The sequence below is a fragment of the Molossus molossus genome, unplaced genomic scaffold (genome assembly GCF_014108415.1).
Source record: "Molossus molossus isolate mMolMol1 unplaced genomic scaffold, mMolMol1.p scaffold_m16_p_10, whole genome shotgun sequence".
Classification (NCBI taxonomy): Eukaryota; Metazoa; Chordata; class Mammalia; order Chiroptera; family Molossidae; genus Molossus; species Molossus molossus.
Genome location: NW_023425345.1, coordinates 14,183,192 through 14,286,661, shown reverse-complemented (window position 1 = coordinate 14,286,661; position 103,470 = coordinate 14,183,192). Strand labels below are relative to the sequence as shown.

Sequence of the window (103,470 nt, the reverse complement as noted above, 5' to 3'; positions counted from 1 at the left end):
GTCCCAAGCAGTCTGGATGTCTACCTCTTGGCCTCCCCTGTCCATTCACTGAACACTATGGAATCTGACACAATCTTCTCATCCCGACTCCTGCCCCCAGTCCCCTAATGTCCTCATCCAACATGACCTGCCTCTACACTCCATTCAAAGTGCCCCAACTTCTGTGGCCACACCCGAAGCTGGTCCACTTTCAAAATTCCTTTCAGACATCCTATCCTCAAACCAGTACCTCCTACCTTTCCAGCTCACTTAGTCTCATCTGTTCCCACTAGAACCATCTGTCGATCAATCCATTACAGTTTTACTTTTCCTTTCTCCATGAGCCCCTAGCTTTGTCTTAGATTCGAATTCCATCATCTCAGTCAGTTTCTTATAAATAACAGCCTGTGCTTTTGTTGCATTTGGCAAAATGTTATTTCTGCAAACATCCAAGTGCCTTTCTCTGTGTCCACCCCTGCTCTGGTGCCTCTGGAGAAAATGACCCAAAATGGAGCAAATTTGTAGCACTTTAAATTTATGAATTCCAGCCTCAATTGAGCCCTCAACATTACCCCAGATTCTGCCATTTCCTTCTAGCCAACTCATTCTCCCCAGTTACCATTTTAAGTCTTTTTTACTCCATCTTCAACCTTGCCACCTTCCTTTATGCTTAATATTTGACCCTCTTCCTATTTTTTCTGAGGAAATATTTCACTGAAATTGCCAAATCTTCTGCCATCAATCCTACAACCTACCTGAGTCTGTGTCCATTCTTTCCTCTTAGACTAGGAGAGATATCCCTCCTCCTTTGTTCTGAGTTCCATGACTTCTTGTCTCCTAAGAATCTTACATTATGCACTATTCTTCTCTCTTTTTCTGCTCTATCCCTCCCATTAACATTTACAAATACTCAAATCTCTCACAACTTAAAAAATGTCCGAGTCCTATTTCCAAAAGCTACTGCTCCCCTATGTCTTCCTCTTAGCAGTCGAAGTTTCTGGAAAGAATTATCTAGGTTTGTTGCCTCAATTTTCTCTTCTCTCATGTACTGTTTAAACCACTCTAAACCAACTCCGACCCCTCCACTGCTTCACACCGTTGCTCACTCTAAAGTGACCAGTGACCTCCCTGTTAACAAATCAAGTGGACATGCTCTGGTCTTCATTTCATGTGACTGTCAGCAAGAGTCAAAACTGTTGACCACTCTTTATTCCTCTCTCATTTTGTCTTCCTTTGGCATCTCTAGCTACACATTCTCATTAACCTCTTATCATTCTGGCAACTTCTCAGAATCTTTGCTAGCCCTTCCCCCATCAATGCACTCGGAGGTGTTGGAATTCCCCAGGACTTGGTTTTACTCCTTTTTTCCCCTTCTCATGTTGTATTCTTACATGTTTTCATATATACATACAACTTCAAATATCAGTTTCTAAGTATAAGTTCAAGGACCAGCTTGTATCAAGATCACTTGTAGAGGATCAAGTAGGAAGAAGCGTTAAAATGCAGATCCCTAGCTCCATTCAAGGCCTACCAAACTAACTCTGTAAGTGGGGACTGGAAACCTGCATTTTAAATAAGTTCTCCAGGTTATTCTCATACCACCTAATGTTCAGAACCACTAACTTGATGTCACATTAACAAGGACAGCTCAACATCTCCATCTGCTGACTTACTAACATAACATCATTGCTTTCTTTTCTCAAATGTTAGAAAAGTTAAAAATGTAAAAAACAGGAAGGAAATAAAGAACAAAATATATGAATGAATTATCTGCCCCATGAATAATCAAGATTGGGTTATGTCATCTTTTTGGCTTTTCTAGTTCCAACAAGACCTTATCTATGTTCAAGTTTCAAATTTTTTATTTTTTAATCCTCACCTGAGGACATTTTTGCATTTATCTTCAGATAGAGTGGGAGGGACAGAGGGAGGAAGAGAGAGAGAGAAACATCAATGTGATAGAGACACATCGACTGACTGGCTGCCACCCACACGACCCCAACCGGGGCCAGGGACAACCTGCAACTGAGGTACGTGCCCTTAGCGGGAACCGAACCTGGGACTCTCTGGTCTGCGGGCCAATGCTCTAACCACTGAGCCAAACTGGACAGGGCTCAGGTTTCAAATTCTAATCTTCATCCAACTAAATAAAAACACAAGAATTAGAATGATTATTTCATCACACAAATTTTTAAAAAATGGAACCAAATTTTAGCTTTCCTGATGTTGGCTAATAAAAAGCATTCTAGCCCTGGCCGGTTTGGCTCAGCAGTTAGAGCGTCGGCCTGCGGTCCTGAGAGACCCGGGTTCGGTTCCCGCTAAGGGCGCGTACCTCGGTTGCAGTTTGTCCCCGGCCCTGGTCGGTTGTGCGGGTGGCAGCCACTCGATGTGTCCCTTTCATGTCGATGTTTCTCTCTCTCTCTCTGTTCCTCTCTCTCCCTCCCACTCTGCCTGAACAAAAAGTGGAAAAGTGTCCTTGGGTGAGGATAAAAAAAAAAAAAGCATTCTACTTTCCACTAAAAATGCAATATGGGTCATTAAAATTTCACCTAATAGTTATTATTAAATTGTTATTCTAGTTATAAACGTAATAAGTATTCATTATAAATCAAATTTTAAAAGACAAATATTTTATGAAGAAATTCATAATCTCATTACCAAGAGATAATACACAATTTTAAATTTACAATATTACCTTCCATTTTTCTTCTGTGCATACATGTATTTCCCCCCAAATAATTAAAAAATATATTTTGACTTTTGTTCCTACCTTAGTTTGATACCAGCTCTGCCAATTTTTTGTTTTTAATTATATCTTACCTCTTTTATCAAAGAGGTGACAAATGAAACCCCAGCTGGGAGCTTGGTCGGTTGGAGGGTCGTCCCATACACCAAAAAGGTTGTGGGTTTGATTCCCAGTCAGGGCACAAACAATCAATTTTTCTCTCCACACCCTTCCTCTCTCTCTCAAATCAGTAAACATATCTTCAAGTGAGGATTAAAAAAAAAAGATGCGGCAAACCAAGGCTTCAGGATTTTATTGACTTTGATCACTCTCAGACTGCCTAGTTCAAGTCTCAGTGATCATTCTTAGAAGACCACATTATTAATACTTCATATATATCATCACCCATTTACTCTAATGGCCTAGATTCCTGACAAGATGTTTTCTCTAGTAACCAGTGGTGTAGAATCTTCTTAAGGTCATTTGACGAGATCGGGTGCGTTCAGGGTGGTATGGCCGTAGACTTAAGGTCATTATTAGAAAGCCTATTCTATCCCTTATTTCCTTATTCATTGCCTTAAAGAACTTAAGGTGATAGCCAGTCTCTTAGAAAACTTCTAGATGAACTATTGGTGATGGACTTTGAGGTATGAGGAGTTTAACAGATAGTCAGAAGACTGATCAAACAATAATAAGGGGATATAGAAGTACATAGTGTGTTTGGGAAAATGCAATGTGGCTGGCACGGTGTGTGGCCATGGGCAAGACTGGCAGGAGAGTAAAAGCAGAAGGAAGATCAGAAAGATAACTTGGGACCAATTATGAAGCACAACAGTGAACTATTCATAGAGGATTTATTATGTGGCAGGTACTGGACTGATACTTCACAAACATTTCTTTGAATCCTTTCAATAATGAAAAATTTATAATCACCAGAGTTGATTGTTCTAATTGCTTTCAAGTACGTATGGCAGCTTACCTTCAACTTGAGTAATTAATCCAGAAATTTGGTCTTCCACATGCGCCCAATCTATTCTGTGAAGCTAGAGTGGTTTCGGTCAGCTCACCACCACCCCTTCTCCCCTTCTTTTGGTAAAAGTCCCCATCCCCCTGGCCACAAAGGCCAGACTAAGCCAATCAGAGTAATTCATCTCCACCAGGGTTTTCTACATTGGGGCCAGGGAGGAAGCTCCCTGCTTCTTGGAGCATGTGAGCCAGGAGCCGCTACAACCCCACTATGGGGAGAAAAGCTGATGTGCAGAGAGGCAGGGATGGGCCATACTGAGCGACAGTCCTGGCAGAGTATCTGTCTCCTTCACCCTTCCTTGTTTTTCCTTAAGCAGGTTGAGTTAGATTTGTTCCTTGTAAATCCAAGTGAATCTTAGTGGCTTCTTGTGAATTTAGAAATGGCATAGATCACCAGCTGGAGTCACCACTGAATAGTTAGGCCCCTGCGGTAACATGGGGATGTGATAAGGATGAAATGAGATTATGAACATAAAGCATTTAGCACCTTGACTGTGCTCAGTAAGAAGTAGCTATTATTAATGCAAATGAGAAATTAATCTGACAAGAAGCCCCTTCACCTGCCAACAACTGAGCCCCTGTACTCCTGTCTCCATGAAGTCTGAGACTCACTTTAAAATATATCAACAAATAAATAAAAAGACTAGAGCAAACAAATATGGAAAAATCTTGGTAACTGTTGAACAGATGGTAAGTGATTGTGTTAGATTACTTTGAAAAGTTTTATACTAATTATTTTTAAAGAAAGGTCCATTGAGCCCTAGCCGGTTTGGCTCAGCGGTTAGAGCGTTGGCCTGTGGGACCACAGAGTCCTGGGTTCGGTTCCTGCTAAGGGCACATACCTCGGTTGCAGGTTGTCCCAGGGCCCGGTTGGGGTCATGTGGGTGGCAACCACGGGATGTGTCTCTCTCACGTCAATGTTTCTCTCTCTCTCCCCCCCCTCCCTCCTGCTCTATCTGAAGATAAATGCAAAAATGTCCTTGGGTGAGGATTTAAAAAAAAAGAAAGGTTCATTGAGATTATCGTGCAATTTCTCTTTTCGGTCCTGGTCACGTGAATTGCAGTGACTTTCAAGTGCTGGGCCAACCTTGTGTTCCTGGAGTGGACTCACCCTGATTGTACAGAATTGCTCCTTTGGGGAATAACTAAATTTGGCTTTCTAGTGTTTTCTTTGGGATTCATGAGGGTGATGGCCTGTGGTTTTCCTTTCTCGTGGTAACTGTGTCAGGCTTTGGGGAGGGGTTGTATTGACCTCTAGGAATGGGTTAGTCTTTTCCTTCTCTTTTCTACACTCTGGAGGAATTTTTGTGAAGTTGGTGCTATTTCTCTCTTAAATTTTTTTTATCTGAATTGTGATTAGACATCCCTTTTAAATCTTTGATCTGTCAGTCATTATTTGTATACTTTGTGGTATGGGTAGAAATAATCTTAAATTTAAAAAAAAAAATAAAATAGGCAAAAAATTTTTTTTAATTAAAAAATGCATCATTTAGCTAAGAGCAATGTAATCATTTGATCCTGACTACACTAAAAACCTCACCCCTGGCCTGGATAACAATCCTTTACACAAATTTTCACCACTACCATCATTACCACAGATATTTACCAGGCACTGAGCTGGGTGCTTTACATACGCCATTTCCTTTACACACCAGTACTGCCTCCCACACTTTAGAAGACAAAACTGAATCACAGCAAACAATGTCCAGGATCCAGGACTCAAACCCCAGCAGTCTGACTGCAGAGAGTGGGTGCTTTACCTGCTTGTGACATTATTTCACGGGGAGTCCACATGGCCTAGAGGGGATGGGAAAAAAGAGACAGACAACTTTCGCCTCTAACTGGCTGTCAGACCTTGCTTGGGCGAGTCACAGAATCTTCATGACCGAGGTGTCCTCGACGATCAAAGGCAGGGAGGGCATGGTCCAGGGGCTTTGAAGCTCTGCCTGTGAGGCCTGCAGTCTGGAGGCACCGCCCTGGGGTTGGGCAAGGTGAGCGGCTTCCCCCCCTCTGCATTCCACACTGGCCTTCAACAGAAGTCCATCTCCACTGAAATGATGCTGAGGCTTTACACATTTTGCAACCACTTGACTACTCATCATCTTCTGAGGTGCCTCTGTTCTTAATGATTCTGCAGAATCATTTGATGAATGATTCCATGAATATTTTATGATGTGAACTATATTCACCAAACCACAGACATCTCCATCACATCCAAATGATCATTTCTCTACCTTTCTAGAATAAATTCTTCACTTTTAAAATGATCCCAATACCCATTACATTTTTACCATATGATAAATCCCATTTAGAACTGATTTCCCTGCTACAAAATGGCATTCTCAAGCATGTTATAATACTACTGTGGCCTTACCCGACTTTCCACTTATTTTCAGTGGTGTTCAGCACAGACCCTGACACACTGTGTAAGCACTCAAGTGACTACTGAATCTGGATAGTAATAAACTCACTCCTCAAAGATTTAGAAATCAAAGCATCAGACAAAATGTAAGTTATAAGAGTTCAGTTTTTGAAATACATTACTCTTACAGCACAAACACAATAATTACATCACAAGTTCTTTTTACAAAATGTGTGTGCCATCAAAGAATACCGTTGAGATCTTTATCTAAAGTACCTGTCAGAGTTCAAAAAGGACTCATGGAATCTGGTCTCTAGAAATCCACTGCAGAATGATACAAATAAAATAAGGCTGAATGTCAAGGCTTACCCATACATAAAAATACTAATTCTCTATCCCAATGGTCAGCAAATGGTCTGTGGGCCAAATCCAGTCAGTGGCTTGCTTTTGTAAAGCTGTAAGCTGAACATGATTTTGACATTTTTAAGGTAAAAAAAAAAAGTTTTAAACTAACTAAACTAAACAACAAAGAAGAAAATGCGGCAGAGACAGATGTGACCTGCAAATATTTACTATGTGGCTTTTTACAGAAAAGGTTTGCTGACCCCTGCATTATATGAAATCAATGGGAATATACTGACAACACTGTAAGGTGCCAGGACCATCAGCAGGACTCATTTCTAAAATGAGGCACTTCTGTTTGAATATGTACATTTCCAAAACATAATTACATCTGAAAAGTAGCTCTGCTACTTAACTCCAGCCCTTTGTAATTAGGCCTCCATATGAAATCACAGTATTCTTAGGGGATAAAGTAAACAAAGACAAAGTATTTCAGATGTCATTCACTGAGCTTGTCTTAGTTATACGTCATTTAAGACCACTTAACACTCTTAAACACTAATAAAATTCATTAGATATTGCAAATAGGAGGTGATATTGCTGCATTATTTAAATAACATCTATAAAAACATGTTTAGACATCCCAATTCATTATTTTCAGAAGAATAACTAGTTAATTTAGCAGCTACTTATTTTTAAAATGAGAAATGAAAAAAGAAAAAACAAAAGACCAAAAATGTAAAACATAGCAAAAGGCTTTGGAATGCAAAAACTGGGGTCTCTCAGCAATCCCAAGGTGTCCTAGGCTTCTTATGTTGAAATTAGTTGGCAATGGTCGCCATGGGAACTTGGCAGCTGTCTTTTGTCAGCGAGCTTTTTCATTAAAAGAATGACGGGTCCATGAGCAAATGCTTTAAAAGTAAAACCAGTTCAGGACTGCTTGACACACACATTTTCACAATTCCTGGTCAGTAGGCTATGCTCATACCACAAAACAAGTATTGTACTGGATATCCTTCCTTTTCAGGCCAAGCTGGCTAAGCATCACATCATGAAGACATCTCTGTGATGTCAAGCTTTATAATACTCTGTGAATGCTGAGGTAGATGACTTTCAAATGAAGATCTTCTATACCCTGATTCGATCGGGACTTGCTTCTTTCTGTATCCTCCTTCTGGGAAATATCTTCCGCTTAAGGGCAATTAACTAAATGACAAAAGACAGAAAATAAATTTTAATTTCCATACTGACAAATTTGAAACTTTCTGAGAGTCATATGACTTTAACCATGTTCACAGTCTTATACATAAAAACAGACAGCAAACGAGTCTCATTATTCCTCTCCTCAAAACAAAATCAACCACTACTTTTGTTTGGCTTTGTAGGGTCAATATACCTAGATATGTGCCCACAAGATATTTAAATCCATAAGGATTAAAATTATTTTGGTCCAAGCTTCACTTTTTAAAGACCTATAGCTACAGATTTTCTTTTTTAATCCTCACCCAAGGATATTTTTCCATTTATCTTCAGATAGAGTGGGAGAGGGAAGAGAGAGAGGGAGAGAGAAACATCGATGTGAGAGAGACACATTGACCGGCTGTCTCCTGCACGACTCCGACCAGGGCTGGGGACTGAACCACAACCGAGGTACATGCCCTTGGCCAGAATCAAACCTGAGACTCTTTGTTCTGTGGGCCCACGCTCTAACTGCTGAGCCAAACTGGCCAGGGCATAGCTACAAATTTTTACACAGCAATTACCAAGCATATTTATTTTCAAGACATATGTCAAGTTTTTCTGTTGAAGGAAACTGACTCTGTTTAGCCATTAAGACACTGTCTCCAGGTCTGAAAAGGACTACGCATGCAAGATAGAATTCTTTAAAACAGCTTTAAAAACCTACATTAAAATCCTATCACCATTTCCCCCTATACTTACACAGAGCAACAATCATTTAAAAATACAGGTATTACCCAATTTATGAATGGGCTGCAAGGCAAAAAGTTCATTTGTAGTTTACTAGCTTAGAATTTGGATCAATATTTCTTTCTCATGGAAACAGTTAATTCATGCTACATATGATAAAGAAACTTGACCACCATTACAATGAAATTTTGATGAAAAAAATAAATGAGTCTTTATGGTTTCAATTTGGTATTCTACTGTCTACTTCTCCATCCAGGTGGAAGCAGAGCTTTGCACAAGCAAAAGCCCACGGGGTTTGAATGAGCTGGCATTCCGGGGCCGAGGAAGAGGCAGCATTGGCCGGTTGGTTTGTGAGCATGGTAGAGGCTAAGGAATGATTCGAGTAAATCAAGAGGACAGGCCCCGGCGTGTTTGGCTCAGCGGTTAGAGCACCAGCCTGCGGTCCAGAGACCGGGGTTCGGTTCCCGCTAAGGGCACGTACCTCGTTTGCAGTTTGTCCCTCACCCTGGTTGGGTCGTGCGGGTGGCAGCCACTCGATGTGTCCCTTCACGTAGATGTTTCTCTCTCTCTCTCTCTCCCTCCCACTCTATCTGAACAAAAAAACAAAACAAAAAAAATGTCCTCAGGTGAGGATAAAAAAAAATAAAGAGGACAGGAGAGTCATGCTTCTCTTCCCTTTTCCCTCTTCCTGCCTCTCTTGTTCTCTGTTCTCTGCTGATATGAACGACACAGATGGAAGACTGACCCTCCGGTCCCTGGCACTGCCACCAGCTGCTCCTTTCACCTGTGGTCCCTCTCCTACCCCTCCGCAGGCCAGCACACAGTAGACTCACAGTTCTGGAAACAGGTACAGTCTTTTAATGATTTTTACCTGCCAGGAGCAATGGCAGCACATATCAAGAACAAGATGTATATTCCTTGGGAGGCAGATGAAGGTTAAATCACAGTCCTGCTTGCCTGCCCAATTCTCCTTCCTGAATTTCCTTCTCTCTGTGGCATGAAGCCCCCAAGTTATTTATCCCAGAGCTCTCAGTACTTCGACCCCTCCTCCTTCTTCACATAAGTAAATTCAGTGTAAATTTCCCATAAGTGACCACTAAAAAAAGCTCCACTCGACAGTGGCCTGGGAAGGAGGCTGAGACTAAGTCTGCTTGCCCTGTACAAGTCAGGTCAGTCCAGACACGGTTCCCTTCCTTTTGCTCAGAGCATTTCATACCTGCGGCCTAATACGGGTTCTCTTGTCCTTTCTTTTTACATCAGAATTCTCCCTCCTACCCCTAGACCCTCACCTGAAGGAAGTTGTGTGTGTCTACAAGGACTCTCAACAATTCAAAGAAAATTCAACTGGGAAAAATGAAGATAAGATATTTTAGTCACTTTTAGAAGGGTTATAAGAAAGAAAATAATTGGAGACCCATTTAAAAAATAGTATCTGGCCCGACCAGTGTGGCTCAGTGGTTAAGCATAGACCAGTGCGCCAAGAGGTCACCAGTTTGATTTCTGGTCAGGGCACATGCCCAGGCTGTGGGCCCGATCCCCAGTGGGGGGCGTGCAGGAGGCAGCCAATAGATGTTCTCTCTCATCGATGTTTCTCTCTCTCCCTCTCCCTTCCTCTCTCTCTAAAAATCAATAAAGAAAAAAAAAAATGACTATCTGGCCAGTGTGGCTCACTGGATCGAGTGCTTTCCCATGGACTGAGAGGTCTCGGTTCTATTCCTGGCCAGGGGACATGCCCGGGCTGCAGGCTCGATCCCCAGTGGGGAGCATGCAGGAGGGAGCTGATTAATGTTTTGATGTTTCTATCTCTCTCCTCCTTCCGCTCTATAAATCAATAAAAACATATTTTTAAAAATAAATAAATAACAATCAGATGAGGATTCTAGGTGTTTTTTGGTTAAAAATACTTAGAGCTTCTCAGTTTTAGCTTGAAGTCTGCAAATTAATCTATTGAGGAAAAAAAAATACTGGTAATGGATCTAGAAGATAAATGAATAAAAGGTTATTATGTTTGATGCCTGAATATTATGAAATATATTTGACATACTGATATAAGCTATAGACCAAGAGAAGAAAATTCAAATTTTCTTGTGGCTTTATATCATTTTCTAAAACAATCAGATACTAATAGCAAGAAATATTGTTTGATCCCCACATAAAACATTTAAAACTTACCTGTTCAGCAAAAAAGGAGACTACAGTAAACATAATCAATGTTGCTAGTACACAATGAGTCCAAAACTTCAATTTGTCTCGATATGCTCTCCTGCTCAGAGAGAGAAGAAAGCAATTATGGAGCTCTATGCATGGTTTCACTCTATTATTTAGTTATTTCTATACCAGTTTAGCAAAAACAGCCATTTAAAACCAAAAAACATTGTCTGGAATTCTAAAATGTTAACACAGAACACATTTCCCACATGAGTTCCAATCTTTCATTACATTTAAATTAATAAAAGTTATCCAGGCAGAGAAGAGGACTTCTGAAGAAAATTACTTCTAGCATTTAAACAAAAGCACACTTTCATTCATTTTTATGTATTCATTCATATTTATTTGTTTACTCACTCAGTCACTCAATAAATAGTTCCTGCGTCAACAAGAGTGACAAGATGAATTTCCTGCTCTGAAGCATTTTTAAGCCTGGGACGTCACTGACATGCAGACAACTAGCCATCACACAAGATGGAGACAGATACGTATTGTCAAAAGCAAAGTCTTGTGGAAAAACGCTGAGAAATGGGGAAAGCATCTCAGAGATGGGGTCATTTCATTAAGCCTCGAATGTGGGGAGGAAAGCTGAGTCCTACAGAACTGGAAGCAGCCAAGCACAGTGGCATCAGGGAGAGCTAAGCCAGGGAATGGCAGGTGGACATGAACTTCAGTTGTTCTGGAAAATCATGTAATGGGGTTTGGACATAATATTTCAGTGGAAAAGCAGATGAAATGGATTGTGTATGTGTGTGTGCACACATGTGTGTATGTGCATGCATGTGTGTGTGTATCAGGGTGAAAACTGTAACCATTTGAAGGATGATGTCACAAGCAGATGACCAAAGGCAGGCAGTCACATTAGTCCAGGCATAACAAAAGAATGAGGGGCAGCCCCGGCCGGTTTGGCTCAGCGGTTGGAGCGTCGGCCTGCAGACAAGAGAGGCCTGGGTTCGGTTTCCCCTAGGGGCATGTACCTCGGTTGCAGTTTGTCCCTGGCCCTGGTTGGGGTCGTGTGGGTGGCAACCAGTCGATGTGTCTGTCTTACATTGATGTTCTCTCTCTCTCTTCTCCCTTCTCTCTCTCTTTCACTCTATCTGAAGATAAATCCAAAAATGTCCTTGGGTGAGGATTTAAAAAAAAAAAGAGGGGCAGTGCGAGTGGAAAGAAACAAGCAACAGAAGAGGCATTCTGAGAGAACAGTCAGCTGGGCTTGGAGGCGGGATACTGGGGATAAAGAGGCAGCATAGTACAGTCTCCTCATCCCCAATTTAAAACCGAATGAATAATTTATTATAACGCTTAATAAATGCTTAACATAAGGCTTGGAAGATATGATAATAACTACCAAACCCAGGCTCTGTGCTGAGTTCCAGATTCTCATTGACACTGTCTGGTAGTAGATGACTCTACCTCAACCATATATTCATAATGGCGCTCTGTCCCATGCACTTTTTCCTGCTGTATGTCCTATGTCTGTTGATCACAAGCTCGGTCAGCTCTAATGTCTACAGTGTCATTCAGAATCTGTGTGATTTAAAGAGCTAAGAAGCCATAGGCTGTAACATAGCTGATGCGTTGCCTCAGCAACCCTAGAACCCTATAATAGCTGGAGGTGAACTAGGCTCCCCTCAGCCGCCCATCCACTGAGCACCCTACGTGCTAGGGAGGTACTGTGGACTCAGACACAGTAAGACACCATCTCTGCCCCTGAAGAGGGCTCACCGTCTACCAGCAGAGACCAGAGCACCAGACAGTGCTATCCCTGACAAAGGGGAACAGGAAGAAGGCCATCAAGAAACCAGGGAAAGGTGACGGGATTCAGGAGACAGTGTCATGAAAGGAAAGAGAAGGAAAGTTTCTAGAAAGCGGACAGGGATGGTGGGTCAGCAGCGAGAGGTGATGCAGAAGCAGGATGAGGATGGAGAAGCCCAGGTCAGGAAGCAGCAAAGAACACCCTCCACCCGATTGGTCTCATTTGTACAACACAGAAATCCAACCTCTCAAACTGCTCTTAGTTCTTATTTAATTGAGCCCTTGAAGGTAAATTTACTCACTAACTGGACTTAGGGAGTTAACACTTGAAACAATCCAAGGTCTTTTTCCTTTGAGCTAAAGGAAAGTGAAACTAGTGAGGAGCCATTCCTGCCATTTCTGGAAGACTGGGCCCATTACTTAGTAATAGCTTCTCCTTATCAAAATAAAAATATATTGATATTAGAAACACCAGAGTTCTGCTAATTTCCTCTCTAAAATCTCTATCTATTGCTTTCTCCTTATTCCTTGGGCTGTGTCCTTGGTTTACACCTTGACTGTCTATTTCAGGACAACTGAAGTGTTTATTACTTGTCTCCCTGCCTCCAGTTCCCAGACAATATCACTTTATTCCAAATAACGTTCTCACCAGTCCAATGCCCACGCTACCGTAAGTTATCTTTCCAAATCATCAAGTCTGATCAATACAAATATTTAAAAAATAAATAAATAAATCTTGCCCTGGCCGGTTTGGCTCAGCGGTTGGAGCATCGGCCCATGGACCAGAGAGACCTGGGTTTGGTTCTCGCTAAGGGCACGTACCTCCGTTGTGGTTTGTCCTGGCCCTGGTTGGGGTCGTGTGAGTGGCAGCCACTCAGTGTGTCTCTCTCACATAGATGTTTCTCTCTCTCTCCCTCCCGCCCTATCTGAAGATAAATACAAAAATGTCTTTGGGTGAGGATAAAAAAAAAATCCCTCTTGGGGAGCCCCATTCTCTAAAGAAAAAAGCCTGATTCAGATACAACCCTTCACAAGTTCTCCTTCAAGGCTCCAAGGCAATCTCTGTCACCTCTGTGACTCTGTATTCCTAGTGCCTGGCGTGGGGGTGGGGCAGGTAAAGGGTCCAAAATCTTCCTAAATTGAAAGATAAAATCATCTTTAAGTGTTGGAGACCGAAGTAAAATAAAAGGTGAAAGAAACACTTTGAAATGGAGGGGACAGTGAGGAGGGTGGGGAATCAGGCTGGATTTGCCGCTCATCGGCTACTTCACCTTGAGCAAACTATTCGGCTTCTTTTTTTTATCCTCACCCAAGGACATTTTTTGATATTTTGTTCAGATAGAGTGGGTGGGAGGGAGAGAGAGAGAGAGAGAAACATCGATGTGAAAGTGGTTGCCACCCACACGACCCAACCAGGGCCGGGGACAAAATGCAACTGCAGTATATGCCCTTAGTGGGAACCAAACCTGGGTCTCTCCAGACTGCAGGCTGACGCTCTAACCACTGAGCAACTGGCCAGGGCACCATTCGGCTTCTATTACTGTGTCTCATTTGCCAATAACGGTGCCTATAGTTGTAAAGAGTACAGTAAATATACTGCCCAGCACAGCGTCTGCCAAACAGCAGGTGCTCGGGAAACAGGGCAGCATCTCTGACGGCCGTGATGACGATGATAAGTCTCAGCAGATGTGCTCAGCCAGTGAGCTCAGTACAAAGTAGAGTTCAATGATTAAGCTCAATAAGAACTGTAAGTATTTTACAAATAAATTATAGAGCAAACAACACATAAAAGAAATGTCATTATTCTGAAACAAAAAATAAATACACACACGTATACGGACCATGAGCTCTTACCATTCCTGCAGCTCGCGCATATGAAGAAAACGGTTTCGATACTCTCTTGGTAGCTCAAACTGGGATGGTACGGGGAACATGGATTCATAGAAGTCCCTGAGAACAGCTTTCACTGTCTGGGCATCTTTATGATGATGGTCAATGTTGTCATTCAGGCAAACAAACTTCCTGAAAATAACAGAGACCCAGAGTTACTGGTTATCATAAGGATGACCCTAACCTCACAAAACAAGAAAATATGGATTCCAAATATATTTTAAGTGGATTTATGTCCCAAATGTTACATTTGCTGATAGGATTCTCTGAGGACATAATGTTCTATAAAATTTTTCTTTAGATATTCCTCACCTGTTACACAGAACTAGGAAAGATAATACTGAAAAGTGCCTTCTAGCTATGCAAGAAATTAATTATTTCCATTTAGCATGTCTCCAGTTAAGTGTTCAATAAATATAGTTTACTGACTGGATCATTTTGTTAGTAAGCCAGGGAAAAAATCAGTCAGTACCTAAAACCAAATTCTCTGAACTGACAGTTATATTACTAAGTATGACCATGTACCCAATTCAGATAGCCTTTTAGCTATAGATCAATAAATTTGATGACTCCTTAATATTTCCTCAGCCAAGCTGTAAGATGCCAGAGTTCTGGCAAAAAGCAGATTACGGTTTCGCCTTCAGGGCAAAAGTCAATAAACTGAGGGTCCATTAAAATGGTAAATAGGGGTAACACCACTTTTGGAGTATACATGCCAAAACAAAAAACTCCACAAAACTTAAATCTAATAAAGATCGCAGATCCACCTACCAATTTACAGAAAATACAGGGTCAGAGGCACATTTTAACTGGGATACAATCAGAGAAGTCCCAAGTGTAGGAAATATAGAGAACATATAACTGGATTTCTTCATATATACATAAACAAAAAACTATATGATTAAAAAAAGAAAGCGAGCCCTGGCCGGTGTTGCTCTGTGGTTAGAGCACTGGCCCACACTCAGAAGGGTCTCGGATTAGATTCCCAGTCAAGGGCATGTACCTGGGTTACAGTTTGATCCTGGCCCCAATCGGGGTACATGCAGGAAGCAACCAATGTATCTCTCTCACATCAATATTTCTCTCTCTCTCTCTCTCTCTCTCTCGCCTTCCCTCCTCCCTCCACTCTCTCTAAAAGTCAATAGAAAAAATATCCTTGGGTGAGGATTAATAATAATAAAAAAGAGAGATTGAGGAAACCTATATAGACTTAACTGCAATGCATTTACATAATACCACTTCAAACCTACAAACTTAAAAAATATACAAATGGCCCTGGCCGGTTTTGCTCAGTGGTTAGAGCGTCAGCCTGCGGTCCAGAGAAACCTGGGTTCGGTTCCCGCTAAGGGCACGTACCTCGGTTGCAGTTTGTCCCTGGCCCTGGTTGGGTTGTGTGGGTGGCAACCATTTGATGTGTCCCTTTCACGTCGATGTTTCTCTCTCTCCTTCCCACTCTATCTGAACAAAAAATGGAAAAATATCCTTGGGTGAGGATAAAAAACAAAACAAAAACATATAAATGCTTACAAAAGACAAGTTTATCATATTAAGGAGCAAATAATGGTATTGTTGTTATTTTTAAAGAGGCCTTATAATTTAGAGAAATGTATTAAAACACTTACAGATAAAATAATACAATGTCTGAAACTGACATAAAGATAATCGGCAGGTGGTGTGTTTAGATGAAACAAGATCAACCATAAATTGCTTGTTGAAGATGAGTGATGGGTATGTGAAAAGTCATTATCCTATCTATTCCCTAAACTTGGAGACTGCTTTAGGGAAAAATTAAAGAAAGTATATGAATTGAAGGGTATGAGAGGTATGTCACCCAAATACAATGCACGAGCCTTGACTGAACCCTGAATTAAAAAAAAAACAATAGCTATAAAGAACATTTGGAGGCAATTGGGGAAATAAATATGAATAGACTATTAGATAATGGTATTTAGTCAATATTAAGGTTCTTAAATATGGGTTAATGGTCTTGTGATATAAAGAAGATTGATTTTGTTTTAGAAGACATATGCTAAATAATTAGGGTTAAAGTGTTTAGATGTCTGCAACTAATTTTCATTGGTTCAGCAAAAAAAAAAAGTGTGTGTGTGTGTGTGAATAGATGAAAAGAGAGATCAAGCAAATATGATAAAAAGCTGATAATTTTAAAATCTGGGCTAAATATTTATGGGATTTATTGTGCTACATTAAATTTTTTTCTGTGTCTTCAAAATTTTTCAAAAACTTGGGAAAAATTAAAGAAAGAATATGATGAGACAAAGGGTGTGTGGATACAAGGTAGCTAAAGCAGGACCCACAAACACTCCCCCTTCCTTCCAAAGAGAACTTGCATTTTGCTCAGTATTTCTCCCTCAATGTGAGCTGACTTTAAGGGACAGGACCCACCCCAACCCAGAGGAAGCTTCTGACTAGTGTAAGTGAATCCCTCCCCTTCCCAGTGACTGGCTAGGGATGGAGGATAATACTTGACACACAGCAGGGGGCGACACCTTCCTGTCTCAGAACAGGGATCTGGAAGGAAATCCAGAAATGCTGTGGCTGTCCCATCTCCAGCCTGAGGGTGAAGCCAACACAAGCAGAGATGAAGAGGTCAGATGGAAAAGCAAAGCCTGGATGCTGCCTGTCCCAGACTCCTTGTTATGGGATAAACCTGTTCTTTCAGTTTATTTATTATTATTATTTTTTATATAAATTTTTTTTTTTTTTTTTGTTACAGACATTTTACCTTTTTTACCCCATTGGCACCCCCCTCCCCACCCCACCCCCGCCCCATCCCCGGCTTAGTTGTCCATGTCCATTGGTCATGCATACATGCATATAAGTTCTGTGGTTTATCTCTTCCCACCCCTGTTCTTTCAGTTTAAGTCAGAAGACTGATTTTCCACTCCTGACTTAACACAAGCCCTCATAAAACTAAAACAAAACACATAAGAGTTAAAAAATGAGCCCTGGCCGGTTTGGCTCAGCGGTTAAAGCGTTGGCCTGCGGTCCGGAGAGATCCGGGTTCGGTTCCCGCTAAGGGCACGTACTTCGGTTGCAGTTTGTCCCCGGCCCTGGTTGGTCGTGCGGGTGGCAGCCACTCGATGTGTCCCTTCATGTCGATGTTTCTCTCTCTCTCTCTCTCTCTCTCTCTTCCTCTCTTACCCTCCCACTCTATCCGTACAAAAAATGGAAAAATATCCTCGGGTGAGGATTAAAAAATAATAATAATAAAAAATGAAAAAAAAAAAATCTGTTCAGGGTCACAGGAGCTATCTGGGCCTGGCAGACTCTGCCAGAGAAGTCTGTTTGCCACTTGTCTTTTTAGTAAAATCCTGTCCCTTTAAGTACTGTAGAGGGTTTATGACTTCTCTTACCCAACAACTTTCAAACTGTAACAAAGACGTAACAGTATGGAGTACAACTAAAAACTGTAAATTCTCACATGGAATGTAGATCACAAATGACCAAGAGAGCACATCAACAGAATGGGGGAGGCAAAAGCACATATTGAAAATAATTTTTTTCGTTGTTCCGATAGAGTGGGAGGGAGAGAAAGGAAGAGAGATGAGAGAGAGAAACATCGATGTGAAAGAGACACATGGAGTGGCTGCCACCCGCACAACCCAAGCAGGACCGGGGACAAACTGCAACCGAGGTACATGCCCTTAGCGGGAACCGAACCCGGGTCTCTCGGGACTATAGGCCGAAGCTCTAACCGCTGAGCCAAATTGGCCAGGGCTTGAGAATGATTCTTAAAGTTTAAATTATTTTTAAAAATCAGAGCAGGGCATTCCAGGCAGAGGGAACAGTATGTGCAAAAGGAGCTATAGGCTCTCTTTGTAATTATTGTGGCTTATTGTTCTCTAGGCTTATGGGAAATATTTATTTGTAGAAAATAAGGTATTTTGCTGAATTACTAAATAAGTACTAAAGATATTTTCATTTTTCTCAAAATCCCAATTTCTGTTCCCCTAAACAAGAATAAGATTTTTAGAAAAATTGCCATGGCTTTAAGATGTCTAGAAATTTTACATTCTAATCATTTATAATTAAAATAATAATTTAGTCTGGCCGGTGTGGCTCCATGGTTGAGCATCAATCCATGCACCAAAGGGTCACTGGTTTGATTCCTGGTCAGGGCACATGCCCAGGTTGTGGGCCTAATCCCCAGTGGCGGGCATGCAGGAGGTGGCCAATGGGTGTTCTCTCTCATTGATGTTTCTCTCTCTCTCCCTCTCCCTTCATCTCTCTCTAAAATCAATAAAGGAAAAAAAAAAAAATTAGCCCTGGCCAGTTTGGCTCAGTGGTTAGAGTGTCGGCCCGTGAAACGGAGAGTCCCGGGTTCAATTCCCGCTAATGGCACCTACCTCGGTTGCAGTTCTTCCCTGGCCTATGGTTGGGGTCATGCGGGTGGCAACCAATCGATGTGTCTTTCTCACATCTATGTTTCTCTCTCTCTCCCTCCGCCCTATCTGAAGATAAATGCAAAAATATCCTCGGGTGACGATAAAAAAATAAATATGTTTAAAAAAATAATAGTAATAAAATAATAATTTAAATGAGGCAAAACTGAAGACTTCCAAAAGCACTTAAAGCACACAGATAGCCCAGCCAGTGTGGCTCAGTGGATTGAGCTTCATCCCATGGACTGAGAGGTCCGAGTTGGATTCCTGGTCAGGACACATGCTCGGGTTGCAGGCTTGATCTCCAGTAGGGGTCGTGAGGAGGCAGCCGATCGAGGTTTCTCTCTCACATGTTCTAGCTCTCTCCTTTCCTCTCGCTCTAAAAAAATAAAATCAATAAAAACATATTTAAAAAAAGACTCGGATAAAAAATATTTAATTGTATATGCAAGGTCTTTTTTGCAGAAAACTAATAAAATACCTATTTCCCACTAAAGTTCAAAACTCAAAAATGCAGATTTTAACCCATTTTATCAAATTATCTAAGGCAGCTGTTATGGGGCCAGGCTGGATTTTCAAGGTTTATGTAAATCTGAACACTTGCTCATTCCCAAGGAATGACTATAGTTTACTGGATTAATTTCCACATTTACGGCAGCACATCTTTTTTCCACAGAAGCTAATCTGAACTTTACTTTGAATTGCAAAGATAAAACTAACCACCAACACAACTTTTCTGGAAGCACTTTTCTAGATATGCTGAGAGTTCCAGCTCTCTGGTCTTAGCTCCTCCATGATCTGGTCCATCCCTTAGTCTCACTCAACAACTCATGACGTTGGACTTTAGAAAGAAGTCTGAGCTAGTCCTCCTGAATGGGGGGACCTCTCTATCTCAACTGGAAACTCCTACGTCTTAGTTCAGGCATTTCCATCCACTCCCAACAGAAACAAGTCACTCGCTTCTTCTAGTCCTACTGCCCTCTTTTCATGTTTATTTGCATGACTGAAGATAAGTTTTGAAGTTATGGGAAATACCTATACTTTCTCAATTTTGCTGAACCTAAAAGTGCTCTAAAAATAAAGTATATATGTCTTTCTCTGACTGGCTTATGTCAGTTAGCATAGTACTCTCTAGGCCCATCCATGCTGTCACAAAAGGTAAGATATTCTATTGTGTAAATGTACCACAGCTTTTTAATCCATTCATCTACTGATGGGCATTTGGGCTGCTTCCAAATCTTGGCTATTGTAAGTAGCGCTGCAATGAACATAGGGGTGCATATATTCTTTCAAATCAGTGTTTCGGCTTTCTTTGGATATATTCCCAGAAGCGGAATCACTGGGTCATAAGACAAGAACAGGTGTCAGAGGGGAGGGGGGCTGGAGGGCTGGGTGAAATAAGTGAAGGGATTAAACAAGCAAGCAAACAAAACTCACAGACACAGACAACAGTATGGTGATTACTAGAGGGATAGGAGGTAGAGGCAGGTAGAAGAGATCAAAAGGAGGATAAATAGTAACAAAAGATGACTTGGGTGGTAAACACACAGTACAATATACAGATGATGCATTATAGAATTGTATACTTAAAATCTATATATTTTTCTTAACCAATGTAACCTCAATAAATTCAATAATATTATAACAATAAAGCTCAAAAATAGTTTATTAATTTTTAAAAAAAGGCAGTACCTGGGGTTTTTTCTTATATCATCTAATTGGCCAACCACATGAGAAACATTGGTACGAATCATTTTAAAAGCAATTTCCTCTTCTCCCATGATTTCAAACCTAATTATCAAACATATTTAAAGAGTGTAAATATTTATGTGGATATAAATATGAACAGATTTTCAATACGAAAAACATTTTAGGGACATCTATAATACTTTCAACAATAAAAATAAATAAATAAAAGAAAAACATTTTATAAAACTTGAACAGACCATCCACAGAATGAGTTAATTTTTCAAGATTACTAAAGAAAACAATCACACATAGATTTTAAAAGAATGCTTATTAAAGTATTGTAAAACTATTAAAATACCAGACTCCTATAATAATTATTCTTAAACTAAACGAAGAGAAAATTGTATGTCTACTTACCTGTATTTGTTTTTGTCCTTATATGCTTTGTGGATTTTATCAGTCACTGGCTTACAGTTGGTTACTAGACTTTTAGTGACAGGTGGCTGTGAGGAGAGATAGACAAATATTACAACAGGGGCCAAGACTAGGGGGAGGCAAGTGAAAGCATCCAGCTCAGGTGCAAATTTTAAGAGGGCACCAAAAGACTCAGTAATGAAGATGAATATTTCTATTTTATTTTTTTTTATATCCTCACCCGCGGAGATTTTTGCATTTATCTTCAGATAGAGAAGGAGGGAGAGGGGGAGAAGAGAGATCGAAACATCGAAGTGAGAGAGACACATCCACTGGCTACCACCCCCACGACCCCAACCGGGGCCGGGGACAAACTGCAATGGAGGTACGTGTCCTTAGTGGGAACCGAACCAACCTGGGTCTCTCTGGACCACGGGCCGACGCTCTAACCACTGAGCCAAACCGGCCAGGGCAAGATGAATATTTTTAAAAATCAAATTGGGCCCTGACCGGTTTGGCTCAGTGGTTGGAGCGTCAGCCTGCGGTACAGAGAGACCCGGGTTCGGTTCCCGCTAAGGGCACGTACCTCGGTTGCAGTTTGTCCCCGGCCCTGGTTGGTCGTGCGGGTGGCAGCCACTCGATGTGTCCCTTCGCATCGATGTTTCTCTCTCTCTCTCTTCCTCTCTCTCCCTCCTGCTCTATCTGAACAAAAAATGGAAAAATGTCCTCGGGTGAGGATAAAAAAATAAAATAAAAATAAATAAATAAATAAATAAAAATCAAATTGGCATAGAATGGCCTGCAGGACAATTGTCTGTTTTTGTAAATAACATTTTAAGTGGCACATATCTGTATACTACTAACCAATAACCAGTGTGACAAGCAGCAGCTCTTGGTGAGACAGGTCAGTGGTTAGTTCACTGTACGCATAATCAGCAATACCTATAATTTGTCTACATATTCTAATCGCTCCTGAGTTGACCTGTCTCACCAACAGCTGCTGCTTGTCACAGTCTCCCCTCATGAGCAAGCCTCCATGAGGCTCTCTGGGGCAGGGGTGAGAAACACAGTGTCTGCCACGCACAATGACAGCTACATGAATGACATCCCTCTGTCAGGAACCAGATTTTTAACTGATTTATTCTTTTTCTCCATATTCATTTACAAATGTCTTATCTGCAGTTAAGTATAAATTATTTATATATGGCTTGAACATTTGCAAGATGGTAAACTTTTTATAATAACATTTTATTCTGATTATGAAATGGAAAGCTCCTCATTATGGAAAATACCAGTATGAAAAAGGGAAATTAAAACTCACCTATAATTTAACCTATTGTCATTTCCATTATGTTTTGCAGTGTGTCTTACATGTGTGTGAAGGTATTTGGGACTTATCCACGGTTTAAACTATACTGTGTACGTGGTATTACTACCCATTTTGCCCCACCTAATTTTATTTTGTAAACATATTTCTATATAGAAGTAAATAAGCATCACATTAATGGCTATGCTGTACTCTTGTTCCATCAATTCTAAATGCACATTTTTCCAGTTCTCTGAAACTGAGAAGCATCTTACAATAAACAGAGTCTTCCAACCATTTCAACCAAGTGAGACTCGGATGTCACTGTGTGCGAGTATCCACGGCCCCTACTAGTGAGATCAAGAAAGTGCCAGCAGGAAAGCAGCTTAGCTCTGGTGAAGATTCTACTGGAGGACTATTTCCTTGGTTAGTGTTTAACCTTCGGACCGTTCTCCCAAACCAATGAGAATACTTTGGGGCTATCTTCTGCCATCCTTAGTGAATAGGAGTCTGCTTACAGAATATAAGCAATTAATCTCAATATTAGCTTAAAATCCACTAGGGAGGAGAAAAGATATTCCAAAGATGTAAGATATTCTGGATTACCTGTGCTACTACTTTCCACATAAGATATACACATATAGAGCCCACTTCTAGTTTTTGAAATGCCATACAGAAATGGCATAAATAACACCTGATAAAGACCCACTTTCTGTTTTACATAAAAGAACCCATGCCACTTACCAGATTGGGGTCATAGTATGCTTCCTGAGTTGGTGGAATGTTGCTTAGCTGAGTGATATTAGCAGGAAGCATTTTTGAGCAATTTATTAACATGTGTTCCAGACCTGTTAAATCCTAACAAAGCAAAATAAGAGGATAAACTTTCTATGTACAAGTAATCATTGTAATTTTAAAAATAAAAACTACATAAAAGTCTCCAAAATAATTTTTAATGCTATCTTCAAAGAGGGTTTGACTATATGATTCTTAAGATAAAGGGAGAAGAATGAGACAATACAAATACAAATATTTCATCTTTGTTTCAAAGTAGGACATCCTAAAATGCGAGGCACCATTTCACACAAGATGGTCCAGGGGATCACCAGAGGGGATGTCCTGCAGTTAGTTACATTCACCTTGGCACTCTCCATTAGTGGGCTTCCTCCTCCTAGGACTAGAAGAGGCCACAGCAGGGGGGACAGTGGAGTACCATGGGCCTGGCTGAGATATCAGTCAGCCATACCTGAAGCCCCTGAATGAACTTGTCACAAGAACCTTATATGCAGATATGGTCTGGCTCTTCTCCAGACAATACAATAGCAATCCCTACTGCAAGCGAGAAAAAAGGAATCTCAGAAAATATGAACTTCAAATTTGGTTTTATTTATGGCACTAAAAATGGGCTAGTTGTGGACACCCTCAGCAACTATTAAGAATGAACTTTTACTTACATTACACTGAAATATTTAGGGGGGAAAAAGAGAAAGTATCAAAATTTTAAAGTTTCATTTAAAAATACTTCAAAGTTTAGGGGGAAAAAATACAACACCTGCAAACTTAAAGGCAGATCATGAATTCTGGTAGCCAGTGTTCGAATTTCTCTGTCAGATAAGACACCAGATTGGTCGGTATCAACTTCGTCAAAAACTTGAGATATATTCAGTGGCTGAACTGCACTCATGAGATAATAAAAATAAGAAAAGGCAAACTGCATATCCTCAGAGTGGCGTACTTTGTGAAATGATGTCTTGTCAAATTCTTCAGGGAACCTGTACAAATACAACATACAATGAACTCAGCACATTTAGAATATATACAACACCTAATGTTTGTAGAGTTAGCCTCTTTTTCCTTCTCACTTTAGATGAAATCTTCAACCTACTAGTCATCTAAAATATTAGAGTCATAAATTTAGCACAGCAAAGATGTAAATTTTCCCTATTTTTGTTATTTATTTTGAATTTATTGGGGTGATACTGGTTAATAAAGTTATATAGATTTCAGGTGTACAATTATATAATACATCATCTGTATATTGTATTGTGTTCACCACCCCAAGTCAAGTCTCCTTCCATCACCATTTATCCCCTTGGTCCTCTTCTACCCCACCATCTGCTCCTTTCCCTCTAGTAATCACCATACTGTTATCTGCTCTATGAGGGTTTTTTGTTGTATTTCCTTCACCTTTTTCACCCAGCCCCACGACCCGCCTCTGCTCTGACAGCTGTCAGTCTGTTCTCCATCTATGAGTCTGTTTCTATTTTGTTTGTTAATTTATTTTGTTTATTAGATTCCACTTATGTGTAAAATCCTATGGTACTTGTCTTTCTTTTACTTGGCTTATTTCACTTAGCATAATGCTCTCCAGGTCCATCCATGCCACTGCAAAGGGTAAAGATGCCAATTTCAAGCAGCCTTGGCTCTGAGCACATATAAGCAACCCAAACACAAGCCAGACTTACATATCTTGCAATTCTTGCATAACTATTCGGTCAATCATATGAGGCATGTGTGCTGGGACTTTCCTAGATGTGAATCCGAACTTGCTGTTTAAGATTTTATTTACATATCGAAGAGAATCTGCAAATGTATCTTTTAGTTGCCTCCCAGTATGTTTGCTATTAGTGAAGTATTCCAATTGTGTCTTCAGTGACTCTTCTTCCTGAAAAGAGAATTCCGTGTAACAGCGCACTATGTTTAGTGCACAAGCACACTTGGTTAACAAGAGATAAAGGTACCATTTCACATAATGTAATAACTAGTCACTAAGGGTCTACCAGGGGCGAATGAAATGAGGACCCTAAGACAGGACTAAACTGGATTTCAGGGAAACTATCATCAGCACTGGATTGAGAACAACAACTGTGTGGTAAAGATCTATTTATAGGGTCTTCTTTAAGGACTGGTATTGAGCAGATTTCATAGCCAATTTAATGCAACATTTAGAAAATTTATTTACAAATAAATTTGATAGTACTTTTGACATCAAGCTATTTCTACTGATGATTTCAAAGCAGCAAGTACTTGAGTTTTGAACACGAGGATGAGAGTACAAAACTGACTTCACCATACAATCGTGTTAATGTTACAAAATGTAAAGAACCTTATCAGTAAGAGGCAAAATTGAATGAGCAGAGGAAATGAAGACATTTTACGGAAAATAAAACATTTTTATCTTCAAAGATTTCAAACTGATAAAAATGTAAAGAGATTGATAATAACTGGTATTGGTTAGCGTGTGGAGAAACTAGTCTTGTATACTATTTGTGGAAGTAAGAAGAGGGGCAACATATTAGAAGGATATATTTAAATTTTTATGCACCAGCCTGGCTGGTGTGACATAGTAGTTGAGTGTTGACCCATGCACCCAGAGGTCGCTGTTCAATTCCGGGTTGGGGCACATGCCCAGGTTGTGGGCCCAATCCCTAGTAGGGGCATGCAGGAGGCGGCCAATCGATGCTCTTTCTCATTGATGTTTCTATCTCTCTCTCCCTCTCCCTTCCTCTCTGTCTAAAAACCAATAAAGGGGGAAAATTGTTTTTTAAAGTTTATATACCAGACCCTGTAAGCTAGCAATTCTACCTAGGAAAATTATTACTTACTCAAGAGTAAGATATGTGCATACGAATATTTATTGCAACACCATCTGCCCTTGCAAAACATTGGAAATAACTAGCAACTGTTAAGAAGGACAATGGCATTGATATGAGCAGTTTGCCTCCCACACCATGAAATCAAAAGGTTACTGCAGAGCAGTGTAAGTCTAGTGTAACTGCACTGATAAAACTATAGTTTATGTTTGCATCACCTATAGAAAAATACTGAAAGGACAACCACCAAACTACAATAGTTATGATCTCAAGTAGGGTAATTAGGAAGGAAGAAGGGAGACCTTTCCCTTTTTTACTGTATGTACCTACTGTGCCAGGTACAAGACACTTCCCGAAGATAACAAAAGGAGTAAGACGCAGTTCCCCTCTTCGTCCTCTTTGCTTCCAGCCTGACATCCACTCATGGCTGTGCTTTGTTCACAGTCCAGCTAGATCACAAGATATCTCTTGGTCTATCACCTCTGACCCACCCTTCAAAGGTCAGCTCACAGGGTACTTCCTCATGGATGCCTTTCCTGATACTGCTAGAAAAAGTTAAGGAATTTTCGCTTCGGGCTCCTCAACAGAGACAATTATCATGTGGCTACAATTACTAGCCCACAAATCGATCTCTCAACTTGCTCTGAGTCTCCTCTAGCAGCAACTGTGCTCTAATCGTCTTGCATTCCCAGCAGTCGGCAGAATGAAAGCACTTGGGGGACGTACAAATGCCACCCCAGCACGGTGGAGGCCGTGGTACAGGAGGGCGAGCACTCCAGCTTTGAGGCTTGGCTCACACTAACTTGCTGCTGTGATGCTGGGGAAGCTAGTGAACCTCTCTGCACCTTGGTTTTGTTCATCAGTAAAGCTGGAAAGATAGCAGACTGGTACAATGTACACAAAAGCATTTCTTGAAATCACGTGGCAAATAAAGGTCATCCCTGTTGTACTACTTACTCAGGATAGGCCCCTGGCTGAACCCCTTGCTCATGCACACTGAGGCTGTTTCCTGAGCTGTGACATGGGGACAAGGAGAGTATGCAAACCATTATAAGGTCTTTTTATTGTTGGGGTTATTGAGACAGTTAAATAAAACCATATAAGAACAGCATTTAATTCAGTGGCTGCAGCAGGGAAATGCTGAATAAATGGCAGCTATTATGATATTTTCATCACTTACAAGGTTATTTCTTATTATTCCTGAGCATGGGAAGGAAAAAGGCTGGTGTAACTTACATCAAGAAGATCTTGGAAATACTTTTTCTTCTCCCACGGCAACCAGCCCAAGTAACTGTCCGTGTAATGTTGCAGTTTTCTTCCAGGTAATACTTCATTAACACCTATGTGATTTTTAGCATTGTTCTCCATTCTGTCTTTCTCTTGTTCTTTCCCTGGGATTTTCTTCTCTCTGGGCACAGGGTTTTTCAGTGGAACAATCAGAGATGAGAGCTTTTCTTTTGACATACTTCCACCTCCTACCTTTTGGGTCTGAGTTTCAGATCGAAAGCTGGCTTTGACTTCCACGCCCGGTGATGCAGTCTGATTCTGGTAGTGGCTGTTCGCTTTTACTGTCTCTGCTTGAAAAGTCGGCCTCTGTAATCTTTCAGATACCCCTAAGTTGTTTGGCAAGGTGCTTTTGCGAACCTGTTCTGCCAGTGGGGCCTCCAAACTCTCATTTCTTGTATCTGTTATGATGGCTTGAGTTATTTTCACTCCAGCATCCTGTGAGTTCACCAGAAACGACTTCAGCAAGGCTGACTTGGACAGGTTGTATCCTTTAACTGTGATGTCTCCCCGTTCTAGTTGCAAATCCAAGTTATTGAGACGCAACTGGGCCTCTTTTGGAAGGAGTGAAATATTTACCATGGGAATTTTCACTTCCTCTTGAGATCTCCCTGTTGCGTTAACATCATGTCTCTTGAACTTTGGGAAGCGTTTGTCTTCGGGAATATCCTCAAATGGGATTTCCACCTCTGGAAGAAGTGTTATGGGGCTAACCAATGTCTGGTAAGACCTTTGGGTCGTGGAGTTGTGTTTCGGTTCCTCTCTTGTGTCAGCCTCGACTACTATCTGGATTTTGAACTCTTTGTCGTTTCTACTTTGAAGTGTGAGATTAAAGTGTATGGTAGTTGCATTCATTCCACTGTGCATGATGAGGTGGATGGTTTTCCACTTATTGGCTATAGAAGCGTGTCGAATAATTGGGTTGTCACTGTAGGTGCCTTCAATTCCCCTTTTGGCTATTTCTGCAAAGCTGAAATAAGGCAGGCATTCACCTTTCGGAATAACATAATGGGTCTGGTTTGGGAGAAGAGTTACTTTATACAATTCATGAAAATGATCTAGAGAAAAAAACACAAACATGACTTTTAAAAAGCTAGCCATTCCCCTCCCTTTTCCCCTAATTCTTAGGGTTTGTGTTTTCACTTTCTAACAGTGACTCTAAATGAATTTCAAAATAATCAGAAATTCGAACACAGGAGTCACTGGTATGGGGCTCGTTTGACTCTGTGAAGCCACTGCGGACATGGACATGGAATGCTGCTAAGTCTAACTGACTGCCCGGGCTAGGGCCCCATTCTGACAGCAAGCGCCAATGACTGACTTCTGTCTTTCTGTCCACGTGAGAAAATACAACTTTCTGCCAAAACGACCTCTGTTAATAGGCTATCAACAAGATCCAGTACCAAAACTGTCCTTATTTAATTGGTTCTTTTATTATTTCCAAATTAAGCTATGGTCATGTATTTTTAACTAAGGTAAATCACCTTAGTAAGACAAAGAAATTAGACTGGAATAATAAAGGAAAAGACGCAGCTTTAGTGTTTACTGTTCTCTAAACATCTGTGTTCTTCTCTTCTGTTTACCTTACAACTGGTATGGATGTGAGGTTGGGGAGGAGACAGATAATTACTTTAAATAATAGCAGTGAGTCGAAATCCTCTGGTACCCAAGGCCCTTTATCTCCTTATTCTTAATAGATTTTTACGACAGTAACTATACCTTGCCCACAGTCGCCAGCATCGAACCCACAGGACAAGACATTACAGGCTTGGTCACAGAACTTGTCAGCGAGCCAGGAGTTTGCACATCCTTGATTACAGTAAGAGACACTGTTTATTCCTCCTCCAAACTGCCAGGGCTGAACAGCGCCCAAGCTCCCAGTTCCCCCGGCTCCGGCACCATAGCGACTCCCTCCACTGTTACCTGTAGAGGGAGGAGGAAAACAGAATCCTGCTATGCTTACAATCTTGAGAAAAAAGACAGATCTGCCCTGGCTGGTATGGCTCAGCAGTAAGAGCATCACCCGCGGACCAAAGAGTCCAGGGTTTGATTCCAGCCAAGGGCACGTACCTCGGTTGCAGTTCGTCCCCAGACCCGGTTGGGGTTGTGCAGGTGGCAACCAATCGATGTGTCTCTCTCTCATCGATGTTTCTCTCTCTGTCTGTCTCTCTTCCTCACTCTCTCCCTCCTGCTCTCTCTGAAGATTAATGTAAAAATATCCTCAGGTGGGGATAAAACACACACACACACATGACAGCTCCTTATTTCTTCACAGGGTTTTCAAGATTGATGCATGAGTTACAGTCAGAAAGGGCTCACCTCATTCCTTCGTAGAAGAGTTTATGTAGCTAAGAAGAAAATAAACTGAAAAGGGGTCGTCACCTGACAGTGGGCTGGTGCCAACTAAAGTACAGACCTCAGACTTTCTCAGGGGGCACGTGTAGATGTGAATGGAGGGGCAGGGAAGCAGGGAGAGAGAATTCCAAATGCTGTGACTTTCAGAACTGCCCCGAACATGTCCTAACATAGGGGAGTTGTTATCATTACCAAATGTGAATGTCCCATTAAGGCTGAGTTCTCTAGACTCCAAAGATCCACATTTGTTTTCCCTCCCTGAAGCTAACTGTATTTTTCAAAAGTGCCTCTGACACAACTTGAAGTTTTGTTTCCGCCAATACTCAACACTTTTCCAAATCTGTTTCCTTACACAGAATACGGAGATGATATCTGTGCATACATTTTTTTCTCTTTCTTTTCTCCTTAAAAATTAAACTCTCCTTTTTCTTTTCTTTTTAAATATGTTTTTATTGATTTTTTAGAGAGAGATAGAAACATCGATGAGAGAGAAACCTCAATCAGCTGCCTTCTGCCCGCCCCTACTGGGGATGGAGCCTGCAACCTGGGCATGTGCCCTGACCGGGAATCAAACCAGGACCTCTCAGTCCACGGGATGACGCTCAATCCCCTGAGCCACACCAGCCACAGGGCTACAGACTCTCTTTCTTAGGCGACTAAAAAATTAAAGTAGATGATGGGTAAGATTTCATGAAATTAAATTCTTTATAAACTGAAAAGCAATAAATACAAGTAAAAAAAAATGGTTGCCAAGTCCAAATATAAGTGTGTAAAAAAGGGAGAAGAGATGCTGAGAAGAGACAGTTATTTTTTGCTTCTCTGTTACTCACCAACACAGACATCTGCTGCTGGAAGCCAGCAGCCAAGAGCTCCTGTGAGAAGCAGTTAGAGGTGTTCTTGCTCTCAAGCTTACATCATCAGGGTAGTCCAGTTTTTATATTTTCAATAATAAGAAAAGGCATTTTCAAGTGCCAGGCCAATGTGGAAAAATACCCTCCACAATGGACAAGATGAATAAACTGGCTCACAGGAGGATACTCATCATCACCTCCAAAGAGTCTATGGATTACTCATTATCTTAATCCGGGAAGATGTTTAATTCACTGTCCGTGTTCAATAATGACTAGGAACAGAGAACTTCCATAACCAGAAGCAAATGATCTGGAACACCTCCTACCAGAGCAATCCCCGCCGTCCCAGTCGCAGGCCGAGTTATTGCAAGCCTTGTCGCAATAGCCGTCTTTAATCCAGGAACCTGGGCAGCCCTCGGCACAGTTCGGCACAGGCCACGTCAAATACACCTACGAAAAAAACAGAGAGAATATAAAATGATTTCTGCTACATTTCTGTCTCAAATTAGAATTCTTTCTTTTAAGAAAAATGAGCCTCTAGCAAAGGTTACTCTTTTCCATGGGCAGATGGCATTCATGTGGCGTATTTCGCCTGAAGTTTGCCTGCATCTAGTCATTTCCCAAGTTCTGCTGTTTTGACGATCCTTACTGAGCACATTTGCTCGGCTCCTTACTCAGGGACAGCAGACAAGGACTCAGCTTGCAGGTTACTTTCTCACACCATATATTTCGAAATAAAATAGCAACATGTCAGGCTTAAATGGGAGTAAACATACATGCCAAAGCAGGTGTAATGTATACCACACAAGTCACTGCTTTTCTGCGACAACTGTCATTCACTCCTGAGTGTTTGTGCATAATCGTGTATCATGGCTGAAAAACAGCAGATGAACTCGACACATCCTCCTCTGCCGGCGTAAGTCCAGTGACAAACTAACCAGCCCAGCAATCTGAGCTGTAAAATCACCTGCTTTCACAATGAGTGATAGAGTACATCGTGACCTATTAATCTAAAATCTTTAAAAAACTATGCTCCCCGCCCAGCTGGTTTGGCTCAGTGGCTGAGCGTCGTCCCATGCACCACGAGGTTGCCGGTTCAATTCCTGGACAGGGCACATGCCCGGGTTGTGGGCTCGATCCCCAGCGTGGAGCCTGCAGGAGGCAGCCAATCAATGTTTCTCTCTCATCGATGTTTCTATTTCTCTCTCCATCTCGCTTCCTCTCTATCTAAAAAAAGCAATAAAAATATTTTTTAAATCATTTTGATTCCCTAATTCTACGGGTGGCATATGCTCCCCTTTTAAAGTCTACCTGCTACAGCACATTCCATCTGTTTGGAATCTAATGAACTCCTACTTGTTCTTCAAAGTTCACCTCAATTCAGATGAGAATTCTTCCCTATTCCTGTCTGATTTCAACCTGTGCTGCCACTGCTCAGCACCCAGAGCACAACTGCAGCATGGAAATCACTGTACAGTCACTGATTTTGTGCGTCTCCCCTGTCAAGCCACAGCTCAACTCTGCAGCCCTATAAGCTAACACAGGGGAGGCCACCAAACAGGGCCCAGGACAATGGGCACCTGGGGTGGCATAAACACAACAGAAAAAAGGAGCTTTGTGCATTCAGGGGCACTTACAATTGCAGAGTTCTGACACAAGCTTATGCTGACAGTCTCTGGCTTATCAATGAATCCCCCTAACAATGCTACAGGGCCATCCCTATTTTCCCCACCAGGCAGGCAGGAAACACAAAGGTCAGATCATTGCCCAGGACCATCCTAAATAGTTGGCTCCTGGGTCTGTGCATAAACACTTCTCCACCCTGCCTCTCAAAGCCAGAGAGAGACCAGCTTTGATGAAACTTCATCCACCCCTTTATGCAGAAAATTGAGCTCACTTTCTATGTTGGTCACTTTGCTAACACTGTAACCATGATTTTGTGTTTCAAAGTGATTTTGCTTTTTCAGCTATTGCTGTAGAAGAACATTTAGAGGGCCAGGGGAAAATGTAGGTTCTGGGTATCTGAGACTGTAGGAAAGCAAAAAACTCATAGAAAGTAGTTTTCTGCCCAGCCCACATGGCTCAGTGGTTGAGCACTGACCCATGCATCAAGTGGTAGTTCTCTCTCACATCAATGTTTCTTTCTCCCTCTCCTTTCCTCTCTTCCTAAAAATCTATCATTCTATCTATCTATCTGAAAGTAGTTTTCTTTCTCTCAAATTGTTAACTCTCCTGAGCTTAGTACTCAACATGCTTATCTGAGAAAATCTGAATACAGTAGTAGATGTAGTGATTCCTGATTTCCCATTGATGACTGCCAAGCTAGGAACCCCTGCCCCTCCGGTACTCACCTTCTGACCTTTGGAGTGACTATAAAAATCATCTGGCCAGACATCCTTCCCAAACATGACGTCGTCATTCAGGTAAATGAACTTCTGGGACAGCCCTTCGATGCGATGAATGTGACTTTCAATAGCTGGTGAACTAAAGGTAGGCAAGTGGCTCAAATTTTGAAAAACATCCTTTTAACAGAAAAATACAAGAGAGAAAGAGGGTGGATAAGTGTTTTTTTGTTTCATTTTTGGTTTTGGAAGGAAGAAAGGCAAATGGACGAACTAAAGGACGGTGGAAATGCAGGTGAGAAGGGTGAAGGGAGAGGAATTAGAGAAAAGTAAAAGAACAGAAAAGAAAACCACAGCCTTGTGATATATGGAAGGTCACGCACCTGGTGTGTCACTATTGTCACTCGAGGATTATCAAGGTTCAGCCAGGATGGAATCTGCCCATTGGTAACAATGAAAATATTCCGAACCCACGGTGCATGCCTCTCGATAGATCGCAACGAGTACCTCAGTTCTTCATTATCTTCAAAACGGCTGGCAGAAACATCTTCATCCTGCTTAGACTGAGGAAAACATCTGGTACGTGAAGAAGTAAAACACCCCTTAAGTCACACCTCTTCCTCCTGTCTCTTCCTCTCCCCTCGGCTCTGGCATACTTTTAAAGACACAGGCTTCCTTTTAAACATTACGAAAACTATAAAAGACTCAGCATAGTTATAACAACAAAACAAATACACAGCATTTCTTTAACACGCTTTTTAGAAAAGAATCTAGGGTCAGATTCTAGGTCACTTCAGTTAATATTAACCAATGGCAGTGACTGGAAAATTAGAAAAGTTCTAATCAATGAAAGCCCTCTTTCTTCTAACACAGTGACTTATAAATCTTTAACAACCTGAAGTGATTCAGGTTGTAAAAGAATCTCTGCATCTCTTACCTGGCTGATGGCACTCAGATCCCACAATAAATACGCAGAACTTATGGTCAGTTCTTTCCCATCAATTGTCATATTCTTCTTAGTCTGCTTATTCAGTTCTTGGAAATCTTTGGGGTTATTCAATTTTAGAAGTGCTACACTGGCCTCTGAGTACAGGTGCAACTATAAAATAACAACAGGGTTAGTGGTGGAAAAGCAAACCCTAAAAAAGAGACACCTTGAAATTTCCAGTTTCATCTTTAAACTTTAAATATACATATAATGCCCTGGCCAGTTTGGCTCAGCGATTAGAGCGTCGGCCCGCAGTCTGGAGAGACCCGGGTTCGGTTCCTGCTAAGGGCACATACCTCGGTTGCAGTTTGTCCCCGGCCCTGGTTGGGTCGTGTGGGTGGTGACCACTCGATGTGTCCTTCACATCGATGTTTCTCTCTCTCTCTCTCTCCCCCCCTCCCACTCTATCTGAACAAAATATCAAAAAATGTCCTCGGGTGAGGATAAAAACAAACAAACAAAAAAAACCAAAAAACAAAATAAAATAAAAAATAAATATACATATAATATAAGCTCTATATTGTATGCAGTATACATCAAAATATATAGTATACATATTTAAAGATTAAAAGTTTCATATTATATATATGAAGTAGCAAGCCAATATCACCAAAAAAAAGTAACCGTAAATCTAAGTGGGAACACATAAGCATCAACACGTTTTATAAACAGGCTTCCTCCCCTCTCCCCAAGTCACACACCCTTGATCAGTTTATGTGCTAAGCCTACATCACACAATTTCCCATGAAAGGGCCTTTCAGAATTTAAAAAGGTGGGGAGAGGATTGAAAACCACTAATCAAGGACAGCGAAATTTTTCGGCTGAACTGGCTCTTCTAATAGAGCCCAGGGCCTTCATTTTTAATTTATAAAACAGAAGCAAACACAAATCATTACAGGCTCAGACTTAGCTCTTGTATTTGTGACATGACTATACTTGGCTCATCTTCCAAAGGTTCTTGAGTTTATGTAGGCCTAACAACCAGAGGTCAGAGTTAGAACTTCATTTATATCCTTTCCCCTTTTTATTACGTAGGCCATTTACTCTTACCAGAAACTGTGTGTGTCTGCGTGGGCACATGTTTCCATGTGTATTGTCTTCCTCACTAATTACTTCCCTTCACCTGGGCAGTGCCTGGCATATCTGAAGCACTCACTGAAGACCAGCTCTCACTGCGGCCACCATGCTGCCAGTGTGGGGGGCAGATGGCACGCAGGCCGAGCAGGGCAAATATTCTGAGGCTCACTACCCATCCTGGCCTATGCTGTTCCTTCTCTAACTCCCACCTTGGCTCCCACAGCACCACTGGGGGCTTCCTGGAGTGCAAAAATCACTACTCTAGAATAAATTAATATAGTGCTTTCTTATGCTAATTTAAAATGTGTTGGGGAAATAACCTTGTCTTTAAAAATATATATTTTTCTTTATTGATCTTTTAGAGAGAGAGGGAGGGAGAGGGGGAGAGAGAGAAACATTGATGTGAGAGAGACACATCGATAGGCTGCCTCCTGCATGACCCCTACTGGGGATGGAGCCTGCAACCCAGGCATGTGCCCTAACTGGGACTTGAACCTGGATGTCTCAGTCCATGGGAAGATGCTCAATCCACTGAGCCACACTGGTCAGGTGAAAATATCCTTATCTTAATCTCTTCTTCCAAATTGCTTTTATTCTGGAAAACTATTTTGAAATTTCACAGACATTTTCCTAAGGTAACTACACAATGGTTGGAAGAGAGATGAAAAGTAAAAAGCATAAGGGAATGTTTTTGTATGAAAAATAGTTTCTGCTATCATAATCAACCAAGTTGTTGTTGTTGTTGTTTTTAATCCTCACCCGAAGACATTTTTTCCATATTTTGTTCAGATAGAGTGTGTGTGTGTGTGTGTGTGTGGGGACATCAGTGTGAAAGGGACACGTCGAGTGGTTGCCACCCACATGACCCAACCGGGGCCAGGGACAAACTGCAACCGAGGTATGTGCCCTTAGCAGGAACCGAACCCGGGTGTCTCTGGACCGCAGGCCAACGCTCTAACTGTTGAGCCAAACTGGCCAGGGCTCAATCAAGTTTTAAGTAGTGAAAAAGGGTGGAAAGAAAGTATCCTGTGCTAGCTGCTAGGTGGCTCCTCAATCCTGGATACCTTAGTTACTTTTCTGGAAAAGAGACAGGAGGTAGTAAGGATACATAGTTGCAATGACTGCCAAAAGCTAGAGTTCTTAGCTTGGACAACTGTGGGCAACTGCCTCTATATATAGCTTCTAACTGGAAATTATAAGTTTATCTAAATTCTTTAAATTGTAAGTTTCTCAGAGACAGAGCACCTAGACACCTACCCCTCTGCAGATCCATGAATATGTTAGCATGATTGACAGATAAAGCTTTGCTATTTTTAAGCCACTGATACTTCCGGATGTTTGTTACTGTAGCATTATCGAGAATGATGTGATCGATACATCTATATATGATAGCATATGGGTAGGGAAAAAACCTGCCAGCGAATACAACTGAAAAACAAGTTAGCTCCTTCCAGTGGCTAGGTCTTACTTACTATGTTCTGGTGGTTTTCTAAAACTTAAATCAGTTCCAGAGTTGCTCATTTAATTTATTTATGTATTTATTATAGGAATAAAACCAAAAGAAAGGATGAAAACAGGTGTGTAAGACAGCTGCATGGAAGTCATTAACAGAAGGGGCATTATCACAATATTACTACAATTTATTGTGACCTTGAACGTGTCCTGAACAGAGGTCTGAGGGGACAGAATGGAGGCAGGACAATACCCTGGTCCTACTCTGCCTGCACTGTCCTTCCTGCTCAAACAAACGACTTGGTCAGCCTTCAAGGATCCTGCGCAGCCTCTTTCTCTGAAAACCTCCCCATGGCTCTACACGCCAACTCCAAGTCTATGCTACTCTTCTCTATACCTAATCCTAAAGTACCCTGTTTTACTATTTGAACACTTAATATATAAATACGCTGCCTCCAAAAAGAGATGATAAATAGCTTGAGGACAGACTCAACCCCTCCACTTCTTTTGCACACCCACTGAGCAACCACTATGATGGAATTAAACTAAATGTGAGAATGCACTTGAGAGCTTTGGGAAGATTCTCCGCCTGCTCTAACGTATGTTAAGAAGTAAACAAAAACTAAAGTAAAACAAACAAACACAGCCCTGGCCAGTTTTGCTCAGTGGTTAGAGCACTGGCCCGCAGATTGAAGGGTCTCAGGTTTGATTCCCAGTCAAGAGCACACACCTGGGTTGCAGGTTCGATTCCCGGCCCTGTTGGGGTCGTGTGGGAGGCAACCAGTCAATGTGTCTCTCTCACATCCATGTTTCTCTCTCTCTCTCCCTTCTACTCCCCTTAAAAATCAATGGGAAAAGATTCTCGGGTAAGGATTAACAAAAAAATAAATAAAAACAAAAACAAAAAAAAACACAAAACCCACCGTAAATGACAATGTCTAGAAACACAGAATGTTGAGAGTGCACTGAAAATAAAGACCAACGAACAATCTGATTTCTCAAAAGGTGAATTCTGTGTCCATCACATACAAAAATTCCACAAATAAACTAGGGGTAATTCATCAGATCATAAAAGAGCTCACCTCAAAATATCTCAGACTAGAAAGTCTTTAACAGAAAAGACTGTTTGACTTAGAAGACTATAGTCCACAGTAAAGTTTTTATGAATTCAAATCTATTATCTGGCAAAAGAAACCATTTTCTTCAAGTCCTACTCCCCTCCTGGGAGTGTGAGGTTGAGGATTCTGATTTTGCTCTAAGCAGAACAGTAAAGGCAGGGTAATGCTGCATGAACACAACCATGGTACCATAAACCTAAAGTGATGGCTGTGCGTAATCATCCTGCTGAATCATTTCCCTTTATCTTTCAAGACACTGTATCTGGTGGGTGTGTTTAGTCACAGCCGTCCTTCTTGCTCCTTGTTCAGCGAGCATTTCTTGAGTGGCCCCTAAGTGCCGAGCCCCCAAATAACCACTAGGGGCATAAAGGTGAACAGGCGGTACCTGTCTTAAGTGGCTTGCAGCCCAGTGAGGGGGTCTCTGGGGCAGAACAGAACTCTTTTTTTTTTTTTTTTTTATCCTCACCCGAGGATATTTTTCCATTTTTTGTACAGATAGAGTGGGAGGGAGAGAGAGAGAGAAACATCGACGTGAAGGGACACATCGAGTGGCTGCCACCCGCACGACCAACCAGGGCCGGGGACAAACTGCAACCGAAGTACGTGCCCTTAGCGGGAACTGAACCCGGGTCTCTCCGGACCGCAGGCCGACGCTCTAACCGCTGAGCCAAACTGGCCAGGGCCAGAACAGAACTCTTAGGTGGCAAAGACCTCCTGGAGGAACCTGGGAGGGAAAACCGGTTCAGCTGTTCAGGAAAGTCTAATGGTCCTTTCCTCCCATAGGCTACAAAGCACCACTAATGAAACACCCCAAACTGAGCTCTGGGTTTCCTTCCGAAGAGAGCTTGCTTCTCCCACTGAAGCTCTGAGTGTGGTTAATGCCATCACACTCAACTCCAGAAACATCCACTTCCCCTTTCATTTCTCCTTCCCTCTCTCCCAGCTAGTGAGTCACCAGGTCTTGCTGAATGGGCTCTCTCAGATGTTTCTAGAACCAGTCTCACCATTGCACCACTGACAAGGCACTTGCTGAACCCAAATGTCTTGCTAGGCTCCGGCAGCAGTGGCTAAACTGGTTTTCCTGCCCCCAAACTCCTCTTGTCTAATCCCCATCTGCTACACCTCTGCTGTGTTTCTTAGAAGGGGTCCTCCTCCTCAAGATGCTCCCTGCCTCCAAAACTAACTCCTTACCAGATCTTTCTCATTCCGACCGCAGTCTGTCTTCCCAATCTGAACTCCAGCAAAAACCCGACCTGGGCTCTGGCCTCCCGGAGCAGTGTCCTGATTCTCTAAAGACTCCATTGATTTGCAAGCCTCCGGCCCTTGGCTCAGGCTGTTCCTCTTCTTGGATTGGTTTTTCCTGCTCCCTTCTCTGCTGAGAAAACGGCTGCTCTGCTCAGGGCCCAGCTCAATGCTTCCTATTCCGCAAGGCCTTCTTTGCCCTCAGTACACCTAAAGCCCAGGTGTTCTCACGGCACTTTCTATAAACACATTTGGAAGAGATCACACCCCAGAATTCTTTCAGTGCTTTGATTCACTGTTATCTTTAGCACAGTGCCTGGCACACAACAGCCATTAATAAACACTCCCTACATGGACTGAGAACCCAATAGAGAAAACTTTCCTCTCGGGTGCTCAGAATCACACCCGAAAGTAGAACCCAAGCAAAGCAAGGCACTTGCAGCACCGGGCTCCAGTGCTGACACAGTCCTTCTTTCTTCCTCTTTCTCACTTTCTCTCTGGCCTCCACCAAGTCCTAATCCCTGAAGCTGATCACAGGTGCTGACATCACACACGACCTGCACTGAACGTCACGGGTAATTAACTTGACCCTCGGAAGAGGTGCTGGCCTCCTCAAAGACAAGTCTGGGAATCCCAATAAACCTCCAAACGGGTGAATGAAGAGTGGAAGATGGTATCATCACCCACGGAGCCTCCGGGGGCTCCTTGTCCATTTCAAGTTGCTGCCCACCCTACCTCCACCTGCAGCCACCACTCCTCACCACCCACAAACAGTTTGCTGAAGGCTCGACCACGGCTTGAGCTGACGTTCTTTGGCCATACACACCCACTCTCCAGCAGACGCACTGGCGAGGCAGCGGGTCAAGAGACATGGCTAGTCACACCTGAGCGGAGAGTGAAGTGTCATGAAATTTCTTTCCTTTAGAAATGTATTATAGTTGGGATTATGTAAATAGAACAAAGAATGTCATTCTCTCTGCATAAGAAATTTGAGCTGCAATCAAAAGTACAGATATACGCCCTGGCCAGTTTGGCTCAGCGGTTAGAGCGTCGGCCTGCGGTCTGGAGAGACCCGGGTTCGGTTCCCGCTAAGGGCACGTACTTCGGTTGCGGTTTGTCCCCGGCCCTGGTTGGTCGTGCGGGTGGCAGCCACTCGATGTGTCCCTTCACGTCGATGTTCCTCTCTCTCTCTCCCTTCCTCTCTCTCCCTCCCACTCTGTCTGTACTAAAAATGTAAAAATATCCTCGGGTGAGGATAAAAAAAAAAAAGTACAGATATACTTGTATCTGTAGTTCTAGAAACAATGGCTAGGAAGTCAAGAAGCCAAATAAACATGGCTGAAATCAATGTTAATCTATGGTTTTATCTGCCCAAAACAATATTAAAAATAGCTCAGGGGAAGGAGAAATATAATATCTATTTTTAAATATCTGCAGATTGAGAAATAATTCAACCCTAATCTAGCTGAGCACTACCATATTTCCAGGTACCATAAACAAAAGTTATGGAGAAAAATACAAAAAAAGAAAACATAAATGTCATTCATATTATCATAATTTACAAAGATAGTACAATGTACCTTAAAACAATGGAACACTTATAGGGGAAAAGAAACAAGTTGGGGGGAAGAATATAAAAAACATGGTCAAGGCAGATACTATGTAAGAACTCCCCCAATCAGAGTACCCCTACCACCACCTCCAGCTCCATCCTTCACCTCCAAATTGGTCAGTGACATCAATGGGAACAAGAAGTAAGAATCAGTAAGCTAAACATAGCGGCAGAATTTAAAGAGCATTTCTTGAAAACTTCTTCATATCAAGAAAACAAATTCTGAGCCAAGAATTCGTGCCCTCTCTTCTAAGAGAAAAGACACCCACGTTTTACAACCAGGTATGTTTCTGACAGACAGCTGCCGTCTTGACATAGGACAGATGGAAAATACACCCACGTGGACGGTGCCCTAAATCAACGAGGCAAACAGTTCTGGAATCGAGAAATACTAAGAAAAAGGCATGTCGCAGGGCAGCCCCCAAAGTCAACTCTAACAAATAGCATCACTGGTCAAGTGTGAGGAGTTAATAAGTATAAATCCTAACTACATTAATGGATCAATTAGCTGTTAATAAAGGGAACTTTCACATTATCAAATGTTCCAAATATCTGAAGCACACTCCCTTTGAGTGAATAACAACACCTGACACACAATAGAAGCTTATGTGTTAAACAAATGATCCTACTTCCATCTGGGAAACTAGCAAAGCAAAAAAGACTCGTACAATTTTACCCAAATGAAGAGTAAAGGAGTGAGGATCTCCTATAAACAAAGGGCCAGCTTCATGACAACACACTGTGGCAGAAGAGAGGCCCTCTGGTTCTTAAAATTGTCAGCTGTCCTGTGAACCAAATGACCACAAGAATCATACATTAAATGAGATGTTCTATACTGGGTGCTCTCTTGTATATTCTAGGCTCTTACCAGTTTGATTTTAGAAGAAAGATTTTCTGGCAATTTTGTTTTTAGTTGATTTGTTTCCTTGAATGTCGGTGGAAACCCACTCAGGAAAGCCAAATCTTGCATTAGCACTAGCCCAGGGACTTCTTTATCTGTTGTCTAAAATGAGAGGGGGAGCAAAACACAACTCACTTTCCACATTATAAGGTGAAATCTTACAGCTGAGAAAACTAACAGAGATCTACTGTATCATACAGGAGTCAAAGAAAGAATTGATTACTTAAATCAGCATTCATAAATACGAGTAAGCTAGCCTTAGAGAAAGGCAAACATTAAAAAGCCTCTCAAAGGAAAAGAGCTTTATTACTCATACTTGTACTCTAGTCTTCTGTAAGAACACAATTAATTTAAAACAACATACCAAATAGCCCCTCCAAACTGTCTGTTTGCTGTTTCCCTTAAACATTTCAGCGAGGGCATCTTCAACTGCAATAAAGAACACAATAAACAAGCCTATTTTTAATGAATACTTAACTATAATGTCTGGCAGGACACTACAAAGCATTTTGAGAGCTGTTACAATAGTATAATAGATTATCTCAAAAAAGGTAGTTAGGGGAGAGCAAACCCATCCAACAAAAAGGGGACAATGTAATGCAGTGTGTAACTGTTGCTAATTTTTGCAACATGGAAGGAGAGATTTGTTCAGGCAGCACAGATATGGCAATGACAATGTCACAGAAATCACAGTTGTAGGAGCAAATAGTAGGGGACTCTTGAAAGCCAGGTCAGTGGCATTTAGATAACAGGAGAGACACACTGTAGATCCTAGGGTTCCTCAAGAGTCACAGCGAGTTCAGGGAATGCTTAACAGAGCAGATTAAGTTTGGGGCGGGGGGTGGGCAGCCCGACTGGGAGAGTTCTAAAGTGATGGGGACAATGAAATCAGCAAGAGTGCTCCTGACACCCAGGCACCACTAAAAACAGAGAGGTCAGAGGGGTGTAATTCTGATCTTCAAAATGGGCACAGAAAGCTGGTTCTGCAAATTACAGCCTAGCAAGATGGATGCCAATCCTAGATAAGTCTCAGCTGTACCACACAAATACAGTTGGTGAGCACTGAAGACAAGAAAGCCTCTGCAATATACTGTTTATCTTTACAGGAAGCACTGTGGGTACACGTTCATTATGAGTAAGTTTATCAGGTGCATACCTATCTCTGTCTCTGTCTCTCACCACTGATATGGTGAGTTCTACACTGACAGATCAGAGAATTCGAAGAGACACCATATATAATTTGTACGTAATCTCAGCAAGGTAGCTAACAACCTCTCATGCCATCTTCATGGATAGAACGGAGATACACAGGCTAGATCTCAAGTTGGGTGGGTTATAACCAATGCTGACTGCAGAGTGTGAAATTACAAAGCCACAATCCACCCAGGGAGAGGCTTTAGAGGTCTGCCACAGGGTCTGTCTTGTTCAACAATCCACTAAGGTTTTGGGAGATGCAGAAGGCATGCTTGTGAAGTGTGTGGATTTACATAAAGCTCACAGGGAAGTTATTATCCCGGGGCATAGACTAAGGGTTCCCTTAGTTCTTACTCTTTGGACAAATGAGTTCACTCTAGCAAAACTCCTACAAAGGTAAGATCTTTAACTCGGCACCAAAACCATCCAAACAATCATAAATTAAAAGAGGTATTTGAACATTAGCCTATATAAATTAAAAAAAAAAAGACGGGAGTTTTAGTCACCAGTGACTTCAGTCGGCGTCACCAGAGTGCTGTGGCCATACTGAAGTTCCATTGCAATTGGGGCTGTTAAACAGAAGAGTACTCGGAAAGGTAATGCTGCCCCACACTTTGGGTGAACCTTCAGAGTATCTGGAGTCCAACCCCTTCTCACCACCACTCTGAACCAGGCCACCATCCTTCCTGCCTGAATTATCACAACATTGCCCCTCCTCAGTCTATTCCCACCACAGCAGCCAGACTGGTCCTTTTGGAACATAATTCAGATCACATTACCCCTCTGCTTAACACCCTCCCATGATTCCTTCCCTAGTTAAAGCCAAAGTCCACGGCATGGCTACCAGGGCCTACACCATTTGGTCCCTTATTTCTCTGGGCTCATCTCCTGCCCCTTTTCTCTTGTTAACTCTGTTCTAGCCACAGTGGCCTCCCCACTCTTGTTTAAACATGCCAGACCCACTCCTGCCTCGGAGCCTTTGCACTGGCTGATTCAGTCCTTGCTCACCTTCTTCAAATGTCCCCTCAAAAATCCCCTTGTCAGTGAGTCTGCCCCATCACCCAATTTCCTCTGCTCAACTTTCCTCTATAGCACTTACCCTCTACATACAATATGATGTACTTGTATGTTGTGTTTACTGTGTGTCTCTTTCTAACAAAATGTGGACTCGATGAGGGCAGAGACTTTTGCCCATGTGCTCACTGCTGCATCTTCTGCACTGAGAACAAACACGACCTGGCACACTACCAGTGTGCACTCAATAGACATCTGCTAAAGTCCGTTTGTAGACTGAACCACGCTGAAATAGAGTGTTCAGTTCTAGCTGATACACTTGGGAAGTAACAGATACTAGAGCTCATTCTGAAAAGAGCAAACTAGGACACAGGTAAGTCCCTAAGACACAGCTTAAGAAACAGGATGGAAAAGACACATCATGTGGGAGAGAGACTGCATTAGTTCTGGAGGATCCCAAGGGGTACAAACTCAACCAGTGTGAGAAAGCTATTAAAAAGCACTTTGCAATTCCTTGTAAAAGTCAATGCAGTCCCGAGGTAAAATGAATTGTCACAGAAGAAATTCATTTCCTATACATGAAAGGGGACGGGCATGACCACTCTGCAGAGACCCAGGTCCAGGCCACAGGGCTAGATCGTGCGGCTGTCAAAGTGCTGTCCTGAAGACAGAGTCTAGGACACACGTGAGGAGGAGCAGAAATGACACATTTGAGAAGGAAAAAAAAAAGTTAATAGATCTCGGTGATTAACCAGAAAAGAGTTAAATGAGATCAATGAAATGTCAAGTATGGCTACAAATTGTTTAATCTAAATTTGGGGTTGGCAGTCCACGACCAAATTCTAGCCTCTGCCTGTGTGTGGATGGCCCCAGGCTATGAACAGTTTTTACACTGTAAAAATGTTAAATGATAACTTCTTATATAAATAACTAAACAACATTGGTCATTTTGGCTCTGGCCCACAAAACCTAAAATATTTACTATCTGGTCCTTTAAGAAAGGATTCTGCTATCCCTGACCTAGATCACTGAGGATGATAAAGAGTGAGTGACCGACCCACTATAAATGTAAGCTCCATGAAGGCAGGACGTGTCTTTCATTCTTTGCTGTTTCCCTGTTACCTAGAACAACAACCAACTCAGAGCAGTGGCTCAACAAACCTTTACTGAATGAATGACTACAATAAACAGAACAGTCAAATAGAAACCCAAGTGGGAATTCAAAAAACAGCACTTAGAAGACTACAGTTTAATACAGATTTACTAATCAAAATTCACATCTTATAAGTCTTTGTTATGTTGTAACACTAGGAGAGGAAAGTCCAAGATTCTGTCCACAGATGTTACAACTGAGTTATAATTGTTAACATGCTGTCATGCCTTCTTTTCTTCAGATGAAATGTTATCAGAGTACCTTAATTTAAGAAAATCTTAATTTAAAAAACAAAGCTGCCCTGGCCAGTTTGGCTCAGCGGTTAGAGCGTCGGCCTGCGGTCCGGAGAGACCCGGGTTCGGTTCCCGCTAAGGGCGCGTACTTCGGTTGCAGTTTGTCCCCGGCCCTGGTTGGTCGTGCGGGTGGCAGCCACTCGATGTGTCCCTTCACGTCGATGTTTCTCTCTCTCTCTCTCTCTCCCTTCCTCTCTCTCCCTCCCACTCTATCTGTACAAAAAATGGAAAAATATCCTCGGGTGAGGATAAAAAAAATAAATAAATAAATAAAAAATAAAAAACAAAGCTAACTTCAGCCAAATAATAAATCAGATTTATCAAAGATTATCCCTTTACTTTCCCTATATATTTAAAATATAACTTAAATAGAAAAACATAAGTTATTAATACTAAATGGTCCAGGAACAGATCTATAGTGAGAAGGGAGAAATACCTGTACTGGGAAAGGTCATAATTTCCTTTCAAATTACAAATAATGTGTCAAGTACCAGGAAGTGAGCACTACGTTAGATACTATTCAGGATACAAACTGGTGAGGGCTGAGGTTTCTGTTCAATAACAAAATGAGATGAGAACACCACAGAGTCCAGTGCAATCAAAGACTAAAATTGCAAGTACTACAGGTACGTGGAAAAGTACAAATACAACCACTGTGAATGTTCTAGCTCAGAATCCTCATGGAGGAGACACAACCTGAGATGGGGCTGGAAGAACAGGAGACGGGCTAGGAGAGGAAGAAGAGAGCAGCGGGAGAGGCAGCTTTGAGTGAAGACAGTGACAGCTTGGAGGAGATGCAAGGAGGGCAGGGGTTCGAGGATCAATGGGCAAAGTCAAAGCAATTAACGCTGAATGCTGAACACCAGGAAGAGGAGTTTGCATCTGTGGAAAACAAATATATACCACTACACTGTTATCTTTAAAAAGGGAGTGAATTGCCTGGCTAGTGTGGCTCAGTGGTTGAGCATCGATGCATGCACCAAGAGGTTGCTCGTTCAATTCCTTCAATTCCTGGTCAGGGCCCATGCCCAGGTTGTGGGCCAGATCCCCAGGGCGGGGGCATGCAGGAGGCGGTCAATTGATGTTCTCTCTCATTGATGTTTCTATCTTTCCTCCCTCTCCATTCCTCTCTCTCTAAAATCAATAAAGAAAAACAAAACAAAAAGGGAGTGAATTGATAAAGCAGATTTTCCGATTGTGTATACAGCTGTGTGTTGGACAGATTAGAGAGAAACTTCACTGAGCAGCGAGGTATCTAGGACTGGAGTCTGTGTAAAGGAATTCAGTCTGGCTTAGAGAAAATGAGTAAGAAAGGTAAGAATCACTTGCAAGGAACAAAATCAAATAAAAGAATCAGGTTAATTATTAGTTCTGGAGGTAAAAAGTAAGGTGGGCTAAAGATAGCTCCAAAGTTTTAACCAGGCAAGTATGACATTGAAAGAACGGGAACCTGAGAATAAGATTCAGTGTTGTCAAAAGGTCATCAAAGCTTTCGCTTTACACAAGTGAAAAACAGAGCCTCCAAGCAGAGAGGTCCGGCCCAGAGGAAGAATGAGACGAGGCACAGGGCTCAGCGGCTCAGCGGTCAAGTGGGAGAAGGGGATCTCTAAGGATGCGGGTGCAGTATTTTGGAAGTAACTACAATTTAATTTTAATTCTATGATCTGGCCAAATCAACTGTATAACCACGTTTCAGACTATAAATTATGAATGCTCCAGGTATGTTCTGTCCAAACTGGAGAAAACAACCCTGCTGAGTAGTTATGTGGTTTTAAGAAAAAAGCCTCCAGGATGACTGGGAGCCAAGAGAACAGTAAATGTGAGAGTACCAGGTCGAAGATCCTGCCCTTAAGCACAGCAAGCCTGTGTACTACTCAGAGTAAAACACAGGCCATCCCCCGCTGGGGGCAGGGCTGAGATACAATGGCAGCTCTTTTGCTTCTCTTTTTATTTCTTTAAAACTGCATCATTTCAGAATCTTTAAATTCAAATATCCAATGATAACATGACATTAAAATAACTACAAGAAGACCTTACCATTCTTGGTACTATCGAAAACAACAACGGAAACATTAGTCGAAGGGTTTTTTGGTTTTGCAACATTGAATGTGTCGCTGGCAGAATGAAAAGAAGGGTAAAGAGATGGCAGGTCCTTCAGTGTGATGTTGGCCGGCAGGGCTGGGTCCAGGACAAGCATTGGCACCTTAATGCAGTGGGTCAGCAAACATTCCAGCTGCTTCTCACTGTGAAGAGACACCAACATGCTCACAGCAACATTCCTGAGAGAGCAAACAACACTAAAAAGCTTGTTGGTACGACTAAACTTTCCAGATGTTTGTCTAACAGCCTATTAAAAATCATATTTCAATAAACAAAGAATTTCATCTCGAGAACAGAAAACTTAGCAAGAATGATATATAAAATCATTAATCAAATGCAAATCTAAAGATAGAGCTTTCAAATTTCTATTAATAAAATATAATTGCCATCAAAATTTACTAACTCAAAGTGGCACCAAAAAAATTTCATTACCATCATTTTAAAGATTATTCATAATTCCAGTGAAGCCCATTATTAGGCTGATTAGGAAGCAGATAAATTCTGGTTGATACAGTGTCATCACACAAGGTACAATTAACCAAATCCAATTAGAATACAATTAAATACACTAGATATGACACAACAATGATGCAAACAAAAGCAAATGAAACAAGGTTCTAAGATGATTTTATATGAGACATTTCTATCTACATGTAAGAAATACCTAGAATAGACATAATATCTAAACCAATGAACAGGCAAAGAACAGCTAGAGAATTCACATGTGGTAGCTATGACTATACATAAAACTGTCTAACCTCACTAATAATCAAAAAAACGCCAAAGAAAACAATGAGGTATCACCTTTTGTTTACTAAATTAGCACCCCTCAAGAAATGGTGACTCAGTGTCAGTGTAAGTACAGTAGTAAACCTATTCCCCTCCAAAACTATGGTGTCTCTCTACATGGACGGTCACCATTTCCTCTTTGGAAAAGCAATTTGGTAATATATCCATATAGTATGAAGACATGTATATGCTTCTTCCTCAGTAGTTTAATTCTATGAATCTAGTCTAAGAAGGAGAAGAGAAACAGGAAAAACAAATAAACCCACATACAGAAAATGCCAGACCCAAATAAAATATCACAAAGTATTGACAATAGTGAAAAGACATAAGTGTTCAACATTTAGTAAATTATAGTACAGTTACTTTAAGGGATATTATACATCTATTAAAATTGAAAAGTAAGAATCATGAGGATAATTTATCAACACAGAAATATGATGGTATAAAATTTAAAAAATAAGGACAGGATACAAAATTGCACATAGATTATAAATTATAATTATAAAAGTGTACATGGAAAGATAATAAAATGATCATAGTTGTTGAATGAGGGCTACAGAATTCTGTGTTTGTTCTTTTCACTTTCCTCTCAACCTTTCTGTAATGTTGCATGATTACTTTGAATAATTTAAAAGGCATTTAAAAATAACAGTATTAACAGTATATATAAATAAATATAGTTAACATAAATAGATGACTCAGAAGGTACTTCTGGATCTTGAAATTGGTCAGAATCATTTTTCTATGAATAACTCTTTTACTTTTAAGTCTAATGGTTAAGTGGAAAAGTGGTCGTTAAAAAAGACTTCCGCTTCTCAGTGGGACAGTCTTGTTTTAAAGATCTAAATCAGGTATGATTCAAATCAAGATAGATATATCTGATTTTTGCCATTGAGCTAAATTCCCTTCCCAGTCCTCAAATATAAGACATTTAAAGGTAAGGAAATATACATTAAGCACATAATTAAATAATGGATATAAATGAAAACACTGGGTCTAAGTTAGAGTTTAAGAGGACCAAGAGAACATTACACCAAGACAGATTAATGGGAATGACAGAGAAGAAAAACCTTTCTACCCCTTCCAAGTGATAAAGCTTTGGTGAGTTAGCTAGAACCCAAATAACCAGAGTTCTCAATCAGCTACACCTTGGCACTGCAAAATTTCCCATCTAATGACTGCACATAATATGGGGGTCAAAAACTAGCTGAAGAGGAATTAAACAGGAGCAAAAGAGTTAATACAAAATATTGTGTTCCCAACAAAACAAGTGAGAACCTGGAAGACTCACTTCAATCCTTTGATTTGTATTCCTGAGAGAAAAATCAAACCGCTTACCTCTTCTTAGGTGGTTCCGTTGTGTTCTTCCCAAGGATTTCTCTAATGAAAGCAAATATATTTCATTACATGTGCATGGACTAGTGCTAGCCCTAACTGTAAGAAATGACTCCCAACACTGACGTGCTTGGTTACTCCACTGGAACTAACCAGTAAGTTAGGAAATACTATAATGCTTTTAACATTTAAAATACATTATAAATTATTCGTTTTAATGAAATATGATGAACAAATATTATCATGTACCTCCCACCATAACCACAAGTTTACTTAAAATATAAGCTTTTACATCTTACTAGTAAAACATGGCACCAGGTTATCAAAGCCTTTTTCATGCACTGGGAAGGCCTTATATTATTCTTTAACACTGAGAGAAAGAGACTATTTGTTGCAGTATAACCTGGCCAATGACCTGCAACTGGGGTGCACCCATAACATTCACAAAGAAGTGAATGCAGCTCTCAGCGAATACTCCAGAGGAACCAGAGACGTTCCTCAGCCAGGTCCCTAGCCTGGAAGGCTCTCTAGAAGCCCACTGTACCTTGCCCAGATAAAGTAAATAAAATGATCAAAATTCCCTGTTTAAAAAATTACCAAAGTTTCTACTTCCATAGTATATACTATTAGATATTAAAAGGGAATAGAAAAAAAAGTTTTAAATTTGTAGGTCTGTTTTATTTTTCAAGGGAACAATCCATCTTACCGTATAGCTATTTTACATAATAAAACCTTACTTCCTGAGGACACCTGGGACTCAGACTGAGTGAGCAGGCAGCCGAGCTCCTCTGGGAGGCTCCCCCACCTTTAGGTTCCTCAGAGACCAAGGCCCTCACCAGAGTGCCACGGTCTCAAAAGGCCATCTGAGAAAGAGGCCAGGATCTCAACAAAACGACTGAGCCCTCTTTCAGCACCGAGAAACAAGGGCCAGACACATGGCTGTCAAGATCTTGCAATGGCATGAATCTGAGATGCAGGTTTTTGCTTGGACAGCTTTGTAAATGTCACCTTACCCTTCTAAGCTGTACTGTTATTTGTACCGGTAGAACTTTTTGTGTTTTGTTTTTCAACTGTGTTTTACCTCATTGCTTTCTGCTCCTCTTCCATCTGTTCCCTGACTTGCTGAAGTTCCTTCAGTAGTTCAAGATCGGTGCCATTCACCCAGGTGTACACCACGTCGATCGGCATGGGCAGGCAGAGCCTAGGGCAAACCCACAAGTCCTCCAGCTCATACGCATTTTTCCAAAATATTTGGGAATAAGAGTATAACAGGTTTAAACTTAGAGGTTATGAAAAAAGTCAACAAGAAGCTAATTCCACCCTGGCATATAACACAGAACTGCATGTTTTCAAAGTGGAGCTGAGGGACTAATATGTGCTGAGAACCTTCTTTATGCAATTTATCGACTTTACATGGTTGGCATCACTTGATCCTCAAAACCACCTTGTAGAGAGGCTGCTACCACTCCACATTTAAGCTTGGGGGTTAGGTCTCAGGCGCTCACATTAAACTGCTACATTCTCGCCCTGGCCAGTTTGGCTCAGTGGTTAAAGCGTCAGCCCGAGGACCAGAGAGACCCAGGTTCGGTTCCCGCTAAGGGCGCGTACCTCGGTTGCAGTTTGTCCCCGGCCCTGGTTAGTTGTGTGGGTGGCAACCACTCGATGTGTCCCTTTCACGTCGATGTTTCTCTCTCTTCCTCTCTCTCCCTCCCCTCTATCTAAACAAAAAAATGGAAAAATGCTCTCGGGTGAGGTTTTAAAAAAAAACAAAAAAACTGCTACATTCTCAGGTTAGCAAAGAGTGGTATACAAATTCAACCAAACATAAAAAAAAAATTAGAAGGCTAAAATTACCCCAAAAAGAGTTATCAAGTAGGCCAGAATGAAGACCTGGCCCCATTGAATGCTGTGGCCTTCCTGTTCCTTGCCGCCCCCGAGCCCCAGGATGTCCCTCCCCTAGAACGTAAGCTCCGAGAAGGCAGGAAAGCTCCCTGTCTGGGTCCCTGAAGCACCGGCCGCTTGGAAGAGTGCCTGGCACACAGCTCGGCACGTGCTGAACAAGGCAGCGATTTCGACGAGACACGAGCACGGAACAGCTTCCCAAACCTGCTCAGGGTTTTCCTTATTATCCTATCTTCAAAACAAGGAGTCAGACAGGCTTTTCATTATTTTTGTTGTTGTTGTTCTTTTTTGTGTGGTTTCTTCTTCTTTTTTTTTTGGGCTTTTAATTCTTGGGTATCCTGTCTATGCCGCAGCTTAGTGTGTTTGTTCAGGTTGCACCCCTGCTGAAAGCTTTCTTCCCCCCTCTTTCAGCTTAGAAAACCCGGCCCATCTTTCAGGGCCCGCTCTGGACCTGTGACACAGGAGTGCACAGTGATATGTGACACACACTGTGGATGGCTGTGTCCAGTTTGGTCTTTTTCAAGTAATGGTAATGGTACAGTTTTTTGTTTGTTTGTTTTCGACCAAGGACCAAAGCTTACCCTCCTCTGTCTTCCTCACAGGCCGGGCACGGGTAAGGCCACCGCAGCACGGAGGGCTCCTAAGCCTGACCAACCACCACGTCTCTGCTTGTGGCGACAACCAGATCACGCAGTACAGGGTGAATTATCTCATGAAAAAAATAAATGCGGGGTGGTGGAAGAAAAACAGACGTGACAGCCACTTTTAGCTTAAAAGCCGCAGGTGAGATGATGACGGGAAAGGAGTGGCCACCCATTCCGTGATGCTTCTTTACTGAGCACGCAGGATGTGCTAGGCACTGTTCTAGATGCTGGCGATTCAGCAGTAAGTAACCAAAGCTCAAAGCTGTGCCTTCGTGGAGCTTACATTCTAGAAGGTGAGGACAGGAAATAAACCAACTACACTCAGACGACATTAAGTGCAATTACAGAGAAAAAAAGCAGAAAGTGGGGATGTAAAGTGCGCCTGTGTGGAAAATCGTTCCACAGGGAAATCAAAAGCGGCCTCCCCGAAAGGTGGCATTTCAGCAAAGACGTGAAGGAAGAGAGGAAGCGAGCCATGCAGGGGAAGAATGGTCCCGAGAAAGGGAATATCCTGTGCACATGCCCTGAGGTGGACACCTGCCTGGCGTGGTCAGAGGCCAGGGTGGCAGAGGAGCGGGAGCAATGGGAAGAACATAAGAGGAGGTGGGGTTCAAGAGGTCCCAGGGCACCCAGAGCTCTATGGGGAAAATGAGGAATCACCTCACACTCAGGCATGTGTGACGGGCTAGCATTCACCAACCCTCCTGTCAAGCAAGGTTCACCACTGCCTGCAAGTTAAAATTTCAACTCCTACACAATCTGCACCTCGCGTTTGAGACTCCAACTGCATGCCCTCACCCCAACAGGGCAGGACCCTGCAGGCTTCTGTGCCTTTGACAGTGCTTCCTCCTCTGCCTGGAATACCCACTCTTTCATGCTTCTCTCAACCACTTCCTCCTTCCCCAGTCCTCCTCTCCCCACTCCCCCACGAAGAGAATGTGCTGCCTAACATGCAGCTTCCACTGTGCTTTGTACACTAAGGAATCCTTCACATGCTGTTGCACTATTTTTTACGTGTGTCTATCTTCCACTAGGTGGAGTATCTCTAGGGCTGAAATGTTATCATTTCCTCTCTTTCCTTTATCTTCAGGCTCTCTCTTCCTACGGTGATCATGTGCAAAGCTTTCTCACAAAGGTTTTTTTCTTCATTTATTTATACCAATGGTTCTCAAATGTCAGCAGGTATCCGACTCACCTGCAGGACTTGTGGAACAGATTGCTGGCTTCTAGCCCCAGCATTTCTAATTCATGAGGTCTGGACTGAATCTGTATTTCTAACAGGTTCCCAGGTAATGCCAATGTTGTTGGTCTGGAAATTCGCTTTGAAAACTGATGACTTATATATGTAGGTTATAGTTCACATTTTTAAGTTAAAAAAAAAAAGCTTTGCCACTAAGATGACTAAGGTGTCAGTTCTATATGAGTTCAATGAGTTCCTCTTATTCATCACTACGTGCCTAGGAACACTGCCTGGTACATGAGTGGGGTTTAATGTATACTTGTTAACTAAATAACTATAAGGTCACTCCCTCAACACATACACTGACCTTTTCCATTTTTAAAAAAATGCCTCACATTACCTTCCTGTAAATTATCCAAGGTCATCTCATTCTCAACTTCTCAGGTTGCTTAGACTAAAAATTAATTTTAAGAAACTGCTTAAGTGACATATTTTTAAAAGGTTTAAAAAAGAAAAAAATTGCACATTTCAAAGCTTTCTTGTAAAAGTAATTATCTGCTATTAAACACTTTACATAGACTCAAGTGATATCCATACATGTTCAATTGAGGAAAAGAATGTAAGTACATAATGCATCTATGTACTGGTTCTTCTAATAAGGCTGTATTATAAGATCAATTTAATTCTTTGGGTTAAACTAACAAACCTAAGGAGATCATGTGATCTGCTCCAGGTCAGTGAGTCGATTGTTTTTCTATTAGACATGGTCACAGTGAGTGTGAGTCTTTCTTTCTAACCATGAAACCACTCTTAGTTTCCAGATAAGAAGGAAGTCTTTCTCTTAGCCTGAAGACTATATAAGTGACTCAAAACCAAAGCTGTAGTGACAGGCACACAACTTTTAACCAGTTTAGCCTAAATGAATAAAAAGGCACTTGGTTCCACATTCTATAAAGTAGGTAAGAAAACTTAGAACTTAAATAGTATCTTAGAACCAAAGAGTTGGAAGAGATTTTATACTTAATCTAATGTCTACAATTCAGAGAAGACAAAATGAGCCCTAAATTGACGTAATGCCTCACAAATAGAAAATCTAGGAAAACAATGAAACTTCCTATAAACATTATGGTATTTTAAAAAATATTAGGACATGTGATACATTATATATGATCTATTTACTTGTCATCAAAATCAGGCAATTTTGAAATATCCTTGCATAAAAATCAAGCTACATTTTAATGCAATCAACACCTAGAAAAAGAAATATTGAACACACACAAAGAAATTCTTCAGAAAGAGAACAAGAGTGTTTGATTAAAACTGCTGACCTCAATACTTGGACTTTCCAAGCTAGTTTTCCTTCTAAAGATTGTAAAGCCTTCAGGGCACCATCAGCAAGAAGCACAGCATAAGGCACAGTAGGCTGACTAGGTACTCAATAAATGGTTGCGTAAGAAAAAAGACAATCTATTTTGAGCTTTTCTTAGAAAAGTCAGTATTACTAAAATGAAAATGGAAGAAGCAGGAAAACGATTATTTCATTAAGAATTCTTTAATGTGCTAGTTCTCACAGTGTGGTCATCAGATCAGTAGCTTCAGTATCATCAGTGAACATGTTAGAAATGAAAATTCTCTGAGCACCTCTGAGACCTGCAGACTCAGACACCTCTGGCTGTGGGGAGAAACTATATTTTCTCAAGCCTTCCATGAGATTCTGGTGCATACTAAAATTTAAGAATTGCTATATGAAGGAAACGGTTCTCAAACTTTTTAGTCTCAAGACTCCGCACACTCTTAAAAATTAAGGCCCCCAAAGTTTTTGCTTATATGTTATAACTATGCACACCTGCCATATTTAAAAATAAAAGAAGTTTTAAAAGATTAATTTATTTTAAAACAAAATAAACACTTCATATGTTAACTATTCATATGAATAACTTTTAAAATGACAAAAATATTTCCCAAAACAACAAAAAAACTTAGTGAGAAGAGAGGCATTGTTATACATTTCTGCAATCTCTTTAGTGATTTAGCAGAAGCAAGTAAGCACCTCAAATCTGTATTCAGTCTATCCCCCTTATGTTGTTTTGGTTGACGTGTATGAAAAAAAAACCCAGGCAGATATGAAGTTAGAAAGAAAAGCATTTTAATAACCTTTTCAGCAAATACTGGATATTCTTTGTTGCCGCTATATCAAATAAGTGGCAGTATCTTTCTTTTTTTTTAAAATCCTCACCTGAGGATATTTTTTCATTTATCTTAAGATAGAGTGGGAGGGAGAGACAGGGAGAGAGAGAAGGAGGGACAGAGAGAGAGAGAGAGAGAGAGAGAGAGAGAGAGAGAGAGAGACAGAGACAGAGACAGAGAGAGAAAGAGAGAGAGAGAGAGAGACATCAATGTGAGAGAGACACATTGATCGGTTGGTTGCCTCCTGCACAACCCCAACCAGGGCCGGGGACCGAACCACAACGGAGATACATGCCCTTGACCAGAATTGAACCTGAGACTCTTTGGTCCATGGGCCAACACTCTAACTGCTGAACCAAACCGGCCAGGGCATAAGTGGTAGTTTCTTAAAAATTAGTTTCAATATGGAATCTGAAACATACTAATAAACTTTTCGTGCTTTTACATTAAAATCCACTGGTCTTTTTTTGCATTTTGAATGGCTCTTTCACCCATGCAAGAGGCATGTATTGGGAATCTGGAGAATAATAGCATACTGAGTTATGCAAATCTGCCGAACAGTGACACATCACCTTAATTCTGTTATATAATATTAACAAATGTGATTTTTTTTTTTTGGATAATGTCACAAATCCAATCGGAGAAGCCTAGAATATTGTGAAGCTGGTAAGCTCACAGTGGTGGGAACAAGTTTTCCAAAATTCGAATTGTCCCTGGAAAGCTCAGGCTTTATCACTGACGACATACACAATGACTTGTTGCCCTTCAAGAGACAGGATCGCTTTGTTCGCTGCAAGAAAATCCCTCCCAACTAACCAAGCCTGAGTACATACTTGAATTTGCCCTTTCGAGTTAAAGCAATGGTGTTCCATGAAACAGAAGAGCTGGTTCAGGTTGCAGCTCAAACAATCACTGTGGCTTCTGCTCAGGCCAATCCCCGCCCGGGTGCTTCAGATCCGCTTCCCGTTTCCTCACACACACGTTAAAGAAACGGTTTCTCAAAGGGTCAAGAGATAATCAAACTAAAAATTTAGCACTGCTTTATCATGAACATTTTTAATTGAAACTAGCTTTTTCTTGCCCCTGCAAATATGTGGTGGTGAGACTACAATGACTCATGCTAAAAGTGGCAATGTTACCCACACTGCGTTTATACTATCAGTGCTAATGTCAACACAGTAAAAAAGAAAATAACACCCTAGTGTGGTTACAAAAATAGTTTTTATTTCACAGACCCACTCCCCCGAGGCTTTCAAAACTGCTAATTTTAAGAGATCCTAAGAGAATGATCAAGAGTTTCCCTACTTTGCTAGTTACTTGGCTACAAGCTACCTCCCCTACTAGACTACGAAATTCTTTACAGCAGACAGTCATATCTCAGGTTCTAAAACAGAGTAAGACTCAAAGGTCCAATTTTTGTTGAAGGCCCAAATTCAGTGTGGCATTCATAAGGTGCTTTAAGGACCAAAGCAAAGAGTAAAGCTTTATGTCAACTCAAGAAATCCCACAAGCCTTCTTCATTGAGATGGTGTGGACTATACAGTAGTGCACAAATCTAATGAGCACAGTTATTTTGAAAACTACTCACTTGACAGAAATCACTAGCACTCATAACAAGCGAACAGAGGGACAAAGGTTACAGCGGAATCAGTGATGTAGTCTAGAGATTCTCAGAAAAATGGTCTGAGTGTGTCAATTAACACCAATTATTACTTGTGGTTTCACTAGGCTTTCTGGTTCGGTGAGAATAGAGGGAAGGATTTAGGGGTCTATCCTCAGGGGGGAAATGACAGTCAGGATCTCTGGTTATGGCCTCTGACATTTAGACCAAGGTCTTTTGTGATGCTGACTACCTTGGTAGCTACCCCACATTTGTGGTGGTCCCCTCTTGCTCCTTCTCCTGTACTGATTTGCCATGTCCCATTATAATGAAAATGAGAGTCACCAGATACTGCATAAAGTGAATAAATCAAAAAGGAGAGGACTTTAGCTTTTATTTATTTATTTTTAATCCTCACCCGAGGACATTTTTCCATTTTTTGTTCAGATAGAGTGGGAGGGAGAGAGAGAGAGAAACATCGACGTGAAAAGGACACATCGAATGGTTGCCACCCACATGACCCAACCAGAGCCAGGGACAAACTGCAGCCAAGGTACATGCCCTTAGCGGGAACCGAACCCCAGTCCAGCAGGCCAACGCTCTAACCACTGAGCAAACCGGTCAGGGCAGGACTTTAGCTTTTAAAGGTGGAATGACGATCACCAGAATAATCCCAAACAAAAATTCATTAACAGTGGCTCCTCTGGCTATGAGGAAATCCAGAATGGAACAGAGAGGCTTAAATTTTTAATTTTCTGTATTGCTTGAGCTGTTTTCACCACAGAGATCTATTGTTTTTATGATACAAAACAATGTAAGTAATAGTTTTATACACAAACACCGAAAAGAGCCTGGGTGGTTCATTTTACCTGCAAGAAGGGAAGACAGACATCGGGAAAGATTGCTTCCATGCAGGTCTGTCTTGTGAGGGAGGAAAACTCTCCAAGGAAAAGAAAGGTTGAAGGCAGCATTCGAGAATGGCTGTACCAAGAAGTCTGGCCTTAAGGAGCCAAAGATCCAACCTGTGCGGTTGCTTGCTCCTTCCCACAGCAAGGCAGCAAGATGTAGTGACCACAGGGGCAGGTGAGGGTCCAGTCCTGGTGGCTACCATGAGAATGGCCCTGTCAGCAGACTAATGTCAACCAAAGAAAACTGTCCAGGGCTCAGAACAGGCTGCAGAGCAGCCACTCAGTTTCCTCATCCTTCAGGGGGATGGAATTACCTTTACCTCATGGAACTGGGGCAGGATACAACGGTATCATGTAACAAAGAACTCAATAAACTGCAAGGCAGATTACTCTTTGGGGGTCAGATTTTCCATCTAAAAAAAATGTGAGGATGGACTACAAGTTTCCTTCAGAGGGAAATAGTCTTGAAAAAGTTAACCATATCTACAACTCAGAAAGACCCCGTCATCTGCTATATTTAAAGTATGGGTGATTTTAAGACTCATCATTTAAGTCAAAATAAACTACTCCCCAATACTGATCTTTTCTCACCGATTCTGAAAGGACTTTCCAGCAATGTTGTCTCTGTAGGAATCAAATAAAACGTGGTATTGATCCCGGCTCCATTCCAGAACCACCTAGGAAAGAAAAGAAAAAAGAAACAATGTTTTGGGTTTTTTTTTTAAAATCCCCACCCAAGGAAACGTTTTATTATTTAGAGAGAAGGTAAGAAAGAGAGAGAAGCATCAATGTGAGAGAGAAACATTGATCAGTTGCCTCCCGTACACACCCCAACCAGGGATCAAACCCATAACCTAGCTATGTGCCCTGACCGGGAATCGAACACGCAATCTTTTGGTGCATGGGATCGATGCTTCAACCAACTGAGCCACACTGGCCAGGGCAAGGAACAATGTTTTATCTGCATCAAATACTAAGAGTTTATAACTTTCATTAAGAATTGCTAAAGGAACAAGTCAAGCAATAAAAATCCATCCCTTACTCAGTGTCTGCCATACACCAGGTACTGTGCTCAATCCAGATGAATAAACTATACAACATAAGGATAGTTATATATATATATGAGAATCAAAGAGATTTTTAAAAATGTGAAATGGGGGTAGGTGGAGGAAGTCAATGGGGAAAAAGAGGAGGGACACCTGTAATACTTTCAATAATGAAAATGTTTTAAAGAAAGGCAGGGGACGCGATGTGAGTGCTGGACTTGGGGAATGAGGTCACAGGTAAGGGGAAAGCGACGGCGCCAGAAGAGCACGCTCAGGCTGAAAGCAGCAGTCTCGGGCAGCTATGCAGTGGGTTTGGCTGGAGCACAGGCGTAGGAACTGGACGGAGGTGCGGCCAGGAGGGAAGCTGGCCCTGACGGTGACGGGCCTGTGTGCCACGGGAAGCAGAGGCACTGAAGGATTTTAAGGCAGCGACATGATCCACCAAAACTTGGCAAAGACTCTTCTCACAGCAAGAACATCACAACACAAAAAAGACTGACATGATATGGGGGACAATGACCTCATCACCTATGAGTTTTCAGCCAATGAACTTGCTAAATATTTCTGAAGAAAACAGAAGTCTTTAGATAGGAGCTCCCTTATGTCTGCTTCCCAAATCTATAAGCCTACCCACACATATGCCCCATTCTCCCTCACTACCTTTACCACAGAGGAGGTGGACCTCCTCCTTGCAAACATTCCATCTCTGCCCATTTGCTCTGGATCTCATCAACCCCTCTTCTCAAGACCCTGCCTCCTTTCTCTTTTCCTCAATGGGATTATTTCAGTAAGCATATAAACACGTTCCAGTATCTTGGGAGAACTTTCCCTTCACTCCACACCCCAGCAAGTCCCTCCACTCTAAATCCTCTGTCTCTTTCAAGGGTGGTATCTTTACAGTCATCTCCCTTTCCCATTCACCCTTCAGCCCACTCCAGTATCACTTCTGCCCTCACCACTTCAGCACCTTACCAAGGCTCCATGTTGTCCAAATACACTGACATTTTCCCTGATCTCTGTCTTACTCAACTGGTAGTGGTTGCCTGTTTCCCCTTACTGAACCACTTTCTTGGTTTTCCTCCCATCAGTCTGGTGGTTCCTTTTCGGTCTCCTTTGCCAGCTCATCTTCTCTCTGACCTTTAAATATGTCCTTTCATTCTCTTCCTCTTCCTGGAATGCCCTCCTTCCTGCCAAGACTTCTTCCAAGCTTCTTATCCCACCAACCCTAAGAGGTGGCCCTGCTATACAGAGATGGCTACGAGAGTCCTGGGCATATGGATGTCATTCTTGCCAGCAGCAAGGAGAGGAAAGACATGCCTCTCCTTTAAGGAGACCTCTTGGAAGCTGCACTTGTTTTCATTGGCCAGAATGTAGTCACGTGACATCTGGCTGCAGGAGAGCCTTGTGGACCTATGTGTTCAGCTACAAACGCTCATTTCTTTTCATTCCGGTTCATGGCATTCCGGTTTTTCAAGATCTGGCCTCTGCCTACTTTTACCACCTTATTTTACTGGGATGCTTCATAAATACCACAAATTCAACTATTAATTCTCTCCCTCACTGTACTGATTTAAAAACTATTGAGGGTCTAATGTGCCTTTGTACTAGGTTTACAAAGAGAAATAAGCTAAGTTCCCTGACTTTAAAGAACTATAGACAATTACGCTTTTTATTCTCACTTTAAAATTTTTTATTCCGTCCATCACCATTTATCCCCTCTGTGCCCTCTTCCATCTCCACTCACTGTCGCCCACCCTGGACAATTACTTTTAATATTGGTTTACTGCTGGCTTTAGCCGCACTGAAGCAGCACCAGACTCTTTCTAGGACGACACCAAAAAGATTTCCCTGAAGAAGCAAGGTGAACGGGGTCTTCCAGGATGGACAGAGTGTCGGCAGTTCAACTGGAGAATGGGGTGTGCTTGAGGTTTGCTACCAGACTGGACGGGAGTGAAGAGCGGAAAAGAATCAAGGGTGATCGCTAGGTTTGTATGCAGTATGACTGACATGACACAGGAGGGACAGGTCAGGTGTATTGTTAGGTTTTCAGTGTATCTAGTATGACTGACTAGACAGTGGGGCCGCTTAATGACATAAGAGGAACAGGTGTAGTGGGGATGAGACCTGGTGGGATTCAAGGGTCCCATTTTAGTCATGGTCCATTTGAGGTTACACACATACACAACTGGCCTCTCCAACTGAGCTGCAGATTCCTGGAGGAGAGGGAGTGAGCTCTACCTTCAGTACCAGACATGGCACCAAACCCAATGCAGACACATACAGAGTACGCTAATCATATAATCCTATCAACGTGTGTCAGCTCACTGAGCTCAAACATAAGCGATTCCTGTCAATATCCCTGTACCCAGAAGGTGGGGATGAGGCGGGAAAGTTAGAAGAGGGAACCAAGGCCTCGAGCTCTACCCCTCGCCCTCCTCTTTTCCATCGTGGCTGAATATCGCAGACATGACCTTCACTGACCACCCGATCCCACTTCCCATTCCCAATTTCCTATCATTAACAAGACAAAAAAAAAAGGAAGATAGAAAGAAATTGCTGTCTGGAGAGGAGGGACAAGGACTAGCCGTGTGGGCAGTTACCCCACCAGCATCAGAAGCCAAGGACCACCCTTATCCTCTCCATTTGCCCACTTTTAATAAAAACCTTGCACCCAGACCCCATTGGAGCATCTCATTCCCCAAGTTCGCCCACTCTCATTTCTCAAGTGCACACTCTCTCTTTAATAAACTTACTGTATTTTGCTAAATCCTTCTGTCATGCTCTCGACTCCTTTGTTGGGGATGTGACAAGAACCTGGACCCTGGTATCGGGCTGAGGCCTTGCTTGGGCACACTTCACAGATGGCTGAGAAATGCTGACATGCTGTGTGTTGCCACAACGTGTCTCCCTTCATCAGATAAATTAATCTCACCATCGCCAAGCCACTTTGGGGCATTAGAAAGAAAAACAACAGGAACAGCCCTAGTTCTAACCCCATCAACATTTAAAGTTGGTTCTCTTGCTGGGCCGGTGTGGCTGTGGTTGAGCATCAACCCATGCAACATGAGGTTACTGGTTCGACTCCCAGTCAGGGCACATGCCCAGGTTGTGGGCCAAATCCCCAGTGTGGGGCATGCAGGAGCCGGTCAATCCATGTTCTCTCCCATCGATGTGTCCATCTCTCTCTCCCTCTCCCTTTCTCTCTCTCTAAAAATCAATTTAAAACAAATTTTTTTTTAAAACTTTGTTCTCTTCCATCACGGCCATTTCCCTTTTCTGCTTAAATCAGTTCTCAACTAGTTTGGAAATCTTGCCAAACTCTTTTTTTAATTGAATGAGTAATGTGCTATATGAAGGATCAAAAAGGAGATTTGTAAATCAAATTAAATTCTTATAAGGATTAGTGTCAGGTCTTTTTTTAAATACTATCAGGATGGAAAAGAGCAGAAATTTGAATGAGCAATTATAAAATTATTTATTCTGGGGTAAGCCATAAAAATATTGATACCTTCTAAATAACAAAGGAACCAAAAAAGACAAACTTACAATCAGATATTGTTTTCAGCTATTATTAGCAATAAACAAAAGAGCAGAGGAGAGGTTACAGAAGTACTTACAAAATCAAGTCTATTTTCCTCCACAAAGCCCTTCCACATTCTTCAGGCCAACCTGAATGCTTCCTTCTTAGAACTCAGAGTAACTTTTATCTGTATTACTTACTTGGAAATCAGTTACCCATCACCTTGTAACGTTTCTTCCCTTGCATCACTTAGCTTTATTGTTGTTATTTACCTTTTACCCCATGTTAGCATCGTATCAGACCAATCAAGTTATAAATTGCTTGAGTCTATTTATCATCAACTCATACCAAAAACGATTCGTACACTGTATTCTTCTTAATAAATGTCTGCTTACGGCAGGAGTGACGTAAGAGAAGACTGGGTTGGTGAATTTGGGACGTCTCCTGGCAGAAACTCCCATTCTCCTACCAGTGGCTGTGTAACCTTGAGTGAGTTACAAATGTTCAGGCCTCACCTTCCTCCACTAGGAACCTAAGCATGAAGTCGATTTCGTCAGGCCGTTGTGCTGTGGCAGAACAGTGACTCTCATGTGACACGGGTGAGTCAAGCGTGCTGGGCATACTAGAAGTCGTGGTTAACAAAGCAGACCTTCCTGAACCATCAAGGCATTTAAAACAATATAGTCGTAGTAATTCACCCAGCTGGCGTAGCTCATGGATTGAGGATCGTCCCATGAACTGAGAGGTCCCGGCTGGATTCCTAGTCAGGGCATATGCCTGGGTTGCAGGCTCAATCCCCAGTGGGGGGCGTGCAGGAGGCAGCTGATTGATGTTTCTATCTCTCTCTAAAAAAAAATTCAATAAAAAAATAAATAAAAATAAAACAATATAGTGGTAGTAATTCACATTTTTATGATACAAAATGGAAAAATAGATGCAATTTTTATAGAAAAATGTTGGCCTTCAAAAAAATTCCTACTTGCCATTTTGAATTATTCCACCCCACCCCATGTGCGCGCGCGCGCACGCACACACACACACACACACACACACCTCTTTACACTACTCTCCTCAGAGCATTTACCTTTCTCTACTAAGGGTACTTCATTGGTAAAACTTAAAACACCATGAACTAAAATACTATTTATTAAAATACTACACGAGCTCTAAAATACCTCATAAACAACGTTACTAATTAATTAAAAAGATCACCTAACGGTAGTTTACAGTACTAGTTAAAAATGTTTACCAGTTTTAAGATTCCATGCTAATAATCATGGCATTCAAGGTATTTAAGATGGATTGCTCGTCAGTTTTTACAAAACGGCAGCCCCAGTCAGTCTCAGCATGCTGACAGCAGAGGAGGAGGGGTGGGTGCACACACTGGCCAGGCACCATCATGCCAAGCACTCCTCCCCTCTGAGCCCCTATAAAAGGGACCCACGGTGAGGCAGGTCCCAGGACAGCTCCCTCTCCGCAGAGAAGTGCAGGCCGCATAGCTGTGTGAGCGGGGCTGAGGTCAGAACCAACAGAGCTCCAACGCCCGAGCTCCTGCTGGGCCCCGGCCAGGCTCGCTGGGCTTCAGCAGGTGCCCCTCGGACAAGTACGTCCACAGGGCTAGCTTCGGCAGGCATCAGTGAGGAAGGCGGTCATTCAACCAGTTCTGAAACTTAATTCAATGACCCAGAACTGTTTCCCTAGCATGTTTATAAACGCCACAATCACATAACGAATGTGTATTTTCCTCGGTATTTTCAGAATGTCGAAACATTTTCAGATGGTAAACCTTTTCCAAATTATAAAACCGTTACACACTTTTATAGAAGATTTTTATGATTCTAGACAGGATCAAATACATGCCTGTGGTAGAATAATAGTGAGTGAGATGCAAGCCCCATAATTCTTTGTATCAGAGGAATTCCCCAGTTAAGGAAAGGAGGAAGGTAATTATTAAGAAGAGAACAGGGATATAGTTCCATAAGATTTACAATCAGAAGACATGAGTTTAAATCCTTGTCAATAATAAAATCAAGGGCACTTCTCCATTCTCAATTTCTTCTTCTGCAGACTGTGGATACTAATGCCACCTATTTCACCAGACTGTTTTGATGAATAACTGAGATGTTTAAGTCATACAGGACTGTACAATACTTACAAGCAAACTGTCCACATGTCTCTTAAAGACTGCATTTACAATGCTGCACTATACCTACTGGTTTAAATATGTGTCTACACCTCTGTGAGCAACTCAAAGCCAGGAACTGAACCTCTTTTTGATTTTATTCTCAGATCCTTGCTCAGTGCCTGGCAGAAAATCAACAAGCAATGTAGAATGAATGACTATGGCTCCTAGTCTAACAAGGCAAACATCCTGGAATAGCTTACCACTCCACAGTTTCCCTCCAGAACTTTCCACTTTCAGATCCATTCCCAGATAGTCAAGGTAAAGACGTAAGTTATAAACAGACAACAGCAGGCAGGCTCACAAGAACATAGAACTCTCTCTCTGTGAAAGCACATGTCGCTTTCTCAATTTTTCAAAGAACTTGACGTGCTACCCTGTAAAACCTAAGATGTCAAGGTTCTCTGACCTCCAGCAGTAAGAACTCTAAGTAACACTGACAGAGCTTTCACATGTTGATAATCATCAGAAGCTTCTATTATTCCTAGGTTATAAAGGTTCTTCATAATTACTGAAAAAAAAATTTTAGTTTGCATTAAAAGATACTAAGGGAGACCAAAATCCGTATCTTAAAGATATTGTGAGCTCTATCTATTCTACTAACCCTTCTCCTCCTTCGATAGCAATCAGGAAGTCCTATCTGCTCATCACCAGAAGCATTTGCTAATCACATTTGATTCCGCGTGATGGTTTTGTTTTTCCTGTCTTAGCCCGTAGCTTATAAACAACAGAAATATGTATCTCACAGTTCTGGAGGCTGGGAAGACTATGATCAGGGCACCAGCAGATCTGGTGACTGGTGAGAGCCAGCTTCCAGGTTCATAGCTGGCAGTCTTCTGTGTCACCTCGCATGGTGGAAGGGGCCCAGGAGCTCTCTGGGGTTTCTTTTGTAAGACCACTAATCCCTTTCATGACCTAACCACCTCCCAAAGGCCTCACCTCCTAATTCCATCACATTGGGAATAAATAAAAAGACTTGCCCAAAGCCAAGCAATAAATCAGCAAGAGATAATGCCAGTTTCCAAAAGCAAATACACCCTTCTTTCAGGCCTTTGCACTGTTATAAATATGAATACAGAAAGCCTGCTGATTCGGAAACACTGCACTCAATGTGGTATTTTTACCTGGATTCCTACCACCCGACAGCCTCCTGCTACTATTCTCTTCCATCTGCAATTCATTCCACATTACCTCTAAACCAATTGTTCCAAAATCACATCTTGCTTAAAATTGTTCAAATGATCTCCATTTTCTTCAGGATGAACAGAAATTTCTTAGCCTCACTCAATACGCAAGTCCTAAACTGGCCACTGACTGCTTCTCCAGCTTTAATCCAGGATAAGCTGCGGCCCTTCAGAACCACTTTTGTTCCTACAAGGTGACAGTGCCCCACATCCATACCTTTATACCTATGGCATCCTTCACTTAAGGGGGTGTGTGTGTGTGGGGGCGGGGGGGGGCTGGCCGGTTGCTCAGTGGTTAGAGCATCGGCCCATGGCCCAGAGGGTCTGGATTCAATTCCCAGGCAAGGGCACGTATCTGGGTTGCAGGTTCAGTCTCCAGCCCTGGTCGGGGTTGTTCCGGAGGCAACCAATTGATGTGTCCCTCTCACATCGATGTTTCTCTCTCTCCCTTCCACTCTATCTAAAAATTAATGGGAAAATATCCTCAGGTGAGGGTTAACAACAACAACAAATCAAATCAAATCAAATTATTTCTTCAAATGTGTCCTGTCACAGGATTTAAAAAAAAAAAGGGGAGGGGGACTCCCCTTTCTTCCCTCAGCCATCTCCTTCAAGGTCAAGCTCAGAGCCCTGGCCAGTTTGCTCAGTGGTTAGAGCACCGGCCTGCAGTCCAGAAAGACCCAGGTTGGGTTCCCGCTAAGGACACGTACCCCGGTTGCATTTTGTCCCCAGCCCTGGTTGGGTTGTGTGGGTGGCAGCCACTCAATGTGTCCCTTTCACGTCAATGTTTCTCTCTCTCTCTCTCTCTCTCTCTCCCCCTCCTACTCTATCTGAACAAAAAATGGAAAAATGTCCTCAGGTGAGGATAAAAAAAAAAAAGATGAAGCTCCGATGTCACCCTGTCTGAGAAACTGCCCAACACCCACACCTATGTCTTCAACTTAATTTATCACAGTGCATCTCCCTGTCCGGAAAGTGAATTCCTCAAGAGCAGAAAGAAACTGAACCATCTTTGTGTCTCTGGTAAGCAGCAGCATAGCTGGCCCAGAGCAAACACCTCCACAAATCTCTGCCAAATGAATACCTTCGGAAATTTTGGTAAAGAAGCTTTATCCAATTTGGAACTAGAGACAAAAATGAAGCTAATGAAATGAAGTAACGAAGTGGAGGGGGAGAGAAAGGCATATCCAGGGGGAAAGAAAACCAGAACCTAAAAGAAAAAGCAATTTTAAGATGCAGTGCTAAAGTGGGCAACATGGTTTTCAGTCTGACTGTAGAATTCAGTTGGCTCTCCCTGCATCTGTAATGTTTTTGAAAGTTCATGTTTTTCCTGCTTAATTTAGTGCATGTGTGAATCACACACAGGCTGACTAATCACCTGTTAAAGATACTGCACGTGGATCATAAGACTGGAACAATCAATGTCCAGAACAGTAAGAAATTCAAAAGATATATTGTGAATCTATAACCTCTTTACAGCTACACTTGTTTGTTACATTTCAGAAGGAACTAGAATAACGTATGGTATTATAAGGAGCTGGCTGTATTAAATTTATAGCGTGCTTCCCCCTCTGCTTTCCTATCAACCATAATAAAGTACAGTCAGGCAAAGAAGTAACTGTGAACTTTCCTGCTCTGTCTCTAAGAAAAGGTTAATGTACTCTTCGAAGTGACCTTGGCACCAGCCCGGAAGGAAGGTCTCCTGAAGCTGCCTTCATAAGCATCATAGCCAAGGGAAGAACTGTCGTGGGGCAGGACACTTGCCACTTCATTATTATTTACTAAACACCGTGTACCAGGCACTATGCTGGGTATCTTATATACCTTAGGTATCTCATTTAAACCATCCTTCCTCACTAGACTCAATCACAATCAGTGAGCAAAAATAAAATTTTATAAGTATTTATGCAACAAATATTCACTGAGCACCCAAGAAGTCAGCAGAGTGTTTGGTACATAATGAACATAAAGGCCAGATTATTTTGAGCCCTAAAGCTCTCAAATCTGTCCACATCTCTTAAATGCCCTTCTACTCGCCTCGCCCAAGGCTCCCGACCGACTGATCTGCAGCCTGCAGACATTCTTGCTTCCTCTAATTCAGGGTTTCTCAACTGTGGCACTACCAACATTTAGGGCCTGATAACTCTTTGTTATGGTAGAGGGGGGTGTTCTGTGCATGGTAGGACGTTCAGAAGCATCCCTGGCCTCCACCCCCTACATGCCAGTACTGAATAACCTTGAATGGTATCCCTCTGTTCTCAGGACAAACACCCAAAGCCTGAACACCTATTCTACCAAGTGCTGGGAGCAGGGCACGCACTACACCAATCTCTCCTAGATTCACACTTTTTCTTCCAGCCACATGGGCTTCTCAAATGCACCCCAACTTTAAGACCTTCTCATGGTTTCCAGGACCTGGGCTGGCTATTCGCTGCTGTGGGGGCTGTCCTGTGCACTGCAGGATATTTAGCAGAATCTCTGGCCTCAACCCACTATTTGCCAACAGCACCAATCAATCCCACCCCACACCCCATTCATGACAACCCCAAATGTCTCCAAATGTTGCCAAATGCTTCTGGGGGGCAAAATAGCTCCCAGCTGAGAAACTGCAGAAGACATGCCCTCCTCTGTCCTCTGCCTCAGCAATTCTGACCCTGCCGAGCTGAGCTCAAACTGCATCAAGAACGCCTCCCCTGACCCGGCTACCAGACAAATTGGGTTCTCACTGCAGGTTTCTCCCACAACACCCTCTCCTTTGCAGCACTTCTCACAACTGTTAATGAAGCACCATTTAATGTCTGAATGCACAACCAGAATATAAACTCCTTGTGTGCAGGGACCTGTCTGCTCTGTTCACTACTCAGTGCCCAGAGGCCTGGCACACCGCTCAAACAAAAAACGGACTAACTGAATAAATGATTCAGGCGCTCTGCAGGGGCACGGGGATTCCAAGATAAGAAAGATAAATCTTTGCGCTCGGCATGCTGAGTACAGAAATGGCAAATGAGTTTCATCATTGAGAAGCTGTGCATGTAGAAATAAAAGTTTCATCTAAAGCACCAAAATACCTGGTACCACATTTCAAAAAGAAGTATGGGACCATGTTGTCAAGTTTCCCGAGGAGGTGGTTGAAAAACGCATCCAAACCACAGGAAAAAGGGCCAGAAGAGGGTTTTTGGAAGCTGCTGCTGGCCTTCTGTGAATCCTGCTCCACCTCATCTAAAGGGGAGGTGTAGACATCTCTTTCCCATCACCTCAAGCCCAGGAAAAGGACTCCGTGGTATGACTAAGAGAACCCACTGCAGGTCCGTGCAGGTGGATGGATGCCACATCTGTCCCACACCTGAGACATAGAAAGGGCTGGCTGGCTACCTGATCTGAGGTCAAGGGAGAGGTTGTCACTATGCAGAATCAGCCCACACTCCCCTACACTGAGCTGAATGAAGATCAAGATATGTACCCCCAAATATGACACCTTGGTATAATGAATACTTCAAGCTGAAGGAATCTGAGAAACAGCAGGCATGGGAAGGATTTTCTGAGCCTCTCCTGAAGCAGGTTGTAAGACCGTCTGTGAGAGGTGCCCTCTCTATACCTGGAGGAAAGGAGCATTCTTTTCTCCTAAGACAGAGGGATGCTGGGAGGAATTCTGAACGAGCAGCCTTGTGTTTCCCCAGCTAAACTAAACTCAGCTCAGACCCTTTTTGTCCTATCACAGCTCTTCACTCTTCATCCAAGGAGCATTAGAACACTCAGGTTTGCCCTGGCTCAGGAGTTAGAGCGTCAGCCTGAGGTCCAGAGAGACCCATGTTCGGTTCCCGCTAAAGGCACGTATCTTGGTTGCAGTTTGTCCCCGGGCCTGGTTGGGTCGTGCGGGTGGCAACCACTCGATGTGTCCCTTTCACGTCGATGTTTCTCTCTCTCTCCCTCCCACTCTATCTGAACAAAAAATGGAAAAAAATGTCCTCCGGTGAGGATTTAAAAAAAAAAAAGAACACTCAAGTTTAAGCACTCCTTTGGGTCTTCATTGCCTTATGAAGGCTCCAATGTCACATAAAACTTAAATTAAATAAATGTGTATGCTTTTCGCTGTTAATCTGTCTTTTGCTACAGAGGTTTGCTGGTGAGGCTGCTGGAGATCAGGGAATCACAGATGTCTGGACAAGGGCCTGAAAGATGACATCCCCAGGAGAGGAGCTGGTCCTGGAACAAAGCCTGCGGAATCCCAGCATTGAAGACAAAGGCACAGTGAATTCACAAGGAGAACAGGGAGGGTGGGCTTCGCGAAGAAAGAGGAAGTGAGAATTTCCAAATGCAAAAATGCCAGGTGCTGCAAAAAGGTCAGGTGAAGTTTCTTCTCTTACAACATGCTCAATTTCATTAACAAGATCAACAAACTAAAACCAACCACAGCTATCAAATGACCACATGAAGTTAAAGGTACATATTGAATTGTTACTGAAAGATTTATGAGGGCACACTTGAGCTGTGTTTAACAAAACTCCATATGAATATGCCCACCTAAGAATACAAGTTTCACAGATGGAGAAATGAACAAGATATGACAAGTGGAAACAACCCACTTTTACATCTTCTACAACAAGGTAGAGGGCTAACAGCTCTCACAGTCACAAGGTCAACGCTCAGGACAAAGAAAGGAATTAGGTTTTGACTCAAGCCAGCATGTAGGACATCTGTTGCTCTTTTTTTGATAACAGCCTCGTGATTTCCCTCTGGGGAACCCCTCTCAGATCATGTGGTTCATGTCCTCGCTCACAACCCTAGCTCCGGGGACAATCCAGGTTAATGAGGGCACAACAAGGGCACTGGTTCCCTGGCTAGGCAGGCCAGCTGGGTCCGGCTGGCACGATGAGGAAGAGAAGCTCTCTTTTTGCTGGGCTCACTAAAATGGTAGATCAGAAGCTGGAGTTGCTGGCAGCAATCTCTGCTTCCATGTTGGAAGAGCTTGCCTGACCACTGTACCAACAGAAGGGAAGAACAGGGACAAAGAGATCCCTGATGTCATCATTTGGGCACCTTGATCCAACCCTGCCAAAGTTTCACCCTATAATTTTTCAAACACACCAGTCAGACAACCACCTTTTCTTTTAAGCCACATCTGAGTTGGGATTCTGTCACAACCAAGTGCTGCTAATACCAGCAGCAATTTTAAACCACTAAGAATTCAAAAAGAAAAAGCTCCTGCCTCCTTGTAAAGTCTCAATTTCCTCTAGGATGCTTCAACCCATAATTTCCTTCCCTTCCTCTGATTTTCTAAAGGACTTTTGGGTACCTACTCGGGCATTCGATTACCTACTCCCTTTATTGTTACTCAGTCCTCATGGCCTCATCTCAACTATTCAAAGGTGGTCAAGGGTGAACTAAAATTCTTTGTATCTTTGATAGCACCTTCCACCCTACAAAGTACAGTCGTATCAATCATGTATGAGAAAGAAAAGGTAACTATAAATGGTCTGCATCAAGGCAGAAAACATATACCTTTACTGGAAATGAGCTTGAATGGATATTGATTAAGGTCATCTCTATCCATGCATTCATTTGGGTGCTAACAATACAGCAGGGAATAAGACAAGGCCTCTGCGTGAACAGTTAGTTGGGCTGTATCTCTCCTAAACACCTCCAAAGAGAGAGACCATTTAATAGTATCTAAGGGCCACTGGCATTTTCTCTGCAGCATAAAGTCCATTACATTATATTCATGTGAAGCACTCAATAAATGTATATTCACAGGACACTAAAGCTAAAAAAAGGGGGGCCTTAAAAATCTAGTCTAGAAGTTTTAAAACATTATTTTTAACAATGAAAGCTTTCCCCAGCCCCAAAAGAAACCTACACAGAACAGGTAAGAGTGGCTGCCCCAACCCCGGAGGCAGCTGGAGTAACACAGTTTGGGAATCACTGAGGATCACAGTTTATGGTACAGCCAGGACCAGGCCAGAGGCTGCCTCCCATCTCTCAGGCCAGGCCTCACCTATCTGCTGCCTTTGGCAAAGAACGCTCTCAAAATATACCTGTTCGATGAGTGAACTACTCAAACACAAACATGGTAACTAATTTCTTCCTTGAAACTAGGCCACTGTGAAAAACTGTTCACCGAGGTTGAACATAACTTGGGCTGGACCCAGTTTTCAATCTTCCGTTTCACTGAACAAGAATCTCTGACTTCCTCATGGAAGTTAATTTTTGGATATTTGTTCCTATACTTACTGCACATAAGGAAGTAATATATTTTACACACACACCAGGCACAGGCACACACGCACACACCCAGCAGCAATCTAAATCCTCTATTCACAATCCTGAAATCCAGAAAGCTCTCAACAGTGACGATCTTTTTGTGTCTCATTTGGCAGCAAAACTTGACCTGACTTGCACTTATTTGTTGGCAAAACTTGGCCTAAACTGACTGGAAGTTATTTATAGACTTTATTTTCCTCACTGAGTGTGAACGGTCATATGTTCCGCTGTAAAAGATACTGATGTTTAATTACAAGGTAATTCAGCAGTTCCAGATAAGGGATCATAGATTTGTATATAAATAATTCAACTAAGTAACGATGGCCCTGAAATAATAAATTTGTACTTCAAAAGCATGTTTTAAAGTCTATACAGCCCAGCCAGTGTGGCTTAGTGGTTGAGCATCAACCCATTCACCAAGAGGTTGCCAGTTCAATTCCTGGTCTGGGCACATGCCCTGGCTGTGGGCCTGATCCCCAGTTGGGGGGCATGCAGGAGGCAGCCAATCAATGTTCTCTTTCATCGATGTTTCTATCTCTCTCCCCCTCTCCCTTCCTCTCTCTCTAAGATCAATAAAGAAAAACAACAACAACAAATTGTTTAAAAATAAATAAATAATAGCCCGGCTGGTGTGGCTCAGTGATTGAGCATCAACCTATGCACCAAGAAGTCGCTGGTTTGATTCCCGGTCACGGCACATGCCCAGGTTGTGGGCCCGATCCCCAGTGGGGGGCATGCAAGAGGCAGCCAATCGATGTTCTCTCTCATCGATATTTCTATCTCTCTCCCCCCTCCCTTCCTCTCTCTCTAAAATCAATAAAGAAAATAATAATAATAATAAAGTCTATACAATATCAACTAACAAAAGACAAATATTTAAAATCAGGACTTTCTAACCTAACAATAATCTTAAGAGCTTAGTTAAGTCAGTGCCCTCATTTGTAGAGGAGGACATTAGACTACCAGTGGGCACATGTCTTGCCCAAGGCAACCAGTTTTCAACAGACAAGTTCCCACCTGCTACCCTCACACCACGGCAATGAACTTCAGTGCACAGTAGACCCCACCTTGAGGGTCCTCCGTGTGGATTTGGATCCAGCTCCACTTTTGCTTGATCAGAGTTCCCAAGGGTTCTTCAGAAAATACTTGGTTGAACTTAAGGGGAAAATTTTTTTAAAAAAATACTTCCTTCTCTCAATTCCACTTTTCTGTCTCAAAATTTGGATGAGTGTACAGTCAATACCACTTATTCCAAGAGGGAAGGAAAAAATACTATGAATTCATAGTTAACAATGATAAATAAAAGGATAGTCCTTTTATCCATTATAATTAGTGAAATTATTAACAAATTGGTAATATTAACTGTAAAGTACCACACATAGTTCCTGACACATAATGACTCTCATTAAATGGTAGTAATTTGCTACTATTATCGTTATCATCAACTTTTTTATGTCTTTAACTTTTATTTTTAAATAAACTCTTGAAATAGAATACTGTCATCATACAGCTAATATTACCAATTTGTGCCCTCGGTTCAAATCCCAGTCAGGTCACATGCCCGGGTGCGGGCTCAATCCCAGTAGGGAGCATGCAGGAGGCAGCCCATTGATGTTTCTCACATTGATGTTTCTATCTCCTTGTTAAAAAATCAATAAAAACATATTTAAAAATGCCCTGGCCGGTTTGGCTCAGCGGTTAGAGCGTCAGCCTGCGGTCCTGAGAGACCCGGGTTCGGTTCCCGCTAAGGGCGCGTACCTCGGTTGCAGTTTGTCCCCGGCCCTGGTCGGTCGTGCAGGTGGCAACCACTCGATGTGTTCCTTTCACGTCGATTTCTCTCTCTCTCTCTCTCTCTCTCTGTTCCTCTCTCTCCCTCCCACTCTACCTGAACAAAAAATGGAAAAATGTCCTCGGGTGAGGATAAAAAAAAAATTAATAAATAAAAATATTTAAAAATAATAAAATAAAATAAAGCAGGTAAGAGAGGGCTTGGAACCTAGTAAGCCCTATAGTATTGACTATTATCACAATCATGAATACTGGCACCAGCATTCAAACTCAGATCTGCCTAATCTGGCAGTTCTTTTCCACTGTACTATAAAAATTAATACAATATTAGTGGTATTGAGTCAGCTCTCGCCACCTCCCATGCCACCTGCTGATGTTCTTTGCCTCTCATTTCTTTTGTCTGTTCCAAACTTGAAAATCTGTAGTCTTTCTTTTGGTAAATAAATAACCAGGCATTGAATATGTAAAAAATTCCAACAACTGATACATTTAAGTCACCTTCACATAAACAGCTCATTTAAGTTACCCAGGGCCAAAAAATCTTAGCAGCAGTAAGACCCAACTATGCATAGATATTTTCACTATACTGAGTTACAACACATGAAACAAAGACAGAATAGTAGGTCATATATTAGTTATATAAGCCACACTTACAAGTCTGGAGCACTCCCTCACCCTTACCTATAAAATTTATTTTCATTAGCCCCTAGACCAAGTATTACTAAAAGTATACACTTGGAAATCATGCCGTATCATTTATTCATTCAGTCATTCAACAAATATACAGACTGCATATGCTGGCAGTACTTAGACAGCAGACAGCACCCTCTTTTATGGAGCTTACAATCTAGCATGGGTATAGATTTCCAGCAAATGTATACTGTGGCATTTCTAAAAACCATGTGTTAATTTCAAAACTTTGTCCAACCTCCCATCAAAATATATGGACAGATTTCTAACAACCTGAAAATACAACTTTTCTCCTAGCTGCTATAGACACATTTTTAAAAGTGGTGTTCTCTAAAATCACGTACATGAACTCTTCCAGTTCTGACCTACTCATAGTTACTGTACATCTGTTTATGATAAAGAATACCATGTGGGCCCTGGCTGTTTTGGCTCAGCAGTTAGAGTGCCCGCCCACAGACTTAAGAGTTGTGAGTTCAATTCCGGTCAAGGGTCAAGGGCACAAACCTCGATTGCAGGTTCGATCCCCAAAACGGTTGGGGTCATTTGAGAGGCAACCAATCAATGTGTCTCTCTCACATCAATGTCTCTCTCTCTCTCCCTCCCTCCCTCCCTCTCTCCCACTTTCCCTAAAAAAAATCAATGGAAAAACACCCTCTGGTGCATGGCCTGTGTGGCTCAGTGTTTTGAGTGTTGACCTATGTACCAAGAAGTTGCTGGTACCATTCCTGGTCAGAGCACATGTCCAGGTTGTGGGCCAAATGCCCAGTGAGGGGCATGTAGGAGGTGGCCAATCAATGTTCTCTCTCATCGATGTTTCTATCTCTCCCTCTCCCTTGCTCTCTCTAAAATGGATAAAGAAAGTTGTGTTGTTTTTTTTTAATCCTCTGGTGAGGATTAACAACAACAAGAACACCACATGAAACCGTCAAAAATAACTATACAACCTAAACCAAAGGGTTGTTTCAGTCATGAAAATGTTTAAAACGTGTATCCAGAAGGGTACAAAATCTGTTAAACCTTCATGTTTCCACCTTCCAAATCTGATGCTTGGACCCTCTGAGGAATTTCGTCTGACTCAACTACTTTATTGCATATTAACTAAGAGCAGGTCCAGAAAGGCTGGGCTCCTGTGATATGGAATCTAAATTATTAGCCTATTCCAAGACCCAAGGGCTTGTGCTGGCTCCGAGGAGGTTAGATGCTGGAGTCCAAATCCATTAAGGAGTTCCGGTCACGTGAAGGGGCCCTAAGCCTCAGGTGATCTCAGGACAGAGACAAGTGGAGCTGTGTGTGTACATCTGCCAGCGGGGCTAACTGATGATGTATAGCTGTCCCAAATGACAAAGCAAAAGTGCAAAAAAGTCCCCTTGCACACCTAAGTCCTTTACATTTTGGGCCAGTACACTGTCCCCACTGCAAACTCATGTGCAATAACACGTGTGCCCTTGGACGTTTTGAAATCGGGAAGAAACGACATTGAGAAGATTAAAGTGCCTTTGTCAAAGGTGAAAAGGTTAGAAGAGTGACACCCTCGGGGAAAAACGGTAGGAGAGGTAAGGGATGAGAATTTAGGAATGAAAAGACACCAACTCTGGGTCCCGGGAGGGAGCTTCGCGGAGGATAAGGCCTGAGGGAGAAAGTCAAATGACTCGGGGACCCTGAAGAATGCACCTGGTGGGAAAGGGAATCAGCAGAACGAGGGCCTCCCCCCACCCCCCACCCCAAAATGCCGGGAGGACGAAATCTCGACCCCAGATGCTGAACGCCGATCTGAGCCCTCCGGGGCAAGGACCGGCGCTGGTGCTTGTCGCCGGAGCGTCGGGGAGGATGGGGAGCAGGGCTCTAGCGCGCCCGAGCTCGGGGCGCCCCGGGGCTCCGCGAGGGCGGCAGGGAGTCGGGGGCCTCCGGGTCGCGCGGGTTCGAGGCGCCTTGTCCGGGGCTCCCGCGCCGCTACTCACCTCTCCGAACTGGAAGGCGGACACGATGGTGACAACGACGCCCACGAAACAGACGTAGAGCCCATACCTGTGGGACAGGCAGGTATAGGTCTGTCTCTGCAGGAGCTTGAGCAGCATCACCCCGGCCGCCGCCACGCCACGCCCGGAGGAGCCAGAGCCAGAGCCTCGACGAGCCGCCGTTCAGCGGCCCCGGCCGGGCCGCCCCGCTCGGATCACGGCCTCCGGCCGCTGCGCATTGCTGCTCCGGGGAGGGACGCCCGCTCGGCTCTGCGCCGCGGCCGCCGCTTCCGGGAGCCCGCAGCCCACGCCCTCGGGGCGGTGGAGGCGGAGGCGGAGCTGCAGCCCGCGAGGCGGCCAGCACCGCCCTGGTCTGGCCCGGCGTGAGGCGGCGGCGGCGGCAGCGGCGGAGGCGGGGCCGCCAGCGCCACCTGGAGGGCGGAGGGGCGGAGGGCGGGCGAGCGCCCTCCCCGTCTGCGCGTGCGCGGCGGCTGGCTGGGCTGGCGACCGCGAAGCCGCGTGGGGCAGGCAGCCGACAAGCCCGGCCGCTGCAAGGACTCCGTGTCATAGGCCGCTCTGTCATGCCATGAGTACTTGTGCGCGCGCACCCCTTTCTTCATATACAATAATTGAGAAATTAAGGTCCGTAGGGTTCCTTTCCCCTATGGTTCTCTAATCATATTGCTTGAAAGCGGAAACTTGGGCTAAATGTGCCCAAAACAAAATTACAGTAATTCATTTATCAATTAAATATGTGTTCAGTGTCCCGTGCCTAGCCTAGCGCTTGGTGTCGGGTGTTCACACCTTAACTAGACTTGACCACGGTTCCCAGACAGCCTAGCTGGGAAGATAAACACGTAAACCACGGAGTACAAAAAAGGTACGACGGAACCAGGCGGTCAATCGTTCCCACTTTGGCACCAGGTGAGTTCTAGGAGGGCCAACCCTCGGTGCCTCTTATTTGTGAGAGATCTTTTCTCTCTGAACATACCCTAGTTAATATGATCTTTGTTTTAAATCTAGCCACCCTGGGAAACAATTCACTTACCCACTGTTGCACTTACACTTCACAAACAGTTTCAGGATATACTCAAAATACGCACTCAACTGGATGAGCAGATGCAGTTAACAAATTTGCAAAAGAGATTGAAACCTTTGCTCCAACCTAAGGTATTCACATTTCTCAGTCAATTCTTTTAAAATCCTTCTTTGGTCCAATCGGTGTGGCTCAGTGGTTGAGCATCAACCCATGCACCAAGAGGTCGCAGGTTCAATTCCTGGTCAGGACATATGCCCAGATTGTGAGCTTGATCCCCAGGGGGCCATGCAGGAGGCGCCAATCGATGTTCTCTCTCATTGATGTTTCGATCTCTCTCTCCCTCTTCCTTCCTCTCTCTAAAATCAATAAAGAAAAAAATTAAAATAAAATTCTTCTTTAGAAGGTGATACATGATATACTTACATGGCAAAGTTATGGCAGTTGTACAAGACATTTAAAGTTCAAGCATGGCAACATATATAAAACCATCTTTTCAAGCATGGTAACATGTATAAAACCATCTATCACTCAAAAGGACTCATCTAATCCTCACAACAACCTTCTTTTATATATATATATATATTTTTGTTCAGATAGAGTGGGAGAGATAGAGACAGAGAGAAACATCGACGTGTAAAGGACACATGGAGTGGTCGCCACCCACACAACCCAGCTGGGGCCGCAGACAAACTGCAACCAAGGTATGTGCCCTTAGCGGGAACCGAACCCTGGTCTCTCCAGACCACAGGCCAACACTCTAACCGCTGAGCCAAACCAGGCAGGAAAACGACCTTCTTAGGTAGATAACATTATTGCCATTCTATAGCCTGAAGAGACTGAGGTACAAAGAGGTTAAATAACTGTCTAATATTACACAACCATTAAATGACAGAATTGAGATTTGAGCAGAGCTGGGATTTGAGTTCTGCAAATGCAAAGTCAGATTCTTTGCTTAAAATTTTGATATTTTGTCCTTTTCACCTTAAGATGAAATCTTTAAACATAATACAAGCCTCTCTGATTAAAAAAAAGTTGATCTTTTGCTAGAGCATAAAAAAGAGTAATTTAAACGTAAATCACATATGATAAACTGTGGACTACGATAAGACTTATTTGATCAGCAAGGTTTTGGGGTTTTTTGGGGGGGGGGTACTAGAAAGAAAAATCATATAAAGGCTGTTTATTTTTGTTTTTTAATCAACAAGTTCTTGAAAACATTTTTAAATTGTGAGATTTCACTGACAAATCTTAATTTCCAGTTTCTTTTTTCTTTTTTAATTGATTTTAGAGAGAGAGAAGGAGAGAGAAACATCAATCTGTTGTCCTACTTACTGATGCATTCATTGGTAGATTCTTGTATGTCCCATGACCAGGCATTGAACCTGCAACCTTGGCATATCGGGACAATGCTCCACCAACTGAGCTACCTGGGTCTGCTTAACTAATGGGCTCTTATCATTTTGTGTGCCTGCAGGTGTCTGTAAGATTTTTTCCTTTTGGTGCTAGGGGTCATTTTTATTGCATTTGTTTTTCCTGTTTTTCTCTAATTTTGATGACTGTTTTAGTTTTCTGTTCTCCCTTTTCCTTGTGTATTTAAGCATGATTCTTGGTCAGTTTGTCCTTTCTCTGCCCTGCTCATATCTATCTAACTACTTACTCTGACAGTGCTTGCACTGTGATTTACTTTTAGGTGAGAAATGTTTTTTGGTTTTTTTTTTCTCACCTGAGCACATTTTTCCATTGTTTGTTCAGATAGAGTGGGAGGGAGGGAGGAGGAGAGAGAGAGAGAGAGAGAGAGAGAGAGAGAGAGAGAGAGAGAGGGAGAGAGAGAAACATCGACATGAAACATCGACATGAAAGGGACATATCGAGTGGCTGCCACCCGCACGACCAACCAAGGCTGGGGACAAACGCAACCTTAGTGGGAACCGAACCCAGGTCTCTCTGGACTGCAGGCTGACACTCTAACCGCTGAGCCAAACCGGCCAGGGCTGTTTTTTTATGCACACTTTATCAAAAGTGGTAAATGGAAGACAGAGAGAGCCACATGATTCAAGTAAAGAAGGGAGAGGGTTGTGTGTGTGTGTGTGTGTGTGTGTAGAAATGAAGATATGTGTATTTGTGACATCCAGCCTGAGTCACCCAGTTACATTACTGACCTCAATCACATTATCTGCCCGGTAGTTGAGTAAGTGATGCCTTAGTTGAAGCAACAGCTAAGATTGTTGTCTAACAGTTTGAATTTCCTTGAGGTTAAAACCAAGGCAAGATTGGTTAAGCAAGGTTTATTCTTTGTCCCCCATCTCTCTGCAATTCTAAGTTTCTTGCTCCCAGAGGATAAATCCTGGGATGAGCAGAATCTCTCCAAAATCAGTTAGAATGCTACAAGAAAGCCCTGGCTAGGTAGCTCAGTTGGTCAGAGCGTCCTCCTGATATGTCAAGGTTGCAAGTTTGAGCCTCGGTCAGCACATACAAGAAGCAACCAATGAATGCATAAATAAGTAGAACAACAAATCAATATTTCTCTCTCTGTTTCTCTCTCACACTCTCTCTAAAATCAATCAATAGATAACTTTAAATAATTTATTTTTTAAAAAAGAATGCTACGTCTGGCCAGTGTGGCTCAGTGGTTGAGCGTCGACCCAGGCACCAAGAGGTCACCAGTTTGATTCCCGGTCGGGACACATGCCCAGCTTGTGGGCCTGATCCCCAGTGGAGGACATGCAGAAGGCGGCCAATCGATGTTCTCTCTCGTTGATGTTTCTATCTTTCTCTCCTCACTTCCTCTCTCTCTAAAATCAATAAAGGAAAAAAATAAATAAAAATAAAAAGAGAATGCTACAAGAGGTCCTCAGAAATGTTAATGGCCCGCTTGAGACAAAGAGACAAACTGTAGTGTACCCCCAGGGCCTTCAGGTAGAAGAAGGGATTTGGATAGTACCACCTAATGGAATAAAACCAGGGCTTATGTCTCACGGGGTTTGCAATGACTATATTTTATTCCAAGACACACCTTTTTTCTTTCAAGATTTTATTAACACCCCTGGTCTGTCTTACCACCTCTCACCCCAGAAGATGAGGAATGTCCCTGACTGGCGAGGTTGAGAGGAACTGAGCAGGTCTGCCAGAGAGAGGAATTCTCATACTCTTCTTCCACGCATAGGAGAGTCTGCGCGGGAGCCAAGGCCAGGACCTGGGAAGTCGGTCTCACTCAGGTGAGACATATGTGCTGTCCACTTGTTCCCAGAAGTAAAACATTACATTCTCCATTTAACTTGATCAGTATGACAGTTGACACGTTGATATCCATCTGTCTGTGACTTGCACAGCTCTCTAAATTGGTTCAAAACTCAGAAGTAAAGTGAAATGCTTTTATTGGGTCCTAAAACAACGATCTTTGGGTCTCCTTTTGCTCAGCTTTGATGAAAAATGAACAACCAAAGTAAACAGCCCTGCCTCAGGCCTACAAAACATATGTTGTGTATAGAGATAGTGTACTTGGAAGCCTTACAGTCAACCGATAAGAAAATTGAAACCAAACAAAGAGCTCTCCCTGCCTGGAGGAAGGGATCACACCTGCACCTTTCTCCTTTCCTCCCCTGCCCTCCCCTCCCCCTCCCCTACCCCTCCCCTTCCTTCCCCTCCCCTCCCCCTCCCCTCTCCTCTCCTCCACATCCCCCCTCCACTTCCCCTTATCTCCCCCATCCAGGAAGGAAAAAAAAAAAGAAACTGGACAGAGAACTTTAACTAGCAGATTAGGCAAAGTTGAAATAACTCCTGATAAATCTATATTTAGCTGAGTCCTTTCTTTATTCAAGGCAAAAAGGGAGAATGTTCACATGGTGAAATGTTTTTGCTTTTCAGCTTTAGGCTTGAAAAGATTGCTTGTTGCCAAGAAACATATTTTGATTTTGTCCCTTTCTCTCTTCAGGATAAACACCGTGTTCATAAAACACATGCCTGTTGCAAGTGACCTCATCATTTTCTTTTTTTATTCTAAAAACAGAAAGCAGGACAGCTTTTAAATTTTTTCAAAACTAGTAAATAAAACAGAATTATTAAGAAATTTGATTGCTTTTGATGGAATGCCATGAGCCAAAACATTACATATTTACTCTTTATTTTGTGTGTGTGTGATTTCAAATACATTATGTATGTATAAACAAATACACATATTTTTACATAACTGTATTTTATTCATTCAATATTTACTTGTGGTTTTGTGTGTGTGGTTTTGTGCTTTGTATGTTTCATCCACAGAATATAGGCATCGTAGAGTCAGGATACTTGTCCATCTTATTCATAATTTGTTCATATTCCCACCCTTAGCATTGTCCTTGACTCTAGAAGCCAATTGATTTTTTAAAAATAGCATTATATGAATGAATATCTTTTATACTGATAACAGTACTAAATATAGAGTTGGCAACTACTGAAGTTTTGGTAAATTGAATTGCAATGTGTTTGTTATTGTCAGCGGCGCTGGGGATCAGTGAGACCAGGTTCTCGTCTCACAAGAGACAATAATTGCAGCAAGTGGCAAAGCTTTATTCAAACTGCAGTACATCCTAGGGATCTTGAATGGGTAGACCACAGCCAGGTTCCAGTGCCCCGAAGGGTCTAGGTCCTGGCTTTTGTGTTATTTTTGCCCATCTCACGCTTTGTCCTAATCTCCCTACACCATTCGTCCTTCAGCTGGTTGGCTCCCTAGCACTGGTCTGCTTAATTGGTGGGTTTCTTAGAATTTCCTGGATCTGCTTAACTGGTGGGCTCCCTAGAATTTCCTCGGTCTGCAGGTGTCTTGTAAGATTTTGTCTTTTTGGTGCTGAGAGTCATTTTTATTGCATTTCTTTTCCCTGTTTTTTGTCTAACTTTGATGGCTGTTTTAGTTTTCTATTCTCCCTTTCCCTTATTTATTTAAGCATTTTTTTTGGGGGGGAGGGGTCAGTTTGTCCTTTTTCTGCCCTGTTCATATCTATCTAACTACCTACTCTAACATTATTCAAGAAAATGACATGGAGAACAACTCTACATTTTGAGGTAGAACTCACTTTGAAAACTAGTTGGATCTGGATATTTTGGTTTGGGGGATCTCCAGAAATGTATTGAAGTCATCTAGCTTTTAAAATCTCTGTTATGGTTATTGTTAATTACTCCCTGTTTTGTTTTGTGCATTACTTCTTTGTATCTTCTCAATTTTTTTCTATTATTTTTTTTTATCCTCACCCGAGGACATTTTTCCATGTTTTGTTCAGATAGAGTGGGAGGGAAAGAGAGAGAAAGAAGCATCGACGTGAAAGGGACACATCGAGTGGTTGCCACCTGCACGACCCAACCAGGGCCAGGGACAAACTGCAACCCAAGTACGTGCCCTTACGGGAACCGAACCCGGGTCTCTCTGGACCACAGGCCGACACTCTAACCACTGAGCCAAACTGGCCAGGGCTCAATTTTTTTCTAAGTGATTTTTTTCGCTTACTCTTTGCTCATTCTATTTTCCTGTGGGTTTATTTTTTCATTCCATTGATTTGTGCCTTTATCTTAGTAACTTTCTTTCCTCTTATTCTCTGAATTTGCTCCATTTTTCTTGAACTAGTTTCTCAAATTTACCACTTAGTTCAATTTGTTGTCTTTATTGTTTTTAATCAATGTTTCAAAACTACAAAGTTCCCTCTAAATGTTCAGTTTATTGCATCTCATAAATGTTGGAATGGCACGCAGGTGCACATTGGGAGTTCGACCTCTGCTGGGGGTGCCTGGGCTGGCCACACAGCGTCCACATCAAGGGTCCTGTGGCAAGGTGGTTCCAGACCTAGGGCAGGGTGGTAACTATGCTCTCTGGGCATGCATGGCTGGGGCAGAGCACCACAGATGTTAGTGCTGGTACACTAACCCACCACGCCGGCAGGAGGGGGGGAAAAAGGCAAACCACACACTGAAATCAGGAGCCCTTTTATTCCTGCAATAGCCCTCTATCGCCCTCTACTGACAAAGCCTAGCGTCGTACTCACTGCAAAGGAGAACTGCTTGGAGTCCAGTCTATTATCACAGAGCAAGATCTGAAAGGGTGAATTTGGAACTGAGAAGCAACAATTGATAACTGACATATCCACGAAACTAGGGTTTCGGATGAGATTTAGATTCTCCTAATGAGGTAAATGTATGGGTTTTAATCTGGAAGTGAGTGACGAGGAGAGAGGCAGGGCAAAGGGCACCTATGTTAGCTAGAGAGTCAATGCAGGTGTGGTGTGGTTCTGCAGCCAGTGAGTGGCACAGTCGGCAGCTTCCTTGGCAGCTCAGTTCAGATGAGGTTTTGGGAGCCCTTCCTACAAATTCAACCTAAAGTCTCTTTGTTCAGCCCTCGTAATGGTTCATGGGTGAACCAACTGAATCTCTTTCTGCTTAAATCAGTGAGTTGTTTCTTTAATCTAAAAATAATTAACCTGACCAAAACATGGTGAGAGAGCATAGTTTGTGTGATATTAACTCTTTGGAATTTATTGAAGCTTCCTTTATTGCCTAGTATATGGTCAGTTTTTGTGAATGTTTGAGTTATGCTCAAAGAGAATATATATTTTCCATCTCTCTCTCTCTCCTGCTCCTAAGTGCAAGCCATCCATTTAGCAAGAAACTCTAAATATGTCCTAGGGTCAATATCAAGCCCACCATAATATACTTTGCAGAATCTACTTATTTGCAAAAGCTAACTCTTACCCATATGTTTGAAAGTTGGATCCATTTTCCTGATCTCCAAGCCTTTGGAACTTCATGATCTCTGTGATTTTGTGTGTGTGTGTGTGATTTTTTTAATTGTTTTTTTTTTTTTTTTTTAGTTTTCTGCTCCTTAGAGCCAAAGCAGTGAGCAATCAACATATATATTGATAATCCAACTGATTGTCCAACTCATTACAAGGTCAAGTGCATAATTAAGTAGGAAGACTGTTGCATCTTGTACAATTGGCCTTCTAGGAGATTGTCAAAGGTACTCTGATATATATATTTTTTTCTTTATTGATTTTTTAGAGAGATAGGAAAGGAGAGGGAAAGAGATAGAAACATCGATGAGAGAGAACATTGATTGGCTGCCTCCTGCATGCCCCCCCTCCCCCTGGGGGATTTGGCCCACAACCTGGGCATGTGCCCTGACTGGGATTCGAACTGGTGACCTCTTGGTGCATGGGTCGACACTCAACCACTGAGCCACACTAGCCAGGCAATGATATTTTACTATAATAATGTCTTGGCAATACTTTTAATTTATAATAGTCACTGTAACCAATCTTAAGGAAACAGTATAAATCCAAGTGATGACAACTAATCTAGTAAGGGCACCAAATCCGAGAATAAGTTCACTAAAATACAAATGCCATAGTAAACGGCTAATCTAACTGCTGCTTCTGACTTTTCAGCGTAAAAGAGTGAGGAAATGACTATGGTAAGACTCTATACCTGGCCAGATAGCTCAGTTGCTTAGAGCGTCTTCCCAATACACCAAGGTTGCAGGTTCGATCTCCAGTGAGGGCACATACAAGATGCATCCAATGAACGCACGAATAAGTGGAACAATAAACCTTTCTCTCTTCTTCACTCTATCTGAAAAAAAAAAAAAAAAGGCAATAAATAGACAATTAAAAAAAATTGTCTTGGTACCCTAGAGGGTACCAAGGAAAAAGATTAGTAAATATTAGGATAAGTGTGAATAGAGGGAAACTCATGAAAAAGAAAAACAGATTTTCTTCTGTCTTCTGTCATTAAGTACAAACTGGCCACAGGGTTCTGTCAGTGGCTCCACCATGAGGAACATGTAAAACAAACACACTCTAAAAGCTGAATTCTAAGTTCCCTTGCAATATAGTTTTCCTCCTAGGGCCAATATGCCCTTTGAGTTCTTTTTTTTTTCTTCTCTCTCTTTATTGATTTGAGAGAGAGAAGGAAGAAGGAGAGAGAGATAGAAACATTGACGAGAGAGAACTTTGATTGGCCATCTCCTGCATACTCCCCACTGGGGATGTGAGCCACAACCTGGGTGTGTGCCCTGACCAGAATCGAACTCGCAACCTCTTGGTGCATGGGTCGATGCTCAGTCACTGAGCCACGCCGGCCAGGCTAAAAGATCTTTTATACCTTTTTGCAGTTAATCCCCACTCCTACTTCCAGCCCTATGCAACCACAGATGAGCTTTTTGTCTCTCTAAATCTGTCTTTTCTAGATATTTCTAGAAAAGGGAATGGAATGTCTAGGATATCTAGTCTCTTGTGTCTGGCTTCTGTCCCTCAGCATGATGCTCTGAGGTTCATTCATGTTGTAGCAAGTATGAGTAGTTCATTCCTTGTCATTGCTGAGTAGGATTCCGTTGTGTGCATACCAGATTTGTTTATTCGTTCACTGGTTGAAGGACATTTGAACTGTTTCCAGTTTGGGGCTATTATGTATAGTGCTACTCTGCGAAATCATATAATACCTTTAGGTGGGTGCATGTCTTTCTCTTTCTTGGGTAGATATGGAGGAATGGAAATGCTGGGTTGTATGGTAAGTGTATGTTAACTCTTTAACAAACCGCTTCCAAAGTGACCCTGCCATTTGACGTTCCCACCAGCAATGTAGGAGAGTTCCCGTTTTGTCTCTTCCTCTCTAACACTTGGCACTGTCTGCTATTTTAGTCATAGTCACTCCATGCAGTTTTGATTTGCATTTCCTTCATTTCCATAATGACTAATGATGTTAGCATCTTTTCAGATCTTTATTAGTCATTTGTCTTTTTTTTTTTTAGAGGAAGAGAGAGAGAGACATCGATGAGAGAGAGACACATCAAGTGGCTACCACCCACACGACCCCAACCAGGCCGGGGACAAACCGCAACAGAGGTACGTGGCTTTAGTCGGAACTGAACCTGGGACTCTCTGGTCCTCAGGCCAACGCTCCAACCGCTAAGCCAAACCAGCCAGGGCTATTAGTCATTTGTATATCGTCTCTGGTGAAATGTCTATTCAAATACTTTGCTCATTTTTATTTTATTTTATTTTTTATTTATTTTATTTTTTTAAGAGAGAGAGGAAGGGAAAGAGAAATAAAAACATCAATGTGAGAAAGAAACATCAATCGGCTCCTCCTGCACGCCCCCCACTGAAGATCGAGCCCACAACCCGGGCATGTGCCCTGACCAGGAATCAAACTGGGACCTCTCAGTCCATGGGACAACACTCAATCCACTGAGTCACACTGGCGGGGGTCCTTTGCTCGTTTCTAAATTGGGTTCCTTCTTTAACCTTTAGCAACTGGTTTCTATCCTTATTCTGTTAAAACTGCCCTTTGAAATAATGAAATATCACTAAAATAATGAATCCTAACAAATTCAGTACCATTTTTTTTTAATTGGCTTGAGAGAAAGAGAGAGAGAAACATTAGTGTGAAAGAGAAACATTGATCAGTTGCTATCTGCACAAGACCTGACCAGGGATCAAACCCGAACCTGATCCCGAAACCTGGTATGTGACCTGACTGGGAATAAAACCTGCCACCCTTCAGTGTAAGGGATGACGCGCCAACAAATTGAGCCACACTGGCCAAGGCCAGTACTATTTTTTTTTTTTAATTTTAAAAATTAAATTTATTGAGCCAACACTGTTATTTTATTCATCTTCTCTTAAACCCCTGGAAATGTTGTCTTATTTTGGTGGTCAGGACTGAATGCTTTTCTAATTGTTCCCAAAGAACTTTGATAACTCACATTTGGGGTGATAGTCCTCTTCCTGGCCTCTCTAGGTGGTTCAACGCACATAAACTAGACATTTGCCTTCTGCTCTTTAATTCCATGGCAAATTATGGCATCTAAAAGGAAATTAGAGCCCTGGCCAGTTTGGCTCAGCGGTTAGAGCGTCGGCCTGTGGTCCAGAGAGACCCGGGTTGGGTTCCCGCTAAGGGCACGTACCTCGGTTGCAGTTTGTCCCCGGCCCTGGTTGGGTTGTGTGGGTGGCAGCCACTCGATGTGTCCCTTTCATGTCGATGTTTCTCTCTCTCTCCCTCCACTCTATCTGAACAAAGAATGAAAAAAGACCTCAGGTGAGGATAAAAAAAAATAAAAGGAAATTAGATATTTAAGAATGTCTTTAAGGAAACAGTATTATCAGAACCTGGTGAGAGCTGGAGCTGTGGAAGGGGCTGCCTGATAGCAGTTACAGTCGTGGATTGGAAATGCAGACACTGTGAGAAAGGATGAGCTACGCAGAGAGGGAGCAGGGAAGAAATACTTCAGACTTTATTTATTTCCACACCTTGATCTCCTACTCGTGTCTCCCGTTGGTTGAGGCCAGTGGCTAGGAGAGGCTGGGTAAAGCCATCTGTGGCGTCACCAAATCAGGTGGGAAGGAATCTGGGAGCAAATGAAGAATAGCCAACATAAGGCCCTATTGTTCTTTCATATTCGGTGTCTGGAACAGATCGCATCTCCCCGTTTTAACTTCTGTGTCTCTGTCAATGGTACCATTACTCTCCCAGTCTCCCAGGCTGGACCCTCGGAAAGCACTCCAACCTCAGTCAGTGATCTGGTCTGTTCATAAATTCTCCCCCTGGCCGGTTTGGCTCAGCAGTTGGAGCGTCGGCCTGCGGTCCAGAGAGACCCGGGTTCAGTTCGCGCTAGGGGCACGTACCTCAGTTACAGTTTGTTCCCAGCCCCAGATGGGTGGTGTGGGTGACAAGCACTTGATGTGTCCCTTTTATGTTGATGTCTCTCTCTTCCTCTCTCTCCCTCCCATTCTATCTGAACAAAAAATGGAAAAATGTCCTCAGGTGAGGATAATAATAATAATAATAATAAAATTCTCTATTCCATATTTGGCATTACCATCTCATGGGGTTGAATTGATGACTGTTAAGATCCTCTGTAAATGTGAGATTTTATGGTTTTATGGTACTCAACATTGCATCATGATTTTTTTTTTTTTTGTGCTATGTGCCCCTAGCGGACACCGAACCCGGGACTTTCTGGTCCGCAGGCCGACGCTCAACCGCTGAGCTAAACTGCCAGGGCTGCATCATGATTATATTGAAATTTGCAAGTGTATACTTGTGCCTTGAACAAGACCGCACGCACTTTTAGGGCAGGGTCTGTTCCTCTTCTTCAAATCCTCTTTGTGCCCATGATTGTTCTATGAAGTTAGGGCCTCAGCAAATGTTTGTAAAATGAATAAATGAATGATTCAGACATGAGCCTAAGTCCCTTGTCTAAATTACAGATTTTGACAGCAAATGGCCAACACATTTCACCACTATATGGCAGCATCCACAGTGATGATTTCTGAAGATGGTCCAATTCCAGCAAACACCTCACTGAGGCCTCACTCATCATAGTAACAACAGTATGATAGAAACAGAACCTGTTAGTCAAACTATTCTCTTTCTGGTGAAAAAGTACCAATAAATTACTTTCTCTGCAGAAAATGTCTAATCAATATGGCTAAGAACCAAAAGTGTCTGTCAGTTTAGCAAATATTTACTTCCATGTATTATTTCTATGAATGTTAATATTCTTTTTGTTTTAAACTAAAGTATAGTTAAGTTTTCTTATTTTGAAAGTGTTATATTCTTAGTATAAAATAGGGCAAAGAAAATAAAATCTTCTTGTTTTTTTCTCTGTAAATGTTTCACCTTGCTTTTTCCTTTTGCAAATTGACCTTTAAATTATATTGTCCCAAAACAATTCACCCTTGTAAAAAAATAAAAACAATAGCCTTAATTAGTATGGCTTGGTGGATTAAGCAGAGAGGGGTTGGGATGAGGGAGAGGAACATTGATGTGAGAGAGAAACATCCATCGGTTGCCTCCCATGTGTGCCCCAATGGGGGATCGAACCCACAACCTAGGTTTGTGTCCTGACTGAGAATCAAACCCACAACCTTTTGGTGTATGGGACAATGCTCCAACAAACTGATCCACCAAGCCAGGGCTTGTAGGGGATTTTAACACCCCACTGACATCAGTGGAGAGATCTTTCAGACAGAAAATCAAAATGGAAATAGAGGCCTCTAAATGACATGTTAGACCAGAAAGATTTAATTAATATTTTCAGAGCATTTCACTCAAAAGCAGCAAAATATACATTCTTTCCAAGTGCAGATGGAACATTTTGCAGGATAAAACACATCCTAGCATACAAAACAAGTCTCAATAAATTTAAGATTGAAATTATATCAAATATCTCTGTCCAAAAAGAATTTGAAACTAGAAATCAATTACAAGTAAAGAAAAAAAAAAATCAAGTCCTGACCAGTGTGGTTCAGTTGGTTGAGCTTTAGCATTAACCCATGCACATAGAGGTCACCAGTTCAATTTCTGGTCAAAGCATATGCCCTGGTTGCAGACTTAATCCCCAGTAGGGGATGTGCAGGAGGCAGTCAATCAATACTTCTCTCTGATCAATGTTTCTCTCTCCCTCTCTCTTTCTCTCTTTCTTTAAAATCAATAAAAATGTATTTAAAGAAAGAAAAAGAAAAAAATGAAAAACACAAACACATGGAGGTTAAATAACATGTTGCTAAACAATGAATGAGTTAGCAATGAGATCAAGGAAGAAATAAAAAAAATAACAGACAAATGAAGATAAAACACAACAACCTAAAATCGATTGAACTCAGCACAAGCAGTCCCAAGAGGGAAATTCATAGCATTACATAAACAATCTAACCTTACACCTAAAGAAACTAGAAAAAGGGGTGGGGGGAGAGCCCAAAGGGAGTAGAAGAAAGGAGATTAGGGGAAGAAATCAAAATAGAGTCTAAAAAGCAATACAAAAGATCAATGAAACCAAGAGCTGGTTCTTTTAAAAGATAAAGAATATTGACAAACTTTTAACCAGAATCATGAAGGAAAAAAGAGAGAGAACACAAACAATTCAAATCAGAAATGAAAGAGAAGTAACAACTGACACCACAGAAATACAAAGGATAATAAGAAAATATTATGAACAAGTATATGCCAACAAATTGAACAATCTGGACAAAATGGATATATTCCTGGAAACATATAATCTTCCAAAATTGAATCGGGAAGAATCAGATCATCTAAACAGACAGATTGGGGCTAGTGAAATTGAAGCAATAATAATAATAATTAAAAAAACTCCAACAAACAAAAGTTCTGGACCAGATGGCTTCACAGGTGAATTTTACTAAACATTCAAAGAAAAACTAATACCTACACTTCTGAAACTATTCCAAAAAATTCAAAAGGAACGAAGACTCCAAAGCTTATTTTACAAGGCCAGCATTATCTTAGTTCCAAAACCAGATAAAGACACTATAAAGAAAGAAAATTGTAGGCCAATATCCCCAGTGAACATAGATGCAAAAGTCCTCAACAAAATATTAGCAAACTGAATTCAACACTACATTACAAAGATCATACAACATGATCAAGTGGGATTTATTCCTGGGATGCAAGATTGGTATCCACAAATCAATTAATGTGATACATCACACAAACAAAATGAAGGATACAAATGATATGATTATATCATTTGATGCAGAAAAAAGTGTTTGACAAAATCCAGCACCCATTTATGGTAAAAACTCTCAGCAAAATGGAAATAGAGGGAACATACATCAACATACTAAAGGCCATATATGACAAATGCACAGCCAACATCATAGTCAACAAGGAAATACTAGAAGCATTTTTCTTAAGATCAGGAACAACACAAGGATGTCCACTTTTGCCACTTTTATTCATCATAGTACTAGAAGTCCTAGCCACGGCAATCAAATAAAAAGAAGAAATAAAAGCCATCCAAATTAGAAAGGAAGAACTAAAACTGTCATTATTTGCAGATGGCATGATACTGTATATAGAGAACCCTAAAGATTCCACCAAAAAGACCTACTAGAATTCATAAAGGAATTTAGTAAAGTAGAAGAACATGAAATAAATATCCAGAAATGGGTTGCATTTTTATGCACCAAAAATGTAACCAATTTTTTTTTTAATTTTATTTTTGTTATAGATGTTTCTCCTTTTTTACCCCATTGACACCCTCCTCCCCCCCCCCCCCCCCCCCCCCCGCCCCGTCCCCGGCTTTGTTGTCCACGTCCATTGGTTATGCATACAAGCATATAAGTTCTGTGGTTTATCTCTTCCCACCCCCCCACCCCCTCTTCTGAGGGTTGTCAGTCTGTACCCTACTTCCATGTTTCTGGGTCTACCCTATTCCTCAGGCTGTTATATTCATTATATTCCATATATAAGTGAGATCATGTGGTATTTGTCTTTTTCTGCTTGGCTTGTTTCATTTAGGATAATGCTTTCCAGGTCCCTCCATGTCGTCTCAAAGGATAAGAGATCTTTTTCTTACAGCTGCATAGTACTCCATTGTGTATATGTACCACAGCTTTTTTATCCACTCATCTACTGATGGACACTTGGGCTGTTTCCAGATCTTAGCTATTATAAATAGTGCTGTTATGAACATGGGGGTACATATATTCTTTCTGATTGGTGTTTCAGGCTTCTTAGGGTATATTCCTAGAAGCGGGATCACTGGGTCAAATGGAAGTTCAATTTTTAATTTTTTGAGGTAACACCATATTGTTTTCCATAGTGGCTGCACCAGTCTGCATTCCCACCAGCAGTGGACTAGAGTCCCCTTTTCTCCACACCCTCGCCAACACTTGTTGTTTGATGATTTGTTGATGGCGGCCATTCTGACAGGAGTGAGGTGATACCTCAGTAACCAGTTTTTTACACCAATAATGCAAACTATCAGAAAGGGAAAATAAGAAAATAATCCCATTTACAGTTGTCTCAAAAAATAAAATACTAAGGAATAAATTTAACCAAGGAGGTAAAAGACCTATACTCAGAAAGTTATAAGACACTGAAGAAATTAAAGAAGATATAAATTGTCCTGGCCAAGGGGCTCAGTTGGTTGGAGCATTGTCCCATACACCAAAATGTTGCTGGTTCAATTCCCAGTCAGAGCAGCAGACCAAAATCTGAGGTAGTATGCATTCTGATTCCTGCCAAGTCCAGTTTTCTATATTTTTGCTCAGCTCCATCATTATCATCATCATCATCATCATCATCATCATCATCACCACCACTAATAATGGGCTCTAATGTTTCATGGACACATTTTTAAAAAAATTTTTATGAGCCAGATTTACAATTGCTTAAAAACATTTTTTTTTAACGAAAATAATATACAAACAAATGTCTTGGATGCGGTTGTGAGGGAGGTACAAGTTTTCTTCTACCCATAAGGTTCTTCTGGCTGGTCTAGTAATCCAATAGACATGAGGCAGATTAGCAGGAGAAAATAACCAAATTTAATAAATACGTATACATGGGAACCCCTCATACATGAGAAAGTCAGAGAACCACATATACGAGAGGTTCAGAGACAGAAAAGGAAGAGGGGTACATAAGGTATTCTGAGGTAGGGCTGAGGTCATGCACTTTGGGAGCTTCAAAGGGCCATTGCAGGACGGACGATAAGAACCGAAAAATTTCTAGTAAATAGAAGTTTATCCTGTCCTATAGACAGGGTGAAAGAGGTTTTTTCTGATAATCTCTTATTATGGGCAAGGCCCCTAGGTAGTTAAGCGAGAGGCAGAAGTTTCTTTTTAACCTGTGGCTAAATTTGCCTTTAGGGTAATCTGCATATCAAAAAGGCACATCTTGGGTGGCTCCTTCTAAACCTCACAAGACTGCCCTGGCAGGTTTGGCTCAGTGGTTAGAGAGCCAGCCCACAGGCCAATGTGGCTTGGGTTCAATTCCGGTCAAGGGCATGTACCTCGGTTGCGGTTCATCCCCGACCCTGGTCGGGTCAAGCTGGAGGCAACCAGTCGATGTGTCTCTCTCACATGGATGTTTCTCTCCCTCCCTCCCACTCTATCTGATGATAAATGGAAAGGTATTCTTGGGTGAGGATTAAATATATAAATAAATAAATCATAAATCATAAATAAAAATAAATAAACCCCACAAGATTATGAAACCTAGGTTATGGCCACTGAGATGAAGATTCTGCCACCCCAGAGCTGTGTCAGTTCGGACATTCCCTCTCTGGTTTTAGTTTCTTCTTTCATATAGCCACAGGAAAAAACCAGATGACCTCTAAGGAACTTATCTTGGGACCTATGATTTTTCCTGAAACACTGAAATGGTTTATTGTCCAGAAATGTGTCATTGAGCTATTATTAATGGGTCACATGTTAACCCCTTACTGGAAATGGAATACATCCCACTGTTATTATGCAACCCTCCTCTTCTTTAAGGACTGGGTTCTTAAAGTTAGCCAGACTGTTAGGCCCAATCGAAGCACAGACGCAGATATTACATGACAGATTGGTAAACAAAAAATTCCTGCAAAGGAAAAACATTTTTGCTTCTGTTTATCTCCTCCTCCTCCCCATCTTGCTCCATGACCTTATTTCATCACTTACTTCCTCTGCTTCAAATTCTCCCTCAGACAGGATTATGTCCTAAGCCACAAATGTGAGCATTTTTGCATTCTTGTAATGCTCTCTATCATCTTGGAACAGAAATCTGAACCTACCGCTTTCACTCCTCAGTCCAATGCAATTGTTATTTGTACGACTCTACTGAAATGTTTCTTATAAAGATTGTGAATGACTGTTTTTCTGCCCAAACCAGTCTTTTCTTGTTCTTGATTTCACTGGATCATTTACTCTTTTAATGATCTCATGTATTTTATTTATTTATTTTTAAATATATGTTTTGTTTTTTCTTTTATCCTCACCTGAGGATATTTTTCCATTTTTTATTCAGATAGAACAGGAAGGCAAAAGAGGATGAGAGAGAGAGAGAGAGAAACATCGTCATGAAAGAAACACATCGAGTGGCTGACACCTGCACGACCCAACCAGGGCCGGGGACAAACTGCAACTGAGGTACGTGCCCTTAGCGGGGACCGAACCCCGGTCTCTCCAGACCACAGGTCAACGCTCTAACCACTGAGCCAAACCAGTCACGGCGATCTCATATATTTTAATGGTGTTCATTAAATGATGTCCATCCCTGTCCATTGACGCCTTCCAAGTCGGTTTCCAACTACCTCGCAGTTGTCTTCACCTAGGCACACTACAAGCATCTTACACTATTCATTAAAGTGTTGCATATCTACAAACAAACTCATAATCCTCCACATGTCTTCCGTTCTCTGGTTCAGTTAATAATTAATATGCACTGAGCTTCTCAAGCAGGAAATCAACTCCAATTCATTAATTCTCTCTCTCTCTTTTTTTTGTGGTATGTGCCCCTAGTGGGAACCAAACCCAGGACTCTCTGGTCCGCAGGCCGACACTCAACCGCTGAGCCAAACTGGCCAGGGCAATTTTTCCATCTTATTTCACTCATCCAATTGGCCACCATATCCCTTTTCTCCATCCACAATCCGCTGCCTTAGCATTTCTTTTTTCTATTTTTATAAGAGTTTATTTAAGCCAAACTGAAGAGATAAGTTAGGGAGCAAGAAATCCAAAGCTCTTCATTAGCATTTCCTAAAAAGACCCACCCCTCATCATTCCCCACTCCTCTATCTAGTCCCCTCCTCTCCCCCACTAAGGTCTGCAGGAGTTTTCACCACAGAGAATAAATCTGATAAACTTTCATCACCTTGAAGATTGCTTCCAGGTTACATCCAATCTCCATAGCACATTGTTGAATGGATTAACCATGAATTTTAGATGGCTGGTTCTTCAATAAGACATTATTAAGTAAAAAATAAATAAATAAATAATAAATAAAAGAATTATGAAAAATGTCTCCTAAAAAATTACTCTTGGGATGGTGAAAATACCATACAATATACAGATGATGTATTATAGAATTGTACCCCCAGAAAATCATGTCGTTTAATTAATTAATGTCACCCTAGTAAATTCAATTTTTGAAAATTACTTTTTTTTAGAGAGGAGAGGCAAATAATTGCCTGCTGACCTACAGTTTCTGACATTATCCTGACCATTTCCAAATCTTACCCAATTCATGTCAAAAGAACAGCTAACAAAACCTTTCCCCCCTTTCTGTAATATCTTTACTACGTAGAGAGGCAAATTCACGAGACTGCTGTAACCTTGAGCATCATACTGCAGTTTTCCCATAGATGAAGACCACGACAGCATGAGCTGTACCGCATAAGAAAACCCTATGAAGGATGGTTGAAGTGTACGGAGAGTTCAGGTTAGCTAAACTGAGAAAGTCAGATCATGTGAGTTCCTATATTTGCAAGTTGGTTTAGAAACTATTCATAAGGGGAAGGGGAAAAAAACTGAACTCTCAAAATTTACAAGAAATTCTCACTGTCATAATGGAAATTCCCAAATGTCTCACATGTGTTCTTGTCTTCGTCTCTGGTAGCATAAAAACATCTGCCAAAAAATGTTATGAAGAAGTATTTGGTGTCATTGCCAAACTTATAATAATTTACAACAATCAGACTAGCCTCACAAACAATTATCACTCCCATGAAGGGCTCTCTCCCTTTAAGTAATGGAAATTTCTAAATTATTACTGCTGTGTCTTTTTGATTTCTGAACTCAGTGACAGGGGGTTAATAGTGCCTCTTATGAGATGCTAATATGTTTATGGTATATACAACCTCTATAAAGACCAGATTCTCACCCAGCCGGTGTGGCTCACTGATTGAGCATTGACACATGCACTGAGAGGTCACCGGTTCAATTCCCAGTCAGGGCACTTGCTAATCAATGTTCTCTCTCATCAATGTTTCTCTCTCTCCCTCTCCCTTCCTCTCTCTCTCTCAAATCAATAAAGAAAAAAATATTAAAAATAAATAAATAAAAACCAAATTCTGTAGGTAATAGTATTAAACTACTATTAAGAACTCATCTGTACATATTTTTTTCAATAAATATTTATTAAGTGTTTATTTTGTGTTAGTGGTTGGCACTGGAGATACAAATATAGGAGATTCAGTTCCTGCTCACCAAGAGTAGAGTCTAGTAGATAGGCTGACAAGTTAACATTGTGAAATAAATAACAGAAACAGCCCAGGATGCTTTGGGGCAGAGAGGAGTGGAGCAGATGTCAGGTCCTGACAGTGTTAGGGAAGACTTCCTGAAAAAGGTGATTGCTGAAGTGATTACATTCAGCGAATAGTCGGTAAGCACCTATGGGCCCTGGTCCGCGTCTGGGAACATAGCAGTGAAGAAAGCAAAGTCCTGCCCTTGCGGAGCTTACCTTCCAGAATACCCTGAAGGAAGTCTGAAAGATAAACAATCAAAAAAGAAAATGAACAATTTGTCTTTAAAGGTTAATTATGTACAAGTGAGTATGTGCTTAGGTACTAGAAAAACCTGGCTCACTGTGTAATCTTTATCCGATTCAAAATGAGTTGAGAGTATGCTGAAATTTCCTGCCTCTGTGAACAGAGGGGACATCTCTCCATAGCTGAGAACAGGACCCAGAATACATCACAGCTCAGGGGTCCCTGCCATAACAAAGACACACGCACATGGGGTGGGCCTTTCACATGGTCACAGATATTCCAAATCATGACATCTGTATTGTGACAATGTCCCTTTGCCAGAAGCAGAAATAAGCAGGGAAGAGATTCTACCTAATTCTTTACCCCCAAGAGCATATTTTAAGTTTATTCCTAAATATGAAAGGGAGAGTAGAAGTTATGCACATTATTTTTTAATATGTTTAATTTTTTTTTTAATCCTCACCTGAGGACATTTTTTGCATTTATCTTCAGATAGAGTGGGAGGGAGAGAAGGAGGAAGGGAGAGAGAGAAACATTGACATGAAAGAGACACATTGACTGGCCGTCACCCACACGACCCCAACAGGGGCTGGGGACAAACTGCAACTGAGGTACGTGCCCTCAGCGGGAACCAAACCCAGGACTCTCCGGTCCATGGGCGGACCCTCTAACCGCTGAGCCAAACTGACCAGGACCAATATGTTTTTATTGATTTTATAGAGAGAGAGAGGAAGAGAGAGGGAGAGAGAGAGAGAGAGAGATAGAAACATTGATGTGAGAGAGAAACATTGGTCGGCTACCTCCTGCACACCCCCTACTGCCTGCAACCGGAGCATGTGCCCTGTCTGGGATTCTAACAGGACCTTTATTTCTTTTTTATTTTTTTTATCCTCACCGGAGGACATTTTTCTATTCTTTGTTCAGATAGAGTGGGAGGGAGAGAGAAGAGAGAGAGAGAAAAATCAACGTGAAAGGGACACATCGAGTGGCTGCCAACCGCAGGACCCAACCATGGTCGGGGACAAACTGTATCCAAGGTACGTGCCCTTAGCGGGAACCGAACCCAGGTCTCTCTGGACCACAGGCCGACACTCTAACTGCTGAGCCAAACCGGCCAGGGCTAACAGGACCTTTCAGTCCATAGGATGACACTTAGTCCACTGAACCACACCGCTGGGCTGCACATTATGTTTTTAAAGAGATGGTACACACATTCACTCATAAATTCACTCCACTGTTTCAAAGGACTCAGAAGGAGAAGGATGCTGGCATGCCACTTGGGTGGAATGATCCCGGTGACCCTGACATTCACTGAAAAATACACTATTTTGATTTAATTCTAAACGTATTGAATTGCAATATCTTTCATTCACTTCAGTTCTCCCATGTTTGTTTGTTGTTCACAGCAGTGTTTGTTAACATCTGCCTGACCCCCTCTGCGAATCTAGAAACACCACACGTCAACTCACTTTAGACGAGTTAGACAAGGGAGGAGAACCAAGTTAAGTAGACTTAGGTTGACAGTCTCTATTCGTAACATGTGCTTTCAAGGTCATTGTGGGCACTGGCATCCAGCCAGCTGATGGGGAAGAGAGAGAGTGAAGAAGGGATGCCCACTTTTTCACCACCCATACTGGGAGGTGACTCACATCTTCTATCGGTAGGAACTAGTCCTATGATCCCACCAGGAGGAAAAGAAGTCTGTGGATGAGAAATCCCTACCCAGCAAGAACTGCACAACAGAAAAGGAGCTGGACTCTTTCACTCTAGGTAAATGTCTAATCATTTCTGCCCCAACATATGCTTTCTGCTTCTACAATGTAATTTAGAAAATGTAATAACTTAGCACAGTGATAGATGGTTACTAGACTTACTGTGGTCATTACATCATAAGGTATATAAATGTCGAACCACTGTGTTGTACAGCTGAAACTAATATATCATTGCATGCCAACTGTACTTTAATAAAATAAAATAAAATTGGAGTAAACTAAAAAAGAGTAATATGGTCGTCATAAGGTAGCTAATGAAGTGAGTTTTTAAAATCTGAGATGTTAGCATTGAGTTTGTAGTGAATAAATTGCTGCAACGTTTAAAAGTAAACTCATTTTGGAATAATTTTAGGTTTGTAGAGAAGTTGCAAAGATGTCACTGAAATGGAGTTGACATGTGATTCAGGAGTTGTAACATTAACATTACATAACTATAGTAATGGTTTTCATAACCATGACACTGCTGAAAGTACTAACCTTGATACTTATGAAGGGCTAGTGTTTTATAGACTAGCCCTCAATTTAGGGTGTTTCTTGTTTTTTGTTATTATACTGCAAGTATGGGTTTTGGAAAAAGTACGACAGAAGTGAAGTACCTTCTCATTGCATCGTATTGTGATACTGTATCAATGTCGGAGTAGGAAATGTCCGAGCCTGTAGAAAATCTTTAGAAGGGTTTATTAAATGATCCAGAGAATAACAGTTTTCCATCTTCTTGTATGCATTTGAAATTAAGGAGGAAAAATAAGGAAGATGGAGGTGAGAGAAAGCAAGGCAGCGATTGGGTTACAGAATAGTTAACAAGATGATGTGCCTTCGAGGGTGGTTATAGATTACTTCAAAGGTGTGTTAATTTACACAGAAACAATGGACAGAGTTTACTTAAAAGCAAAGATAAACCTTTTACTAAAAAGTTATAGCCTGGGGTGTGACCACCCACCAGGACCTGCTCAGTTGGAAATTTCTGAGCAGATCCCTGGGAGGTTACTTTCCGTAGAACCTCCTTTGTCTCCATCCACATATGGAATAGTAACTTACTACTGGTGATGTGAACTTTGATCATCTGGTTTCGGTGGTGTCTGCCAGAGTTATCCTCTGGAAAGATGTTTTCCTTTCTGTACTCTAGCCTTCAGAAACAAGTCGCTAAGTTCTGTCCACATTCAAGGAGGGGGGATTTTGCAACTTTTAGACTGGAGAAATAATCGAGGTTTTTACTGCCTGTGAATAAAAATATATAGAATTAGTAACGATGGTGAGGAAAGGGAATTATGCATGCTAATTTTTACACTCTTACCTGGTAGTAAAGAGCTGAGTAATGACAAGTAACTGAGCTGCTACATTGAAATGTAAAGAGTTCCTTTTGCAAGAAACACAACAATTTAGCCCTGGACGAGTAGCTGAGTTGGTTAGAGGGCAATCTTGATATGCCAAGGTTGTGGGTTCAATCACCAGTCAGGGCACATAGAAAAAAGAAAGAAAAGAAACACGATAATTTAAATAATAAAAAGAAGTGGACCCAATGCAGTGCCCCAGCTTCTGCTTCGAACTATGTTGGACTAGGATATTCATTGACAGAAAAAGCTGGGGAAATACCTCAGAGATGTTGAGGGTTTGGATATTTCAGACCACTGCAATAAAATAAATATTGTAATGAAGCAAATTACGCAAAATTTTTGGTGTCCCACTACATATAAAACCTATGTTAACATTATACTGTAGGCTATTAAGTGTGCAATAGCATTATGCCTAAAAAATAGACATATTTTTGAAAATACGTTTCTATTGATTTTTTAGAGAGAAAGGGATAGAAACATTGCTCGACTGCCTCCTACACGCCCCCTACTGGGGATCGAGCAGCAACCCAGGCACGTGCCCTGACTCGGAATGGAAGAGGGACCCTTCAGTCCATGGGGCAACACTCAATCCACTGAGCCACACTGGGCTGGGCCAACGGACATATCTTAATAAAAATTTTTTTGAAAAAAACATTTTATTGCTGAAAAATGCTATCCATCATCTGAGCCTTCAGGTAGTAATCTTTTTGCAGGTGGAGGTGGATCTGGGCAAAGTAAACTGAAAACCTTCTGGAAAGAATTCGCTGTTCTAGATGTCATTAAGAACACTTGTGATTTGTGGGAAGAAGTCTAAATAGCAACATTAACAGAACTTGGAAGAAGTTGATTCCAACCCTCAGGAATGACTAGAGGGGTTCAAGACTTCGGTGAAGGAAGTAACTGCAGGTGTGAAGATGGCAAGAGAACTAGACTGGAAGAGGGGCCTGGATGATGTGACCACATCGCTGCAATCTCATGATGAAATTAACAATGGACATTTTTATGGATGAACAAAGAAAGGGGTTTCTTTTCCTTCTTTCTTTTTTTTTTTTAAGAAAGTTTATTTAGAAAGTTACAGAGGTAGAAGTGAGCCAGTTGGGCAGCATAGACTCAGGAAAGAAGTAACAGAAGCAAAATAAGGGCCCTTGGAGCGCAGAAGGAAAGGTAATGGTAACATGCCTGGGGAGGTGGGGGTAGGGAGAAGATGACAGCAAAGGTGGGGCATGCTCCCCAGAGGTAGTTTCATGGCAAAAAAACCACCAGAGCCCTGGCCGGTTTGGCTCAGCAGTTAGAGCATTGGCCTGCGGACCAGAGAGTCCCAGGTTTGATTCCCGTTAAGGGCACGTACCTCGGTTGCAGTTTGTCCCTGGCCCTTGTTGGGGTCGTGTGAGTGGCAACCAGTTGATGTGTCTCTCTCACATCAATGTTTCTCCCTCTCTCTTCCTCCCTCTCTCCCTCCCGCTCTATCTGAAGATAAATGCAAAAATGTCCTCTGGTGAGGATTAAAAAAAAACCAAAACACCAGAAAGTGATTTCTTATTCCTGGAGAAGATTGTTGACATGACGACAAAGGATTTAGAATATTACATCAACTTTGTTGATAAAGCACCAGCAACTTTTAAGAAGACTGACACCAAGAAGTTCTACTGTGGATGAAATGCTATCAAACAGCAGCGCGTGCCACACAGAGAGAAACTGGTAGTGAAGGAAGAGTCAGTCCATGCCGCAGACTTCACTGTTGCCTTATTTTAGGAATTTGCCATAGCCACCCCCACCTTCTGCAACCACCATCCTGATCAGTCGGTAGCCATCAACATTAAATGATATTTGTCCACTGTTTATACTGTTATATAATATTGTGTAAGTTTTCAAATTGCAAAAACATATCCATGCATAAATATATCCAAAGCCCTCGCCGGTTTGGCTCAGTGGTAGAGCGTTGGTCCTCGGACCAATGAGTCTCTGGTGTGATTCCGGCCAAGGGCATGTACCTCAGTGGTGGTTCGTCCCTGGCCCTGGCTGGAGTCATGCAGGAGGCAACCAGTCGATGAGTCCCTCTCACGTCGATGTTTCTCTCTCTCTCTCCCTTTCTCTCCCTCCCACTCTATCTGAAGATAAATAGAAAAAGAAAAAATATATATATATATATCCAAAAACAAAAGATAAATACATATTCTGCAATTCTGGAGTTTGATGAATTAGAATGGGACAGTTCCTTACAATGGGTACAGTTACAGATTTTTGTCAGGTAGATCTAGATTCAAATTCTGCACCTCTATTCATTAACTGTGTGTCCTGAAGTCTCTGTTTCCTCATCCATCAAAAGGAGATGGTACCTGAGCTTTGGTGTGAGGATTATTTAGATCAGGAATTACACTGCCTTTCAATAAATGGTGGCCACCAAGTAAGAATGACTATCCTCAAAAGATAAGTCCACCAAGAGACCCTTCGAGTCAGTGCGACTTTGACAGAGTCAGAAATCAATTAAAGGGGAGAAGCACAAAAGGTACCCCAGTGTAGGGGAGGAAAAATATTTAAGTTCAAAGCTGGGTCTCCGTTAACAAAAAAGAAACAGATTAGCAAGAGAAAACCAGAAGTTTATTAATATGTATATCACATCCATACATGGGAGAAACTCAAGGATGAGTAACTCAAAGGAGTGGCTGGAGCTTGGGTGTAGATAGCATCTTCTTAAAGAAACAGCCCTGGCCGGTTTGGCTCAGAGGTTAGAGCATCCACCTACGGTCCAGAGAGACCCGGGTTCGGTTCCCACTAAGGGCATGTACCTCGGTTGCAGTTTGTCCCCGGCCCTGGTTGGTCGTGTGGGTGGCAGCCACTCGATGTGTCCCTTTTACATCGATGTTTCCCTCTCTCTCTCTTCCTCTCTCTCCCTCTCACTCTGTCTGTGCAAAAAATGGAAAAATGTCCTCGGGTGAGGCTAAAAAAAAAAAAAAAAGAAAGAAACAATGAATTCGGTGCTGGGCTTCCAAAGGGGAGAAACTGGGAAGGTAAACATAGGGGAGAAACTAAGGGAGTAAGGTTCGCAGACTCCTCTGGTGTCTTCTCTAGGCTGAGAGTCCAGGGCAGTCTCTAGTAAAAGAAATATACATCCTGCCTTCAGGCAGACAGGAGGGTAGAGAGAGCTCTTCCGATTCTGCTGCTTCTTCATTGCCTTCAGTTCAAAGTAACTCTTATGTCATAGGGGCATACTTTGGGGTGACATATTCTGGTTTCCTTCACCAGTAATTTTAGCATTTCATACCATATGAGCTTCACTATTCCGAGGAGAGGGTATTAATAAGGTCTATGCTTCTCAAGGCTGCTTGACACCATATGTACATATATGGTTATAGTTATATACCTGTTTTAAACATATACATACATGTATACATACCTATTTTAAACAACAAAATACTTCTTGCCATTATAGTCAGGCAATTCTTGTAATTGTGTGAAAAGTGAAGAGCTGATTGAATTAAGCGAATTACTTAAGCAACAGAAAGATAAAATGATTAGGTGAATTCCATTTGATGTCATAATTCCTCTGCCTCAGGGAGAGTTTTTTAAATCAGATGAATCAGAGAAAAAAATTAAATAAAATCAGATGAATCAGCCCGGCCTGTGTGGCTCAGTGGATTGAGAGGTCCCGGTTCGATTCCTTGTCAGGGCACATGCCCAGGTTGCTGGCTTGATCCCTAGTGAGGGATGTGCAGGAGGCAGCAGATCAACGTGTCTCTCTCACATCGATGTTGCTATCTCTCTCTCCCTTTAAAAAATCAATAAAAACATATTTTAAAATATGATAAAATCAGATGACTCAGTAGTAGAGTAGGAAAGGAGAAAAACAAAGGGAGGGAGGACCAGAACACAGAAGCTAGGTAGAGATGTACAATGAATGACCATGGATGACAGCTTTTGTGGTTTTTATTTTTCAATTGCAGTAGAAATTCAATATTATTTTATATTAGTTGCAGGTGTACAGCATAGTGGTTAGACATTTAATTTACAAAGTGAACCCCCCTCCCGTGATTAGTCTAGTACCCACCTGGCACCATACATAGTTACTAGCTCTTGTGATTTTTTTTTCTTTTTAATATTTTTTCTTTATTAATTTTTTGAGAGAGAAAGAGAGAGAGAGGAAGGGAGAGAGAGAGATAGAAACATCGATGAGACAGAACATCTAATGGCCACCTCCTGCATGCCTCCCATTGGGGATGGGGCCCACACCCGGGCATGTGCCCTGACTGGGAATCCAACCAGTGACCTCTTGGTGCATGGGTCGACGCTCAACCACTGAGCCACACTAGCCAGGCTCTTTTT

At 42.0% G+C, this 103,470-nt stretch overlaps 1 protein-coding gene across 2 annotated transcripts; it reads right to left on the bottom strand.

Moving 5' to 3' along the window:
* Nucleotides 1–5,229: 5,229 nt before the first annotated feature.
* On the bottom strand, nucleotides 5,230–76,039 carry GNPTAB (N-acetylglucosamine-1-phosphate transferase subunits alpha and beta). 2 transcript variants are annotated; one of them, XM_036251307.1, is made up of 21 exons: nucleotides 75,769–76,039; nucleotides 57,734–57,819; nucleotides 49,803–49,922; nucleotides 48,725–48,766; nucleotides 46,535–46,740; nucleotides 41,208–41,272; nucleotides 40,811–40,945; nucleotides 33,391–33,552; nucleotides 32,837–33,007; nucleotides 32,463–32,633; nucleotides 30,438–30,561; nucleotides 28,625–28,828; nucleotides 26,858–27,963; nucleotides 24,494–24,693; nucleotides 23,581–23,800; nucleotides 22,773–22,886; nucleotides 20,726–20,811; nucleotides 20,312–20,410; nucleotides 14,181–14,348; nucleotides 10,536–10,626; nucleotides 5,230–7,640 (listed from the first exon to the last, which is right to left on the bottom strand). In XM_036251307.1, exons 1-21 carry the CDS (start codon nucleotides 75,883–75,885, stop codon nucleotides 7,563–7,565), a joined length of 3,765 nt encoding a protein of 1,254 aa, XP_036107200.1. In that variant the 5' UTR covers nucleotides 75,886–76,039; the 3' UTR covers nucleotides 5,230–7,562. The 2 variants fall into 2 exon arrangements, with proteins under 2 accessions (XP_036107200.1, XP_036107199.1); XM_036251306.1 differs by having other exon boundaries at nucleotides 5,231–7,640; nucleotides 32,837–33,016.
* Nucleotides 76,040–103,470: the final 27,431 nt, after the last annotated feature.

What these genes read in the sequence shown, in the direction of transcription:
- GNPTAB (XM_036251306.1), bottom strand. Translation starts at nt 75,885, where the DNA reads ATGCTGCTCAAGCTCCTGCAGAGACAGACCTATACCTGCCTGTCCCAC. An exon ending in TGACAATAGTGACACACCAG is followed by an intron (nt 32,634 to 32,836) that starts GTGCGTGACCTT and finishes TTCTGTTAAAAG; the next exon opens with GATGTTTTTCAAAATTTGAG. An exon ending in AAGGACAAAAACAAATACAG is followed by an intron (nt 20,411 to 20,725) that starts GTAAGTAGACAT and finishes TTTGATAATTAG; the next exon opens with GTTTGAAATCATGGGAGAAG.